The 141,744-nt window shown below is 40.8% G+C and overlaps 8 protein-coding genes across 20 annotated transcripts in view; 7 read left to right on the top strand and 1 right to left on the bottom strand.

The window, feature by feature from the left end:
* The first annotated feature begins 16,413 nt into the window (after nucleotides 1-16,413).
* GCM1 (GCM transcription factor 1) lies at nucleotides 16,414-23,447 on the top strand. Its single transcript, XM_005518580.2, is given in 5 exon segments — nucleotides 16,414-16,515; nucleotides 17,959-18,211; nucleotides 19,164-19,276; nucleotides 20,256-20,384; nucleotides 22,848-23,447. Coding segments are annotated over 5 exon segments (1,197 nt in total).
* A 13,499-nt stretch (nucleotides 23,448-36,946) lies between these two features.
* Nucleotides 36,947-56,601, bottom strand: FBXO9 (F-box protein 9). 2 transcript variants are annotated; one of them, XM_005518099.3, is made up of 13 exons: nucleotides 56,340-56,600; nucleotides 52,488-52,565; nucleotides 51,350-51,508; nucleotides 50,857-50,914; nucleotides 47,922-48,021; nucleotides 44,578-44,708; nucleotides 43,204-43,318; nucleotides 42,555-42,673; nucleotides 42,190-42,280; nucleotides 41,093-41,188; nucleotides 40,311-40,404; nucleotides 39,461-39,615; nucleotides 36,947-38,359 (listed from the first exon to the last, which is right to left on the bottom strand). In XM_005518099.3, exons 1-13 carry the CDS (start codon nucleotides 56,340-56,342, stop codon nucleotides 38,251-38,253), a joined length of 1,308 nt encoding a protein of 435 aa, XP_005518156.1. In that variant the 5' UTR covers nucleotides 56,343-56,600; the 3' UTR covers nucleotides 36,947-38,250. The 2 variants fall into 2 exon arrangements, with proteins under 2 accessions (XP_005518156.1, XP_014119190.1); XM_014263715.2 differs by lacking the exon at nucleotides 41,093-41,188 and having other exon boundaries at nucleotides 56,340-56,601.
* Nucleotides 56,602-56,705: 104 nt separating this feature from the next.
* Nucleotides 56,706-82,779, top strand: CILK1 (ciliogenesis associated kinase 1). Of its 8 annotated transcripts, none has more exons than XM_014263560.2 (15): nucleotides 56,706-56,800; nucleotides 57,082-57,184; nucleotides 62,684-62,945; nucleotides 64,838-64,892; nucleotides 66,370-66,491; nucleotides 66,941-67,020; nucleotides 69,446-69,578; nucleotides 70,014-70,185; nucleotides 70,757-70,924; nucleotides 73,192-73,488; nucleotides 74,565-74,752; nucleotides 75,283-75,437; nucleotides 76,782-76,913; nucleotides 78,667-78,780; nucleotides 79,245-82,779. In XM_014263560.2, exons 3-15 carry the CDS (start codon nucleotides 62,845-62,847, stop codon nucleotides 79,397-79,399), a joined length of 1,872 nt encoding a protein of 623 aa, XP_014119035.2. In that variant the 5' UTR covers nucleotides 56,706-56,800; nucleotides 57,082-57,184; nucleotides 62,684-62,844; the 3' UTR covers nucleotides 79,400-82,779. The 8 variants fall into 8 exon arrangements, with proteins under 8 accessions (XP_014119035.2, XP_014119038.2, XP_087908562.1 ...); XM_014263563.2 differs by having other exon boundaries at nucleotides 62,763-62,945; XM_088052436.1 differs by having other exon boundaries at nucleotides 57,082-57,180.
* A 1,283-nt stretch (nucleotides 82,780-84,062) lies between these two features.
* On the top strand, nucleotides 84,063-93,749 carry LOC102103843 (glutathione S-transferase 3). Of its 2 annotated transcripts, XM_088053339.1 has the most exons (8): nucleotides 84,088-84,178; nucleotides 84,954-85,132; nucleotides 87,163-87,269; nucleotides 89,126-89,177; nucleotides 89,923-90,055; nucleotides 91,184-91,325; nucleotides 92,295-92,426; nucleotides 92,981-93,749. In XM_088053339.1, exons 2-8 carry the CDS (start codon nucleotides 85,081-85,083, stop codon nucleotides 93,122-93,124), a joined length of 762 nt encoding a protein of 253 aa, XP_087909465.1. In that variant the 5' UTR covers nucleotides 84,088-84,178; nucleotides 84,954-85,080; the 3' UTR covers nucleotides 93,125-93,749. The 2 variants fall into 2 exon arrangements, with proteins under 2 accessions (XP_005518154.1, XP_087909465.1); XM_005518097.3 differs by lacking the exon at nucleotides 84,954-85,132 and having other exon boundaries at nucleotides 84,063-84,178.
* A 3,202-nt stretch (nucleotides 93,750-96,951) lies between these two features.
* LOC102103656 (glutathione S-transferase A4) lies at nucleotides 96,952-112,190 on the top strand. Of its 3 annotated transcripts, none has more exons than XM_014263313.2 (7): nucleotides 96,952-97,096; nucleotides 106,105-106,211; nucleotides 106,883-106,934; nucleotides 109,986-110,118; nucleotides 110,438-110,579; nucleotides 111,615-111,746; nucleotides 111,891-112,190. In XM_014263313.2, the coding sequence occupies exons 2-7, from the start codon at nucleotides 106,125-106,127 to the stop codon at nucleotides 112,011-112,013; spliced, it is 669 nt and encodes a 222-aa protein (XP_014118788.1). In that variant the 5' UTR covers nucleotides 96,952-97,096; nucleotides 106,105-106,124; the 3' UTR covers nucleotides 112,014-112,190. The 3 variants fall into 3 exon arrangements, with proteins under 3 accessions (XP_014118788.1, XP_005518153.1, XP_014118789.1); XM_005518096.2 differs by lacking the exon at nucleotides 96,952-97,096 and adding an exon at nucleotides 101,852-101,908; XM_014263314.2 differs by lacking the exon at nucleotides 96,952-97,096 and adding an exon at nucleotides 102,765-102,788.
* Nucleotides 112,191-114,656: 2,466 nt separating this feature from the next.
* LOC106629100 (glutathione S-transferase-like) lies at nucleotides 114,657-125,830 on the top strand. Its single transcript, XM_088052723.1, has 7 exons — nucleotides 114,657-114,772; nucleotides 115,833-115,946; nucleotides 116,612-116,663; nucleotides 123,015-123,147; nucleotides 124,019-124,160; nucleotides 124,799-124,930; nucleotides 125,254-125,830. The coding sequence occupies exons 2-7, from the start codon at nucleotides 115,860-115,862 to the stop codon at nucleotides 125,374-125,376; spliced, it is 669 nt and encodes a 222-aa protein (XP_087908849.1). The 5' UTR covers nucleotides 114,657-114,772; nucleotides 115,833-115,859; the 3' UTR covers nucleotides 125,377-125,830.
* A 2,072-nt stretch (nucleotides 125,831-127,902) lies between these two features.
* On the top strand, nucleotides 127,903-136,543 carry LOC102113250 (glutathione S-transferase-like). Its single transcript, XM_088052725.1, has 7 exons — nucleotides 127,903-127,992; nucleotides 129,052-129,165; nucleotides 129,836-129,887; nucleotides 131,485-131,617; nucleotides 132,489-132,630; nucleotides 135,089-135,220; nucleotides 135,544-136,543. The coding sequence occupies exons 2-7, from the start codon at nucleotides 129,079-129,081 to the stop codon at nucleotides 135,661-135,663; spliced, it is 666 nt and encodes a 221-aa protein (XP_087908851.1). The 5' UTR covers nucleotides 127,903-127,992; nucleotides 129,052-129,078; the 3' UTR covers nucleotides 135,664-136,543.
* Nucleotides 136,544-138,951: 2,408 nt separating this feature from the next.
* The window catches only part of LOC102113059 (glutathione S-transferase-like), a 7,708-nt gene continuing 4,915 nt past the window's right edge, over nucleotides 138,952-141,744 (top strand). Inside the window, exons 1-2 of one of the 2 annotated variants that reach the window (XM_005521911.3) lie at nucleotides 138,952-139,029; nucleotides 141,714-141,744. The exon at nucleotides 141,714-141,744 is cut by the window's right edge and continues 83 nt beyond it. In XM_005521911.3, the coding sequence (XP_005521968.2) occupies nucleotides 141,741-141,744 (4 nt within the window). In that variant the 5' untranslated portion in view covers nucleotides 138,952-139,029; nucleotides 141,714-141,740. Of the gene's footprint in view, nucleotides 139,030-139,166; nucleotides 139,189-141,713 lie in introns of those variants that run through there. The other variant, XM_088052668.1, reaches the window with a different exon arrangement.

Here is a 141,744-nt window from a genome sequence, read left to right on the forward strand (position 1 = left end):
CTGTTGTAGGAAATCAGAATCTCAGCTTACCTACCAGAAGTATTTATGAAAATAAAATTAAAAAAAAAAAAATTATAGCCTTGTATTTATCTAAGTGCCTTTCTTCCTTTAAAATCAATGCTATCTCAATGCTTCAGTGCCTAACTCCTTTCTGTATATTTAGAAAGGATTGCCTCTCTGAAAGATCTTCTGTTAATTTATCAAGTTGCTTTGTTTCCCACATCACTTGGGGTTGGAAGGGAATGTGAGACCAGCTCTTGGTGTGCTGGGCTATTAGGGACTTGAGACATCTTTGATGCAAATGCACTTTTGCTCAGTGGAATAGTGATGAGTTTGTGAGAAAGACCAGGAAATACATCCCATGCATATAGATGGCATAACTATTATCATCTAACTATTATCAGTTGTTTCCTTTTAAACTTGTTTGCACAGATTTTTTCAAATCATCATGAAAAAGACTTTTCTGTTCTCAGAAGTTTAAATAATAAGGTAAGAAGTAGTCTTTACATCTGACCCTGGTTTCCGTGCTAAGTAGATGTGAGGAATTGCTGCCCAGTCCTACTGTTATAAAGCTGTACAAGTAGATTTTTTAAATGAGTGAGAACTCCTGAAATCAGAACAGGCAATTTGATGGTGGATGCTATGCTTGGTTTCCTGGTATTTTTGCAATATGCAGTATTTGCCAAAAGTTTCCTTGCAACAGAAGAAATTAGGAATAATTAACAACTAAATCTCTCTCAGTCAGAAAGGAGCAATATACAAGGTTTCAGACACCTCCAAACCTATGGGGCCAACTAGCTGGCTCCATCCATCCAGAGCACTTAGAAAAAAATTATACTCAATGTGAGATTTTACATTTTGAAATAAAAGGAAAAGAGTCCCCAAGACAACTAGACAAATACCCATGCCCAGCCACTCACAACCAAACTCCATCCATCTCACCTTGCCAGAAAAATACTAAAACTAAACAAACAAAATATCCCAAACACAACTATGTTCAGTTTTCTATTCTGGCCTCAAAATTGGAGAGAGCAGATCTAAGCAGCATCTGCAGAGGTGTTTTGTCTTTTATGCTGATGACTTTTAAGGAGTTTTGGGAATGGTGTAAGCAAGCCCTGAGGTTTTAAACCTAATCCTCCGATAGGTCTGGTTAAATGGAGGGCTGATATCAGCCTGGCTGGCTGAGAGGGGGGAGTGCAGGAGGTGGCAGCGGGACCCGGTGGGTACGGGAGAATCCAGGGCCAGAAGCAGGGTGTGGGGGATGCCCGGGGGCTGCACATTCCAGGGGATGCTCTGTGAGCAGATGCCCTCTCCTGGTGGCACCTGCGAGGGGACAGCTGGGGACATGCTGCTGCTCCTGCACCCCGGAACCAGGAGAATTTCATAGAAAGATGGAGCTTACACCAGAGACAAATATGCCAGCATATAGTACAGGCAAGGATGACAGATCAGTACCTCCGATCAGACAGATCAGAGGGATGGAGATTTCACAGCCAGAGACTTTTTCCTTGCACTGTAGTGTGTGTTCTTCGAAAGCCATGTTTAGCCCTTTCTTAGAAGAGGAGGACAGAGCTCCTGACCCGTATTGGATACATCTGCACAATAGTTCCTGGTAGTAGTATAGATGATCAGGGAATAACTGCTTTTGAATACCACATACAAGAATAAACCATTGTGTTGTCTTTTATTTCACTCTCACAAACACTTTGTAATCAAGAGCGTTTCCTAGTGTGGAAACAGGGGTCAAAAAGGGAAAGGAGATTAAAAGCAAGCATAGCCTACATAATGGCTTTTATGATGCACCTGACCTTGATTGCACAAATAGCCTTGGGAACTTTGACTTCCATGGAAAAGCAGGAACTGTTTTGTTTTGAATTATCAGAATACTGATCTGTGCATCCTGATACCCAGGAATATTTCAGACAATTTCAATGACATTTCAATGTCAGCATTTTATAAGTAGAGGTGAATTTATGCATTTAAGCAGGGAAGAAAAAAAAGAACAAATTCATTAAACTCAACCCAAATCTCAAATCAACTGTATTTTCTCATTAAATCTTAGCCTGTAATGGTTATTAACATAATACATCACCAGCTGTCCAGCACATACAAGTGATTGGTAATTATTTAATAGCACTCAGTATTTATCATGCTTTATAGTAGATAAATTTAGGTGAGCAAACCCCAAAATGTCTGGCCTTGTAAAAAGACCATGAAGGGTGATGCTAGGACAGCAGCTCCTCTGTATTACAGAAGACAGCATCCTCCCTGCTCTGAAACCTCAGTAACAGGAGGCTAGTTTGGAAAAAATGAGGAAACAGGTTGAAGGAAAACATATACATTAAGCAGAAAATACACAAAATGCCAAGAAAAAAAGCTCATGGGGGAGAGAGGCTCTAGCAAGCAAGAAAGAAGGATGCCCTCATGGCAGTTTTGAGAAGAGGGACAGGAAGAGAAACTGGGGAATATGAACAGAATTGCTCTCATTTTCAGCAAGGCAAGGGAAATTGTGCACAGATGGGAATGTGACACCTGATCAGTTTTCTGATTGGCCACAGTTACTGTCTCTCTCAGCAGTGGGTGTTTGATGAACACCCAAAACCATCCCTGCTCTCTGCAGAGCAGCCACAGCTCAGCTCCATACAAGGGTAGCTTTCACTCAAGCAGCATTAACAAATGTGTTCCCTGACTTTACTCTTTCTTCTAAGGCTTTGGCCTTATGTTGGAAGACCATGGTCCCCATCCAGGCATGGGTTTGCTTCTTGTGACCTCATTCTGGGTCTAATAATTGCCAGGTCTGCTGGCCACCACGCTGAGCCTGCTCCTCTCACCTGCCCAGAGCTGGGCTGCAGTTCCACCACACAAGAGGATGTTGCTGTTTGCTGCAAGCATCTTCTGGACTAGGCTACCTGGTCATGTTTTCTTTAGCGGGAGCTCCTCTGCATTTCATAACCCTTGTCTCCAGACTTGATGGCTCTTGTTGAGCAGAGTCATTTAAAATATCTGTAGAGGGAGAAATAGTTTGACATCAGAGAAGCATGAATAGCACCCCAATACTGGTGTTGAAACAAGTCTTTGTGACAGATCTTTGTGGCCATGTTAACCCTTGATGCCTTTAACAGTGCAGCTTTGTGGGTTGTGTGGGAACACCTCTCTCCTGGCACCTGGCCTCTGTCCTGGGCAATGGGAGCTCAGCAAAAGCTGAGACTAATCATGCAGGAAAATCAAAATACAGTGCAGTGTGGGAGGAGTGGAAGTAGGAAAATGGTTACTAGGCTTCCCCCTCCCCTCATTCCCTCAGAGCTTCCTGGGCCCATCCTCAGCACTATGCTGTGCTGCATTATCCCCTGAGGAAGTGGAGATGGCCAGTGTCTGGGAGTGAGTAATGCTCCTGCAGTGACATACTGTCCTTTCAGATGCTTTTACTGCATTGGTCTGAAAACTTCCCTGGGAACCCTCCCCCAGGGAATATCACATCCATTGCCTGAACACCAGGTGTCACTGAGGCCCTAAGGTAACATTTCTTTGCTTTTTATTTCAGATGGTATTTTTCAGTTATTTTGTTGAAAATATCAAAAAAATATAGGTTGGGGTTTTTTTCACATGGAAAAAATACATGTCTCTATTTCTGCCAAAATGATTTATAGAAAAACACAACACAAAAATACTCTCCCTAAAACAGCACTGAAACATAAATCAAAAGAGAACACACAGCCTTGAGTGTCCAGAAGTCTGCTTGATGTTTGTCATACTAAAGCAGCCATCTATAAGAGCAAGCCTTGTCCCAGCAGCTGCTGAAAGAGCAATTCACTTCAGTGGAGCAACTTTTTCTCAGAATAATGATCAGAAACATATTTATGAATTCACCAGAAGTGCACTTTTATTGCAGAATTGTAGTAACTTTTCTGATTGCTGAGATGCAGGATCCTCTCAAGGGAAAGGTTATACATTAATCATTCATGGTATAACATGAAAAAAACAGGTCATATGGAGAGTGAACAAGTCCTAAAAATAATCTGGTGGAGAAATGAAGAAGTCTGCAAGATGCAAAATTAGAGGACACTCTGACTTGACTCTTTTGTCCTTTGAAACTGAAGATCCCAGATCAAATCCTGACTGGGTCTTTAGGAGTATAAGAACTGAATGTGTAAAGGTAGCATCCCAAGTTTAACTTTTAATTGAGTGAGTCTGTGTACCCTGCCCACCAATGTTCAGTAAGAGTGACCTTTTTTACTAACTCCACTGTGCTTTTGGGCACTTTGAGATATTTGGAAGTTGCTTGTCTATACCTAAGATGTCTGAAGTCTTTCAATTGTCCTCACTTTTTGAGGCTGCCTATTGGCAAAGCACCTGTGTTTCTGGGTCCTCTGTCTGCCAGAGAGCATTGAGATTCAGGGAGATGCAGAGTAAAGATGGGGACACCTCACTGCTATTCTCAGTTGCCTGAGGCTGATAAGGAGAAGGATGAGCAGAGTCTTCTTGGAAGGGCACAGAAGAAGACCAAGAGGTGCAATGAAAGGACAAATGCATGAGTTGCAGCAAAGGAAATTCAGATTAAATGTATGGAAAAAAGTCCTTCACAATGAGAGCAAAGACTGGCACAGGCTGTCCAGGGAGGCTGATCTCCATCCTTGGAGATGTTCAGCTGGTCAGGCACTGAGCACACTACTGTAACTCTGAAATTAGCTTTGCTGTGAGGTAGGTGCTCTCCAGAGGGACCCTTTATCCCAAATTATTCTGTGATTGTGTCAGTGCAGAGACAGAGACAAACATCTGAGATCTAGTTTACAGAGAACTTATTTATCACAGGAACTGTGATAAATTCACTACTGAAAAAGTGGAAATGCAATGCCTTGGACTTGGGCCATGCCAAGCATGCCTGAACAGGGGTAGCTGGAGTGGAAGGCTGGTGACAGCTTTATAGCATATGAACTTTGCATAGATGAACTCTGAGAGTGACTGAGAGCCTGGTTTGCAACCAGCACTACTGAATTACCCATTAGTAACCCAGTGGTGCTTATTTGTTCCTCTCTCCTACAAGGATTCAGTCAAACAGAGGAGCAAGCCTTAAAGAAAGACAACAAAGTTGGAAGATAAATGTGTTGCACACTCGGGAATAAGGAGAGAAAATATCACCAAGGGCTTGCAGGTGGTGTTTTTTGGAATTTGTTTCACCAAGGGAACAGCCTGCTATCTCCTTCTGAGGGACATGAAGGCATTTATCAAAGACATGTTAGTCCTCTTCATCAGTGTTCTCTTAGATTGCTTCTGGGAGATGGTGCTGCTCTTTGTGACAGAACCATGGCTGATGGGACCTACAATTCCCTCTGTTACTGATTACATGGTGTGCTAAACCATGCATGTCAGCTGCTCTTTATATTGGCATGCCTCTCAGTGTCCTGACCGTCAATACTTGCTGTCTCCAGACTTCAAGTGGTGCGGAAGACAGCTTTGTTCCTGCCCTGGGACACTTTGTTCTGCTCTGCCAGAGCCCCAAAGAGGAACATCATTGCTGACTCCTTCCCTCCTTCCTGTAATTGCCTAAATGTGGCAAAGTGAAAGACTCCCAAGATTAGGGAGTCCAAATCATGTTTGGTGGGATTTTGCCTTTTTTTTTTTTTTTTTCATTTTTTTTTTCTTCTTTTTTGGTCTGTGTTCTCATTCTGTCCACAGACAGTAAAACACACAGATCTCTATCAGCTTAATACTGTTAGGAAAGGAAAAGCACATGAAGGAGAACAAAGAGCAGAGAAAGGCCAGGGGAGGGGGCAGGTTGGGTGCGGTGTGTGTTCACCCATGAGAGCAGGGCTTGCAGTGACTCACTGATAGGGCAGCACTGAGGCAAGGGGGAGCCTCTCCAACATTTCCAGCTAGCGAGATCATTTATTGTAGTGAAATGACTCAGTGACCTTAAGAAGCAGCCAGAGGCTTTCTCTGGAGACTGCTGGAGAGGCAAAGTAATCTAATAGATGAGAAACTGCACTGAATACTTTTTTTCTTGGTCTTGTTAATGATCTCAGCACGCACAGCTCATTTCAGCACTCTGAAAATAGTTGGCAAGTTGTTCCTGAGGTTTTCCAATCATTTTAGGACTGGCATGCAGTTACCATTGAAGATTATAAGAGATATTTTAGCTGTGTAGTGCTAACTTTCCAAAGTGATTTTTGAGACCTTTTTTAACATAGGTGTCCACCTCTTACTTTTTAAGGCCACTACAGAGCACTTTCCCCTAACAAAATAAAAATAAAAATCCACCCTAAGGCAAAACTGGAAAACCACTGTGAATTTGGGCACAAACTGCAGACAGCTTGGAGCAGAAAGAAGCAATTCAAACAAGCAGTCAGTTTAGGTGACTTTTGAAGTTTATTACTCCAAACTTTACAATTCTGGAACATTTTCTAAATTTCATGCATTTGTGCTAAATATGAAGGCACAGCACATGAAATAGGAGCTAGTAACACACAAGACAAGCAGACAGTGTGTGTCCAGAGAACAGTTTCAGCACATTATACATATCCCTTTCAAACCTGTGCTCAGGAATGGTTGTCTGAAGTTGCTACACGGCTCAAATGGGAATTTGCCCTTTGAGCAGCTCAGGTAACATGGTGATTCCTGGAGTTGTGCTGGAGCACCCACAGCATTGTGGTGATGGTGCTCTGTTCCATCCCTGTAGAAACTGCTGATTTCTCAATATCCTGAAAGGCAGGCCAAGTCTTCTGCTGTCTGTAGACTACAGCAAAGCTCTGGTTTCACACTAATGAAGAGCCAGTACCAGGAAACAAATGCAGGAAAACACATGGGCAGCTGATTGCCCCACAGCATTTTACCTGGGGATACTGTGGGGATGTTCTGCCAAGGAAGGGTTTGAAGGTGGCTGGAAGTCTCTTCACCTTGCGAACTATTTCCATAATTTGTCAAAGACAGGGACAGAAAATGGACGAGAGCAATGTGTAAGGGCATATTGTGCATCCTGCACCTGCACAAAGCCCTTTCCCATCTTGTCCTCTGTTTTCCCTCTGTGTTTCATTACAAGTGGGTGTGATACTAACAATAGATATTTACCCCAAATCCAGCCATTTATTTAATAATTTTTCCTAAGAAGTTGTTTGTTCCAAATGAGATGACTGATTTAACTTTTTTTTTTTTTGAAGAGTTTGCTTAATGGGAGTGAAAGAGGCAGCTTAAACTTTGCATTTCAAGTAGTTTCATGTTTCTGCTTTTTTTCTGCTTTTATGTGACTAATAGATGTTGTAATGGTTGCTATAGTCATGGCTGAAAAGTCTCTTTGCACAAGCTGTTCATAGATAAGTGAATTTTATGGCTTTAAAAAAAATAAAAATTAAAAAAAGCCTAGGTGAGTTCAGCTATTGCTGTCAGTAGCAGACTCCACCTCTGGGATGGTCAGATGGTCACTCATTAAAGTGATACTCCTCACTTTTCCACATGTGCCTCAGAGAAGCTGCATGACCAAGTCTTAATGCCAGTAGCCAGTATTTCCCCTTTTCTTGATATTGCTTTTCTCTATTTTCCTGTACAAAATCTTCTAGGGATTAATTTCTGTGATTTGACTGCCTTAAGGTATCAAAACATACTAGTAATTTTGTGTGCCCAAATATGCACAATAGCAGCAAAGTTAGAAGATAACATTTTTAGGTCCAAGGTAATTTATAAGAGCATCCCTTGTTTTTACTTACTTGAAACGTAGATAGTTCAAGTATTTTACACTTTAAATGAAGAGGAGATACAGCAAAATTAAGTGTGTAAACAGCAGCTAAGAATGGAAATCATCATTTGCAAAGCCAGAGGACTAAAGCATAGTCAATACATGTGGAAAGGAGAGAAGGCTCACCAGGTGAAGAGGGGATAGTGTCTGACCAGGGTGCAGGCAGTGAGCTTTTGAAGAAGGTTTGAAAACTGCTGCCAGTTAGAGCACTAGGACACTATTTTAGCAGCACTCTTCAAATTGTAGTTCTTCTTTTGAACCTTTCCAGATCAACTTTGTCAAGGTGGAGTCATGCACATACTGTGGAAGGAATGGGCAAGAACATTCCAACTTTCTTTTTCTTTCTCACTTTGCAAGAACTTCTGCTTAGCAGCTTTGAAGGTAATTGGAAAGGGTGCAAAAAGCAATTTTCACTTGTTTATCAATAATAATTAAAACCAGGCATTTTTACCACAAAATTAGATGGTCCTCAGAGAAGCAAGGAGCTAAAAGGCAGATAGAAGAAAGGTAATTCAGAAAACAGCAGAAATTATTCTGGTCTCAGTGCTTTGAAGTGAGATGTACAGCACCACTAGTCCATTATTTCCATAAGGTTAAAATGTATAGAAAAGTATAAAGATGTATAAAAAATACCATAAAATAAGTAAGAGTTCCTGCCATAGGTTGTGGGTGTCCCTGCAGGATTCTGCCCAAACACATAAGCTCCCTTTCTGCTGCTGCCTATCATTTGTTGCCTTCCTGCTTCTGGTGTCCCCATAAAAACAAGGTCTGGGTTTTCAGGACAACTTGCTTCTGGTCAATGGACACAGTGCTGTAACCTCTGTCCTCAGTCTCTGCCTTTCCATGTGGATGCCAGCAGTGAGGTCGCTGGGTCTGTGGCACCAGGACCACAGTCACAGTGCCCTCCCTCACTGCTGTCACAGGTACAAGCCCAGAGACTTTCATTCAGGGCAGTGCAGAAAAAGCTGCTAGGCTTCTTCTTCATGAAAGACAAACAGACAAGCAAAATGAAGAGAAAATGAAAAACAGGCTTGTCCTTCTGTGCTGAGAGGAACAGGAGGTGTAAGGAAACCCAGCGGTGCTTACGAGACTCCTGCTGCAGTTTGTGCCACAGCACAACAGCAGATACGTAGGCAATCACTGGAGTGTGTCATCAGATTACCTGAACATTGCTGCACCGTGTTATTAGATATGCTGAAAGCTGTACTGTATCTAGTTTCAAATGCACAGTCCATCTCCAGAGAGGGCAGTGGTTTGTTTGGAGCAGTCTCAGAGCAACCTGCAATACCATGCCACTCGTGGCTGGGCTTTTACAACAAGGCTGCTCTGACATTTGTCCAACTGAGCAGAGACAGAAAGACATTCTCCTGTCATGATGCAGTGCCAGACACAAAAACTAGAGCCAGCAGAGCTAAGTAACCTCAGCAGAGAAACCTGGTAAGGCATCTGCACAGCTACCAGTACCTAACCAGCTACCTTGCTTTATGGAGGCATACCCACTTTTGGTGAAGTGGGGAATCAGGTTGCAGGAGTACCTGACAAGTTAGTCAGTCATTCTGCAAATATGATTCAATCAAGGCAAGAGCTGAGGTCAGCCTCAGAGCTGAAGAACAAATCAGGCATCCTGGGCTACTAGTTTTGCTGATATATATATATATATATACTAGTATATAGTAAACTAGTATATAGTATATTTAGTATAAACTAGTATATATATATATTAGTTTTTATACAAAAAAAATTTGGAAAATTTGTAGATATTGTAGACATTGTACTGTGCACCCTCCAAATAGCTGGGGACAGGTGAGTGTGAATGGAGAAAGAAAGTGAGGCAAGGAATGAGACATGGGGTACATGCTGCTGTCATCACTTCTAGGAAATAGGTCTGTTAGCATGTGAGTACCTTAGCTGCAGTAGAGAGTCAATTGTATTTTCAGAGTACAAGGTGTTGTCTTGTGCCACTGGATTGCATTACTGGAGTTACAGGTGTCCTAATATGAATCCATGGTGCTGGTGAAACAAGGTCTGCAACATGAGTACCACCGCTAGAACCACGAGAAAATACAGGGAGGGTGAATTCACACACACACAGGTATTGTAGGTACCAGACCAGCTGACAAGCTGAGAAACTGAGTTGTGTTCCTTCTTCTGGAGAAGATACAATAGCAAAGACAGGCAAAACTTATAAGAAGAGAGATTTTCTCAAGTCAGTCTTGAGAAAGAAGTAGCTTAGATGTGCACTAGTGTGATAGATGAACACCAAATAAGAAATGAGCATGCTGGCCATAATATTGACAAAGAAAGATGCAATAATTACCATCTGGTAGGTGGACATATCTGTCTGGATTTGGCTTTTTACCAGTTTCCATAAGGCAGAAGTGCAGCTGGCCCTTACAAGTTTTGAGAAGGGTCTGCAGGAATAGCTGCTGGGGACTGCTATGAGAGGAGAAAATTTTTGAATAGAGGGCTTTGGAGCAGCTTTTGTTGGATTGTAGCAGGTGAGACCAATAGCATGGAGGGAGCTGAGAAATGCCAGGGTGTGACAATGTCAGGAAGCTACACCAGACTGGCAAACCTAGGCTTATAGCTGGGATTCTTCTTCCCTAAAACCAACAGAGATAGGACCTGGAATAAAAGAGATAATCAAGTGTAATCTGGCACTCCTCAAATTGTAAAAGATCTGATCTTGTGTCACTGTTAACATTTCTACCAGCCTGCTGCATACTGAGCCCAGCCCAACAGGAGGAATAACTATGATTTCTCAGGAGTAAAGAAAGGTATGCTCTGTTACAAAGCAAGTGACCAGAACAAAGCTCAGCTTCCCCCACAGAGTGCTCCTTCCAGTGAACAGTGGAAAAGTTCCTCTCATTCTTGAAAGTACGGCAGACCAAATCTGTTAAACTTTTACAGTTCTGCCTGAACACTTGAATCTGTGAGATAGCAGTCAGTAGAAAGAGGAACACACATAGGATCTCCACAGCAGCTGATTATACCAGAACCTGCCTGTTCAAAGCTAGGACATGGTTAACTGATAGGAATTTATTTCAGAATTACCTGCAGCTGATGATGAATTTGGTAGATATGATACTCCACCTGACCATGGAGAAAAGCAGAGCATGCTGTCAGGGATATCAGAAATGAGTCAGTTCCAACAACTCAAAAATTAGAATGCATATTGCAGCAACAGAGTGGGAACAAGGAAAACAGCAATCATAGTGACATACCAAATTCCTGTTTTGAAGCAGGGGGACGTGAAAGACAACTCATTTAGCAATTACACATTCTTTAAATCACAAAAGGGAAAATCACAGAATTGTAAGGAAAAGAAAAGCACTACATTCAATATGTGAGTGTAAATCCATTAAATGAGTTTTTGCATGCACGTGATGCTCATGACAGGCAGAACTGCAAAATTAAATGTATTTATCCCAGATGCAGAGGCAAGATAAGAAATGGAATATCAGATCAAGAGACAAAAGGACTGAATGCCTTAGGCTTTGAAAACTAGCAAAATAAGAAAGCAGAATGTCCATAAACTAAGGTAATTTTTAAATTGCATCATAATACTGTCACTGAGAGACTGTAATTTTTAAACATGACCCACAAAAAGCATTCCAACTCAAATTTTAGATAACCCATAGAAACCAGCTATTCCAGCTAAAGCATGTGAATTTATGATCTTTATGAAAAAAGCCACAAAAACAAACAAACAAACCAACAAACCCCTCAAAACAGGACAGATGGTTTATATGGTCAGAAAGATAAACAAGTTAAGCCAAAATTTTACCCAGATCTACGTTTTTTACAGCATCAAAACATTAATGCTGATATATTGCCCTAGTGGTTTTGCATCTGTGGAATAGCTATCATGAATTTTACCCCAGTAAGTTAATATGATGTCTAGAGCATCATATATTTTGCAGAGTGTTTGATATGTTAAGACAGGAAAATTAAAGAGGTCAATAAAGTAAATAAAACCTAGACTTCACTGCCAAAGAATTATAGCTCCCAGCTTTATTAAAGAGATACCAAGAAATAAAGTGAAATGTGTATTTGCATATACTCAAGCTGTCCAAACAATGATTAAAATGAGCTCAGGCCTCAAACCTTTCCCTTGGCGGTATGTTCTTCACATGACAGAAAAAGACACATTCCTAGAATTTGATACTAAAACTCTGTCCTGGAGAAAAGAAAAAAAAAAATCTTAACAGAGTATCGATACTGTTCTGTTCAATAGTAAGTCATACAACTACCAAGCTCTCATCTGAGAACACAGCATGGGAGCTAATGCAGACATGGATAAATATCAGTTTCCTCAAGAGCTAGACTGAGAGGCCTGGCAAAAATATTTACCCTATGCAATACAGGTGTGTGGACATGAACCTCATGTAGCAGAGCCTCTGAAAAACCATGCCCCCAACTGCATCTCTCTGCTGGAAATAGCCAGAAAAGTAAAATAGAAAATGAAAAATGAGACTATTGCAGCCAAATGACTGTTCAATTGACACAGGGGAAAAACTAAAATGGTTGCAGGCTGTTGAATAAGAGCTGTTCAAGAAATTGGCATCCCAAGAGCAGGATTTGAATATCCCCTCAATAAGGTGCTATGATGGCTCGTGTGTCCATCCTTGATCTGTGCAATACAGGCAGGAATACACAGCACCTCCCAAGCACTCAGGCAGAGACACCCTGAGTGTCTGTACTGAGTAGTGGCCTGAGCCTGTGAGGGCAGGAGAGGTGCCTTTTTCTTGTATTTGTATTTTGTATTTTGTATTTTGTATTATGTATTGTTTATTGTGTATTGTGTATTGTGTATTGTGTATTTTGTATTTTGTATTTTGTATTTCATATTTGTAGCCTGAAAAAAAAGAGGCCAAGACATTAATCCATGTTTGAGCTTTGAGGTGCACTCTGTGCTAATCTGTCTGGTTTACAAACTATGGTGTAGATATGTCTGCATTACATGATGTGACAATCAGAGAAGCCTGCAGACTATGTCATCTGAGACAGTGCTCTAGAAAGAGGATGTTTGGAAAAGCTAGGAAATAAAAACTTCTTTTAAAAAGCATTTTTTAAGAATTGTTCACTGAATGTAACCAAAGCAGCAAAGCCAGGAGAACTACACCACCTACAACTGACTTCTTATCTAGATCAGTCCAGAATTCAGGTGTATGGTAACTGAAAAAAAAATGAGCTCATCAGCTGGTTCAGATCCAAAGGGATATAAAGATACAGTTTTGAGGAAAGAATTAAAGAGAAACAAAGTATAAACAAAACCAGCCAAGGATTTAAAAGTGCTTCCATCTCAAAATACATCCATCTTCCTTCTAAGACCCAGATCACAGGGGAGAAGCTTCCAGTTTTGGATACTGAATGGTGAAGATAGCATAAGCATTCAAATTATGTTGAATATAGAGGCAACCAACTTGAGGATATGTCAGGACAACCTGAAAACAACCTGAAAACAAGGCTGTCTCATTGCTTATTGAAAATAAGCAGCATCCCCTGTGCATTTTTCCACAGATGGAAACTGTCTTCTCATTATAAATGGCATATCTATTTGCACTGAGTTTATGCTCTGCATCTGGGATTTAATCATATTGCTTCATCCTACTGCCAGTTATCAAATAGAAAGGTTGAACTGGAAGATAAACATGTTGTTCCTTTGAAGTTTACAGAATGTATTTGAAAAACAGCAAAAAAGCCAGGCCAGTCTGGAGCAATATCCCTCAAGGAGCATCTTGGTATAAACGTGCACATTCCTTGGTTCCTGTGGAGCAGCACCATGAAACTCTGCAGTAGTAAAAGTGGGATGAGAAGCATGCAAAGGCAAATAGCTGCAGTGGAGAGGCAGGAGAGCTCCCACAGCAGGGTGAAACTTTCAGTGCCAGAGAAAATCATGAACTTGAGGGAAGGCACAAAGGCAGCCGTGGAAGATAGTGCAACATAGGCTGTTGCACAGGTAACTCCGCCCAGGTAAAGCTCCACTGACTGCACCTGACATCACTTAAAGGTTGTTATCACTGAAAGATGACACCAAAGAGCAAAAGGAAGACTGATGGAAGCACAGACTAAAGAACCCTCTTTGTGTGCTGGTAAAGTGATACAGGAAAGGAGCCTGAAATGGTGAATGCTCTGTGCCAGGTGACATCCACGTGCTCCTGTCGCCAGCCACCGCCCTGCGGCAGAACCTGGCAGCTGGACAGCAGTGGGCAGCCCCTGCAGGGACAGCTGCTTTCCTCAGGTCATGCTCTGTGGGTTTGCACAGCCCTCTCCAGAGCAGGAACCTGAATGCAAGATGCCTTTTACAGCTCCAGGCCCTTTTGCAGTCCTCAATCTCTTGCTGTAGATGGTTGCTGAAGAACTGCTGAAATCTATCTGTGCTTAGGGTCTGCCAGACTGTCCTTCCAAATAAGATTTCACAGATAATATTGAATTAATTTAACCTATAGGCTCATATAAATTGGTAATATACATAATTACTTTTAAAAATTCATAATCCTTTTCCTAAGTGGTCAACACCAACTACTTATAAGGAAAATAGAGGAAATTTTTCAAATCCTTGCCAGTTAAGTCATAAAATACATGGCTTAATATCTCTTTCTAAATGTATTGTCACCTATCTCAGATGATATATAGAAATATGAATTAAATAGCAGATCTTCAAATATTATTTCTTCCCTATGTTTTTGATTTTGTCTTGCCTAGTGTTCAACTTCCATGACACATCACAGCAACACTAGTAGTACTGTGGCACAAGAGTCAAGAGAAATTAGTGGAAGGTTTTGCCTGAAAGTCATTTAATATGTGTAATTCTCTTGAACTTCATTTTTTGTGTGCATTATTATGAAATTATCTGTGTCTTTTGTTAATCTTTAAGGTAATATTTCATTATTATTTTGGTTCTATTAATATAGTATAAAGAAGAAATATTCCATTTTCTTTAATGAAAAAAATTAAAAATCAATTTTCAAGCCATCTCATTTAGAAAAGTAATTTTAAAAGAAATGAGGCTATAATTGTGAACTGTGTAAAAATCAATTAATGTTTTAGAGCACACAGTAGTCAAGGGTGATTTGTTTAGCAAAGTCAACTCAGTTTTCTAATGCAGTTCTTATTTTGTTTGTCCTGACCTTACTGTCTCCATTTTCATGGAGATATCTTTCCTTTTCATTTCCATAGCACAGTAGGAAAATACATGAAGACATGTTCTTACAGAGTTTTTAATTTCTAGTTTACTGTGTTCCCTTCTCCTCTGTACTAACATCTCATTTCAACTTGTTGGTTGCCCTCCCAGTACAGCGCCTTCAGTTCAGATTCTTGAATCTGGTGCCGACTACCAGGTACCCCTCTGTGAGACTTTGTTTCCATGGGGGATGTTTTGCTTCTTTATCCCCCAAAATCTGAATCACAACATGGGGCAGTGGGGATCTGACTATGCTGCCAGAGAACCACACAGCCAAATGTCTCAAGTGCTCTGCAAAAATCTTCAAAGTCTTCCTTTAGTAGTGATAATATAACATGAGAAAGTAAGATCACAGGTGTTTCACAAAAAAGTAAACTAAGGACATGGAGGCTAAATCACTTCCCAAGGGCCATACATATATGCAGAGCCAGAAATAACAAATATATTATGCTTTTGAAAGTCTATGAATGAGACTATCAGGTAGATTTTACTTCTCTTGCTACTCAGTAGTCTTTAATAAATCATTACTTGGCATAACTATAGTGACCTTCCTGAAATCACTGAAACTTTCCCAGTTCCCAGAAAGAGAAAACTAGTTCACCTTTTCTGTCCTTAGCAAAGGAAACAAAGCTTTTCATGCATGGGATCCCTGAGGATCTACCCCAAAAACATCTCTGTATTATCAGCCCTGTGTTCAGAACAAATCCAAAACAGCCCCATATCAGCCACTGAAAATGAACTCTACCCCAGACAAAACCAACACAATATTTTATTAACCTTGGCTGGTACTGAAATTCAGAGTAGGGCAGACACATACTTTAAAAGATTTCAGGGAAAACCTGTTGATTTTAACAAACACACCTTGGTGGGGCGTTTTTTCAGTCTGCCATTGAAATAGGAAAATGCAGATAGCCCAGCCTCCCTTTCCTATATTTCCCTGGTGCAACTGGTAAGCTCTCAGAGATACCAGCAATATTTGAAATGGTTGAGCACCATTTCTTCTGAACTGATGGAGCAGACCCCCCTTTTGCTCACCTTTGTCTTATGCAGAGTAAGGAATATCTAACAGGTAAGTGGCAACTCAAAGACCCCTCAACAGCTGCTGAGCTGTTCAATCAGTTTGGCTCTGGGAATATAGAGCCCGAGCTGGATCAGATGTACAAAGAGCAGAGTTACATGGCCATAAACTTGGTATGAGAGGAGACTGAGTAAAGCAAATCAGATGCCACAAGCACGATTGGCTTGCTGCTAATGATGTCTCTGTAACATCACAGGCTACCTCTAAGCTAAACTTTCCACTGCCTTGCCGGCTTGCAAAACTTTTAATGGAACAAGTTTTTCTGGCAAAAGAACACTGATTTTTATCTTTAATGAGCAGCCTCTCTATCATTTAGCTTCAGGAAACAGCTTCCTGGTTGTAAACTGCTTGAGACTGCTGACAGCCAGGCAACTTCAAAAGCAGCCAGGAGCGACTTTCTTGCTAACTTTGGGAAGGAATTCAAAAATGCTGAAAGGTGCAGATGATTCTGTTATGGAGTAGGAGGACTCTGCTTCCCGACATAAAGAAATGGCGAGTTGGGATATCAATGACATCAAACTTCCTCAGGTATGTGTCTGTCTCTTAGAAATTTATTTATTTCTGACCATCAGTCATCTCCACCATTGATCTTAAATGCTTTCTCAGTCATCTATGACTCAATACCTTTATTCTCTTTGTTACCTGGAGGTATGGAGTGTTTTGCTAGAAAATATTGAGAAAATATTGACATTTCCATGCATTTCTCCTTATATGTATGATTGACAGAGCTGTTGATCCATGAAAAGTAGCAATGCTGCAGAAGCATTGCTTTCACTGGTTGATTAGGTGCAGAGAAAGCAGAGGGGAAAAAAAGTGCCTCCTGCTGTGGGTGCTTAATTAGAGCTGTCCAGGACTTGCTTTTTGCCCTGGATAGTGCTTTTTGTGGGAGCACAGCACCCACAACTGCCTTGCAACAGCAGGTCCTCAGTCTTGCTGCAGGTTGGGCTCCAGCTCCAGAGCTCTCTTCCCACATGGAGGCAAGTCTTCACGAGCACCTAGGGAAACCTTGCTTCATGTTTGCCAAGGTTTGCTGAGAGACACAATAGCCATCTTTGCCTCCCTCTGTCCTTTTCTAGTTCTCTTAGCTGAAAGTTTCAACCTGAAAGTCCACACACCCTGCACACCAATGTCACCTCCCTGTCCCTCAGCTCTGCATATTTCTGCCAGATTCGTCATGCTGCAGTCCTTCACCATCCAGCTCTGCCTTTCACCTCCCAGCCCTGCCCTCTTACTGGATCCCAGCCTCCTCCCTACTATGACAGTGCTGTTTGCCCAAAGCCTCCATGTTCCAGGATGTCCCCTTCCCTGCCCTTCAACCCAAGGTCACCTTCACCTGCATTTCAGTCTGGAGGCTTCACTGACACTATCCAATGGCAAGAAATCCAGGGGAGCATGGGAGTCTTTCTCTTCTTGGTTGATGTTCTTACTGCTGTCATGGCTCTCAGTCCTGGGATTAGCAATTTAAAGGAAATTTCTACTTAGCTTTTGTATCCCTTACAAGAACTTTTCCCTCAAAATCATCATCAGGTATGGTAGATGCTTTACAGCTTACTGCCTTTTACTGTATTGGCTGTACCCACTGCTATACACTGATGTGATATGTATTTGTGTCTTTGGGGTTTTTTCCCAGTTTTATTTTTATTCCTTACTCTTTTGTCCTTGAGGCTTGGTGTTTGTTCAGGGGTGGGTTTTTTTGGTACTTCTTATTCTTTTAGGTTGGTTGGTTGGGTGAATGAGAACAAGCTCCTGGCCAGGCCTTCCTGATGCTCTGGGCCCTGTGGGGAGCCACAGAGAACTGTGTTTTTTCCTGCCTTATCTGCACTGCTCCCTCCTGACAACCAGCATCACCTGCCAGGTTGTTAGAGACACCTAGGCTAAAGAAAACTCAGCAGAGATCCAGCTCTGCTCAGCTCCTGAACATGTTCTTCTCTTCCCCAGCCTAAAATGTGGCTTGATTTGCTCTTTCCACAGCATGTGAGCCACACAGACTGGTTTCAAGAATGGCCAGATTCCTATGTAAAACATATCTATAGCTCAGAGGATAAAAATGCTCAGAGGCACTACAGCAGCTGGGCAATGAGAAACACCAACAACCACAACTCTCGCATCTTAAAAAAGTCCTGCCTTGGGGTGGTGGTTTGTGGCAATGACTGCTCTACCTTGGATGGGAGGAAGATCTACCTAAGACCAGCCATATGTGATAAAGCCAGGCAAAAACAACAGCGTGAGTACAAACATGGCAGTTCATTGTATGGCAGTTCATAAGTGGACACAAGATAGCAGAAATGAAAGTATAGGATACCCTTTGGATTCCTCAGCCTTCCTTCTGCCATTCCTTATATTCCAATGCAACTCTTGATTTGGAACAATGCATTTTACGCTTCAGTTGTTGGGGTGTAGTCATCTGCTTGTTTATTTTCTGGGTTTTTTCCTAATAATTTTTTAATCTCTATTTCTGATGGTTAGGGATTGGTTCCCAGCCTTCTCAAGCCCATGAGTGAGGGTACTGAGAAAGCTGTGCAGTGCAGTCAGCTCCCTGCCCTGCTGTTCCTGCCCACCTGAGTGTTGGCTTCACTATTGCACTGGCCCAAAGGTAACTCAGGAGACAAGTCTTGCAGGAAAGAAGTTGCTCATAAACAGTGATGAGTGGAAAATAGGCCCCACAGTCATATCACTGGAGCAAGACAATGCAAATAGAGAACATGAGCTGCACACACATTTTTAACAAGACCATTCTGAACAATTGTGATTGCTCAGTAGAGCTAGCACATACTGATTTCTGGATCTGATGTACATTTTAGCTAAAGAAAGGTAATACTCAGGTGCTCACTGAGGCCAGAACAATGTTCTCTAAAAACACATATTCCAAACACTGACAAGAGAAAAACTAAAACTGACCATGATAATAAATTATAAAATAATCATTTAAATGTAATAACATTGTAATAGAAATAATTTCTGAAAGTTATATTTAATAAAGGACAGAATAAAGGCAATGATTAGTTAATTTATATTGATTCTTGCTTATGTTTGGAAGTTTTTTTCATAGTTTCTCTCAGTGTAATTTCTGAGCACCAAATCAGAAGTGGCAATCTGCCACCAATGAACCATTGTATCACATGGGATTCATCTAACTGCTGTTGTATAGAAAATGTTTCCCTCTATCCTTGCTCCAGGGAAATGCTGCCCAAACTGCAATGGACCTCTGCGACTCCTTTCCTGCCGAGGCCATGGTGGTTACCCAGTTACCAACTTTTGGAGGCATGAAGGCCAATTCATATTTTTCCAGGTTGGTGTAAAACTACCTAACATTATGCAAGTTAATTTCAAAGACTGGTATTTTAAGTCTTATTTAGCAATTTTTTTTTGCTGTTCCAGCAAATAGAGATTATTGAATGTGACAAGGTCAAATGACTGTAAGGAGAAAAAGAAATCACAAGATCCTAAGTAACTTGATCTAACTATGAAGTTAGTCCTGCCTGAGAAGGAGGCTGAGCTAGAGGGCCATTCCAGCCTAAATTAGCCTATGCTACTATGATTTTACAGCACAGTGTATTTTTTATTTAGGCTTCTGTGCAAACTTGTTGATTTTGAAGTGTTTTGCCTCAGGTACACAGGAACCAACAAATCCTCAGAAATACCATGTTATCTCTTCTCCTTCTCCAAGGCACTACACATAATCATGAGGCGACCTTGGAACAGGAAATCGTTGTACCCAAGGGACTGTCTATGGAAAATGCCATCTGGTTATTATATGTAATTTATATCTGGAACACAGTGTATGCAAGCGTAGAAATAATGGGCACTATTTCTGGAAGCTGTAGTCCTAGTTTAGTAACATAACCACTTTTCTGCTTTCCAGTCTTTCACTCATGTGTAGGCTAAATAAAATTAATTCTCTGTGGAAGCTAATGGAAATTAATGTTCAAATAAACATGTCTAAACTGTGAGAAAAATTAAAGTGACTGCAGGGACACTGTAGCCAAGCTGCAGAAGACCTCTTGGCTTCAGGTGGAGCTCTACTGGGGGGACTGTCTTCTACAAATAAAGGTGGTGCACTGATTTTATGATTTCAGAGGGTTTCAACCCCATCCCACTTCATCTGGGATATGTTTATTATTTGAGCTCACAGTAACTAAATCCTATTAAATACAAAGCATTAAATTAGGCCATAATGTGTGATTTTGGCCTGTGATATAAATTCTACTCCCTTAAGGTTATTAACAAGGTTGCTTCTACCTTTAATATACCATAATTACCTTCTAAAGTCCAAAGGAGCTCATGACCACCCACGTCCAGAAACAAAACTAGAAGCAGAAGCAAGAAGATCAATGCAAAAAGCAAAGACAGCTTTTTCTCCATCTTCTCTAAGACTAAAAAGAATCCAGGAGATTGAGGTAACTCTTGCTATTGGTCAATGACATTTTGGTCAAAAAGTCTGTGGTTCAAGGCAGGATGGAGGCTATCTGGGCTTTGGGTCTGGGTGGGAGCAGGCTTTACATCTCAACATTCTCTATGCCCATGATCAGGTCAAGAAGGACCAGGGCTGTCCTGAGCATCCTGCTTTCCTTAGCTCTGTCATCCACTGCCAGCACCCCCTTTCCAGAGCAAATTTGTACCTGGTGGCAGCAGGAGATTGCATCTACACTGGTAAGCAAAGCAGGGTGCAGAGCAGGCTAAGTTCCATCACCATTCATGTGGAACTTCCTGTGAATGAGTTTCTGCCCATTGCCTCTTGTCCTATTTATTGGCACTACCAAGAAAAGCAAAGGCAACCTCCACCTCTACTTGTTCCCCTTGAGTTTCAGCAAGGTTAAGAAGGGGAAAGTGCATAACCTGTACCTAGTTTGAAGGCAGAACAATGCTTTGAAGGACTTTCTGAAGCATTGATGTTAAAACATCAGCTCTGATAGGTGTGGAAACTTGTGAAAGCATCTCCAGAGATCCATGAGACTGCGGTATGCCTGATGGAGGGAATCCCAGTGGATTCACCTTCCTTGCAAAGGCTGTGTTACACTCACTTGTCATCATCAGTATTCACATGCGGTTTGTCTTTTGATATGTTAGGGGTGGAGCATTCCCCCCGCCTGGTGTTAGGGATAGTAATCCATGCCCTTCCAGCCACAGACAGAAGGGATGATTGCTCTGGGTGGGGACAGATTTCTTAAGTGGAGCACATAGAGAAGCAAGGAGATCTGGGAACCCAAGAAGCAGATAAAGTCTGCACACAGGAAGTTAAACCCATTTGAATAGAATGTGAATTTAGAAGCTGAAGTTATTTCTACTGGATATACTCAGGAGGACACTAAAAACCAGAACCTCTTGACACAAGTGCCTGGGAACAAAAGCATAAGAAAAAACAGCTGATCTGTCTAATTGTCTAACAAATACAGTAACAATCCTTTTCCTATCACTGGTTTAGTTCTGTCTCCATGAACACAGACGTAGTTTCCACCTAGGAACTATTACTGAGTCACGTGGCTTTCTTTCTTTTATAACTGAGCCTACTGGTCAGGCTACTTGCTTAGGTCAAGTAAACATGCCTTCATCTTTCCCTTCCTAAAACATCTTCCTGAAGCTTTCACTTTCAATTGTGTGGGAGTAGAATGCCACAAATGTCTAATAGTAGAGCCTGCTATTCAGCTGTTCTGACTCTGTACAGGCAGACCATTTATCCTTTCCAGTTCATGGCTGTCCAGCAGGTTTTCCTTGGGAATAACCCATCGTATTAGTGTTTTGCCAAGCTGGCTATGGTACAACTAACTCAGGAGTCTGATTTGTCACACAGAACCTGTGTCACTCAATCTGCAAAAATATATTCCAAAAAGTTTCAGTTATAATGTGTTCAATCTGCAAAATGTATTCTGAAAAGATTCAGTTTTAATGTGCTCAAAATAGATCAGGGAGGAGAACTTTAGGAAAAGGTATGAGCCCAAAACAGAGCAAGTGATATATTAGGATGGTCTCTCTATGGCATCTATGGTGGATCTGTAGCTGAAGGTGGGCTGGGTCCTACACCAGATTGCTGGAATTTTTTCTCATGGTGACTGGAGAACAACTGAAAGGAGCTTTGCTGCACCAGCAGTCTGCAAAACCACTATAATTAAATGGATAAAAAAGTGGAATTATAAAGAAGAGAGACCTGCAAACACTCCTCAGAAATGAGTTTTCTGTAAGGAATTAAAGGTTGCATAATTATAATCCAATAATTGGGGCAATTAAAGAAATTGTGAAATATCCAGAACAGAAGACACAGAAGAATAATTCTTGTGTGCCAATCCCTACCTGAATGAAATTTCTGTTTGTGGGGTAAAAAAATGTAAAAATAGGAAAATTTATTACTTAGAAATAGACTCTAGAAAAGCTGAAAAAGAATATTTCTGTAGCTAAAAGGTCATTTCAAAACAATCAGTACTAAAAAATCGTACTTAGCTTTTCCAATATCCATAGAAAAAAAAATCTGTGGTGTCAAATGTATTACCATAAGTTCATTTTTAAGTCCTTCTTCAGCATATGCTGGCAGTGGACCCTAAGGGCTGTGAATGCAGAGTCTAAACAACTCTTTCACTGTAAAACAGGCTTTGGGCAAAAACTACTGAAACAAATCCAGAGCCAAGAGATGGGAGCCTTGTTTAGTTTGCCTCTACAGCCCTTGGGCATCCCCATGGTGGGGGAGGCTCTGCTATGCCATCTGCTTTGTTACCAGTGTTCACAGAACCACAGAATGGTCAAGGTTGGAAGAGATATCTAAGATCATCAAATCCAACAATCGTGTTAGTTGAGTGCCTTTGTAAGCAGCTCACAGAGGAGAGGTGCTACACCACACCTTGTTTTATTAACCCATGCCTTGCTTTCCCAAGTCTCTGACAGGTGCAGTGCCAACACAGGAGCCTTTGCTTCTTTCCAAGCCGGATGCTCGCATGCCACCTGCCAGTTTCAGGGGACATTTGAGAAAAAGCTCCCAGGAGCCAGTGCTGAGCAGCTGCTCTGGGCAGCTTTCATACCCAAGGACATCTGGGGAGGATGGGGCCTCCAGAGAGGCGCCAACCTGGAGCCGAAGCCTGTCCCTCAGGAGGACCCCCGGAGCCGAGAGGCTGTGCAGTGTCCCTGCTGTGCCCAGCCCAGCCCCTCCTCCCCAGCAGTGCACCCACCTCAGCACCCAGCATGTCCTGCCCCTCACAAAGGGTGCCCATGACCCCTTCAGGTCCAACGTGGGCCCTTCGGGAGGTGGATCCTGTGGGGAGAAATCCCCACTGACCTACAGTGGCAGCTGCCTCTCTCTGCCTCCTTACCCCGCGCCTCAGAGAGGGCCGTGCCCCGTGGCGAGTGGGGCACAGCCTCACCGACAGCTCCCGCTGCCTCCAAGGGGAAGCGAAGGAGACAGAGGTGGCGGAGGGCACCAAGTCTGTCTCAACTACTGCAACAACGACATGTTTTTTAACATGTACCCATTATGGTGACTGGGTCCAAACATCCCTGCTCTCTCCTCCTCTGGATATTGGTCCAATTCTCCACCCCTGTGGCAGCACAGACGTGAAAATGCTACCACAACTGGTCTCACTCTAGCTCCTCTTGCAGGCCCCAGAAGGGGCTTTCATACCTGAAGGCTTGTCTTTGCTCCTTTCTATTTAACAATCTTATTTCCCCTCACTGTTTCATGGACCTAATAAAAGCTATCAGCTCCTCTTACAGACTGCCTTGCTGCCATTGTGGTCTGGTAGCATTTCAACCCTCCTTGACACACAGCTTGTTCAAGCCTGTGGGACTGGGGAAGGTGTCCATGGATGATCTCAAGGATCACAACTGTCATGAGCAACCTTCTGTACTCTTCCAGCCTCTTCAGGCAGTCCCTCTTCAGACCTAAGTCCCTGCACTGCACCAGCCTTGCACCTGTGTTGTATAGAGCTGGATGTAGGACTTCACATGAGATCTCATGAGAATGGAGTAGATGGGGAGAATCCTCCTCCTCCTCCACCTGTGGCCTCATTTCTTTTGATGCAGTCCAGGACATATTTGGCCTTCTGAGCTGCATATGCACACTGCCAGATCATGTCCAGTACACCAACTGTCCTAAGTTCTTGTCTGCAGGGCTGGACCAAATTTCATATATGTATATATTCAAGGTGCCTTGCTGCTTTTTCCAGGCACATTTCATTTCTTTCATTGCAGACTGTAAAGAACCCTTCAGCATTTGTTCCATACATCACCCCCATTGCTGACCAGTACCATAAGCTGTATTTCAGCAGGACCTGTCAGGTCTCTACATTTCTTTAAAATACTAGGGTGCCAAATGAGAATTTTCTTGCCTGAACTTAACTGGCTCAGATACCTTTGGCAAAGATTCCTTTACCTTTTCCAATAACTGACTTTGCATGGCTTTGCTCCACGACTGGCCTCTGCTGCTCCCTGGACCGGGCTTCAGGGGCCACCAACCTGGAAGGCACTGACGCACACCCCTGCTGCCACCTCTACCAGGAAGAGCTGAGGGATGTCATGTACAGTGATGTATGGAGCCACATTTCAATATTGGTTCCTTTATCTACCAAAGGGAGAATCCACCTTTCATTGGGATGAGTCTGGGAGGGCAGTATTACAAAACAAGTGGCAATAAAAACCACAGTAACTCAGTATCATGTATTCATCAAATAGATTCAGTCCTAGTTGTTTTGTTTTTGTTTTGTTTTGTTTTTTCCTTAATTTTTATCTTTTTTGGATTCTCTCTCTCTCTTTTTTTTTTTTTTTTTTTACTTTGGAATATATTGGTTGTAGTTCAGAGACATTTACAAGACAAGAATGAATTGTATTTATAGAGTGTTTCAAAATGTTTATTGGAATTTGTGAAACGGGATGCACAGGGATTTGTTTTAAGTGGAAAAAAATCTAAATGTAGATCACAAAATAACAGTGTACTATTGTACATGAAGGTCAACTCACCAAACTTGTTTTTTAGTCAGTGAGTTACTCCCACACTAATTCCAAACTTGGCATGTTTTATGATTTTTCAGATCATTAACTCGAAAAAGGAAACTTTGATCAACATTTGTAACAAGCTCTAAGGAAAAAAAAGAGAAATTAATAGGAGCCATGAACACTTGTGCTTCAGGAGATGAGCTGCAGGATTGAGGACAGGCAAGGCCCCTGGGGCTGGTGTCCCATAGCTGGGATTCCTAAAACCGGCCATACAGGTGAGGGACCGATCAGGGCATGGGCCCTGCCACAGGCATCTGGCTCTATCTCATCTTGTATTTCCTTGGGATTCCTTGCCTCTCCACTGCAATGCTGCCAGCATCACCTCTCAGCAGTAGTGCCATTCAGATGCACAGCTGGGAGGCTCCTTGGTAATTGCTTCCACATCAAAGTTCTAACAGTTCCCCTTACACTCACCAACCACTTCCTCTATTTTTAGAAACTTCCAGCAAAGGGGATTTGATAACCAGCCTGTTCCATGGCATCTCTGTTCCAACCCTAGCTGTTAAAATTTTTTCACTCATCTGATTTTCTTTCCTGCAAATCAACAATTTCTTCAAGTCTTTTAAGATGGGTAGCATCCAGTTACTAAGTTTCACAGGCTTCCTAAAGGTCTATTACAACCAAACCTCCCTAAAAGGTAATTATCTTTCTCCCTGCCTGAGAAGGAAGAACCTTTTTGTTGGTTTCCCTTTAAGTCTGAATCAAAAGCTTTCCAAAATGAAACCTATTCCTGTGATCTCAGCTCCCCTCAGTAGCTCCCTGCCATAGAGGAGCCATGCCTTCTTGCAGCTTCCATGCTTGCAACCCTGCACAAGCAGGATTGTCCTGCAAGTTGGGGGGACCCCCAGCCCCTGTTCATGCAGTGTTCATCACACCCAACCTGCTTCCACCAGAAACACATTTCAGGCTCAAGGAGGACAGGTTATTCATTTTTAAAAAGGAGGAAACAAAACCTTTATGATTTTTCTAAAGTTAAACACAGAAAGCCTTTCCAGATTTATAAGCTACCAGTGTAATTTTGACATTTCCATGCTCTTGAAGGAACTTTTGTGCTGGCAGTAACTCCCTCCACTTTAGGTACATTCAGCATGGTGGGTCAATACAGTACCAAATTTATCCCTGGCTTGAAATACAAAGATACAGATCGCATCTCTGACCTTCACAAAAGTTAATTTTCCAGTGTATTTGGGATATGTGAAAACATATATGTATAACTGCTTTATGCCTCTTTTAACCAGCTCTAAGGTACTGTGCCCAGCTGGGCAGTGATAAGAACAGTAGAATCATAGAATGGTTTGTGTTGGAAAGGGACCCCAAAGATCATTTATATCCAAACCCCACTGCCATGGGCCAGGACACCTTCCACTAGAGCAGACTACTTAAGAGCCCCATCCAGGCCGCGTCTAGGTACTGGAAGGTGCTGTAATATCATCCCAGAGCTTCCCCTCCTGCAAGCTGAATAGCCCCAGCTCTCGTAGCCTGCCTTCATAGAAAAGGAGTTCCAGCCTGTGATCAGCTTAGTGGCCTCCAATGGATGCATTCCAACACGTCCATCTTTCTTGTGTTGGGATCTCCAGAGCTGGATGCAGCACTCCACTCTAGGTGGAGTCTCATGAGAGCATAGTAGAGAGGGAGACTCAGAGGTGAAAGAGCACTGGATGCATGATCCTCTGATCCTTATATTTAAGAAAATATGATGAAGGCTCAGGTTGTTCAGATTAGCTTCATGAAGAAACACCACTTGATTTATGAGGATCCACCCACAAGTAACCCTGTAACCTTGTTCTCTTCTGCAGTAAACAGTTTTCTGCAAGGCCCAGGTGCTGCAAAACATTCGGGAGCCAGCAGAAATGCAAGGAGATCAGGATGTGAATGATTACACAGGCAAAATGGTTTGTTCTGGCTTATTGCTGTTTCTGATGGCCATAGCTACTGCCAAAGCTAACACAAATCCCCTTACATGGCATGGATACACTACATTCCTGAGGTCTTAGCTCTGAAAGCACTGGCCTCAGTATCTAAGGGCTAATTTCTTGGGAGCAATCTCTTGCTCTGAAGCAAGTATTTTTATATAGAAGGGTTCTTTTGAGTCCATCAGAGCACTATGGTGTTCCTCAGAATCCTACATTAGCCAGTCTGTATCTTACAGAAACATCTGTGTTTGGAGGATTTTGACTCATGCAGCATTTAAAGGTGAAATAGACATACAATGATAAGGAACTACTTAAACAGTACAAGGCAGAAACTGCACACCTGAATTTATTGCTGTATTTATCCTGAGAACATCAAACTGAGAAAGGGTAATGTTTTTGTATCAGTCACATCAAAGGGGAAATGAGAAAGCAGAACAAAGATTTGGCCCACATCTCTCTAGCCCTGGGAACACACACTGTGTTTCTTCTGGCTTTCCTCTCCCCAGGACCTCTGCCTTTGCATGTGAAAAGAATTGCAGATCAGACAGAGCAAAGACATACTTTCCTTTTCAACCCCTTGTACAAAGATCCTGCCCCTGGGGAGATTGGCAAGGCTATGGACTATTTTGTACAATATGGTCCTAAATGCATTCTCTGTATTTTGAAATGAAACAAGGTTGTCAAACTTTTGGTGGTAGAAAAGACTCCAGCTGAGGAAGCTTTAGGGAATACACCTTGATTCATTTCAGAGATCTTTTCTTTCCTTGTGATCTTTGGGATATTTAGTAATCAGTGTGTCTGGTACTCCTGGCAATTTTTCCTCTGTTTTCCCTCAGGGTAGTAATTTGAGGCTTTTTAATAATTATGGTCGAGGAGTCAGTGTTTTAGTTCATTGCAAGCAGTATGTAGAAGCGGCCCCTGTGGTGGATATCAGCAGGGATATGGCCAGGAAAAGGTGCTGTATTGAATTAGGATCAGTCAGCACAGATTGCACGAGTTGGGTTCAACTGCTTTGGGTGTTTAGATGTGCAATTCCAATTGCTATTCATGTTCTGCTTTGATTACTGAATTGCATCTATTTTACTCTGACACCAGCAGACTTCCTTAATTTTTCTTTTAAAATGAACTGCGTCATTTTCCCATCCTCCTCAGCCTCTCCTGGGTCTCAAAGCTATGTAAATCCTCTTCCTCCCAGAGCTGCTAAGGGGTTTTTGTCTTTCACGAGGTGAACTTGCCCAACATTATTCATCTCCTGAAGCAAGGAGGACTCACCATCGATGCTGAGGAAACAGGTTAGGGAGCACTTAAGAAAACCCAACATGGTTTGTAAGTCCATGGGCCCTGAAGGGATGTACCCATCACCACAGAGGAAGCTGGCAGGTGTTATTGTGAGGTCACTCTTAATCATCATTGAAAAGTCATGGTGATTGGGAGAGTCTGAAGACTGGAAGAAAACAATGTAATTTTTGTCTTTGAGGAGAACAAGGAGGATCTGGGAAAGCACTCACTGCCCACCTACACCTTGAAATGTGCAAAGGTAATGAAAAAAATCCTCTTCATAACTCTTTGCAAACACATTGAAGACTAAAAAGTGATTAAGGCCAGTCAGCATAGATTTATGAAAGGGAAATCGTACTTAACTAACCTCAGAGCAGTCTACAGTGAAAGGACTGGTTTGGTGGATGAGGAGAAAGCAGTGGATATTTTTTATTTTGTCACTAGTCTACCTTTCAGCAGTCTTCAAAAACATCCTCAGACACAAGCAGATAAAGTGTGGGAACATTAAGTAGACAGTGAGGTGGACTGAAACCTCTGCTACTTTGTGATTCTGGTAACACTTAGGATCAGCCATTGGTCTTCTCATACCAGAGAGCTGCAGTCTCCAGATGTTTCTGTTTGAATTTGCCATGTGCAGTGTGGCATATCTGGAAAGTCATCTGAAATGTGTCATATGAAAGACACCTGGGGCAGCAGGACACAGCCTTTGTGGCCCTGAAGACAGCAGCATCGGCAGTGTGATTGCCACAAGCATGCTTTGTTCTCCTTGTTGGATTATTTGATTTCTGTGAGCAACGTGAAATGATCTCCTGTACAGCGCAGATAATCTTTTAAGGGACAGAGCAAGTGAGGAAGCTCTTTGGCCAGCTTTTCACTCTGAGCTCATTTCTGTTGTTTCCAGTTAGTAAGTGAGGAAGCAGAACTGTCTTGGAGGGCATGTCTCTGATGAGTGTTTTTCATTTCTCAAAATCAGTTGTGCCAAGACTTAAACTTCACATCTTTTGGCAATTGTATCATCAGTGATTTGGCTTAAGTATTCTGTTTCCAAGGGTTGCCCAATCTGTTTGTTCTTCTGAAAACAGACAGTCATAAATAATACAAACTACAGCACTAGAGTGTCCTCTTTGCTCAGTGCTTTCTGTGCCTGGTGGAAACTGTTAAGTAAGGGTCAAGGCCACAGGGCAACTGGGCCTCCAGTTCCTTTTTGTTTCTAGAGGAGATAGCAATTTCCTGTGGCAGGGTCAGGTCCCTCACTCCTTCACCCCCAGCAGAATGTCCCTGCCAGGATATGGCATGGACCACTTGGTGGGGCCTTCTGCCCCAAACACCAGCTGAGGAGGGGAGGCACAAGGACATGCTGCTGACCTCATGTCTGCAGCTTCTCCCCTGGCACCTGCGAGTGTCAGGGTGAGGTGGTGGCAGCCTTATACTGGACTCTGGCACCTACAGCAATGAGTAAGGACTGCCACAAGAGCAGCTGTGGCCAGCCTAATGTCTGTGGATACTATTGGGTGTCATGAAATCTGTTTGCCAAACATCCAGATTTTCTCTGCTCAAGTCAGAGTTCAAGGACAGGGAGAAACAACCCTTATCTTCAGTGCAGACCAGCAGTGGCTGTGGGCAGATCAGGATCCCTGGGGCAGGGCCCTCCAGCAAAAGCAGCAGTATATTTCAGGGCAGAGAAGGGCCAGCTCATGTTCATTGCCTATAAACTTCCCTGATTCCCCACAGAGAGGAGTGGGATTCCCTGCCTGGGAGGCTGGAGACAGTAGGACAAGGGGGTACATATGGCATGACTAGAGACTCAGTGACTCCTGCACTTGGAGGAAAATCTAGGGGCAGGAGGAGAGCAGGAGAAAGAAGAATGAATGTCTGGTCTTGGGATGGGTGAACAAATGATGAACAAACAAACCTTGGCCAAAGTGAGTTAAAATAAAAAGTAAATGGATGGTGCCTTGCCAGTTTACTCTGCTGAAGTCAATGATACATATTGGTCTCTGTGTGCGCAGGAGAAAACCGTAGCTCGGACTGTAATCCTGCCCTGACCTTCCTGCACTTTAATGCATTTAATCACCCCACCAAGAAGGACAGAACTTTCCAGAAGTCCCAAACAATACTTGCAAAGAGCCACCCCTGGAGAAATAAAAACCAAAACCTGCATCCTCTTTGGATGGGTTAGTGCTTGGTGCTCCAAGGCAGGGAGCCAGTGGAAAGCCTCAGCCAGCGGAGCAGGTATAGCAGCTCCCTGCTGATGGGGATTCCTGGCAGAGGGCAGGGTTACCGGCACAGACCACCATCACACCAGCAGCATTATGGAGAGTGACAGATCAAAGCAGTGAAACACACAAAGCTCACCTGAGGAGCACCACCCAGCAGGTTACAGGGCTGCTGGTAATCTGCTCTCCTCTCTTCCTCTTGCTCAACACACAATGCCCCACTGGGAATGGGCAGAAGGAATTTTTCCCCTCCAGTTCAAGCAAGGTTTTATTGTTTTATAGCTCAATAGTTAATAATACTTGTGTAGCTAATTTAACAGGGGTTCTGGTGTTACTTGACTAACTTAACTGAGGCACTTAGACTACGTACTCCATTGCAATAATACTAAAACTCTTGTCATGCACCAGCCTCCTCTTACAAACTTCCAGAAAATGCTCCTTCAAAGATACTGAATTATTTACAGCTTAGCCCTGCTCCCTCCCAGTGTCTTATGAAGCCCTTCCTTGGGGACCAGAGGAGTTTGCCTCACTTGTTAAATTCTCTGTTAACATTCACTGTTAATGCCTTTATTACTGACAAACTGCTCACAAGCATGTGTGTGTCCTTCCTGCAGCATGGCAGTGAGTCCCAGAGCCACAGCACAGGCTCCCAGCCCGGCAGCAGGAGGAGAGTGCTGCTCCACAGCATGCAGCAGCCGGGCTGGGGTGGCCTCGGCAGCTTGGTGAGGTTGCTGACTCTCCACACAGCAGATCTTGCCTGACCCCATGAAAAAGGTCTGGTTTGCTCTTTCCTGTAAAACTCATGCTTTCTCAGAAGGTCCTTTCTAGACACCCACTGAGGGAGTGCTTCAGTATTTTTAAAAAGCTAGTCTCTTGAAAGCCCTGTTCTTGTAAGAGAAGAAAACCTCATTATTCAGCAAGAAGCTTAAAGTTTTTCTAAACAGATCTTTTTAACCTTGCCAGTGGGTTTTTCTTGCCCACCCACACCCCCTCAAAAAACTCGTATCTACTCTTCTCCAAGCTGGATCACTCGTTCATACTGGAAACCTGGTGTCCTGAAATCCAGACAGCCTCCTCTCTCCCACCTGTCATTGCACAGAGTGGATTTATGGTTTTCGACGCTTATTCTCAAAGTTTAATTTCACTTTTGAAAGCTCATGCAAAACTTTACCTGTTTGATTAAAATCTTGGTCTTATATGGCAGAAATTGTGAAGCTGGGCTTAGCTTTCTCTGCCAAGCTCTCCCTTGTAAATTCTTTGGGTTCTAGTAATGGAACTGCATTAAAGTACTATAAAGATAATTTGTGAAGATATAAATAAAACATGATAATAGATGTTGTACAGCAGGCTTTCTTCCCATGGAGAGATACCAGAAATGTGTCTCTTTCCCCCATTGCCTACTTTCACCAGCAGCACTTGGTGCAACTGAATCTTTGGTCCATCTGTCAAATTTATTTCAAAATTGGTCAGCAAGTTCAAAGCTTTAGCTGGAATCTCTCAGGCATGACAAGATGACTGCTTAACATTCATTTTGTTAGAGAACCGTATAAAAGGCTCTATGGAGGCATCTGGACAGTCTGAATTGATGGCCCAAGGCCAACTGCCTGAGGCTCAACAAGGTCAAACTCTGGGTCCTGCACTGGGGTCACACCAACCCCAAGCAGAGCTACAGGGGTAGCTGGGGGTGCAGTGGCTTGTTCTGTTAGGTCTTTTGGAAAACCTTAACTTAGGCTTACTGTAAACCTGGGGTAACCTCTTCTCTCTTCAGGTGCTGTAAGTTTAAACTTGGTTACAGTTTTTCTATAGCAAACCATCTTCAAGGCCTGATGAGAGGCTGAACTGCAATTTTAGGACAAGATGATCAGGAATGCTGCCGTGCTGAAGCTCAGTGATCACCAGTTGATAACAGTGTGCCTCATTGTTATTTTTTAAAATTCCTGTGGACGTTAGTAATGACATGCTGACAATACACTGTATGATTATGTTCTCATAAAATACTCTAATTTGAGTCCTTCAAGAAGAAAGAAGAAAAACTTGATTCACTGTGTTGCACACACCCATACAAATATTCATCTTACCATCAGATTACTTTCTTGTGGTAGTTTTTCAGGTTCTACAGAATTTGGTGGGGTTTTATGTGAAATGTTTAAAACGGCACACTTTTTAATGAGGGAGCAGGTTTCAAACAAAATTGCTGGCAACTGTGTTAGCCCCCCACAATCTTCCCCCTCTATTACCACTGGGAAATGTGGCTGACTTTAATATCAGTCAGTTTATTTTTCTCAGACTTTACTTGCCAGATCACCATCTGTCTAGACACTGTCAATTACTAATATGTGTATTCAAGGCAAGTGTAAGGGTACTCAGTATTTTCTTTCTCAATATTTTTGTGATGAAATTTACAGGGAGAACAGATCTAACCCACTTTATTCATGTTTGTCATTTAAAGCAGATGCCAAACCATGCAAAACAAATTGAAGACCTTTGCATTTATTCAAAGTACAGAAGTTGTGATAAGCACTCTGAACCCCAAAGATCTTCTTGAAGACCTTATCCAACTGTATAACTGGAACAATATTTTCCTTGGGTATCCCCGTCCACTCCCCAAAAAAAACAGTGAGGTGTGGGAAGGCCACACCCATTGGGATAAATCAGCTAGTAAAACTCCCTAAAGCCCCTGATATATATACTCTTAATGAAAACTGGTTGTAACTGATTAGTACACATTTGTAAATTTTCCTTTATATGAAGACATTTGTGTATTTTACTCTACATTAAGCCACTGAATCCTATTCCCCATCCCTGAGGTGCCTGCTTCTCAAGTTGTCTTTAGCAAAAGTCAGCTCCTTTTGTGAACACTGCTTGAGTCAGGAGGCAACAAAAAATGGGTTCTAGGGAAACAGGAGGAAAAAAAAATTTTGTAAGTTTTTTTCCATTGAAAGCTGAAAGCTAGTATTTTATTAGCTGAGCTGATAAAACTTAATGCCCCTATAAAATATCTTAACTGGCCATCCCAGGTTAATAGACTCTGAAGTGTGAAGTACTAGATCTAAACCGAATTTCTTATCAGCATTGATAGAAAGGAGCTGCCTGAACGCTCCTTGCAGTAAGAAACTCCTACAGGATCGTCTTAAAGATATGAGAAAGGATTGCTCCTTTTTGCTCCCCAAAGACAGCAAGTGACGCAACATCAGACTTTGGTGGAGATACACACCTTCAGCTCATGGGTTCACCTCTGCTCTCACTGATGCACCCCATTCACATCCATGTTTACCAGTTTTACAGGGGTTCTGGGGAGATATTTGTTATTCCTTATTAAAGCTGTTCTATAACAAATAGATAACTTGCAGATACTGCAGGGCGGCATGTTCAAAACCCCTCAAAGCATGTCTGCTTGGCCCAGGCTGGGGCAACCAACCTTGCCCCAGCAAACTTAGGCTGAACACAGATGTTCAGAGCAGGGCAAGGACTGAAATGATGACCCCTGCCTTGCAAATGTACACTCTCCAAGTGGCACTTCATTTCAGTGCATCATCCTTCATCATGTAACTTTTCATACTGGCTGCCTCAGATCCCATTTGGAAGCCATGATTCTGTGGTCTAGGTAACTAATATCCCTTCTAAGAACTGGCCTTTCTGTTTATTCCCATTCAGTTGTGTTACTGTGAATGTCTTCCTAGTGCAGAAACATCACATGAATACTTGCCAGGCTAAATGCAATGCGGAATAATTGCTTAGTCCATTTCCTCTATTTTTCCTGGAATGTTCTCAAACTTTAAATAAGTTGTAGGGGACACACTGTGGCAAGCCACCTCACAGTACGAGACAACAGTGTGCACCACCCCAGGAAACACTGGAAGCTACATCCCAAAGCTCTTGTTTAGTACTAAGCTGCAACAACCTGCAGGGGCAGCACTATCACAGGAATAAAATAAAATTTTTAAAAAAGAGGAAAAAAATCAAGCAGACAAAACAAACAAAGAAAAAATAAGTTTGCAAACTAAACCAGGCAGAACTTTTGTTTTAGCAACTTTACCAATCTCTTGCCATCATGGAAATAGAATTAATTAAAAGACATTTACTTAGTGTGTAAATTTACTATGGAAATGTAGGGGTCATGGTGCCTGTATGTAAGGGGAAATTGATTCCTTCAGAAATATAATGTGTGGAAAAAAATATCTACTCATCTTGGCCTTCTACATTAAAGAAGTATTTAATTTGGCAGGATTTAATAGTACCAGTTTCCTTACCTCTGCATCATATCCAGCTGTTTCTCATAAAGCATAGAGTTTCTCATAGAGACTAAATGAATAAATATCCTACAAGTATCTTCAAAAGATGTCTAAAAACTTGCAGTTGCCAAGGAAGGATGTCAATCCCAAAAGATGCAGGAATGTTGTCTCAGAAGTAGTCACGTCCCATGATTTTTTTTCTGTTCATACTGTATGTGTTCCATAGAGTCACTCTATACTGTTAACACATGTCTTTTACTGCCTTGAATGATGGGTACACACCAGCATGGCGCACCTTTCAAATGGGCCATACTACCGGAGCTGAAAGCAGTTTTAGCTAAGAGAGAATGCCACTTTTACATATCCTCAGAAGTTCCATTCAATAATAGAGTCTTGTTTCTCTTCCCAACCCTTTGTTTCAGTCAGTATTATATAGGACTTCTGCTCTAACAGTTATTTTAAGGACTCAGGAACTAGACTCTGGACAGGCCAGAGGCAAGGCAAAGGTATTAACTGCTCCTTTTAAACAAACATTTATACAAGTCATTTTAATAAGCAAGCTACTAGTCTTATCATAAAGGACAAAGCCTGAACCCAGACTGAGCAACAATCAAATCTTTGATTTCTCTACAGGGGTTAGTAATACCCCCTGTATTAGTATATAGTAGCATAGGTAACAGTAATTGCTGAAATCCAAATTTCAGAAATTTGAAATCCAGTACTTCAGCCACCTTAAAGCCAACAAAAGTTTCCAAAAACCCTGGCACACATTCCAAGGGAATTCTTTTGAATTAAAAAATAACCCAAACAAAACAGGCTCTATTGTTCTCTTCCATTAAAGAACCTCATGTAAACACCACATGTTTTTTATATCCTGACCAGCTTGGCTCAGGGCTACAGAGTGACTCAGGAGCTAGCAGCTGGACAATGTCTACTTGTTGGTCCCTTGCTCAGGATGCTGAATTACAGAGATTCTTTACACAAAAGGTTTAACTGATGCTAATCTCCCATCAGACTGAGACAAATCAGTGTAACATCTGATCACCTGAGCAGCTTCTCTACATGAAACTGTGCATTCTGCTGTCTTTAATTCAATGTATACAAGAGATCTACAGCTCCAAGAATGATGTTTCTGTCACCTTTTGTCACCCCTTTGATTTTTATAAGTGAACTTTTTAAGTCAACTCCTTCAGTAAACTCTTGAGAAAAAAATGACTGTATAGGTGCACACCTTATTCTTTTAGTAAAGTTACTAAAACAATTAGTAAAGGACAATTTCACAGCAGTAAACTAATTTTGCCAACTAATGTCATTATATGGTAATTACAATGACAATAAAACTAAATTATAAAAACAGAGCCCCTAGTAATTAGGGCCTTCAACTACTAAAAAACACTACACAGAATGAAGGAAAAGCAACTAGTCACCAATTCTTTGCTGAAACAAGTGCTATTTTAATAGCTGCACATGAACAAACAGTAATAGTATCTGCTCATTAACCATTTCAAAACACAAAACTAGCTTGACTCGTAAATCACTTAATGCAAGCATATATTCATCACACCTCAGTCTCATATATAGAAGGCTCACATAATTTTTTTGGTGAAGGAATACTTCATATAATCTCAAAATAATCATTGCTTAAGACTTCTGTTGAATCAACATCTGTATTTGTAACTAGTAATCTTTTCCTTATGCCCAGACTATTACATGGCCAAAGCAAGGAGAAACAAAAGGTCAGAAGAAGCAACTAAGTCTTGTTATGAAAAGAGCTCTTAGTTAAAAGGCTTCTCTATTACATCCAACTTGCTCACTGGACAAGACTGTCCCTAAACTAATAGTCAGTATCATCATCTGACTCTTGTGGCAAAACTTTGACAATTCTCAGCAGGCAGAATCAGACCTTTCAACAAAAAGCATAGGTAATGAGCAGATTTTCCTGTCTACAAACTTTGCAATACTTCAAAACATGAAGCTGATATTCTAAGCAGCTGCTTTTCCTCTGAGCAATGAGAACACAATAGACTCCTTATTAAACATTCTGTTGTATGAAGTGATAGTGAAACTGCAGTTTAAGGACACAGACCAAAGTCTTGTAGGCAAAGCCATATTATAGTAGCTAGAAGCATGATCAACTTTCAAATATACACATCCTTACTGAGAACTCATGAACTGAAAACTTCTCTACTTTTCTCAGATAACCTGTAAGTTGTGTAATAAAATCTATTAAGAGATTAATTCTACCTGTCCATCTTGCCTGGCATGTAGTTTATGCATGGTAGCTCATAACTAATCACCATTAATTGTATGAAAATAAGCATTTCTTGGGAAAATAAGAAATTGCAAGGGATTGCATGTTCAAAATCATGATTTATTGATGTATTTTTTAATCATGTAGCTCCTTGCAAAGATACAGTTTATAAATTATAGAACAAGTATAGTTCTTTCCACAGCTTTCACATTTTAGTCCTCAAGTCCAGGTCAGTATTTTGAAACAAGATGGTCAAAGGTAAATTATGCAAAATGGCTTAAAAAAAGACACTAAAAAGCTTCAGTTCTTCCAGGATCCAAGATACACACATAATAAGCAGCATTACAATGTCTGCACTACACCCCCAAGCGATATATGCAGGAGAAGCAGCGTACAGTACCTGCAGACCTCAAGGAACACTTCATGATTAGCAGTACACAGCACCTGAACATCTACAGCAGCCTCAAAATTTATCTTAGTAAAACAAATGCTCAAAGGGTTTACAGCATGTGTGGTAAGGTTAGATGACGAGTTGTAGTACGTTACACTCATGTACAAGCGAGCCCTGCTTACCTGTATTCACACCAGGCCAGTGCACAAGCAGTACACACTAGCATTTCACCCCTGCACTGTGACACTCCCCAAGCAGGGCCAAGTACCTGCAAACTCATCCTACCGTACAGGGGAACTTGTACCTGTGTACACTTGTTACAATACATTGCCTGTATCCCTCTCCCCTCCACCAACGTCCCTTGGAGAAGACGGGCTCCACTGAAATTCTTCTACCAAGATCAAATTACACTGATAACCAACTGACACCACTGCACTGGTGGGGATGTACCTCTGCAGTTAAATTTTATATTTCGTGCTTGCTTGCCCTTGACTTTTTTTCCTTAAGGCTGATGTCAACAAAATGCCAGACCTTAAAGGCAAACAAAATAAGTTTAATTTAAAGAAAACATTTATTTGAAGTTCTTTTAAATCATACAGTTTAACAGATAACAACTTTCTCCCTTTTCACATTTCAAGTCTTCACCAGGGACCATACACACTGTCCTACAGACAATGACACTTTCCTATTGATTCCTTTTGAACGAATCAGTGTCTAGGCAGATGAAGAGTCATATTTTAAGCAAACTGATTTAAAAATATTTTTTTTAAAAACCCAACACAACAAAACAAAACTTTGTTATCAAATTCTTATCACAAATAAAAGGTGTTTAACACTCATAAGCTTGATCTCAAAACAAAATCCCAGTCATTCACAATCAAACAGAACATACTGTTTTCAAAAAATTTCCCAGAATTTTAAAATGCTCCAAATATATACACATTTATAACTTAAGTGCTTATTAGCTACAACCTTTTACTCATGCAAAAGTTGTGAGAGGAGAAGGTGTTTCTTAGAGTGGCTTTTCTGAATATGCAGTAAAACTCTTCACTCGTGCAAAGAACAAAGGGGTGTACATTTTGTCAATGTCAAAAGTAGTAACAGCTGTCTCACCAGTTGATCTGCAAAAGAGCATTGTAAAAGTTAAATTAGACACAAGTTGCTGTTTGAGTCCCTCATGCATTCATGTTCCATCGTACAGTGTGTGCAGCAAACTAGCTGGAATAAAGTGTCTTTTGTAATGCCTTGTTCTGAAAGCATTTGAGTCTTAGCTTAATCATGCTATACAGAATCCACTTCTACATTCATACCTAAGAAACCACTTTCCCTTTCCACTCTTATTAGGAGCTCCAAGGCATGAGCAGTACAGAAACTTCATGCTGAAAAGAATGTCTGCAATATAAATTAGGTATGATAACATTAGCTTTTAAAAAAGTAATTTTTCTGTTTATGGACGTTACCTATACTCCCAGTCTCCAGTTGTTTATTCCTTGCATTTTATATTCTCACAGCTCAATAGCTGAGCTATGTTCCCATAAAAACACTGAATATTAAGAACCCTAAGGTTCTTAATATTAAGATTCTTAAGGAAGACAAGGTTTAAATCCACCCTAACTGCCAACACCAAACACCTGGAAAGGCAACTTGACAGTAATTTGAAATGCCAGGTGCAAGAACAGTGGCCATGGCTCCTGCCTGGTAAGTGATAAGAACAGCTGGTCACATACCCACATTCTTCACTGCTGAATTATATAGTTAGTAACATTAGAGTTCTCACATGACAAGTACAGACACCTTTAATCTGCACATCCACAGTGGAAAAGAGATATATCTTAATGAATACACACTTTCCACAACTCCTCACTAGCGCCACATTGTCATTATACCCTGATTCAGTTCTGAAAGCAAACACTCTGCATAAATCCTTTAAAAAACTAAAATACTACAGTTAAACTAGTTCAGAAACTTCCTATTATCATTAAAACAGGTTAATAAAATATTGGAATTTCTTTATGTTAAAGTTCATTCTGGTATTTCAAATCAGGACCAGTTACTGTTTTCATGTAATGAAATTTATGAATGTAATTTATGAAAAATTCATAAATTTTGTTAAAGCCACCTAAGTCTCAGACTCTTTACATTTTCTGTACTTAGTACTGGAAAAATTAATGACACCTTTAATTCTACAGTTTAGTATCCTTGTTTGCTCTCCATTTACTCACCTGCAAGTGATGTGACAAGAATGATGTATCCACACAAGTTTGTTGAACCTCTGGCGCCCACTAGAGCACAACTGTAGTCCTACATGGAAACTGTGATCTGTTTCTTGAGCAGGAACTCGACGGAAATACCTGTATTTGTGGTAATCAACTGGTTTCTGTACAGAGAAATAAGAAGTTTCATGACCTACAAAGAACACATTGTGCAACTATTTGTCCTAAGTGACTGTGAGACCAGATTGGTAAAACTCTCATTTATAAACAAGTACTTCTGTTCCTTCAAAATACATAAAATGTGTCTGTTAATGATGGAAGAAACTTTCACAGAAAGCAAAAGAAGCATGCAGGACACCACCCAACAGTGCTTACTCACTGTAACACTTCTTACTCTTCACAAGTTTCTCCTGACTATCAGTTTGATAATCGAGTAAATAACTCAATCAAATCATTCAGAGTTCAATTAACAAATACTGCTTATCTAGTTTTACTAAATGTTGTGGAACATAACTGCACAAGTCAAATCTGTTCTCAGAAAATAACCTATTCATCCTTCTTTCCTGGTAACATTGTTGATACCTAATAGGAGCATAAATGGAAATTAAGCCTAAAGGGGAGAACAACTGTTTAAATTTGAACCAGATATTTATTTGCCTTAATAAATTATTACAGATTTGGGGACAAATGTAAGAGACATCACCATGCTTATTTATTTATATTTTATTTTTAAAACGTTTAAAAATTAAATTAGTTTTTTAATCTTTTGGTGTAAGGCAAATCTTTGGGTCCTTTAAAACTCACAGTCTGAGTAAAATCTTGTTAATCTATTTCTCCTCTATTCTATTTTTCTACCTACCTCTTCCTTTTTCTTCATTATTACAGCAAATACTTTGGTTTGATTGTCGGTTTCCTGGGAAAGGCGATAATGGCCAAGCAAGATTGCATCCGTTCTGGAAGGTTAAAAAAGGAGGATAATGTCAAGGACAAAAATATTCTGTGGCTCAAAAGTGTGATGTTCTTATAATACAATATCAGCAATGAAACAAAGACTGACTACATAGTATAAGGATATAAACTATTTCTTATTTCCATTCAGTAAAGGCTCATCAATGATATTAAATGGTGAAAATATTTTTTCCCAAACAGAACAGTAAAGGTAAGTTAGTTGGTTTTACCTAGCCTACTGCTAAATATTTCCAGATTTCTGGTAAACAGCTCAAACCTGCTTTGAAGTTCCAAACGATTTTCTGGTTTTATGCCCAAACATCAAAAAGTAGTAATTTCAACATATCCCTCGAAATCTTCACTTTCCTTCAGTTAAAGAAGTGTGAGAAGGCAGTCAGTAATGAAATAGTATCTTTAAAAGGACTGTTCCCTCTACTTGCCTTAAAAATTTCAAATCACATAACCCACAAAGGAAATCTAATTACAATATCAGAATACTAAAATGAAAGATATTTTTGCATAAAAGATCAAAATTTTTTGTAGTTCTTAGGAGAGAATTATGAACATCCATAACACAATATAAATAACATTGTTTTGCTAGGCCAGGATATGAAATCGGCGACAAAAGTAAATACAAATTGCTAGGTAAAAGCAAAATGAAAACTGCAGAGCCAAATATTATAGTTCAATAACCTTGTGTTTTTAGTCCGTAAGCGAGGAACTATAGATTGAGGATCCTCAGGAGTTGTTAGCATCATAACTTGACCATCTGGAAAGAATCTCAAATATCTGAAAAACATAATTGCACAATGCAAACCTAGAAAATATGTCCTTTTCCTGTTTTTTTTCCTTGTTTGTTTGTTTTTAGAATTACAGGATGTTACCCAGAAGGATTTAGAACTTAATTGGTAACAGCATTTGAAAACACATTCCTTCACACGTAACAGAAAGAAGGAGTTCAGAAATCAAAAGAGAGTTATGAATATTGAAAGAGGAAGTTATGAAGAGTTAGGAAGTTTTGTCACCTCTATCAAAGCAAGGTGGCTAACCTGGGATCAAAACTGATCTCAAGTTTCTCCATTCCTATCCACAGAGACCAATGCAACAAAATCTCAATTACAGTATCAGTACAGAATTAGCAATGTCATACGGATTTTTTTCAGGTTCTGGAATCTGACTGATTTTTACAGTACTCAAGTACTGTGCTAATGCTTGAGACTACAGCAATAGCCATCAGGTTCAATGGTTTCTATGAACAACTTCCAGCCTCAGAAGGGACAGCAGAATGAAACAATAAATGCTGGGAGCAACAAGATGAACAACAGCAAAAAAACAGGCTGAGGAAACAAAGGCAAAGCATTTACAAGAAGATAAGAAAGCCCAGCCTCTTGATTTTTACAACTGATTACATATACGCTAAATGACTAATCTTGTATAATCACATGTATTCTCTTTGCTGAATTGGGTCATGTGCTGTGTCAGATGTGAAAAGTAAAAGTCGTTTAGAGAAAGAAATCTGTAGGTAAGTATTTAATTGTTATAAGCATTCAAGCACTCGCCACATGACACGGTTTAAGTGAGGATGAAACACATTTCTAAGATCATATCTAATTATCATAATAAATCCTATTTCTAAAACCTATTATCAGAAACTGCACATTGCTTTACACACTCTAGCAATCCCATTCAGTTTTAGAGAATGATTATTGTCTGATTGCGATAGCCAGGGGTGGATTTAAAGAACTTAAGAGAGAGAAACATTTCACTCACTCATTTTACTACAGCTCTACCTGTAATATTCCACTTGGTGCCATGCTCTATAGAAACCATCAAGAGACTGTTCTCCTTGACGTATATATTTTGTCTTGCTGACATACACACCTACAGAAAATAAAGATATATGAACAAAAACTAAGAACATAAAATATTTATGACAAAAAATCCAATAATCTAAAACTTTCGAGTATGGCTTTGTTACTTAAATACATGGAAGTTTTTATTTTCACCCCTTGCACCTTTCCCTTCTCTTTGCAGATATTCTACAAACTGAAATGCACAAATTCAGATTAGGTCTAACAACACCGTCATAAACATCAACCCCACCTGACTGTTTCTGTCACACATAGTTACAACTATTTCCAAAAGTACAGCTTACCATCAAATCGAACGCGAGGCCTTTCCAGAAACATGTCCCTCCAAGATGCATATGGAACAAGTTTATTGCAGCTCCTGCCCCATATTTTCAAACAGACTTGATGCCAGATTTCAGGATCTCTAGTGAAAACGAGAAAAAATCAAACCCCATAACTTCCCTACAAACCTTGTTTAGCTTTTATATATCAAAGTAAGACTCTTTTACTTAGTTTGGATGTGACTAAAAGAAACTTTCTTGAACAAAAATAGCTCATAATTTAAAAACCTTGACTAATTTACTTAATCCTGAAGTGTTTGAAAGCCTTTTCCTCTTCCCAGTGAAACTGAAGAACAGAGAGTCATTTTTATCCAAGTACAGAACCACAACACTGCAGCACCCTGGCACTTTTCTGCGTGGCTATATGAGGATGACAATATAACACACCATATTTTGGAGACGTAAAATACTAATTTGCAAACAAGGTAGACCAAATAACACTTTCTGCTAGATTTTTATTACAGTATAGTTATATATCTGACATACCATTTAGCAGTGTATTCAAAAACTGATTAGCACTGAGGAGCTTAACATGAAAATGTCTATGGGAAGGAAAAGCAGGACAAACTTAGTGTAAAGAGAAGTTTCATTCTAGATAAATTATCTACGATACCTGGCGCAAATGTAAAATCCTCGACAAACAAGAGATAATTGCTCCAATGATCTTAGATCCAAATCACTTGAAACCACCCATCGGAAAATGTACATTAGTACTTCCATAGGCAACGCTAAAAAGAGAAAATAAATCCTTGTTAGATGCAGCCCTTGTTACATGTAAATCTTGTTAGATGTTGTTGTTAACCCCTTGTTAGATGTAAATCAACAGGTTATTTATTTATTTATAATTCCAGGTTTGGCTTTTGACTTTCCATTAAAAAATCCTACTTTTTACATTGTAGCCCAATGCCAGAGAATAAAAAAAATTAACTTAGAAGGTCACCATAGATTAGATGTCCATAAAGAATCCTTTTGATCCTTTTCAGACTAGCAACTTCCGAAGCAGCTGTGATTTTTAAAAAGTTTTCATTCTGCTATAAAAAAGTCAGTAAAAAAGATACTATAACACAGGACTGGCTGGAAAGTAGAATATAAATCTAGAAAGAGACCAACATTGCTGCTCGAAGGACACATCTTCTTTGAGATAATTTTAGAGTAATGTCTGCAACATTTTGTCTTTACTGGCAAAAAAAGAAAATACATTTTCCCAAGTGTACAATGCACCAGTTATTAAAATAAAACAATGTTTTCTTTATGTTTTGATTTTGATTTGCTTCACTTACTTTATTTTCTTTCCTTGATCAGAACAAAGGAAATCAGGCCAAGATTTCAAAGAGCAACTGATAATTTAGGATGCATAACAAAGGCATCTGTTTTTAAGGGAGATCATAGCTCATATATACTCTATACAATTTAGATCTCATAAGGAAGTCTCAGGATAATTGTCCTAGAACTGAAGCACTGAAAATCACTAACCTTCAAAAGACTTTCTAGCTTTGTAATATAGTCTTTCTGACCCTGAAAACACACTTGTTGCAAGAATCTCATACAGAATCAGATAAAATCAAGAAATGTAAAAATGCATAGTCTACAAAACAATTGTCTTTTACTCACATTTGAAAATTGTAATAATAATTGTATTTGCAAACCAAAAGAACTGGGAGGAAAACTGGAACACCCTTACTTCAGCAAGTCCATTCCTAGAAGTTGCTACTTTTAAGTATGCCTCTGATCCTGAAAATTCTACTTAGAATAATACATGGAAAAAGCTTATGTGATAAAGACAAGATCTTGTACGAAAACAAGATTTGTTTACCTACTTGATAAGTTTTTCTCCTTTGTACCTAACTACAGAAGTAAATAAAGAGATAATGCATGCACTTCTTCAAAGGTGGCTTTTGAATGAAAGAGACAATGTTTTAATAAAATGAAACATCTATATAAATTCTGCCTCTCATAATATAATAAATAAGCCTATCTTAACTCTTACCTGAGATGTGGGTCTGGTTGACATAAACTTCAGGCTGACAAAGTTTGACTGAAGATTCCTGAAGAGTTAACTGCTGCTGGAAATCCGTCAGAAGATCTGCCATTTTGTCATCCTCTTTGCTATCCTCAACACTAGAAAAGGGGAAATGCCAACACTGTAATATTGGACAAAACATACCAACAGATGTCCTCCTCTTGGCACCAATCCACTGCCTTACTCTCACTCAATAGAGTTGTTTCTTGTACATTTTTAAAGCAATCTCATTTCATCACACAATAAAACAACTACTGAAATATGATCAAGGTCATTAAGACCTTGAGGCTCAGAATGCCTCAGGCTGGAATGCCTCTGAGAGTAACAACTGGGTTTTTTTCATTAAATTCCCACCCCAGTTGTTTTGTTGGGGGTTTTTTTTTGGTTTGTTTTTTTTTTTTGAGAGTTTTTTATTGGAAGTCACTGAAGAATTTCTTTACCTTATGAAAAGACAAATCTCATATTTTACTTTGTCTAAGATATAGCATATGCAGGAAATAAAGCGTTGTTAATGAAATGTTACATTTTGTAATCCTTCTCATAATATAAGATATTGGAAATAATTAAGGATTATTTTTCACACTTATGTTATTCAATAAAGAGTGATCCTGGGTGGGTTTATTCAACAGTAATGAAGGAAAACTACTTTTGTGCCTATTCTGTAAACAAGCAGAAATAATAAATTTCAGGAGCCAGAACAAGATAGCAGAACAGAAACAATAAACTTGCTACCCATCAGTAAATCTGAAGGATTGCTAAGTGATAAAAGAACATTACCACATTTAATAAAGAAATCTAAATTGAAGTTGTATGTCATAATATAATCTTTTAATAGTTGCCTGCTTGCTTGCCCAAAATAACCAGAAATGACACAAAACTCCTTGAACACAATCACAAAACACCTTCTTCCCCCTCACTTGGTATACAAGGGAATTAAGAGATCTTCCAGTCACTTTTTAATACTATTCAATTCAACTCTAAACAAGTTAATAGCATGAGCTGAGAATATAAGCAAGCAACTAATAAACCTACCAATGGGTTTTGAAATATCATAGAAAAGACAATTATGTTTGAGCCTGTCCTAAGACTACAGTAAGATGTTGCGCCAAACATACCTTGCTGTATTTTGATGGGTATGATGGTCAGTCCCAGTACCTACAGGCCCAACTGTAAACTGTTCTTTTCAAATCTAATTGTGTAATTTGTTTTTTCTCACCAAGACTGTATAATACACCTACAACAGTAATTCAAGAAAGCACAAACACCACAACTAAAATATCTAAAAAAAAATACATCTCTACAAATACTGCTTTTAAACAGCAGAGTAACAATTGAGACTACTAGTTGATTTTCCTCCACTGTACAGCAACATTTAAGAAACCAAATAAAAATCCACAGAATTGTAGAATCATTTAAGTTGGAAAAGATCTCTAAGATCATCAAGCCCAACCATTAACCCGGCACTAAACCATGTCCCTAACTGCCACATGTGCACATCTACACATCTTTTAAATACCTCTAAATCACGATGACTCAACCTCTTCTCTGGGCACTCTGTTCAAGTGCTTGATAGCCCTTTCTGTGAAGACTTTTTCCTAATATTCACTCTAAAGCACACCCTGAGGCCATTTCTTCTTGTCCTGTCACTTGTTATTTGGGAGAAGAGACCAACACCTACCTCAATACAGCCTCTCCTTTCAGGTGGCTGTAGAGAACAGTAAGATCTCCCTTGAGCCTCCTTTTCTCCAGGCTGAACACCCCCAGCTCCCTCAGCTGCTCCTCACAGGACTCGTGCCCCAGACCCTTCCCCAGCTCCGCTGCCCTTCCCTGGACTCGCTCCAGCCCCTCAGTGTCTTTCTCACAGTGAGGGGCCCAGAACTGGACACAGCACTCCAGGTGTGGCCTCAGCAGTGCCCAGTACAGGGGGACAATCACTGGTCCTGGTCCTGCTGGCCACACTACTGCTGACACAGGGCAGGATGCCACTGCCTTCCTGGCCACCTGAAAACACACTTGTTGCCAAAATCTCATACAGAACACGATGGCCCATGTTCAGCCAACTATCAACCAGGACCCCAAGGTCCTTTTCCAAAAGGCAGCTTTCCAGCCACTCCGCCCCCAGCCTGTAGCTCTGCATGGGGCTGTTGTGACCCAAGCAGAGGACCCAGTACTTGGCCATGTTGAAATTCACACAACTGGCCTTGGCTCATTGATCCATCATGTCCACATCTCTCTGCAGGGCCTTCCCACCCTCCAGAAGGACCACTCCTGCACAATTTCAAGTCAGAAAGTCTTAATGGAGTAAAGAAAATGATGCTAAAATATGAAAACAATCCTATGAAAACCAAGGTTTTTACCTGACTATAGTGCATGATCCAGTAGCTTTTCTAGTGCACAAATGCACAGCAAAGATTTCATGCCAGCAACACATTCAGAAACTAAACTAATGGATGTAAATAACACACTTAGCTCATCTTGCACTCTTTTATATTAAGTCAACAGCTGCATTGGAGATATACTGTCCTGGGGCAACAAGACTGAGCTAGTAATACCACAGGGACACCGTTGTCCTTTCCTTTTTCATTCTCCATGTTAAAACTCTTCTTTTTTTTTTATGTAGCTATCAGCAGCACCAATGGCTGCTATGAGTAAGAAAGAATTTGGGAAGCTGTTCTTTAAGCTTGTCTATGTTAGGCTGCGGGGCTGGAACAGAAGTTTTGGCCCTCTTTAAACTTAAGTCTTGGGCTCAAGTTACACCAGCCATAAGTCACTACACATACGCTGTACTGAGTCTAGGGGTATTCTGATGTGTGTAATGATGAAAGACCAGACTACTCAGATTGCAATCTTTGAGCTTCTAAATGTATTGCTCTACTGAAAATGCTCTCAATTTGGCTGTGTTACCACAAGAACAGATTATTCCTTTGCTTAATTAAGATGCTTATTTTATTAGTATGAAGCTTTAACTAATTAATCTTTTTGCCATCTAAAGCTTTGTATATGATCCTAAATATGAAAATAAAAAAGTGACTGATTTTTTTTAAAGTAACTATTAACTGAATAACTATTAATAAATAATTAATAATTATTTGTAATCCTTACCCCTTCCATTGCCCCTGAAATTAGCTAGCTCCAAACAAGCCTGTTACTGTCTTTGAAAAATATAGTATACTCAACTGAGAGTAGGTAAGTTTTCCAGACACTAAGAGACTTACAACTGCATTATTACAGCAGAGTATTGATATCCTTCTGAAACAAAATGTCATGTTTCAGTACTCCTATGCACTTAATTAGTAAAATTTCATACTTACCACCTCTTTCCAACCCCATCACCATCTGGGGACCGTGTATAGGTGATCTTAAACTCTATATCAGGTACAAGCTGCATGGCTAGACGATAAAACTTGATGGCTGAAAATAAAGGTTTGATGTTCAAACACATCTGATGCCCATACTAACTTACCAAAGCAAAGACTGTTTTCAGAGAGATGGTTTCAGCTAAAAGCACTAAAAAAGTAGAAAATGCCTTTGCCAAGGCAAGCTTATTTAGTCTAAACTGTTGGGTTTAAATTCTATACAGAAGAGAGGAACATTAAGTACCTGTTTTCAAAACTAAAAACTTCACGTACGTTTTCAGAATAGAGTTATCTCAGATGTGTTTCAGCTTTTATAGATTTGCCTTAATCATCACAAATTCAACTATGAAGTAGAAAATTTTACATTAAAACCTTACAAACTCCTGATGGTGTTTTTTTGCCCAGCACTTGCAAAGATTTCCCAACAAGCTGTAAAGATCTTAGACAGCAGATCCATAACTAGCCATAAATTACAAGAAAAACTATGCAGGTACCTTAAGTCCCTGGTATAGGACAGACAAGCATTCAGACATATACAGCACTACAAAGGTCAAAATGATGAATAAAATATTGTTGCAATTTTAAAATTTCAGCAATAGATGCAATATATATAAATTTCTCTATGGAAACCCCCGGAAACTAAAGAAGGCACAGAAGCAAGCCACTCAACACACTGAGGGTGAGGAAAGCAGCCTTGTCACAAAACTATGGGATGTAAAGGAAAACGTGACAGCTTGGGTTTTGTACACTTTTCTCACACACAGAAAATATTTCTGCCTTTAGCACTACAAAGATCCTACAAACACTGAGTAGAGAAAGAGGTTCAGGAACATCACTGTAGCAACAAACTGTTGTTTAAGCTGCAGAATGTTTTTCTTCTGAGTCAGCTCTATGAATCCTTCTTTAAGGATTCAAATTTAAATAAATTTGATGTAAGAACATTCAATCTATTTTAATACCAGTAGTAAAATCATGTATGCATGCAAATGTTTTGTTGTAGTCCCACATTGTAATACCAAGATCAGAGGGCAATTCTTCAGCTTGGACTCTTAAAACCAAAACTCAAATAAAACATCAGTAATTGTGGAGCTCAGAATTTGTCTGATGAGTCTGAGAAACTCAAGTTTGGGGCTAGTAAATGTTCCGGTTTCCTTGAGTTCATGTCAGGGCCAGTGATTGACAAATAGTATCCTTTGGCTGTGGAGGATGAGAAACACCAGCAGCCAGCTAAATAGCGATCAGTCTCAATTTAGCATTTAATCTTGCAGACAAGGCCTCTACTGTACTTAAGCAAAAACAAGCTGCAGCACATAACTGTCTCACAAGCATCAGGTATCAGCAGATTTCAGAAGCAGGCTTGGATTCTGGTGACCTGGGCCAGGTCAGCAAATAAAAGCCTGGTCTGAAAACAGATGTCCCAACATCTGCTCAGAAATATATTTCTGCTTGGCATAGGACCGTGCCTCTAATGTCTCATAAAAATCTCTGTGTAGAAATAGTTCAGTTTAGTTTCTCAAAGTCTCAAATCAAATTCAACTGAGAAAGATGAATTCATATTCATGCAACCCAGATGTCTGAAACACTTTTGTGAATGGAACTGTTAGATATTACTATTTCTTTGCTGTTATGTTTAACAAACAAGGAATGCACTGAAGCAGATGAACTCACAGCTTTCATTTTATGTACACAATGTTTAAATAGACTGCTTTCCTCACTTTTTTTTAAAAAAAAATATTCAGAAAGAACCTTCACAATCTCCTACATGATCTCCTAAATATGTACCAGATTTTTAGTTCTGACACATTTTTTTTACTCTGCATTTAATCCTTTACCAAACACCCACCATATCTTAGCCTAAAGTAATTTTGCCCGATAAAAACATGTAATAAATTAGAAAATGAGAGAACGGATTTTATTAATTGCAGGGGACTTGTATTCCTCTCAGTTAATATGAGATATGAAACAACAACTAGAAAGCCTTTGAAAATGAAGGGCTGAAGTGGAAATTTCGTATTCAGAAAGTGGCTGAGTTCAGAAGCTTCCAGAGTTCTCTCAGATTTCTGTATCTTAGCTTATTTTGCACCTGCACTTTAAACACTGTGTCCAAACCCTCTGGTAGATGAGCAGGATGGCACATACATTCTGCTTTGCTTTTTTTCTCATGTGAAAGAAACAGAAAATTAGTATCTCCACTACTGACCTACAGGACTCGGAAGTTAGGACAGACCTCTTACTCTCTAGATTCTGAAAACTAAATATGAGAAAAAAAACTTTGAATTTCCATTTCTACTAACACTGATAGCAAGAGTGCAGGTAAGCAAGCTAAGCACCTTAAATATTTATGACAAACCTCAAAGACTACCAGATTTGAATGCTCATTGCAGGTATTCTTGAAAAAGCTATTTTAACATGCTGTGTTAATCAAAAAACAAACAAAAACCCCCAAACCCAAACAAGAAAACATTAAAGCATTCCACAGATTAAGTAGTTTTGTTCACAGTGGAATGATGAGAACTGTGAGCACAGGAAAAAAAGTTTATTGCCTTGATTAATTTTTATGCTAATTTCATGTTACAGAAGCCACATAAAGAGGTGCTCTATATGAAAAAGCAATCCAGTGCTCCATTAAATTGCAGTATTTCAATATACTGTTATTTTGCTTGAAAGCTAGAAATTCCTTCCTTAGTGCCATTCTTGCTTTACCTCAACCTTAGAAGTGTGATACGATGGTTCCTCCTATAGCATGTTTGTTTGCTTATCTGAATGATGGAGGTCTCAAACCACTGTTAATCTGTAGCTTAATTTCACCAGACCATGTAGACTTGCCCATAAATCACAGAGTGTTAGATTTCTCTACAATAAAGGTGTTCATTGTAGGCTTCCATATTACCTTCATAAAGGGCCCCATTTCGTTCTTCTTCCACTGCCTTCAGGAAAAGTTCTTTTGCCTGCACAATAAATTACACAGAGCACTTCTTTAATTCCTTAAAAATACAAGTGCAATGTCACTTGACTTAGAATTATTTTTGATCTTACCTATTGTACCTATGACAGAGATAACAAAATAATTCCATGAATAGAGAAGAGATAGTCATGTGCTACAAGACATAACTGAAATTCCCAGTCAACAAACTGTATTCCTTCTGCTCACCCCTTACCTACAGTCTTTCAGAAAACAGATTTTGAAGGTGACACCAAGGCAAACATAAAGACTAAAAAAATCAATGTAGGATTATGTAGACATTAGTACGGAGATAACAAGATAATAAATAAGCTCTGCTGTTTCTCCAGATTTAATTCAGCATTAACTTTCAGAAAAGTTATACAGTAATAACAGTAATACAGACAAATAAAACCTCAAAGTTGTGCATCTTTTTCTGTACCTTTTCCTCTTTTGCTATCTCCTGTTTTCCCCTGGCATCAACAGACTTTATTCCAGGTTCTCTTGACGATGCTCTGCATGGCAGAGGTTCCAACCCACTAGAACTCACACCTGGGGCAAGCTCAAACATCCACTGAGCTCTGAACATCTGGAGCTCTGCCTAAAAAAACATGATTAATTCTACTTAGCATTACATATTTAGACAGTACATCTGAGGAGAAATTATAAAGTACAAACACAAAAAAGAACTTCAAAACTATACATTACCAAGTGTTAAGTGGCTTCAGTGAATTTAGGCACAGAGAGTTAGCATTGTTTCATAGTAAATTAAAACAAAAAAGTGCACAAGTACTTGTTCAGTCTCATTCAATAACGAAAGTGCTTTTTTCTGGACTGTTCACCTCAGAAGAAAAACTGATGTTTCAGGAAGTGGTTGTTTTAGTACTATGGTTATGATCTAAGATTCCACAGAAAAGTGATCTTTCCAGACATGACCATGTTTGTTCTTGTTTATGCAGAATTATCATAAGCAAGAAGTCGATTAGCTCTTAAAATTAAAATTTAGAAAATCCAGGCTTTTGCATACAAGCATTCTAAGTTATCTACCATTCAAGATGGTCATAGAATATACAAATAAGACTGTACTCTTTTAAGAAGTACGGACTGTGCTCTGTGAAATAATATAAGTTACAATTCCTGCCATGCCTTTTTTTTTTCAGCATCTTTGAAGTTACATTTCACATGTCTCTTGCAATCATCATGACTTCTGGGGAGCAACTATACAGAAATCTAGTCTTGTAAGAGAACACACTTTTCTATTACACTGCTTTTATCAGCTTTCTGGTCCAGTAGGGAGTGACAGCTTAAACTACAATTTGATCACAGAAACTGCTGTCCAATTTCTACAGTTCTTCAAAGAAATTCCAGATCTGTCACAAGCCTTCTTTTCATCTACACAGACAGGTGAAGACTGAATTTGACACTTGGAACAATGCAAAATTTATCTCACTTTTGGAGGGGTAGACACATTAAGCATTTGTCAGATCAACAGATGTGTGGTAACTAAATGAGGGTAAGTGATGCAGTTTAAATCACAGCAGTACTGTATTTGTAAAAACCCACTAGCACGAGACACATACCTGAAGATTTGCTTCACCAGATCTTTCACTGTCATCGGCTCTTACCAAATCAGCGTGACAATCTTCTTCAGCTTCTGCCTAGTAGAGAGCAGTCAAACGTGATTATAGGGTCTGCATAAGTCCCTACAGCACAACCACAAAGAGTAACTGTCATGGACACACATTAAAAAAAAATTAAGCATACTTCCCTTTCAATGATAAATATTAATTTTAAAACTACTGAGATCAGTTGCACTTCCATATTAACTAAATTAAGATGAGTTTTAGACATTTTAGACACATTAATACAACACAGATTAGCTGTGTATCACTTGAAGTCTTCCATGCTTCAATACACTGGCATACCTGACTAAATACACTCAGTGTCTAGGTCAAAGAACAGAGCAAAAGCTTCAGTATTAAACAATAATGTGCTTTGCTCAACAAATTATAATTTAATCACTATCTTCTCATTGTAAAGATAGCCAGTAGTTTTGATTGTTTAATATTTGAAAGACCACAAAAGTGCTTTGAATAGCAATAGATACTTTATATATACATGTGTAACTAAAAAAATGTATTGGGAAATAAAATGATAGCATGAGAGCTTGACAGTTGGTTTAATTTACAGTACAGCTGTGAGACAGGTTAAACAAATAAAATCTCAAATAAGACCTTTGACTAAACCTAACATTGCTCTATATAGGAAGTTAAGCCAGCTAATTTAAGAGAACTTCAAAATATGCAAATTAATTATAATAGTGAAATATACTGAGATTTATGTAGTCTACACTAAAACAAAAGAAAACTAATTCTGAGCATGAGTAACAAGCCACAACAATGACAACAACAGCAAGATGCCAGTAAGGGGGAAAAAACACCCAAAAATCTCTACTAAAACATTTGTTTAAGGTTCTTCCTGCAGCTGGAGCAAGCTAGTTTTTCTACCATTCTGCAGTGAAATTCACATCTATAGTTCTGCAAGTAGATAATGCAAAGAAAGACTACAAGAAGGCAAACCTGACATTAAGATTATCACAACTACTTAAAAAAGTTTTATTTCCCACTCCTTCCTATTGTACTCAGTGCTCAAACTCTTAAGGCGACATTCTGTCAGTGAGATTCTACCAAGCTCTCAAAAAGAAATCTCTACCTCCTGCACAAAGTGCAGAAATCAAAGCATTCTTTTATTCAGAAAATTTATACCATTTCTAGAGCACCTGGAAGTTCTGATCAAACTACAGAATACCAGCAAATGTGATGGGAAGGCAACTCTTTGTCTTGGTGACAAGCACCTCCCTGGAGTTAGCATGTCTTTAGATTCCCCAATGACCACAAATTTACTGGCTTGTCATCTGTAAAAGTGTTTTCACTGATGTCTCAGATAATTTATCATTTACAATTGATAGACATGGTTGGTTGGCTGAAGATAGATATTGCATCTTTTTCTACAGTCTCATTTTTGATTTCCGTACATCCAGTACACTATAAAACACTAGTGACATTAAATCTCAGTGAAGAGTAAATAACTTAGAAATATCACGGGCTTTGATTCCAGAATTTAATTGCAGGCAGTTAATGCCCTATGAGTTGTGACGGTCCTACCACATTATTAGCATCCAGGAATATTTTGTTGGCCAAGCAGAGCCAGCCTAGGAATGGGCTAGCTCTGAAATGGGATTCTGTAAGTGCATTATTATGGCACTGGGCTGACAGAAATAAGGCCTAATTCTGTCTGTGCAGAGTGCAAGGCTTCTGGTTTGCAGCTGAATTATGTCCAGTCAGCTCTCCAGTCTGGGCAGAATAAGCCTGGTTTTATCTGCAAAATGCAGAAACTAGCAATTTCTAAACTAAATCAACACACTATCTTCTTATGCATAAAGGCACGCCCATTAAAACCTTTAACTCCTGAATTCTGTAAACAAACTGATTTAAGCGTTGAAACTACTTAGAAGGTTAGAAAGCTGGATGAAATTAACCTCATTCAAAAACTTTATATTTCACTAATCTGTTTAACTCTTGATTTTCAATCCCTCCTCTGGGTTCAGCTGCCCTGCTTCTTCATTTCTGAATCATAGTCAGACATGGTAGTGGACTGACTACATCCAAAATGTAATTTGATGCTCTTTGAAACCTAAATATGCTCTCAAGTCAAAAATACTATGAAGACCTGGCCCACAGTATAAAAGCTGTCAAAAACCATTGTGAAATTGATTACAACCAAAGTTTTGTCATTACCTTCCCTATAGTGTAGGCATGTGTGACCTGCAATCTCTCATATCAAAGGTCTGTCTTCTGGCAGTAGTAGCAGCCTAAGTGCCCACCCCTCTAAATTTACTGGTAAAGCAATTAATTCACATTGCTACTGCATAGGAATGAACTAGAAAACTGATCTCTATTAACAACCTTTCCACTATTTATCTGACCTGTTGAAATCCTGAATTTCATAATCGTATTCAACAAGTGAGTAAACACAGGTACTGTGAAGCAAGGACCTTCACCAGCAGACAGCTCATAAGATCACACCTACAGCACTCCACAACATGTACAAACTGGCTCCTTGCCCCAACTCTGAGAACGCCTGCGTTGTACTTCTAGTTTCTAAAATTCACAGAACACTTTCCTCTAACTGCTATTTAGGGGATAAATCTAGACTGTTCATCGTTGTGCTGCTGGCCTTTCTCCTTATACAAGTCAGCTGTCACACAGAATAGTGACTTCGTCCTGATTGAAAGGAAGATACCGTACTCTGTACTGGCTGATTGGCTTGATTAATTTTCCATAAGGGTAGTCGTAGTCTGTCAACCCACCAAAAGGTAGCATGTAAAAAGTAAACATCTAATTTAGGCTGCAACTTGTAAAAAATTAAGTCAGCTGAGTAGATTCAATTCTGATTTGCTTAGAAACCATTTGCCAAATGCAGAACTAGTTTATTTGCGCAGTTCAGTTTTGTTTTGCAATCAGTAATTGCACACTTATTTCCTCAGTGTACATTAACCATTCACTAAACTGTAACATCAGGTCCGTTAATAGTTCTGATCTCCGTTTCAGCAAAATAAAACCAAAATCAGAAAAAGTTCGAAGCTGAGTGTCACCAGTTGAACAGGACTATGAAATGTGTGAACCATACAGAACTCAGGGAGGAGCAAGCACGGCAAAGCGAAACAGTGACTGCCAGCTAACACTCCTCCTGGTTTTATAAAAAAATGAGAAAGCCACCCTATTTTTCTGTAAATGTGATAAAAACAACACCGTGCTCAAATTTAAGAGTTTTTATAACCTTGGTGAGACATTTTAACAGATCTTGTGTGGTATAAATGGTTTAACTTTGAATGATCGAGTTTTCATCATGGATACTTGAATTCATATTGAGGCGCATTCAATAAAGCAATACTGAACCAAGGAGTATTTCTGGTAAGTCAAATGATAAACTCAACTCGAGTCCCTGGCCCGCGGAGTCATTTAAATTACTGAGCGACTTTATGCCACCACATTTTTGAAGAAAGGAAAGGAAAGGAAAGGAAAGGAAAGGAAAGGAAAGGAAAGGAAAGGAAAGGAAGGGCACGCTTCCCTGTAATGACACAGGGATTTTGTTCACGCGTTCCTACGGAGGGCTAGATCGCTCCAGCACCAAGCAGCCCCACTCAACAAAATCCTCTGGGGGAGGTGGCCGTGTCTGCCCGCGGTGGGGCGGTATCACGGCACGTTTCCCACAAGCATCGCCCGGTGCCCGAGGGCGGACAGGCGGGCAGGGCAGGGATGCCTGCCAGCAATTCGGCCAGGGGGCCGCTCCCACATACACACCCCCTTGTCCCGGTCCCGCCCGGCCGTCCCTGCACGGCGGCCGAGCCCCCGCCGCCCGGGGCCGCTCACCATGCTGCCGACGCTCGGGCGGCGCTGTCCCGTCCCGGGGGCTCTGCCCCCCTGCTTGGTCCGTGTGTCCTCCCTGCCCGCGGGGGGCACTTAGCAGAGTTCTCGGTCGGAGAAGCGCACCACGCAGCGGGAGTCCCTGCGGGCCCTGCGGACGGCAGCCATCTTCCCGGCGAGCAGGGCCGGCGGCGGGAGCGGCGGGACACGGCCCGGGCGAACCCGCCAGGTCAGAGCGCCGCCTCCCGCGCGGGCCGCTACGACGCGCGACCGCACAGACTCCCCGCCCCAGTGCGCACTGCGGCCCGTGTCGCCTGTGCCTCCCGCGGCAACGCGGTGCAAGGCCTGCTGGGGAGCGTAGTCCGCGGCAGTACACCACGGGAAGGGCAGCAGCGCAAAGGCTGCCGGGAACTGTAGTCTCCATGAGGGGGAATCCTGGCAGACGCGATCCCGGGGCGGGAGCCGAGGTAAAGTGGCGATGTCCCGGAACCGCGGTTTCCGCTGTGACTGCGGTCAGAGCGATACCCTGGCACAGGCGAATTGCCGACGGGGTAACGGGAGAGCGCTCAGTGCCGCGGCTGTGGAGATAACAGCGGTACCGAGGCCATTGAATCGCGTGGCCCTGCTCATTTGCCCGTTCAGTTCAGTGAGCGCAGTTATCACCTGCTGTCAACACACGCCTCGTCAGGTTTTCTAAAGTTCGATCAAACCTATTTTTTTAAAGCGTATCACAGTCTTTTTGTTTCAGAAGAAAACCACGTGTATGGATCCGTGAACCTTTGTGCATGTCTACTACCCTGAGCGTTTTCAGGAAGAGGATGAGGCGGCGTGTGTCTTCTCCGGAGGGGTAGGTGAGCGCTCAGGATCGGGCAGCGGGAGCAGGATATGGGGATGCAAGGGCTGTGGGAGCCGGCATCGGCAGCGGCTATCGGATCCAGGTGACTGTAGAGCTGCTCTGTGGAGAGGAGAGAGGCAAGGGGGCTGCCCGACAGGCCGGGCGCCGATCGCTGGCCGGGCAGCCGGAGGTAGTGGGGAGCAGGGCGGACTGGGTGCTGCTGGCGGGCTGTGTGAGCAGTTGAGATGACACAGCGTGACCACCTGAGGTTTTCAATGGGGTGCTCAGTGGCTACAACTGGTTATTATCAGTGCAGCTTCTCGTTTGCAGTTGGAGTAAAAGCTGCTTTTCTCCTACCTGGGTGTGCCTCTTCGTAGATAGTAAACGTTCCATATTAGTAAAAAATCCTTTACTGTGAGGGCGGTGAGCACTGGCACAGGTTACCCTGAGAAGCTGTGGATCTGCCCATCCTCGACAGTGTTCAAGGCCAGTTTGGGTGGGGGTCTGAGCAATCTGGTGTAGTGAAAGGTGTCCCTGCCCATGGCAGAGGGGTTGAAACTAGATGATTTTTAAATCCAAATAATTCTATGATTCTTTCGTGAATGAAGAAGCCTTGCGTGTAACAACAGAAAAACGGCATCCTGTGGCTGTCGCTGAGCTGAGAGCTAATATGTGATTATGCATGTGGGAAGTAATATAGATGGCTTAAAGCAGAAATCTCATGTAAGTGTACACTGCTCCTCCTAGTTTCACTGAGAATCATGCTTATCTATTGGAGGGAATTTGAGTCTTTATTATATATTCATGCAAATATAGAGATTAGCCTCTGACTAGACGGAGTGGGGGGAGGCACCCAGAGCTTTGTTTTTCCCCTTATCTGTTTTAGCAAATTAATATCTTGCCCTACACTGTACTCCTGCATTACAGCACCAGCTCATCCTGTCTTTCCAAACCCTGGGAATTAACTCTATGCTTTACTTTTAAAACCTAAGGGATGAAGTGTAAAATGAACCTGACACTTCCTGAATCACTATTACAATCCTGATAATCAATTGTTTTAGCACAACTTTTTGTTCCTTGTTTTCTTTTTTCTGCCCTTCCCATGACATCTTAGGTTGACCCTGTCAGAGCCAGGGTGAATTGCTGACACTTGGGTGAGGAAGGCAAGTGCCCCTCTATCAGCACTTAAAATATTGATATTCTTCCCATTTGTTCACAGTTTGGTATTTCTGTGTTCTAGTTTTATTGTTTAAACTCCTCTCTGAGATGGAGAGAGGCCCATCATCATTGTGGGGTTTGTGTTTGTTCGGCTGGGTTTTGTTTTCACAGAATCACAGACCCGTTAGGGTTGGTAAGGACCTCTGGAAGTCATCTTCCAAGGCAGGGTCACCTAGAGCTGGTTACACAGAAGCACCTCCAAGGGTGGGTTTTCAATGTCTCCGGAGAGGGAGACCTCACGACCTCCCTGGGCAGCCTGTCACAGTGCTCTGCTACCCTTAATGTAAAGAAATTCTTGCACACAGTTAATGGAACCTCATGTGTTGAAGTTTATGGCTATTGCTCCTCGTGTTGTCACTGGGTGCCACTGAAAAGAGTCTGGCACCATCTTCTTGGCACCCACCTTTGAGATATTTCTACGCATTAACGAAATCCATCCCCAGTCTTCTCCAGACTGAACAGGCACAGCTCCCTCAGTCTCTCACAAGAGAAGTGGTCCAGAGATGGTTTGGTTTGGTTTGGTTTTGTCTCGCTTAAACCCAGCTCAGCGCCCCCTCTGCGAGGGGCCCGGAGCGGCTCCCCCGGCCGCAGTCGTGGGGCGCTGTCCCCCCGCGGGGAGCCCCGGCGGGCCAGGCCGGGGGCACGGGGGGCCGGGCCGGGCGGGGGCCGGGGCCGCGCCATGAGCCGAGCCAGGCCCGCTCTGGGCCGCAGCTGCTCCGCGGGGCGGCGGGGCCGCGGAGCCGCCATTCTGGGCCTGTCCGCGGGGCGGGCCGGAGCGGGGAGACACGTCCGCGGTGAGTCCCGTCGGCCACGGGCACGGGCACGCAGGGACCCATAGAGCGAGGAACCCGCGTTCCCATACAGGGAGGAACGGGAGCGGGGACACTCGGGTGTACAGGGGCCGAGGCTGGGGATCGGGCGCCGCCGCAGCGCGGAGGCCGGGCGGAAGCCGGGACCTGTCCTGAGCGGCCGACCCGCCATCGCACTTCTGTCCGTGCCTTGGTGTGCAGCTCATGGGGCACCCCCGGAGCCCTGGCTAACAAACGCGGCAGCCGCTGGGACCGAGCCCGTGGGCACCCACGGCTTTGAACCGCGCCTTCCTCACTGCTTCCTGCTCGTAATACCTTCAAGTAATTGCCACAACACAGGACAAGTTTTAAAAGGCACATGCTGTTTGTTTACTTTCTGCGTTTCTCAGCTGTGGCAGAGTCAGCCAGTTTCGCTTTCAGTTCTCCGTGCTTCGGTACTTCAGACAGGACGTATTTAAAGGGTTCATAAGCGAAATAGTAGGTTTGAGTTGAATTTAGTAAATACTCTTGAGACATTGAATTAGTGTTGCTGTTAAAGGCATTTTACTATTTGATTTTTGTGGGGAGAAAGTGTATAGGTGAGGTAGAGTCTGAACACGGTGTTATAACATCGTGAAAATAAGGGATTTACATTTTACTCTTTAGTATCAACACACTTTTTACTTAAAGATATTTTCGCAGTTTATATTTACATCCTCTAACGATGTGAATTTGTGTAGATTGTACTTTTAGATTAGCCGGTACATGTAGTTCTGCAGACTGCTTGTCGGAGACTGATGTTCTGCACTGATTTCAGTGGGACTCGGCCGAAACAGTCTGAAGGCCGAGTAAAGCAGCTTAAAACAACCTCACTATTAAGTTCAAGCAGAAACGGTGCTGATTGAGTTAACCAGAGAAGACTTGATTTAGATTTTGTCGGCGGGTTTTCATAAAGGTGGATTTGTGCTTCCATGGGAGCTGGGTTAACTTCTGTGGATCGTGGCATGTTTTTTAACGTTTCTGACTGGTTTGGGTTTTTTGTTACTGTTATTTTTTGTTTCGTTGGATTGTTAGGTTTTTTTGAGGTCCGTGTGTGTGTGTATGTGTTGTTTTGGGGGTTTTATTGTTTTGGGTTTTTTGGGGGGGGTTGTGGTTTTTGGGGGGGTTGGTTGGGTTGGGTTTGGGGGTTTTTTGTTTGTTTTTAGGGGTTTTGTTTGATTTGGATGGGGGTTGGGTTTTTGTGTTTTGTTATTTTGTTTGGTTTTGGATTTGGTGGGGGGTGATGTTTTTGGGGGGTTGTTGTTCGCAGGTTTTTGTTTGTTTGTTTTCTCTACTCACTTTTATTCCTCAAAAGTATTTCAATTAGTCTGTTTTGGTCACATTTGACACCAGAGCTAGAATTACAAAGATAATTTCATACAAGTTTTGTGAAAATTGGTGGCTCTGGAAAGCAGAGGGACTTAAATTTGTATCCTCAGTAAGGAATAAGCAGTTAGGTTTGCCACTTCATCTGTTTAAGTCATGAGACAATCAATCTATCCAGACATTTGTGATTATTGCTAGTAGTGTTAAACTTCTTTAGTTTCGCTGTGGTTATCAAATGAGGCAAGGGTGCTCCTCCACTCTTCAGTCATAGTTCCCTGAAAGGGATATGTAAATGGTAATTCAAGGACAGCATAGGAGTGTGTGAATTGTAAGACATGACAGCTGTTAGGATCACAGTTTCAGAACATTGTCGTCAGGGCAGTATGAGCAGTAAAGTCCACTAGTCAACTATGTGTTGATTTGAAATTACTGTATAAAATTGTTTGGATATTAATAAATTCTAGATTTTAAGACTAGAAGAACATTTAAGATATTGTCATTGTTTGAAATGTTGTTGCCAAGAATCTGAATAAAGGTTTTTGAGTTGCTGTCCAGTCACTGACCAGTTGGAGTAAGCAGGCTAAAGCTTTTTAACCTGGATGCAGACCACTGAGCATAGCTTTATGCTATTCAGGTGCACAACCTGAAAACCAACAAAAAAGGAACTGGTATTCCAAACTGCTGTTGTTACAGACAGGCTCTGTGTTCCTTTGCAATAATTACAAAATGTGGGATTAGGTCTCTAATATAAGGTGCTCAGTCCTGATTCTCTGTAGTAGTGAGTGTGTGGAAGGAAACAGGGCTGCTACAGGGCAGTTCCTCCTGCTTGTCTGAGACACTACCCAGTGTCTGAGATAGATTTAGAGACATGCTGCACAATGGCTAAATTGTCAAAAGGTCTTTTAACTTCAGATTTCCTGGTCTTTAGTCCCGTATCAGTATTAGTAGGGCTAGTAGGCTTAGAAGACGGAAAATAAAGGATGGTCACAACATCTTGCATCTACAGGATTGTGGCTTTGCATTGATGTCAGTTCAGAGTTCCAGTACCATAATCCAATTACTTCTAAAATCATAATACGGCTTTGTGAAATAAGGAAGATGTAAGGTTGCTACAAAAAAAATGGTGAAAATGAAGTTAAAATACACGTCACAGACGGTAAAAGTCAAAAGCCATGAATATTGTTGTCTTTTTAGGAGATGAAGAATAAGAGAATGCTGTGACCAAATTTTCATTATGGGGGAATTCTGTTTTATTTCAAATGTATGGTTAGTTTACATAGAATAGATTATATTTTTTCTAAACTGTAGTGGAGAAAATACCAGCAACAATTACATTAAACTAGAAACAAGAAATTTTTTGTTTTGTTATCCAGTAGAGATTCTGTGGATGCCCCATCCATGGAAGAATTCAAGGCCAGACTGGGTCAGGCTTTGAGCAGCCTGGGTACTGGAAGGTGTCTCAGCCCACGGCACAGGAATTGGAACTAGATGATTTTTAAGGTGCCTTCTAATCCAAACCATTCTATGATTTTTTTGTTCATGCTGTGTCACAACAAAAGATCAGATAGATAATCTCATGTAGCTACTATTCTAGGGACTGATTCATGCTTAGGGTTACTGTAGTAAAATACATTTGGTCTTACCTGACGTGAATGTAATATTCTTCCTTTGCACACTTTGTTTAAAGGAATGTATATGGCTATGCTGTTTCACATAGGACCTTATGGAAATTCAGGATATTGGTTTAACTAATGGCAGTGTGACTTGTAAGGTGGTGACTTACATGACTAAAAATTTGGCTAGGACAGATCCCCCCTCCTATTGTATTGTAAAGCTTCATTTTTTTCTGGTAGCAGACTGTTTTCTTCAGGCCAGAAAACTTTATCCTGTGACTTCAGCAATAGTGTCTCCCATCAGGGCTGCCTGCAAGCTTGCTGTAAGGTACCTTTAACTTTAGCATAGGAGTAGCTTTGGGGATTACACCCAGTCATATCCAGATACAGGCTGGCCCTTTCTGCTGAGAGACCGAGACAAGTGTTTGTGTATGGCTGACAGGGACTGTTCTCTTGGAGGAGAGTGGAATCTGCAAACAAGCAATTTCAGATGGGTGCAGAAATCAAATGGATTATGTTCTGTGCTTTCAGACCAAAGGCTAAGTCTTGAAAACATGATTCCTGCAACTGTTCACACTGTCCTGAGTGCTCTATATTTATGCTGCCACAGAAAGAACTGGTTACACTCGGAGGAGAAAAAACACAGGAAACGTCAAGGACTGAAATGTGCTCGCAGCTAAAGTATCTTCATCATGAATAGGTACAAAACTATCAGACAGCTTGGTGATGGGACCTACGGCTCTGTTCTCCTAGGGAGAAGCATTGAATCTGGAGAGCTAATAGCCATTAAAAAGTAAGTGCTTTCATAGATTGCTTAATAATGCATAGTCCAGGTTTTTCCTTTCTAGGTCCACATCGACTTGGTCATGCTGGTTTGAGTACTACACATTCCGTGCAGCTTTTTAATATGGAGTTGTGTTTCGGCAGCGTGAGAAAGTTCCTTTATCTCAGCAGGAGATAAAGAGGGTGAGATATATAGGCTTACTGTGTAACAGCACTCTACTGCTATGTGCAGTCAAATGTGTGTTCTATGTATTATTTAGAGTATTCTGCAATGCTGCTTTGAAATGTACAGCCTTTTTGCTGGTGCTTACATGGAACATATATTTTGTAGTCTAATTTTTAATGGAATATTAATAGTGCAGTGATAACACAACTGATCTCATTGTCCATTATCTGTATCTTTTATGCTATTATATGTTGGTCTTTTCAGCTTAAGATTTTCTTGAAATTCCTGGAGAAATTAACTTGATTTTCTCTTCTCCTTCAGCAGTGACCTTATAAATGTAAATGGCTTATTTGTCCTAGCTATGGTAAGAGACAGCTGTAAAGCATTGCAGGCACCTTCCTGAAATACCGACCATGACCATGACAAGGGACAGACTTGTCAAAAGGGCTTTCAGTACAATGCTGTTTTGTATGAGCAGTCAATAGCTGGCTTTATCAACTTTCTAAATCCCTTGTGCTGAGGGTATTTTGCCTATATCAGACCTTGCTAGAAGCACCTTTAATTTTCAGTTTGTAATATGGGAAAAATTCAGAAAAATCAGAACGAGCCAAAAGTATTCTCTTGGCTTAGGTGTTAATGCTGGTCCTTTGTTAAAAAAAAAAAAAAGTGGCCTGGTAACTGAGTGCACAAGACTGTAAGTACAAAAACAGTCCTTAAAAAAAAAAACACCAAAAAAAACCCCAAAAAAAACCATCCAGACCCCTTCATGACATGAAGGGCTTGTGGTTCTTAAACTACTCTAATTGTAAGGGCTGATTTCAAACCGGAAACTTGATACAATAATAAGTAATACTGAATTATCATTAAAGGCAAAGACTTGGATCTTAAGGGAGTGCCTAACTCCCTCTGAAATCCAGACTCTACATGGTTGAGTATTTTTGTAAGTTTGAATCTGTGATCTTCTGCATGTGTGTATGTGTGAGCCTTCATCCTTTTGGTCCTAAAGCATAGCCTCAAAGAACTGAGTGGTAATCAAAATGCATATGAACACACAGGACCATACATTACACACAAATACTGTGTTCAGAGTTGCTATCTAGCTTAGGAGAAAACTGCCACACAATTTGTTTCTGTTAGAGCAGAGTTCTTTATAAGCTTGAAAGGGAAAGTAGAATTCAAAAAGCAGTTGGTATGGTAGATGCACCTTGCAAGGGAAGGAGAAACATGGGGAGCAGTGGACAAAGGAAAACGTGGAAATACAGCAAGATATTAAAATTACAAAGAGAGGCAAGGAGAATAGGATAAAATTTTAACCCAGTGAAGTGATTGGATCTTCATTTGATTTGTTTCAAAACCTTCCTCTAAGTTGTTCATAACTGTCAAAACTACCCTTGTTCTTTTTACAGTTAGACTCCACCACATTGTTACACCAGAAAGAAAAATAGCATGCCTGAGCTTGTTGTAGGCTCTGAATTATTTTCAGCAAGATACATATAAAGAAAAATGCAATCCTGTGTAATAGTAATTATTATTTGACTGTAATTCCATTTGAGTGTGTATTCTAATAAATCTGCTTGACTATACCTTGTCTAGAGAAGTAAAGTGTTTTGGCAAAGGAGCTAACATCTCACATTTTGATGGAAGAATTAAATTGTTAAGATGCAGTGAGACATTTGGTTCTAAGAACAGCTTATGTTTTCAATGCTTTAGTCATTATTTTCTCCTCACTTTTGTAGAATGAAGAGAAAGTTTTATTCCTGGGAGGAGTGCATGAACCTTCGAGAGGTTAAGGTACTTGTTTTGTTTAATAGTTGACTTCAAATTAGACTGTTACTGTCACATTTGGGGGTAACATCAAATTCTTTACAACTCTTCTGTCATAACACTACTCCCAAAGTGAGCTGTAGCATTTGACATTACAGTTCTGTTTTCTGACTCTGCATTGGAAGGGAGTGCTGATAGTCTTTTAAAAATGCTTATTGAAATTCTGTATTCTTACAAAAATTATTTGGCTGTAGAGAGGTGATTCCTCCCTGCATTGAGGGGTGTGTGAGTGAGAGCTTTCCTGTCACAACACCTGGAGTTGATAGGTGTTTGTTTTTCAGAGCTTGAGAACATATGCCCTTTGCACAGCATTAACTTTTGTATGTGCAGCTGTGTCTCTATAGTTGGCTTGGGGACAGACATTTAGCATTAAATTCTGATGCTGATGAAACACTGGGGGTAGGCTCTAGGGACATCCTTAATTTAGTCAGCACTGAAAACATGGCAGACAACCTAGGTAATTTTTCTTACAGTACCATGTAAAAATGGACATCAAATACACTGAAAATTGAAAAAGAAAAAGAGGAGGAAGACCCAATTTTTCTGGTTTTGGTTAGGGTAGATTTAGTTTTCTTTGTAGGAACTTCTGTGGGTCTGTGTTTTGGTTTTCTGACCAAAACAGTCTTGACAACACAGGCATGTTTTAGTTATTGTTGAGCAGTGCTTTCACAACCTCAGGCCTTCTCTGTTTTTCATGCTTCCTTGTCAGTGAGTAGACTGAAGGTGGGCAAAAGGCTGGGAGGGGACACAGCCAGGACAGCTGACCAGAGGGACATCCCATGTGACATTGTGCTGAGCAACAAAAGCTCAGGGAAGGAGGAGGAAGCAGGAGACCTTCAGGGTGAGGGCATATGAATCCCAAGTAACCATTATATGTGATGGAGCCCTGCTGTACTGGAGGTGGCTGAGCACCTGCCTGCCCATGGGAAGCAGTGAATGAATTGCATGCTTGCCTTTTCTATATCTCAGCCTATGAGTTGTCTCACTTTCTGCCCTTCTGATTATTTTCCCCATCCCACTTGGGCCCACTTGTGGGCTCAGCTGCCCACAAAGGTTAATCCACAATACTAAGGAAGACTTTCCAGGGTTGTTTTTAGTCTTGACTCTAACCTGACTGTTGCCAGTGCAGGTGCAGGAAGAGTGTGAATCCTGCCATTAGGAAGTTTCTTATAGAGAAAATGCAATTGTTTTGGTGCTTACTTACAGTGATAGCAGATAGCTGGCTTCTGAATGACGAGCACACATTAAATTGCAGCATAGACTGTATATGTATATGGTAATACTTGGAGATCCGGTCTTTGTTCTCAGAGCTGTCTGATTATTTAAGACACCAAAGAGTTTTTGAAGTTAATCCTTCTGCAACAGTGAAATAAGTTGGTTTGGTTTTTTTTTCTTCGCTATATTATGACCCTTGTAAAATCTTGTTTGTATTTTCTGTTTCTAGTCTTTGAAGAAATTAAACCATGCCAACGTGGTAAAGCTGAAAGAAGTTATCAGGGAAAATGATCATCTGTATTTTGTGTTTGAATACATGAAGGAAAATCTTTATCAGCTAATGAAAGAGAGGTATGTAACAGCATCACCCATTCCTGATATGTATTAATTGTGTAATGTGCTTTTAACACCTCTGATACTGTTCAAAAGGCTTTGGATCATTTGTTTAGGTTTGGATCACTATCATTAAAGCTGCAGGCTGCAGTAGGAGCTGTGACTGTCACCTTTGAGCATATCCCAGCCAGTCTAGTGTGAGTTTCCAGTGTCTTGTCCCAGATTAGTGTGGTAGGGGAGTAGGGTGTTCTTTTAAGATGTAGTAATTGTGGGCTTTTAATGGTAAATTTTGTGCCAAGGGACAAATAAGTATTTCCTCTGTAGCTAGAAAAAAAATTAGGCAAATATGAAAAGCTAACTAGAAGTTTTATTTGTCATTACTACCTTTTATCTTTGGTTCATTGGATAGCATAAGCTAATGTATGAATTTAATCATTAATATTTATTTCTTCGCTTTTATTCCACAGAAACAAACTATTCCCTGAGTCTACAGTTAGGAATATTATGTATCAGATCCTGCAAGGGCTTGCATTTATTCATAAGCATGGTAAGTTACGTTTTAGCTATAAACATCCTGAATTAGAGACAGATAGTGTTTTGTAAGTTTTTTGATTAATACACAAGCAATTACTTCGCTAACTTTAGTAGGAGGAATGATCAAAAGAATGGCTCTGTATGAGAGATTCAGATTTCTGAAAACACCTGTGTTTTATAGTTGCCTAATCTTTTTTTCTGGAGGTTTGCTCAGTTCTTTTTCTGTAGATTTCCACTTTCTCAGTCTGGCAGCTGGCCACTCTCAAGCTTGTTGGATGTTAATGAACACATTTCTTGGTAGATTTAAAGGTCCTCTGAGACTGAGAATAAAGAAGAAATTATTCTTTTCTCAAGGTACATGCCAGATACCTGAATAAAACACACATTCTTTATAAGATACATTTAAAGTAATAAAGTTTGAGTGACAAGCAGCTTTCCTTGCATGGGCTTCCAACTAATATTTGCAACAGTGATAAAAGCTAAAGCTGATGTCCCAGCCAGTAGTAACAACAATAACCCACTTAACTGATAAAAAAAATCTCAAAACAGACACCTTGTTTTAACAAAAACTTCCTCACTGTTTTTTGCTGACCTGTGCAATTCTGTCTGCTAGATACACTGTAGGGTGTGTTGCTGGGCAGCTCTCTGGGTTATCAGAAGAGAACTGACATCGGTGGCCAAAGTCCTGGAAGTGAAAGGCATATAAGGACCACCATTACATTCTTCATTCACTTGAAGAACATGTTTAATTGTGTTTTGCAAAATATTTTCCAGCTAATGATTTTATTCACACTTCTAATGGGGCTTGGATACTCATCTGAAACCTAACTGTAAATTCCAGTCTGTTTCAGTGACATACATAATATGTAAAAGCAGAAAAATATTATGGTTTATTTGGAAAAAATCTAAGCCAGCTTTTTTCAATAAATTGTAAAATGGATCACAGCCTTTCAGAACAGCTTTTATTGCTATTTAACTTACTATAGCTGTGAAGACTGAACAGTTCTATGTCAAAACTGTCTTTTTCATTGACCTGCTACCACACTAGACTTGTATTTCTGCCAAGATGTTGCAAATGCAGTTAAGAGCACCTGGAAATGTTTGGCAGGTCCAACAGGATGGTTGTGATGATTTGTGGCTCACAGTGTAAGAATGAGTGTCCCAATATTCTCTCGGAAGTGTTTTGGAAAAAAGTCACATGAATATTTTTTCCCTCTCTGTATTTCTCTGTTCTGCTCCTGTGTGGCATAGAAGTGCTTGTCAACTAAACTTCTTACATTCTTTGTCCATCCAAACTTTTAAGCATCTTTTTATATTTGAATACACAACAGATTGCTCTTTTTACAAGTTTGTCATGAAATAAATTGCCTCACAAACATTCTCTTGGTGCATGTTTGTGCAGCAAAATACAGAAGTGATTGTATTAAATGCTAAGAACAGGCTTGACTGCTTTACCTGGTACCTTTCACAAAGAAGCAGTAGTTCAAGCTGGCACCAGAACATCAACTCAACATCCCTAGGAAGGATGCAGTCTCCTGGTTAGTAGATACCTACAGCACTATGTCTTCAGTGCTGTTATGCATTAATCTAACAAACAATAACAAAAAAGCTAATCTAGTTATACTGGACAATGTAGACACATCCTATGTCAATGCTTTGTCCATTTTCTATGCGAGCATATTTAAAGCTGTGGAAAAAGTATATTGGTAATATTGGAGTCTCTGAGAAGGAGCTCAGAGAGCTCTAGTAAAGTACTACAGAAGGAGCTGTATCTAGGAATGGTGGTTCAGAAGCTTGCAAGAAACAAGCATAAGGACAAGATTTCCAGGCTAATGGTGGAGGCAAATTTCAGAGACGGTAGTCAATGATACTCCAACCCTCTTCTCTCCTTTGTATTGAAAGAGCTCTTGCCAAATATTCATTCATGATCAGTTTTTGCTGAATGCAGGGAGCAGTAAAAAATGCACTGAGATCCTCTTACATCGTGTTGAGTAGCTGAGTGCTTGCAGATTATGTTCTCAGATTTAAAAAAAAAGTTCAAAGTGCAAAAAAACCCCTCATTTTAATTTATATTCTGTTTAAAATAAAATTTTATGTAACTGATTGATAACTTACTTGGGACAGTTTCAAATTAGAATTAAACTAGCATTAAAATGGTGGAATTCTTTATGTTAGAGAAGTGTCACTTGAAAGAGAGCTGTCTTGAATAAATACTCTGAATTGTTGCAAGGTAGCCAATTTGTGTATACTGTTCTTCACAATTTTAGATGAAAAACACTGTACTGATCAGCTCTGCTGATCTCATATGACTTTGATGTCTGTGTGGTGCTATTCCAGCTTCAATGCTAAGAACTAAAGCAAAACAATCCAGTTGTAAAATAAAGGATACAGTTGCGAGTGACATTGCAATCCACATCAATATTTCATTTGAATTTCAGGGTTCTTTCACAGGGACTTGAAACCTGAAAACCTGCTTTGCATGGGACCAGAACTTGTGAAAATTGCAGATTTTGGCTTAGCCCGAGAAATCCGATCTCGTCCTCCTTACACTGATTATGTATCCACGAGATGGTAAGTGCTTGTACTCACCTACTCACCTACGTAGTAGGAACTTGTAATCAACACTTGAAAGTAGTACTGTACTGAATTTGGGCTAATTGTTATACTACGTTTAATGCCTCTGGGTTATGAAACTTTTATTTAAGCTTGGTATAATTTGAAAAGCTTCATTTAGTGCAAGACAGTTTACAAATAACAGCAGCACAGGGGCAGAGAGGGAGTGTGGTAAGGCTGGTGGGAACACGCTAGGATTGCTGTGTGTCAGGAAGGTGTAAGAGAGTTTACAGAAGCTTATGTGGTTTTAATAAAAAGTCTGTGTACTGGAGACAAGAGGAGGTTTTTGAAGAATGTTTGCTCTTAATAGCTAAGAATGAAGAGGTGAGTGATTTCATGTATGTTAGAATTGTGTTGATTGTTGGGATTTCCTTTTCTGTCTTTCTTCTACAGGTACAGGGCTCCTGAAGTACTTCTGAGATCCACCTGCTATAGTTCTCCAATAGATATTTGGGCTGTTGGTTGCATAATGGCAGAAGTTTACACGCTGAGGCCTCTCTTCCCAGGCGCCAGTGAAATTGATACTATATTCAAAATTTGCCAAATCTTAGGGACACCAAAAAAGGTAACTGAAGTGATACTCCAGACTGCAGTAATCCTGGAGCTGTTCTACAATACACAATGGCACGGTAGCAGTAAGCATAAAAATAATAAATTTTCCTGATTAATGTTAATTTATGGTATTACATATATATTAGATATATATTAGATACATATGATATCAGATAAAATAAACTAAATTAAAACTTATTTTCTGTGCAGTAATTATGCTATAAAAGCTGCCACATAGAGGAGGAGAAATAGACCCCTGCACAGCAAACAAAATCCTTAGACTGGGATTTCATTAGGTGGGAACTTAAATTTTCTCTTGTACATTGCATATAAACCTATGGTTTAAGAGGTTAAAAATTGAGATCCTGGCAAGATTCCTATTTCCTGACTCTATTTGTGCCCTTGACTCTGTCAGATGTACAGCAAGACTCACCTCTCACCAGAGGTTTGAGGTGAAGATTTTTAGTGAAATTTTCAGTGTAAGCTGGACATTGTCTGTTACTGGTAGAATATGTGCTAATGTGCTTAGGCACTGATACTTTACAGCTGAGCTTTATTTGTGTTTGGAAATCTCACTCTTCCAGAACGACTGGCCTGAAGGCTACCAGCTTTCAGCTTCCATGAATTTTCGCTGGCCTCAGTGTGTACCTAACAACCTAAAAACTCTCATACCTAATGCTAGCAGTGAAGCGGTGCAGCTCATGAGAGACATGCTGCAGTGGGACCCCAAAAAGCGGCCAACAGCTAGTCAGGTTTGATTTCGTTTTTTTTCTCTGCTTGTGATTTTTTTCTTTTACTGCAAGGAACAGTCATTTAGCAGTGGCTCAGGGGTGCAGTTCTTAGAAGGGAGAAGAGAATCCCAGAACAATTTGCCAGACAAAGGAGGGTAATTAAGAGAGAGTAATCAGTCTTTTGCATGAAACATCAGCTGCTTGGGGTATGTGCTCAGTGATCAAAGGTGTGACTGCAGCATGTAAATACACTTGAATTAAGTGTAATCCAGTCACTGACTAGCAGCAGAGTGAAGGTAGGATGAATGGCTGAAGGCTGTGATGCTGTTCTTTCGTTGTGGTAGGCCAAAGAATGACTGGAATCTGGTTCAACCACCTTTCCCTAGGCAACCTGTGCCAGTGCTCAGTTACTCTCCGGGTAAAAAAGTATTTCTTGGTGTTCAGAAGGAGCTTCCTGTGTTTCAGTTTGTGCCAGTTGTCACTGGGCACCCCTGAAGAGAGACTCGCTCAATCTTTTTTGCACGTTCCCTTCTGGTTTTTTGCATACTTTCATAAGATCAAGAACCTTCTCCTCTCCAGGCTGAACAGTCCCAATTCTGTCTTTGCTCATACATGAGATCCAGTCTCTTAACCACCTTTGTGGCCCTTTGCTGGAGTCTCTCCATTATGTCCATCTCTGTCCTCTGTTGGGGAGGCCTAAACTGGACAGCAGTCCAGGCATGGCCTCACCTGTACTGAACAAAGGGGAAGAATCACTGCTCTTGACCTGCTGGCAGCAGTCCTGTTCAGGCAGCCCAGGAGTTAGTCTTATTTGCAGCAAGAGTGTATTTGATAGCCCTTCCATGTTCAACTTGGTGTCTACCAGGTCCTTTCCTGCAAAGCTGCTTTCCAGGTAATTGACCCCAGCATGCACTGGTGCATGTGGTTATTCCTTCCCAGGACTTTTTATTTATCCTTGTTAACTTGATGAGGTTCCTGTCAGCCCATTTCACCAGCCTGCCAAAGTCCCACAGGGTGGCAGCACAGCCAGCCAGCGTGTCACCACCTCCTTCCGCTTGTCACATCAGCAGACTCGCTGAGGGTGCACTCTGCACTACCAGCGACATCATTAATGAAGGTGTTGGAACAGTATTTGCCCCAGTATTGACCTCTGGGGACCACAGATACTTCCTGGCCTCCAACCAAGACTTCGTTCCACTGATTGCCACCCTTGGGCCTGGCCTTTCAGCCAGCTGTTAGTCCACCTTGCTGTCTGTTCCTCCAGCCTAGTGTTGCCTGGATAAGGCTTGCTTCTGCAGGGCAGCCACCGCTCAAGTGCATTGCAGATATGTTCTGTACAGAAGCATTGCCCAAGTCATCAGTATTGCACACAGGTGGTGGTGGCTGCTGGTTTCAGGTAGTACTCAACTAATACAATGATCAGGGCACCTTTTGGAAAACAGATGTGTTTCTGGGTTCAAATCTGACACTTGACTTCAAGGGCCGTAGCTGAACCTTTGTGATTTAATTAGACCTTCAGTACAAATTGCAATAAAAAGCTTGACATGTAATTAAAATAGTTTAAAAATGAAATAAATTAAGAACTCTTAAAGGTAATGAAGAACAAAAAACCAGACTGTAATGATATTAAGAGCATTAACAAATGTTCTACAGTAAAGGACAAATAGAGTGAGGAATCTGAACTTTCAGCTTTTTGCAGTAAGAAGTCTTTGGGAAAGGGAGTATGTCTGAAACATCAAGATAGATTAATTGCCTTTACTGACAACTTCCTAATTACTTGTAAGGTGGGATAAAAGTACTTTTACTAACTAACTTTACTAACTTGTCAGAAAAGGTAGAGGCTAATTTCCATAAGAGCTGTATTTCTTTCACTTAATTCAAATTGTCTCAGAAATGAAGAATAGAAGAGGTGGGATGTCTGTTGGGGTCATTGAGTTTTGCTGGCTGAATCTGTAATCATGAGGGGGGATGTGTTTGCATGTGCACACATGAAGAGACAGCATGTAATGAAACATTTCTTTAGATGCCATATACCTGGTTAACTATCTTAATCTGCAGAACCTTTCCTTCTGTACTAGTCCACAGAAGATTTGATCTCTTGAAACTTCTTTGCTGTTGCAACATTTTTTTGAAGTGGATTGTGCTCACTAGAATCTGGTGTTAAAAGACATGTCTTCTGCTGTTTCCTACCCTGGAAAAAAAAGGAAATTAAATTTGTACTAACACATAGGAGTGGGGTAAATGAAAAACTTAGGTTTTCAAAGCCTAACATCTTCATTACTTTTTAGGCACTTCGATACTCATACTTCCAGGTTGGGCATGTCCTGGGCATTCAGGAACTGGGAAAACAAAAGGAACTGCATAATAAATCATCTCTGCATATTAAGCCTGTCCCTCCAGCACAGCCCCCTCCGAAACCTCATGCCCGAATTTCATCAAGGCCTTTTCAACAAAGCCAGTCTTCTCAGCACGTGGTATATGCATGTAAAACAGACAACTCTGGGGCTGAGCACAGTGACTACTTACAGGAGGACAAATCTAACCAGGTTCTTCTGCCTGCAATTCACAATAAGGTTCCTCAGCAGGTAAAGGTCCATCTAGCTTAAGATAAGCTTTCTGATATATTGCCTGATTTTTTTCCTTGTGTTTCTTTTTCTTGTTCTCTTTCAAGGTTCTTGTACTTCACTAAAAGAATAGTGAGCAGAACTAAAAAATGGTTCCAACGTTCCAACTTTCTGCTAGAAACTGGAAGTTCCTCTACTGAAATATAAATCCAGTTGCTGTAAAACAAGCAAGTGAATTTCTCAATTTAGAGCCATTTTGTGCTTCCCTTTGTTGTAAAGCACCACCTACAGGATGACACTGATTTCATATGAGTAAAAAGGATGTACAGTGTTAAAAATATTAATGGGATTGATGCCATTATTAAGCTAAATAGTACTGAAATGAGGGAAAGGAGACTATTGCCTTTATCCATTTAAGGCATCCAATTTGTTGACTGGGAATAATAGTCCCTTTGGTCTTCCATGCTGGATGTGGAAACCAACAGATTCTTCCTGCAGCATGAGAATGTACCCTTTCTGTCTACTAATGAGACTGGATTCATAAAATTGATGATGAGAGCAGACAATGCAAATGCTGCTGCTACAGGGTCAGTCATAAGCAGGGTCTCTACTGACCACTGTCACACAAAGTCAAAATGTACTGCTGGGCCTGAATGATTGAAGAGACACAGATTTGTACCTGTGCTGTCTTGAAAGAGAAAAAAATTTTAAATGTCTAGACATAGGCTTGTGGAAACATAAGCATTCATGCAGTTTTATACTCCCAGCATGGGTTTAGAAGTAAAAATTTAGTATAAGGTAATGGTTTGGGAGGTGCATACTGAAGCATGAATAGAATTGGAATTGAGACCCAAGAAATTTCTTTTCCTCTGTCAGTTCAAGATGCTTTATTGCAGGACAAAATGTAGAAGATACATAATAATGTCAGCAGGCTACAGATTGTAATCTTAGCATGTTTAATGGAAGTTGAAGATTGTGTTGTTACAGCTTTACTACCACTATTACTCTTTAAGATCGAGGAAAAAAAAATCCTCTTTTTTCCTGTCACCTAGTTTGTGGTCTAAGCATGTAGGTTTGTTTCTTTTTGATCTTAATAGAAAACATCTCCTGGGTCTGAGAATATAAATGGTGAACTTAAACCAAAACCTAGGCGAAGATGGGGACATCTTCCTAGGACAGTTAAGAGTTCTGAAGACTGGGATGACTTGGAAGACCTTGATTTCAGCTCCTCTGTCATGAGAATGGACTTGAAAAATAAGAGGCAGAATGATGAAACTCTTTGTAGGTAAGGGATTTGTTATGTGTATATGCTGTTTGGTCTATTTCTTTGGTCTTTTCCTCTTTCTTAGTAATGTTGCTCTTCATGCTTTCTTTGTATTTGGAAATGTATGTATATACAATTTTGTGGGTTTTTTCCCCACTGAGAATGATAACTGGCTTAAGTCTCCCCAATTTAATTTTTGAATACATACTTTCAATTTTACATGTGGACCATTTTGACATATTCCATGCATATAAGCTGTTTTGGACAAGTCCTAGCTGAAGTTTTCATGGATGGTATAGAGAAGAGAGAAACTTACTGATTTATAAAAACTTGAAAAGCAGTATATAAGGGAACTAGAAGCACAAATCTGTTTTTCAGGTACACTTGTATGACTTCGGGTTGGTAATATTCCCTGTTTTCTGTGTGTTCATGATGTAGCAAACACATAATAAGAAAATTATTCCTGGAGATGGGGTGGAGTTGAGAAAGTCAGCTGTGCATAAACATGTGCTATAAGAGCTGGACTACATGTACCAATTTTTGTGTTTCAGATTTGAAAGCATTTTGGACCTGAAGCCTTTGGATGCTGTAGGCTCTGGCAGCAGTGCACGAACTTCCCATGCGACCTTTTTGCGGCAAGACACTCCCACATTGCGAGTTTCTGCAGCAAAGCAACACTACTTAAACCATTCTAGGTATCGACCTGGTCAGTAAAAAATGCTTTTCTTTTCTTCCTGCAATTCCAACAGTATGAAATAGTCAGTGGTACATTAGTCCTTAGTCTTTGAACTTGTGGAGGGGGGCTACTGCTCAAAGAACATGAGGACAGAAAGAGCTTTCCTGATGTAGATGGCCATGACACAAACTGCATTGTAGTAGTCTAGCAACTGAGAAGTACTGCTTACAAACAAGGGAAAAGGACTGTTGGTACTTCTTCCTCCTGATGGATACTCTTTTACATGGAAGTGCATTAGAAAATATCTGTGCCAAACTATTCCCTGTCTCCCTAAAAAGTGTAAGACTGGTCTTCTAGAGTGGAAAAGAAAGTGCCATGTGTTTACCTTATGAGCATATAATACCATGAACTACAGGCAAATTAGTAGTGGGAATATGCTTTGCTGCAGTTTGGACTTAAGTTAAATGCAGATCTATGTCTCTATAGAGAATTACATGCCTGTCTTCATGATAACCTCTGCTATACTGACACCAGTGCTGGGGCAGGATGAAGTACAGGAGGCAGACAGTATGTCTGCCAGTATTTAAAATGAGATGAGTATAAATGTATTCTTTCTCATAATTTCTATTCATAAAGGTAGTTTTAGCTATTTGTTCACTTGTACTAACTACTTCAAAATTAAGTAAACTAGAAGGTATTGTGACAGCAAACTCAGTCTTTTTTCTTGAAACAACTGACTTTCAAATTGTCTCGCTTAGATAGAGTTTTGGTAGCTAAAACTTGTTTTACTAGAGATTGTAGAACACATTGATCCCAAGACTGCTTTAGCCGTATCATAACTTGTGAGTGCATCCTTGAATGTTAGGTACCGTGCTTAAATACAAATAATAGGTGTCATCTGAACTGTAGTGCCAGCTGTTTGCATAATCTGAGGTTTCAGTAGAGACACCAAAGAAGAGTACAGTATGATGAGCAATGGAATTGCCATTATTGCCTCTCAGATTATCTTGTCACTGTTAGGCTTTTATAAGAACCACAGATTTCATGTACCTAGCAAGGTTCACTTTCTGTGACATGAGGATATTTGTGGCCTTGATGTAAGGACCCTGTCCTGTGATATAAGCAGCCATTGATGCTAGTGGAACTACTTACATTGTAATGTTTGCAGGATTAGGGCCTGTGCCTAGTTATAGCATTCCTGTATTACGAGAGGATGGAGAGTGACTGAGAGAGTCACTAAGAGAGAGGTTTTGGTTAAGTTTAGTTAAGTTGAACCAGACTTCTGCTCAAAGATTGTGCATCAGGTGGAATGAATGCAGGCTTGTGTGGCAACAGGGATTTTAGTGAAGTAATCTTCGCATTTTTGCAATATAGGAATAAGCACCAGGAATAACATAGTCTCCACTTTGAACAAAGAGTCTGTTCCATCTAATCCCTGGCCCAGTTCTGGTTTGTCTGGGAAAACTTCCGGTTTGGGAGGAAGTACTACCAGCAGGATGAATTCAGGTAAGAAGGTGTGCTTAAGACTGAGAAATGATAATAAGTGATGTCTGTGCAATTCCCCACCAGTGTATGTTGGAGTCATCCATTTCTAAAATGTTGTCAGCTCGAGAGATACCTGCTAACCCAGTCCTTCCGTTGTGTTAAAATGAGCACTCTTCTTTGGGAGACTGCCTTAAATTGAAGCATAGTAATTTCTTCTAATGAATCATCACAAGTCTGAAGTACCCCATGCATAGAAGGCTGGACAGCTTAACTCTGTTCTACCTGAAATACTTCATCTTGCTTTCAGTTTCCCTCTTCAGTTTCTTTAAGTCATGTTTTCTGGTTTCCAAATTATTTTAGTCCACTTGGTGCATAAATGACTGTCATTATAGGAGAAATAATTACATTATTTCTGGTGTAAATTGAACTAGCCATACACGACACTATCATTACATGAATTAAGCAAAGAAAATCTATTATGTTTTTCAATTGATGTTTAAAATAATGTAGTAATTTTAGTTTTAAAAATTCAGAAAAAAAGCAAAACTATTCAATTTTTCTTCTTCAGTTTTTTTTGGCAGTTGGTAATCAGGTATTTAATCACTGTTGTTTAAGTTGAAGTAACTAATTTGTAGATTTTTACATTAGTTTTTATCAGATAGAATATGTTGATAAATACGTTGATGTTCTTAGATTGTATCTACATATTTCCTCTCTAAACCGAGGCTTCAGGTTTTCATGTGATACAGTTCTGCAGAGCCATACTTCTTTTGCATATGTCGTTTTGAAAGTGTTTTATTGCTGAAGTTCGTGTTGAATCTTGGCCCAAAGAAACATTCTGGGCCTCTAGAAAATCAGGTTAAAAAAACCCAAAAAACAACAACTTAAAGTTTTGCATGTAATTTAATCAGAAAATTAATTCTTCTTTAAAGAATTAATGTTCTTTAGAGATTCGAGATGGGAGGACACTGTAAATAGCTAAACTACATGTGAACCTTTATATTCGTAGCACATCTCCCTCCTGGCTCTTTTACAAGTTTTTGCTTTTTTTGTAGCAGCATAGGATGTCATTAGGCTTTTCTCTTTTTTATTTATTACCATCATTTCCCACCATAGGCTTTGCCACTGCTCTACTACAGCATAGGCACGTGTGTGATGGCTCTGCTTTGTGCACGATACCTTGTTTAGTGTCCCTCCGTGCTATAACTCCAGACTGGTTTTTTCCATTTCTATGGCTTATCCTATGGATCAGTTAAATCTGTTGCTGCTCCTCTTAGGGACAAGTTTTATAGCTGGCTTTTAAAATTTGAAATGTGAATCTGTACCACATTTTTAAGTTGTGTTCTCACAGGCTTCACTAAGAGCTTTGTAGCACCAAAGCTCCAGACTCACTACATAGAAACCAAGAGTCAGTATATTCTTAGTACATAGTTGCTGAAAGTCAAGCAAGATCATTTCAGCTGAAATGCTAAATTTTGGAACCTTTGGGAAACCTTGAAGAAGCTGAGCTGTCAGGGAGAATTGCCATTCTCCCTGACAGGTACTCTTTGTACCTGTTCTCCATTCATCTCTAATGCAGTCTGATGCTGACAGTCTCCTGAATACAGGTATATATATAGTAGCTGTGGATTTCAAGTGTCTTCAATTAAGTTCTTGTTTTGATCAGTCCATGATCAGGCTTGGTCTTGAACATGATCCCTCACGGCACATCTTTGTCACCTGTTGACAGTGTGGGAGATCCATTGTGTTCAGGTGTTCCTGCCATTTCTTTCAGGGCCCATAGGATCAAGTGGTCTAACAAGTGCTTATGTCCCTTCATTTCTGAAGAAGGAAGTAGGTTCTGCTGGGCAGAGGGTTCAGTTAGCACCAGTTGTGGATCCATCTTCTGGTAAGTCCAGTACTGAAGTTCTCTTGGTCCTTTGGTCAGTACTCTGGTAATGCTGTATGTATGCAACACTGACTGAACTACTTATCTTTGCTTTATTTTATTTGTCAGTATATGACTGACTGGAAATATTTGTAACCTTGCAGAACTTCATATGGAGAAGGATTTGGTTTGTTTTTACTTTTGTTTATTAAATATGTGAGTTTATCTGCAGCTTATTTCAGTGGGACCTAGAGGTTGGTGTGAGAGCTGAAACAGAATTCACACTTGTCAGATCAGTGATATAAATACTCCTTGTCTGCTAAAGTTTTAGGGATTGGATCCACTATTGTTTCACATCAGCAAACTTTGTTAAAAATGGAGACTTATTTCCTGAAGAAGTAAGGATCTGGACCTGCACTCAGTTGTTGTTCAGCATGGACAGCTCTCACTAAATCCTTATATCACAGAATTTTTTTGTCCTTTAGATTTTGCGTCTCTGACATCAGTCAGACCCCTACTTGGATGGCCATCATTCGGTTCACCTACCAAAAGTTCGCCGAGGTTAATGCCTTTGCCACCGGCAGCAGAGCCGATCCATGGGCGCGTTGACTGGTCTGCGAAGTACGGCGCTCACCGGTGACCTGGGAAATACCCTCTGACCAGTGCCTGCTTCCCAGGAAGTGGTGGCCAACATGAGACCATTTCATAGTGGTTTATATACCTGTACATTTAAAGGGAGTAGATCTTCCATGAATGAGACATTTTGAAGGGTTTTTTTACTTACTTGCATTAATCTGAATGCAATCTTGTACCTTTTTGTATGAAAATGTTTTGTTATATACTTGAGTCCAGTTATTTTCATGCAAGTGATACATTTTGTATATAAGGCTTAGGGCATTTGGCATTTTTATACAGCAAATTTTTATAAGGAACTTTCAAAGAAATAAATTTTTTTTATTAGATTCAACTTTTTTATACACGTGGATAAAAAAACCCATGGTGCAATATTGCAGTGAAAGGAGAAGTACTGAGGAAGGGGCATTCATTAGACATTTTCTGAAGTATATGTACTAATTGAGGCTGTGTAATTTCAAGTGATGCCATGTCTCAGTGCCACACTTTTGTTGTCCTATGCTCATAGCTTTGTGCTGACATCAGAGGAGTGAGTGACTTAACAGTCTTAAACCCTCCTTTGCAGTCACTGAGAAACTGCTGAAAGATAGTGGGAGGCACCTTTTTTTTTTTTAATTTATTTTTGCCTTTAAAAGGGTTTTTGTTGGACTGCTATTCAAATTTACCAAATCTGAGGACTCTTGTTTGGTGAGGGGTAAATTCTCTTCTGTACATCTGTTTTCTGACACAGTGTTCCTTTTTCCTGCTCAAAAGTTGTTCTTTGGCATTGTTCACTATGAAATAGAATATGGACCTACCTCTGTTAAATTAATGTAAATGGTCTAATGATTTCTAAGGAGAAAAAGCAGATTCTATTTCTTCTTTTTCTTTTGTTGCGATTGTTAGTTCTGAAGACATATTAAAGACCATATTAACAATTAATAAATCAATAACATTAATAAAACTGGTTTCAGAGTAACAAAATATTAATGATGTGCCAGCAACATAGTTTAAGGAAACAAGATCTATGCAGCCGACTTACTTTTCACAACTGTTTTAAATGGCTGCTGTTTTAAATCACTTAAGGGAAGAAAATCCCAAAAAACCAAAACAACCTGGAGGAAATGATTCAGTCTAACCTTACTTATGTTTATACTCAGTTCTTCTTCATTCAATACATCTTCATTTACAATGTGAAGAATATGTCAGCTTCCATAAATTAGGCCCAGAGGCTCTACAGGAAAAAATGGGATCTTATATGGTCCTGTTAAGAAAATGTTGTAAAACTGTGGTCGATTTCACTGAAATTGATACAGTTCTTTGAAGAGCAGTTTAACTCCATTTATGAGAGTATGATTCATATCAACTTCTAGAGAAAAGAAAGTAGCCCCATAATCTGATTTAGTTCTGCTCTGGAAAGGAGTGCCGGAGTCCAGCCATAAGCAGAAGATTCTTTTAGATCACAGCCAACATTTGTCTGTTCCTGCACCTCCTTGTACAGAAGAAAGGTAAAACTCTTCAGTGCTGTGGGAGAACACCTCCATAGCTGTGTTCTGGAGTGGTGCTGCCAAAGCTGAAGTGTGCTGGAAAAAATGCGTCTCCCTGCAGAAGGGTGCAGAAATGCTCATCTTCCTGAGCTCATTGATGAGCTAAGGAAGATTGTTTATTTAAGAGATTTAAATCCAGCCTAAAGAGATCAGTTCTCAGCTTCCAGCTGTTTCACAGGAACTGAATGGCTGTGTGTCCACGAGATCTTCTGCATGGGATCTGCCAGCACACACAAGGGGCAGATGCTGTGGTGTTGAGACTGAGAACCAGTTCTGACCTTTTAGGTGCTTCCCATGGTGAACATGTGGGATTTTGAAGAAACTGTACCCTAGGGTAGGCTGCTGGCTCAGTGCTACAGGGGGAACAACAGGGAGCACTGGTCACTGTTTGCTTTTAAGGGCTCAGGCCACAGTGAGACAGTACAAGACAAAGAGGGAACAAAGTGTGCATGTAAGACTTACACATGCCAAAGACATCTTCTGTGTCCTGTTGCTCTTTGTCTGGGCATAGCAAGTACTAACTCCAAACCATACCTAACTGCTTCTACAGCAGTGATGCCAATGCTTAGCAGTAAAGTAAAACAGCCATTTCTGAAGTGCACACTGGTGGGTGTCTGTGGGTAAGTGGAAAGGGAAATATGTATATTTGTGTTAGAACTGGAAAGATAGTTGTTTCTCTTGGTGGAAATAAATACCCGTATTTATGTCTACATTTAATTTAATTTATTTTATCACCAGGTAATTTGTCTCAAGAATGAACAATGATACCTATCCCAGTATCCCTAGACCTAAGTAGGCTATTTAAGTAGTCTGGTCTGTACACTTAGTTCCTACGAGTGGAAGGAGACAAATCATGAGAACAGGCAGCTGAGGCTTGGATTCATCATACCTAAGCATGAGCTCCTTTGTTGTGAGGTGACTCACCCCTGGTGAGTGAGAGGGGGACAATTCTGTGAGATTCAAGTAACACAGGATAAATTTGAACCTGGCCTGTAATCTCTGAACCTTTATCAGGCCATCAGTGATTCTTTTCACTATAGTATTCAGGCTTTAGTCAGTCCAGTGAAAAGATTAGATAAATAAATTGTACATCTGCTTTTCTTTTCTTTGTATCTCCTTCTTTCCTAAGTTTAAAGCCTTATATTTTGGGGAAAAAAGCTAATAATCCAGACATTCAGAATCACAGCTAGTTTTAACTTAGTGAGACAGAAAATCAGCTATATGTAATGGCTGTAGCCTTTACTCAAGCAAATTCTTACTTACGATGGAAAAGTTCATTTTGAGCAGGATGGAGCTGAGTTTATGTATTTTACCGTGCTGTCTCTGTGCAATACAGGTATGGAAAAGATGGAGGACTTTATATATAGAAATCTGGACAAGCAGCATATTTGAGAATTTATGATATTTAACCTACTACTTTGTGCTTTAATATTTAGCAGCGTCTTTGTGGAAAATGTTTTTAGAATTGTACTGTTCACATTTTCTTGGGCTTAGGCATATAATGTAATAATAAAGGGGTCTAACAGTGGATTCATTACCCCTGTAATCCAGATTTTCCAAAACGTAATGTGTGCCATGATGTTAGCGAGAAAAAAAAAAAAAGCCAGAAAACCCAGTCCCATGATGTTCCTGTGTCTGATATGGCTGTTGATATGAGCAGGATGTTCTGTAATGTGAGGGGGAAAACATGTACTGAAAGAACATTGTAGAACTTAGTATGGAAGGAGGGGGTGGAATTGTCAGAGATGTGGAGAACTAATGGTTCTTTTTTTTTCAGTATTTTTGTTCAGAAACATTCTAAATGCTGTTTCATTCTTTCTGTGTCAAATGTCCTACCTAGAATAAAGTTATCCTTAAAGTACTACTGTCTGACTGACTTGCTCTTTTATTCAGTTTTTAATGGAAGCTCTTTAGTTAGCCTTTTGTTTGGTTGGGTTTTTTTAGTTGGGTTATTCAGTTTATTCAGGTTTTTTAATCAGCCACCTTGGAGGGGCACTGCACGTTCACTGGCCACATGGTTTGAGTGTAAGCTTGTAATTTCTGCAATATACTGTGAGCTCCCTGTAAAACTGATTGCTTGGATGTCAGCTCCTCTGAAACTACCTGCAATACTGAATTATAATATGCATAACACTTCAAGGAAAACACTTCAATCTAGCTGAACTAGATTGTTGTGGGTCCCTTCCAAGGGAAAATATTCTATTTTGTTCTGTTCCTATTCTGTTAAAAATTATTCTCAGTGTCTTGTGTCACCTTTTTAGCCTTCACCCCTGTCTTTCAAGGCAGTAGAAGCTGAAGATAGTTTATAACTTAAAAGCCCAGCCCTTTTATTAGCTGTTTAAGTGGACTGAAAACCACTTGCACAGGTGGACAATTAGGTGAAAAACACATTTATACGTGCAAGGAATCCAGTTTTACCAGGGGGGTGGGGGGAGGAGAGTATCACGTGAGGAGCTCACAGATTCGTAGGTGACCGGGAAATTGGAAAAGCGGTAAAATGAAATAAAAAACATTTGCATACACACACCCTCGCTGCGTTTAAGGCACAAAACAATGGCAAACTGCCCCATGCAGCGCCTCACTTGGATGTGTCTGCAGTCTTGGAAGCTTGACTACCCTACGTTCTCCTACAAATGGACCTTGAGCTTGTTTGGAGGTTCTAGCAGGGGAGCGCAGCTACCGTATACCCTTGACCGATGAACGGTACCGTCTCTATCGGGGAGGTCGTCCTCTTCGACCGAGCGCGCAGCTTCGGGAGGGACGCACATGGAGCGTTGAGGGAGGAAGGGGACACCCGCCTAGCCAGCCAGATCAGCCGAATCAACCCTGGCGATCAATGGGGTGACAGATGTCGCAGCCAGATCGCCCTCACATCCAGACAAACTGCGCTCGCAAACAGGTATTTATAGCTCAGTACTGCCGATCTCCTCAACGTCACGGTTTGTAGCAACCACTACGAACCTAGCGGCACGGAGCATGGAATAATCAACCTGCAGCGATAAAACCTTCTGAGAGAAATAATTTTTTAACCCAGTTAAAAAATTTTAGCGAAATCCTTTGGGGTTAGGTGTCTTTCCAGAAGGCTTTGCGAAACTTGCAAATTTGCGGCTTCCCATTGGCGGCTTCTCCGCTCGTCGCCGTCCCGTGGCCTGGGCGGGGCGGGCCCGGCGCTGATCGCTGCTGCAGGCGGGGCCAGCGGGAGCGCCCACCTTGGAGCGTCCTGTGCTCGCTCGGCATCGCCGCTTTGACTCTCCGTGCGTGTGAGTAGTGTGGGCCCCTGGGATTTCTCTCTTCCTGCTCCCCCCCAAACAGTGCCCGTGGCTGGTTTGGCTCAGGTGAGGCGGGGAGCCGGCGGTCTGTGACGGGCTCAGGCCTGAGCCGTGGATCGGCTCTCCCGGTCACGGGCTCCCCGTGTCACAATGCGGACCGCTCGTCATCTCGCGTCTCCCTAGAGCTTTTCCCCGGGAGGGCTGGGGGCTGGTGGCCCGGCGGCCGCTGCCTGTCACACGCTGAGCACGGGACGTTCCCCCGGGTTGGTGTTGCGGGTGCAGAGTGGAACCGCTTTTGGGCTGCTGCTGAATGCTGGCAGGGAAAATCGGGCCCTGGAATCCTGGATCTGCAGGACGTGCCAAGCACAGCTCGACCCCTGGCCCTCTTAACTGATATTCTTCTAGTTCATTCTAGCGTGGGAGTGATCGTTTCTTACAGCGATATTTATGTTCCCTCATTCCCTCTTGTCCTGGGGTGACTTTATGATACTGGTATCCCCAATCGTCTGGTTTATGTTATATATTAAGTTCTACACCTTTAAGACTGGCTTTGAGAGCAAGAGAGGGGGAAGAAGAAGCCCGCAGTTTGTGTTAAAGAAAAACATCACTCCCACACATCCCGCTCCTGGACTGTGGTGTCTGCAGCACGGACAGACAGCGGGGCAGAGCTTCTCTCTGGCTTTTAGTTAGTTCTAGCTAGCTGAGGCAGAGGAGTTCCCTGGACCTTTGTTTGTTTTTTTTCCCAATTTTCTTGGATCTGTGCAAGCCTGCTCTGGACTGAACACCCAGCCAAACCCCGGGAGCTCACGCCTGTGGCCCACCGGGGCCTGGGCCTCGGCACTTTCCAGCGCCGGAGGGACTGATAAGAACCTGAGCGAGCCGAGCTACACCACATGAAAAGGACTTTTTTCCTCCTAGATTTGCCATCCCATCGAACAGCAAGAGGTTTTATTATTTAATATTACTCAATTTCTGTTAAATAAACAGCTTTTTCCACTTCTCTCTAAAGAATTTTTTTTCTTTTCCCGGACCAGTTAGTGGGGAGGGGCATTTCCCTGGGGAAATCCCCATTTAGAGTTTTCCTTCCTAATTTGCCCTAAACTAAGACACCTCTGTTAACCCAGCTGGCCTTTATAAATCACAGCAAGGAGCAAATTTTTCGCAAAGTCCCTTTTCCTCTTGAGGTGTCAGGTGTGAGGGGAATGCACAGCAACCTACCAGCAATTGCAGCTTCTGACTGGAAATTGACACTTTACCTCTTTGTGATGAAGGGCGGAGAAGGGAGAAAGTCTCTATCCCTGACCAGGGTGCTCTTTCCATCAGATTTTAGTTCACAAGTTGGACTTTGTATGGCATGTCTACCAGTATGGCATGGCAGGCTCAGTCCTAGGAACCTAGAACGCTACAGCTCATTTCAAACTTTTTGATCCCCTGGTATTCACAAGACAAGCACCCACCATGCCTCTTTACCTTCCTTTTGCCTCTGCTGCATTGAGATGTGTTGGGCATCAGTGGCTTGTTTATGTCCAGTGACCTGTCTCCAGAAGTGGCACTGTGACTCTTCTGTTTCTTTAGTTTTTTAAACTACAAGTTAAAAATCACCTTTGGTTTTTTTATTCTTTCTCTGTGAATGTAGCTATATTACAAGTAGCTCCTGTTTCATTCTGTTCTTTTGTGTAGCTCACAGTGATACTTTTCTTCAGTCTTTTTGTGTGTTTCTAATTCACTGCTGTATTCATCAGTGGTAAAGACACTATTTGGCAGTGTTTTACTTCCTGTGACTTACCTAAGAGCAATCAGAGGCCCCTGAGCAGGCAGGGGCAGAATAACCTTTGAATTCCCATGACCTGATGCAGTCTCATGTTTTGTGTTCTCTTTTCATTCCTCTTGGCTAACAAGCAGACCACTTTGTGCGTGGTCAAGGTCTTCTTTCCCTCTGCTTATGAAGGAGCTTTTGAAATACTGGAAACTGGAAGTTATTGTTTGCATGCCAAGAGCCTCTTTTCCAGAATTACTTGAACTGTGGATTGAAGTGACAATAAATCACCTTACAGAGGGAAAACAGCTCTCAGTTGCAGCAAAGACTTGCTGTTAGGGAGTTCTGCATGTGAAATGCCAGTATGAGTAAATTTGATTGCTCTCTTGGTTTATGGCTCTACAGTAGAATCCAGTTCCTGCTGAGGCCTAAACACTACTCTATTCAAAAAATAACAATTAATAGCCTAATTTCTGAAGTCATTAAAGAACTAAAATGCTGCTTGCAAAGCAGCATTTGATCACCGAAAAGTCTACAAAGTTTTACATAGCAACAGGGTTTATTAATAGAAAGAAATGCGGCCTGTAGAAGGATAAGTAGTGCAACACTCTGAAACTTTGTTTTAATCTGGATTATTACAGAAGAAACAGGCCATTCTTGTGAAGTTTCTACTGATCCTGGATCACATATTTCGATACTTTTGAAGTTTCTACTGATTGCTAGATCACCACAGCTAGAAAGAAAAAAGTGAGAGGCTTGAAAGTACATTCCCATGCTTCACCTAAACGTGTAGAATTAATGTTTAGATACTTCTGGCATTCCTTGATACAAGGTTTGCCAGCTTTGGAAACTTGGTTTACTGTCTCTTCTCTTTGCTCAAGGCTTGGCTTTTAGTGGTGTCTGTGTAACTTCTGTGCTGAAACTTACATTTTCTAAAAGTTTTAAGGATTTTCTTTGTGGTGACTTTTTATTTTTTCTGTTATCTCCTACTTAGCAACTTGATGCTTTTCCTGAATTTCAGAGGGATGAAAAGTCTACGAAAGAGTTTGACTTGACCGTGCAGCAATAAAAACAAATCAGTTTAGACTGAAACTTTGCTAAAATATTTTGTCAAAAATTAACTTAAATTTTTGTTGTGTGAGTGACCTGTGAATCATTATTCCAGCTGCCATCAGATTTTTGTATCATTATTAACTTACTATCTCTTACAACTCTTTAGGTAACAGAAAGTTTGAAGTCATGTCTGCAAAACCAAAACTTTACTACTTTGATGGAAGAGGCAAGATGGAATCGATTCGTTGGTTGTTGGCTGCAGCTGGGGTTGAGGTTTGTTTTGGAGTTTTTAACTTCTACTGCACATTGGTAAGCTTGTCTTTGAGGCAGATCACATGTTATTAGTCAAAAAAAAAGAAAAGGCATCCCAAGATGCAATAGTAAGTGAACATTGGCTATTCAGTGTAATTAAATACTTTTACTTCAGGCACACAAAAGCATGGCTTCAAGTTACATGTTTTCTGAGCAGTGACACTGTAAACCAGGCTCTTGCTTAACACAAGAATGTAATGCTTAATTAAGCACTTGATTACTGACCCAGAGTTGCTGAGCTGATAGATGTGTTCCTTGCATAACAAGTGTTATCTGTGCCCAGTGAAACAGCAATTTACTTTCTCTAGTGTTCCTGTTTTCCACTGAACACTCACACAGAGATTTTTGTTTTATTTTTCACTCCACTGGCTGCATCTTACATAATAAGCTGTAACACAAATTATGTTGTGTCTTGCATCATTTAGATGAAGCTTAGCAGGGTGAAGTGAGCAAATTGACCCACATGTGTAGGGAAATTAGAAATCTGCACAGGAAGAAAATACTTTGATAAAACAGAGAAGGAAGATAGTACTTTAATTTTTTTCTGATAGTATATAATTTACTTATTCATTTGCTGTCCATCTTGGTGGTAAACTGATAATACAGTTTGAGGACACAAAAGACTAGTATTTTCTCTGAGTGTCCTCTTACACAATAAGTTGGTACAGTACATACAGTTACTTGTGTACTGAGCCAAGGAGTAGAAGTTTTTCAAAAAGACCACCAGTCTTTTTTTGCAGGCCTTGCATAAGACAGAACTTTTTCTGTTCCTCCATCATTTCATGATCATCATCCAACTTCTCTCCATCATTTGTTCCTATGTTTTAAGTCCCTCTCACTTCTTGAGTTTTGTTTTTTTGTGGTTTTTTTGTAAGTTTAAAAAAAAGCTGTTGATGAGTACCAGTTGCTACATTTTTTCCTTGGAATATTCTTTTCTCAGCTTCTCATCAGCAGAAACCTGGGTTCTGAATTTTAGACTGTGATCATACTTGCTATGGTTGAACATTGGCAATATGTTAATATTCCTGATCTTCTGGGGTTTCCCTAGTATAGCAAATCTTAATTACTAAAATGAGTGGCATAGATGCTATGAGAGAGGCTGACTGAGCAAGGCATTTAGGGATTGGTAACATCAACCATTTTCTAGTCTCCATGTTCTGCACTGATCACAGACATGTATGGCACATGCAAACACATACATGTAGATGTCTAACTGGTGTCTTAATCTTGAACTCAGTTCCTCCGTAAGTAACCCTGATTGGATTAGCCAGCCTCAGCATTTGAATGCAACTACATTGATCTGATCACCGGCAATTCTCTATTTTTTTGTTTCTCATCTTGTGAATAATTAATCTTCAGGTGTCTGAAACATGCATCTGTACTAAACTTCTTGCAGGGCTTGCTACTTGTACATTATTTTGTAAAAGCTTTGTTTTAACTTCCAAAGAATTTGTTCCTGTCTAGCTCCCAAATCAAAATATCGCACAGCAGATTTTTTCCACATTCCAGAAAGCATCTTAAGGACAGCCTAGACTGTTTCACATTACACTACCTGTTTAATACCAAACAAACCATCCTCACTCCAGTTCTTGTTGCCTATTCTTTTGCTAGGGTTGCCTGTAGGAGCATTTATCAAGTGTGACAATCCAGGAGATATTGCCAGTACTTCTGTCCTTGTGTTCTCCCTTAGAGCCACATCTGAAATGGAGAGAACCATGATGTATGTTCTTTTCCTTTTATGGTGCTTTAAAGGTTTATCTGTTCTAAAAATGTGAAAAGATTCTTATTTCCTCTTCTTCCTCACTCTCTTTTGTCAGTTTGAGGAACAGTTTTTGGAAACACGAGACCAATATGAGAAGCTCCTGCAAGGTGAGTCCATAAGAAATCTCAAGAAAAGTGTAACCAGACTTAGAGAAGATGGGTGAAGTCTTTGAAGACTGTATATGTCTTCCTTCCCACACAGAAGAGTAAAGCTGAGAGCTGTGAGCAGCTGCAGAGGCTGGTTTTTTTCCACATGTGGACAGATGAAATCACAAACTGAGTATCTTTCCAACCTGGAGGTTTTTCCAGGCCTGTGGATTCTATTGTTCTCCATTTGTCTACACATCCCATCTTAGCTTAAGTCCCACAAACTTAACCATGGGCTTCAGTAACCAGAAAATATGTATCACAGAATTTCATTTTATGATCTGATACATCTTAAAGATTGGTTGTAAGAGAGAAATCTGTAAATCTAACATTTGCTTCAAATATTGTTTGAATAATGGAACAGAATTTTTTTTACATTGTTTAGAATGAGACACATTTTACTCAGTGGAGTTGTTTAGTGTGATTGTCTCCATTGCATTTCAATTTCATTTTAAAAGCTGCTATACACAGTCCTGACTGCAACTTCAGTTAATTTTTTTAAAGGAAGGATGGTAACCCACAGTAATTGTTTTTCAGTTTAATTTGTCTGCACCACTGTAACTTTTTCCTTGCATGGAAGAACTACAGTTTAATACAATGACTACCCACAGCAAGATCACTATAAAAGCAGTAATCCTCTGAAGACAGCAAGAAATCTGATGTGGAGTTACTAGATCAGTCAAATAATGTGTGTCTTTCCTTTCAGGTGGATCCCTGCTGTTTCAGCAGGTGCCCATGGTGGAGATTGATGGGATGAAGATGGTGCAGACCAGAGCCATCCTCAGCTACATTGCAGCAAAGTACAACCTCTATGGGAAGGACCTGAAGGAAAGAGCCTTGTATGTAATAGTATTACTATTCTTGAATTTAGTATAGTAGCTCTGGTGCATCTAGAATTAATTGCATGGTTGCACATATACCTGTGCACAATCACCTGTGAGCCTTAGTGATACACAATTTGCAGTGAGCCCGAGAGGCCACAGTTAGATGCAAGCGAACTGATTTGTTCTAACTCAGTTACTTTTCACATAAAAACATTTGAGTCATGGGTTTATTGTGCCTTAGTGAAAAATTAATACAGCCTGACAGAGGTATTTGAGAGGTGACTGGCATATAGATGCTGAACTACTTTTGTAACCAGAAAACTGCAAAGAAATGGTTAGTTTCTAACTTTTGACTGCAAAATAAGAGCTGTCATTGACATTATCTGTGATTGCATGATGTCCCACTGCGCTGTAAAAAAGTGCATGGTTTAGATCTTTTGGAGCTGGGGAAAGAAGAGCTAAAAGCTGTTGAAAAACTATTGGTTTCATGTGAAATTAAATCCTTGATGTTGTGTCTGTGAAGAAGAAAAAGTATGATTGGGCTGTCTCAGTATGTAGCATTTTGAATGTCCATCTACAGTACAAAACCTGCTCTCATAGTCTGGAAAAGGGATAATCTGAAGAACTGATATACTGATAATTTAGCTGGATGAAGGACCTGGTATGCTTCGGACTTCCAACCCCATTATTTATCTATTTGTCACTACTTGGACTTAGGATGAAATTCTGAAGGTGGGATACATCCAGATAATTAAGTCAGTTGGGAATGACTCCTTGTGGTGCTGTGTGTTTCTTTGGTGATTGTGATCTGTTGCACCAAAGTTACACTCTTAACCTCTGTGCAACGCTGTTTAAACTTGCACAGAGAAGCAAGTAAAGAGCCAAAATCATTACAAATACAAGATTCGCACTGTGACATATTTTTTTAATTGCAGAAATAATTTCCATGAAGGAATGTGTTTGAGATTGCTTAAAAAAAGCATTTCTCAGATCACACTGCAGTCTGGAAGCAGGGAGTGGGGGGGGAAGGTACCACAACAGGGGGATGGAAAATTCAGTGTTTACTATCCTAAAACAAATATAAGGTAATTCTGCTTGTGAGGGTGCCTTCTATTTAAGGTTTTTGTTTGCTTTGGTTTTAAGGATTGATATGTATGTTGGAGGAACTGATGACCTTATGGGCTTCATCTTGATGTTCCCTTTCTTATCAGTGGAGGATAAAGAGAAACAACGTGCTTTTATAGTTCAAAAGGCGACAAGCAGGTATTTCCCAGTGTATGAAAAGGTATGGAGGAGGACCATTTTCTTCCCTGATTCTGGAAGGATAGCAATGGGTATATCACCACAACCAGAAGCAAGTGTCAGTGCAGTACTTTAATCCAGGACATCCATACTGTCTGTTGTCTGGAGTGGGGGTCAGAACAGTATCAGACCAGTTGGGGTGGGTCAACCCGAGAGTCTTTCATGTATTTTCTTCCCCATGTCCAGGTGAGGGAGTGACAGAGCAGCTGTGATGGGCACCTGGTGCCCAGCCAGGGTCAACCCACCCACAGTAATTTGCATTGCAAAAGCATTGCTAATTGTCTTTGTTAACCATTTCAAATACAAGTCCATTGGGTTTTTCTAAACACAGCGATACACAGTTATCACTGCTGACTTCTAGCCATACTGGAATCTTGGTGCTTTTCTAACTGATAATTTGACAGCTAGAACCCAAGAGGTACTCTCAATGGAAATTAATATGCATGGACAGGATGATCTAGCAGGAATAGCTCCTCTCTGTTTTAAAGACTAAAGACAGCTTTTCACTTTGCCAGGTCTCCTGTAGGTGGTTGCCAGAGTGCATTCTGCCCGATATTCCGCTTGTTGCATCTTAGCCCCAATGCTTTAGGCCAATCACCTCTCTTTTATACTCTATTTTTCCATTGAAGCTGTAAGAATGTATAGAAAAAATCCAGATAAACTAGACTTGAAAGGTGTGAACACCAAGAAGGTATCTAACCCTATCGTCTAGTACACAGGGTTACCTAGAGCTATTGGAAGAAAGGATCAGTAAACCATGGGATTCTAGATTTCTGCTGTAAAATGATCAGTGACTGCTGGCACATCCCCTGTTCCCCCTGTTAGCTGCATGGGAAAGAAGGGTGAAAAGGAGACAGTAATATTGTCAAAGAAGGTGTGCCCTGTGCATTTTGAAAACGTGAACCTCAGCTGGCTATCCACACCTGAGTGTTTTCATCCATGACATTTCTAGGTTTTGAAGGACCATGGGCAGGACTTCCTTGTTGGCAGCAATTTTACCTGGGCAGATGTTCATCTTCTTGAAGCCATTTTAATGGTAGAAGAGAAGAAGTCAGACGTGCTCTCAGGCTTTCCTCAGTTACAGGTACTTTGCAGTAACAAGATGCTCATATGGCTCTAAATGTGATAAATGATATTTCAAAATCTGTTATGTGTAAATAATTCCATGAAATATTTGTTACTTTTTCATTGTAGTCTTGCTTTTCCTGCTTTAGGAAGAGCCTTGTAAGATATTTCACCTAGAGAAACTGTTATTTTCTGGAGTAACCCCTGTACACATCTGAAGAAAAGCATCCTCCCTTTTTTTTTTTTTTGACTCACCAGTTCTGTGATACTGTGAAGTGGAAGGTATTTTCTGGATCATAAGAACTGATCTGAGTAATATACATATTAGAAACCACAGATAACTGTTAATACTTCATCCCATATCAATACAAGACAGAGGACTCATTTGTTACTGTGGAAAATAAAAGGGTTGAAGTGAGTGGGAGTAAAATTCATCCACAGTTAAAACCGTATTTCCTGTCTTGTCTCCACATACAGCTTCTTAAAGGATGTTACATAAATCAGTAAAATAGTTTTTTGTCTTGTTTTACTTTCTGTTCTTTAAATACCATGTACTTACTGTTTGCCTTTTAGGCATTTAAAGCAAGAATAAGCAGCATCCCCACAATCAAGAAATTTCTTGAGCCAGGAAGCCAGAGGAAACCTGTTCCCGATGATAAATACGTAGAGACTGTCAGAAGAGTTCTCCGCATGTATTATGATGTAAAAGCAAATTAGTGTGCCTGGCTGCAGGCTGTAAGAGAACTGCCAGATTGCACACGGCCAATTACACCACAAAGGAAGGCAAAGGGGTGTTCGAGAGGTGTTAAAGTGGGCAGGAGGTTGTGCCCTCACACAAAATACAGTAGGCAGGTATCTTTTATAACACTTCAATACTAGCCTATTTTCTCCTTCATTCATCTCAAGATTTTTTTCTGGTAATTTTAAGCAAGTGAAATGGCAGCAAGCTCAGTCTCACTAGAGGATTTTGTGAAGCACCAGAAAAGAGAAATGTGAGTTGCTGACTGATAGCTTCAGTATGTTGTCCTATTTCCAAGGACTTTTTTCTAGATCCAGATCAGATTTTTAGATGAGGACTGCTTCCAATGTAGGCTTTTCTTCTTCTTTAATATCACTGTTGGCAAATGAAACAAGTAGTTTTTAAAGAAAGTAGGAGTGAGGTCTTTCTCTTGCCAGTTCTGCTGGACATCAGTGATTTGTCTAAATGTCAACACTGTGCCTTTATAACTAAGCTGCACTTCTATTACTGAATTAGGAAATAAACTGACTGCCAAATGATGTTTTTGTTTAACTGCTGTATCTAGAGGACCTGTACTAATCAAATAAACTTTTTATGTAGTCACATTGTTCTGTTGTCTCATGAACGAAAGCTGGGGCTTGCAAACATTTTTCTTTTCTTGGAGGATAAATTCTTTATATTTGGTATGAGGAGGATCGTTGCCCACATGCCTCATGGAAAGGCATATTTTGTTTGCATTTATAAACAAGAGAATGGTGATGTGAAGGAGAGGTAGTAAACCATCACACAGACCTGATATAGCTCCTATCTAGTACCAACCAAACTCAAAATGTTGTTTCTTTTCCTCTTTTTTTTTTTTAACTCTATGGTTTCCACAGATAGCTAGACAAAGGAATTTAAGATGGTTTTAATCACTTCAACAAGTGGCACTTAGGTTTTGGAAAGCTGCTTTCAGGATGTTACCTTGGTGTCTCATACTTGTTATTTATAGTTCTACATTAATGACACAGTTTACAAGAAAAGACTTGTGCTCAATCTCTAATGGCTCTGGTTTACTCCTGTGTTAGCTGTGGGTTGAGAAATAAGATGCTGCTTGACACTGCTTGGGATGTAGTAAGTACACTCATCTGATATTTGATGAACAAGCTGCCCACTTGAGAGCTCGTCAGACTCCCCAACTTCATAATGATTGAAGTTTTCAGTGCTACAAACACTTTCCCTCATTGCCAGATTTACGAAGTTTGCATTGACCTACAGTAATTTAGCAGCTAATGTAATATCAATTGCAATTACAGTTCAGTCCTTGGTTTAATCTCAGATTAGTTTAATAGAAAAGTTTGGAAAACGCTGTAGTTGTTGATGATAATTCCTTTGCTAAGTGAACTTTTCTACACAAAATGAGGAAAGTTGTGGTGTAATGCTGTTCAAGAGTTCCACAGAGAAAGATGCAGCAGATGTAGAAAGTGACTCTGCCAGTACTTGTTGGTGATAAGCCTAACAGCTGATGGTTACTCCTGTTAGTACATAGACTGGTACAACAGCAATGAATGTGAGCAGAACAATTGGCACTGAAGCCTTGTCATCAATGCTGCATGTGTTTGGGACAGAATTAACTTCAGCATAGCTCAAGAGTGGTTGTGTGGACTGAATGATACTCAAACAGCATTTGGGATGCTCTTGCAGCACATTTTTCAGTTTAATTTTGTCCAGAAATAATCCAGTTTGTACACCTCAAGATCACACTGTGATGGGAGCCAAAGCACAGGTAAGAAATTAATTTTTAAAACATCCTGCTAATGTAGACATACCCTATAAGGTTCCATGTCTGGCCCAAGTGATGGTCCATTTCCTGATATTTCAGTTAACTGTTGATAAGAACTTCATTTTGTTTTATTATTTTTTACTTATCTTCTTGGTTTGTTTTAAAATGAAAACACCTAAAAGTGTTTATATCGTGTAGACTTCTCCATACAAAGTCTACAGCCATGTTTGCTTATGCTGTGGTGGCAGGGCTACATGGTGTGACAGTGCTGTGGGTTAACTCTGTCTAATAGCCTTCTCATTTTGATATTCCCACACAGGTTTGTCAATCTACTTTCTAACCTGTAAAGAGCAGCAGGTTTACAGGCTGTTATTGTGATCTTCCATATTCTGGGCAAACTAGGGATGAAATCATCTTAAATCTAAGTGTTTTACAGAATACCTTTTTTTAGTGAGCAAACTTGAGTCCTGGTAAGCACTCTAGCAGTAATTATTTAGCGTGTTAGCTGACTTCAGTAATTCTTTTACAACACATAAGACCCTTCATTTCTGTTACCAGCCTTTAAGACAGTGGTAAACAAGTAAAATACACTGATGTTTGCAGCTATTTCTCTTATGTCTCTCAATGTTGCCAGCCCAGTAATTCCTGGCTAAAAATTAGTTAATGCATAACCTCAGGATTTGTTTCACTCTTGCCTCTCACAAAGCACTTAGGCAGGCAGTTTTGATGTGTTCTCCGAAAAGGACTAGGGATTTTCTTCAACTCTTGCTTTGGTAAGACCTATTCATGTACAAATCAGCTTGAGCATCATTCTGATAGCCAAGAAAATTATGCTTAGTGGAAGTAAGGGTTATGATCCCATACAACCATTTTTGGTTTAAAACACTTTGCCAGTGGAAGGACATGTTCATTTCCATCAAAAACACTGGGATAATTCTCACTGATTTGCTTTAGTACAAGTTGTGGTTTCTGATGACTGTATGGCATCTTTACTGGTGCTTACATTGTGCTTGCTGATGTTTTGATTACAGTTAATTCCAGTGGAACTCTACTATTTGGTTAAGCACATCTGAATGCGCAAAAGAAGCATCAGCTATTCACAGGAATTTTTCAAGTCTCCTGGATGCTTCCTATGGCACTTCACACCTGACTATAGCAACACTAACTGAAAAAAAGGCAAGATGCCAGTTCAGGGAAACTAGTCAAGTCGACTGACTGAAGGAGTCCTAACACTGCTTCTAGCATGCACTTGACAGGTATTCCTATGCTTAGTATCACTTGTCAATTGCCACCATAGGCAAAATAGACTTGATTTGGGGAAAATTTCTTTATTACCAATTAATATAGTTAGTGAGAAAGAAAAGCAAAAACTTTAGAAAAGCAACACCTTCCTCCCACTTCTCTTCCCAGACTCAACCTCCTTCCTTCATCCCCGACTCCTCTCCCATCTCTCCTTCTCTGCGTGTGTTTGCAAGGCCCCTTCTCCACTGTTTATCCCTGGCACTGTACCATGCAGTGTTTTGCCCCTTGTTAAACAATTCCTCATTCCCCAGCTGTGGCTCAGCCTCGCCTTGAAGTGGGCGGCTGTGTCCGGCTGGAACCGGCTGTGTCCGGCTGGAACCAGCTGTGTCTGCCCCGGCCTCCCTCACGGAGCCGCCGCAGCCCTCGCTGGAGCCAACGCATCATACAGCGGTGCCTGCTGTAATGAGCTGGTCCCTCCGCGGGTTTCCAAGCGGGTCATGAGGATCACTGGGACCTGCTGGTGCTGGTCACACCTTTGAGGTCCAAGAGGGGAAAGTTTGCGGTCCAGAGACGTGTACGACGTGGGCACCAGGACGCCTGGGTGCTGCTGGTGCAGAGGAGTTCTCAGGAGGCTGCACTCGGAACCCAATCTTGCGTCTAGGAAAGACTACTTTATTTGCTGCTGGGGGAAAAATTGAGTCGTAGGCAACTCTTCGGCATGTCCCCGGGCTCCCTTTGAACAAGGCGGGAGCTCTGGGCATGGAACTAGCCTGACGTTACTTGTCCTGCCCCCAGGTGGGGCCCTGCGCTTTCCGCAGGTGCCCTCGATGGGGGCTGGCTGGAGGAGGCGGTGCACCCCGAGCCATCCTCAGCCGCAGAGCCCGAGAGGTACACCCGCCCTGGGGAGGGCCTGAGGGACAGACCCTGGTGCAGCAACTTCAAACCTGTAAGCACCAGATGCTCCTTTTTAACATGTGACTACTTTTGGAGTCAGTGGCAACAAATAATTTTACCAGAATGCAGTTTATCTGTAAGGCATGGTTAACCTCTGAGCACCTAACTGGAAGCATGCCTGCAAGCTGCCTTGGAGTGCAGGACAGGAGACTTTTCTACAAGAAACAGGGTTTTTTTTGTGGCTTTTAATTTCTGTGGATAGCAGCTGCTTGGAAAATTTGTAATTGTAGTCATCTTATGGAACCTTCTTATAGGCAATGCCATTTATGGGCTATGTTAAACATATGGGGCATTTCAAGGATGAGTTGTTTAAGAGTCAAGAGTTTTTTAATCTATTTCTGAGATAATTTTTATTTTTGAGCATAGCGATTCTTCTTTTGGGGGAGGCAAAGGGTTTTTGTTACTTCTATCTCTCTTTGTTCTGGCTTTTTATGGGTCATAGCTACTTGAACATTTGCTTGCTTTAGCATGGGTGCTTTTGCTTACAATTTGAATATTTTGAATATTTTATATATAATATATATATATGTAATTATATATTATATTTTGAATATTATAAATATGAATATCCTCTATAAGGATATAGATTTATAAATATAAATATTATAATATTTACACACAATATATATATAATACATAGTATATATAATTATATTTATCCCTATAGAATTATAGGGATATTTTAGTGTATTATAGTCTATCGCTATGGCCTTACTGAAAGAATATTAGCTTAAGACTAGGGTATTTTCTCATTTTCTTTCTATTTGGGATTTGACCTTTTTTTACTGACTTTGGTGTCTTCATATTGGTTTTTTATGTGTTTTTACCCTTTTTCTCTCACTTGAGAGAGGACCGAGGTCTGCAGATCTCATCTGTGTAGTGAAAGAGTTAATACTTCGCTTAGGGTTTGTGGAGGATTATATTATGTCTGCCGGGCGGTGGCTGGAGTTATGATGCAAGACTTTTTGGGGCCACACTGGGAGGGAAATTAGGAATTCTCGGTAGTTTTTGGTGACACTTTGTAGTGGTAGGATTTTCAGCTGAGTCGCAGGTCGGCCTGGTTGCACTGGTGAGGGGAAAGTGTCAGCGAGATGTCAGCTGCTGCGGCCCGGCCCAGCCTCGGCCGGGGCCCCACGGCCTCGCCTCCCCTGCCGGGCCGCCGCTGGCCGTGGTGGAGCGGGGCCGGGCCCACCAGTGCCCTGTTACCTCTGCAAGGCCGAAAGCAAGAGAGAGATTTCCCGGGCTTGCCCGTCTTTAAAATGTGAATCGCACAGAGGCGAACCTAGCTTCTAAATGGTTTAATAGGTTGTCAATTCTCAGAGCTAGCCAGCTATTAGTTTTTGCCAGGCACACAGGAAGATTTTAGCAGCCTCTCTCAGAAAAGTAATTTCCGTAGGTGCCTTCTTTCCTTCTCACCAAATGTCAATTAATGCAAAACCAGCACACAAAACTAAATAAAAGCAGCAAAACACAAACAAATAAAAGCAACATTGTCATACTAAGACGGTGGATGTCATTGTTAGAGGATGTCACCGAGGCCAGGAATTTAAAACAGATGAAAGTATGACAGCAATAATGAACGCAGTGAAATCTTGAAGGATATTGAACATTTAGGGGCTAAGCAGCTCTCCAGTGCAGAAAGATTAAACTGTGAAAGGCAGGTTATCCTGGTATTGATCACTACCTTGCTTTGTAGGCTTGTACCATCTGACTTGCATTTGCTTTTCTCTGAAGTTGGACCATCTGCTCTTAGGAAATTGCCTCCTCACTCATCATCAGCCCTGAGCCACCATCTGATGAAGCCGAGTTCACAGGTTTTGTTGGCTTGATTAAAGATTTACCCACCCCTATTCTTAGTAGTAGAAAACAAAAAGATTATTTAAACCCAAGTTTAGGTTATTAGTAATTTTAGTTGTAATAATGCACATGAAGTGACAGTCCTAGAAAGACTTCCAGAACACAACAGATACCAAATAGAGGAAACATACACTTATACAAGTTTCTATCAAAATACAAAGTAATTACAATACATGAGCTAAGTTAAATATTTTACAATGAAAATTTTTGCTACTAAAGGTATGTTTCAGTTGTCTTTGAAACCTTGATCTTGTCTATCTTGTGCCTTGATAAATCAGCCCTTTGACCATGTTGAGATAGTTAGATCAATAAAGTCTAAACAATCTAAATAATGTACTACTGAAAACCAGCTCTCCATTTAAACTCTCCTCACAGCACTACAGTGGGTGTAAATGAGAATTAGGTTTCTTGTTTTCATACTTTCCTGTGCCAGTGGTCCAGCTGAGAGTCAAAGAGCTCAGGGAAATATGCGTGAGGGTTACTACAGGCTTGGTTAACCTTGCTTTGGGCAGTCAATAAAGCTTTCTGCACAGAACCAGAGCAGTCACTGAAGGTTTGCAGCAAGGCTTAAGTGATGCATGACTTATTTGAACTATTCCTATGGACTTGAATTATTTTTATCACAGTGGTGTTGTGCTTTAGTTTAGGAGTGCAATAAGCAGCATGGGTAGAATCCTCCTACCCTTCTGTGTTTAATTTTTTGGTGGCATTTAGTGACGTACCCTGTGCTCACCTCTGGGAGGATGCTGCAATCAGGCATCATTCCCCATGCCAGCTGCTTAGCTGTTTGTGAGGACTGCAGGTAGGTATCTTCTCAGAAGACTTCGAGCTTACCCCATCTACAGCACAAGGAAGTGTGTCTGCAGAGCACAGTGGGAAGGTGACATGCCCGGGCATGGTATACTCACTAGTTAAAATCTGCCTTTGCCCAACCCCAGATCACTTCAGTGGCACCTGGGCCCCATGCCTGCTTCTTGAATACTCATGGGTGTGGCTTAACAAATCATGTGTAAAATAAACTTATTTTCTTTTCTGCTCTAGAGGTTTACAGAACATCTATTCAAGTTATAGATAATAGCAACCTCCTTGATATGATTACCTTCAGATTCCAAAAGAGCTTTGTAATTACATTATGAAAGGTTGTGCTGGAAGCAAAATAAAAAGAGAACAAGGGAGAAAGTCCTGTCAAACAGGAATGGGTAGAAGGGGAACAGTCAAATCTGGATGTGGCCATATTCAGCAAATTCAAAAAGTATGGGAATGCTTTGCTTGACCACTCACTCATCTCTGACCCTTAAATTAGGAACCTCTCCCTCCCAATCATTGCCACCAAGCCTACTGCTGTCCTTGGCAGCATTTGGGACTGCAGAGAGGACAAAGAGACTACAGTTACATGCATGCTCTTCTGTGATCTCTGTACCTGAACCAACTCTTGCACTCAGGTGCATGCTGATGTCAAAGACCTCAAAAACAGAAATAGATTAATCTGGATTCAATATTGCCATCATGGATAGGTATGAACAAATGCTCCTTTCCTACTCAGCTGTCTATGTATGTGCTGCATTCCTACTGGAGCCACATCTGCATTACATAGGGATCACCATGCCCATGCTTGGTACAGCATGCATTTACACACTGTTCAGATCTTACGAAATAGGGTACTTATTCTGCCAGCTGGGGACTATTCTGGGCCTCTACTAAACTTCTGACCCATATTTAGGTATCTTCCGTAGGGTAGCCTGGTAACTGGGTTTGACATAGAAAAAATACAGATGCATGCATTTAATATTATGCTTTACTCAATATATTATGAATTTAAGAGTCAGGCAAAGTGTAGCGTTACAGTTACATACAGTTAGGTTTTGCTGACAGCATCAACCTCTGAAGCACATAAATTACAAATTTGCAGGAAGCCTCTAAGGGAAGTGCATCCACTAGAAGAAATTGCCAGCAATTGCCAGGCAGAGAAACCATTACAAAACTCCAGCTGTGAAGAAAAAGTTACCTGGAGACTTTTGTCCTGAGATTCCCCATAGTGACATGCTATGTTAGTACAGCCGTGGTTTTAGACAGACAAATAAAATTTTGTGTGGGTTCTGTGAGCAGATCTTCAGATTAGTTGTGCTGATGTCTGCTTCAGGGATTTAAGGTAATGTCCAGTATCACATGTGGGTCTGTTCTAGAGGAAAGAACCTTATCTTGGCACCCAAATCCCATTTTCTATTTGCTATGCCATCCTTATATCTGTTCACGTCCACTTTCAGTTTTGGGATTTTTAGCTGAAATACAGATAGAAAAGCTGAAACAGTTACTTCTTGTGGGTAAGAAAATCATCGTTTATTTCATCTCTGAGTATTAGCCATGTACATTCAATTTCAAAACTGATGTAATTGTCTTGAGACATAGGGTATGTTGTGGCATAAACTGCTCATCCATTTTTTATATCAGATAAGCTTGATAGTGTATTTCAAAGTAAATGAGCCCTGTTATCCCGTACTTTGAGTAACTTTCTCTATGCCATACAGCAGCAAAAATAAAAACCTGCCCAATAATTAAATAAGCCTAGAGACTTTAGTGTTTTTTCTTTGAATTATTACTATTACCTTAAATATGACCCAGAAAAAATCTGTAATTTTCTGTTTCCAAATGTATTGCTCTTGGATTTGAGTAAAATGCCCCCAAAATTCCAAGAGAACAGTTCTAATAGATGGCTACCATAGAAACTGTGAGGTTGGCATCATGGTATAGTCAAATCAGCAAAGACTGTCTCTGCTTGGGTGTCAGTTTTCAGAGCATTATGTCTTTAAACTGGATAGTGTCAGTTTAAGAGCCTTGGGAGGTTTTTTTTCTCTAATTGGGTATAGCTGGAAACTCCCCCAAGCTGCAGAGTTTAAACAGCCCTGGGGAACCTGCCTGTACAGGGTGGAGTCTGAGTTAAGGTCAGGAGGTAAGGACTTAAAAATTCCGTTTTCTTAAAGTGTTAGCATGACTGTTTTTAAGTGAAACAACCAATTTTTTTAGGGCATTTGCTGGTGTAATTTAAATTCTCTACTCTCCTTTGTCTGTCTGTGTGCTAGGTAACTAAAAATGGATTGATAGTTACCAGCTGGAAGCTGCAGGAGAGAAAATGGCAGAGAAAGATGTGTTTTAACCAGGAAATTAATTCTGTTGTGCAGTCCAGAGCTGAGCAAGGCAGCCATGAAAGAATCGAGGGGACAAAGTGCAAGCCTCGAGCACTCTGTTGTTTTTTCTAGGTTTGAGCAGGAAAGCTGGCCTGTGGGATATGCTGGACTCTGATCCCAGCTCCAGGGCTAAACAGCACTTCATGCTGAGTGTTCCTGTTTCTGGAAGATGATGATCTCTTAAATTGTTCTTGCATCGCCCAAATGCATGCTCAGAGAAATTCTGGACAGGCATGTTACTAAGGATCACAAGGCAGTAGGAAATAGGATAGAAATATGTATTGTAGATAAAAACAATAACAAAGTGTATATAGTTAAATTTTGCATTGAGACTTCTGCTAGATATCAGGGCAAGTGTATGCAAGATGCGATTATTTTGCTGCAGCATAAATTCAGTACAGGAAACGGTGTCTAGTTTAGTGCAGTAGTCCCCAAGTACCCTGAGTAGTGATGTATTTTGGCTATAGGAATCAGATATTACTTAATTAAAATTAGAATGTTTTCCATATCTTCTCAACAGTCCCTGGACATTTGGCTGTTTGTACCTTTTGTGAGAGTCAGTTTTCTCCAGCAGGAGCAGTTCGACACAGCTTTTCAGGAGCAAGCAACAACAGCTTAGACCATGGACTACTTGTAAGCCTGGTGGTTTGTACTGCTGTTGTGCAATATATGTTAGATCATTTCCTATCTCTTTTTTTTTGCCCTTCTGCTGTATGATTTGGCTGATGAAAGATAGCACGTTTCTCTGGCAGTTGTATAACAGTTGAGTAATTCATGGAGCATTTGGTATTTTACTTCCACTAAAAGTCATAAATTCACACAGCTTCCATAGTTGCCCAGTGGCATGGCGTACTTCAAATCTATATTGAGAAGCAGCATAAATATTCACAGTCTCTTCTTTGAACACCTGATAGATCTTTATTAATGCAATTAATTCAGCTGCTTGTGTGCTCAGCTTTGGACTGCGTAGTGAAGCTTCCACTGCTTCATTCACAGTAATTAGTCAATAACCTGTATTCCTGTTGCTGCTCAGATAATATGACCACCCACAAATAACAATTCCAGATTGGGATTTAGAAACAGTGCATCTGTTAAATCTGCTTGAGCCTTTTAGCCTTTATGGGTGGTTACTACACAGGCATGATGTCATTCCTTCCCCAGGTGGAAGGAGTAGTGTGGGATTCAGCATGTCAGTTACTGCTCTTCATCCTTCTTGTGCAGACAAGGTAAATGATTTACCACAGCCTGGCAGTCCCAGAACAAGTGCAGCTGGCTTCAAAATCTTGAATGTCTACCTTGTGTGTTGTCCCGTGTATCAGTTCTTCATAATTTCATTAATGATAACTTAGGTTATCAGTATCAGGGTTTTTTTCTATTTCCTTGAAAGAGCTGTCTGGGGGTGTCAGAATTTCAGAGCATCTGAAAAGTGTTCCTTTTTAGTACCTAGTCTTGGTTGGTTTTGAGTTATTTTCATATGATTTTCAGATAATAGCTACTCCTCTTGCTGAAGAATGTAACACAGATATTCTATACTTCTCTTATAAAAGTTGTAACTTATATAGAAAGGCACAATGACCATTTTTTAATTAAGGCAAACAGTAAGGAATGGGTGACAGCTATACAAGATTACTTGGCTATTAAAAAAACACCAACATATTCTATCAATACATCCTGAAAGTCTTAGTGAAGCTAGAAAAATAGTGGAGGTCTGAGTGAAATCCTGAGGCCTTGGCTCTCTAGGCTGTATCTTTCCCCAGATAAATGAAAAAAGTGTTGAGTGTCTGAATTAATAGGTTTCCTTTTTTAAGGTAGAAGTTACTGAGTTTCTAGCTAGTCAAGGGTTGATCTTCTGATCTTTAGGGAATCTCAGGTGTCAGTACTCACAGGGGAATGAGCAACTAAACTGAGCCCACCAGACAAAACTCAGGTCCAGACCCGTTAACTGAAAGTAGCTGCCTATTATGTGAGCTACAGGCGTCAGGACCCTGACCAGTCAGTGGAGATGCACCCAGCAGATCTAAAGACTGAGGTGACTTTTAACCAAAACTGAAGAGGGTTTTTTGGGGTGATTTTTGGGTTGGTTTTTTCTGTGTTGGAAGCTTAAGGTAACTAAAATCCACTCAGAGGTAACAGGGTTATTTTAAACTAAATATTAATTTAATTAATATGGCAAATTGTTATTCTATGTTTGTCATTGCTCTTCTCACATAATTTAATGCCACATAGAAGCTCTTGTTCATGTGAAATGATAAAATAATACCTGAGGCTTCTTACTCCTTCTGCTCTTCTTCTGCAAACAAAAGATAATGTTTCCAGGAGGATTGAGGTTCATATACTTGATATTTCAGCCACTGGCTTTTTTAATGAACAGAAAAGTCTTACCTTCTTTAAGTTTCTGTGCATTACAATTGTGGCAATGTGTGTTGAAATGATACAGATACAATGAAGCTGAAAAATATGATAATGAAAGAAGCACTAGCTAATTGTGGTGAACTATGTTGATAAGCTGCCCTACAGTGAAAAGCAGTCACACAAAGTGCAGAAACGAATAAAACACAGTTCCTAGAGCCAAATGTTGTAATTATGAACAACTGTTTATGCTTTAAAACTGAACATACTTTTTTTTCCATAATGTGTGTTTAGATTATATTTACTAAATTACCCTAAATATCCCTATATATATTGTAGTAACATGACTCTGTTCTTACTGGTATTGCTCAAGGAAGGACTCTCAATCTTGTGTTTTAAAGTTAAGTTTTGGCAAAATATGTTCCAAATGTGCTTTATTTTAAGTACACCTACACAAAGCACTGTGACTTGAAAAAAACCTACCACTAGAGTGTACTGAGCCTGATTCAAATAAGAAGTGTCAAGTGGATGCAAGGTATAACAGTTGTAATGCTGCAGCTTTGGCTTTAACTCTGGGAAAACTGGAGTAGTCTGGAAATTTTTTTAGTGAGGCACTCTGAGCAATTAGGATATGATTAGGAGATCTATTTTAAAGGTTTTTTTTCCTTCTGATCATCAGTGTGTGATGCAAGCATCTTTGTGAAGGGAATGCTATTCGTGTTCTTTTAGTAACTAGGGTATGAAGCACAGAGGAATTAAGGCCCGGATGTAGAAATGCTTATGCTCACACGTGAGCACTGCCAGTCCAGTTGGTTGTCCCTGGGTATGAAACAGCTTGGCACAAATGTGCTGTCCCTGCTGCACGCTCTGGGAGAGTTAGAGCAAAGCATTGACAGCCTCGATGTCCCTCGGACACTCAGGGCCCCCATGCCCCTGGGGATGCTTCTGAGGGCATATGAAACCAATGCAGCTAGGTTCCACATTTGGCTTCAAGAGACACCTCAAGGCTGCTGTAAGCAGCAAGGAAATGGGCTGTAGCCATGCAGGATGGCCAAGGAAGCTTTCCTGTTTCATGGGATAAAGGGAATATCAATAATTCATTCGCCCTGTTTGAGGAAAGAAATGGACTTTTGCATATGAAGCTGCAAAATACACATGTGGAAGACAAAGTTAGATAGATTTCAGCCCACTGGCAAAACATGTTTTCCTTTCCTTCTTTTCATCTTTTCAATGATGATGGCAATGAGGCTAAGTGAGTAATTTCCCTGAGAATGTGGCAGGATTTTCAGTGGCTTTATATAATTGTCTTCATAGGCAGCAGTGTTGCCCCTGTAGCTAGGGACTCATACCACTTGTTTAAACATGTCTGTGTTTGCTTGCGACATAAGAAACCTCCCTGGCAGCACTGGGGAAGGTTTTGCAGATTTGCACATCTTTCCTTTCCTAGGACTGGCTGTGTGGTGTCACTGGTCTGTCTCTCATTTTATGTTTTGAACCAAACGAAGTTTAAACTTCAACAGGGATAGTGAGAATAAAAGGTTCTATCTTCCTTCAAAATAATTCTGCTTACACCTGTTTTATGTGATACTGTTTTCTGCTTAATATCTTTCAGGGAACAAGGAGCTCAGGAACATGTCGGGGAAGCCCAGGCTTACCTACTTGAATGGAAGGGGCCGGATGGAGTCCATACGATGGCTGTTGGCAGCAGCTGGTGTGGAGGTTGGTTTTCAGTAGAGTGTTACAGACTGCTGTTCTCAAATTTCCTCAGTGAGGGACAATTCAACATGCATGTGGTAGATAAAAGCTGCATGAGGGTGGCTAAAGTTATTTGTCCAGTGCACATTTTTAACTACCGTGTTCCGTGATTGATAGTTGGGATTCAAACTCAGTGGCATTTATTAGAGGTAGTATCAATCTCCTGAAGTGATTAATCATAAGGGGAAAAAATGGGGATTTATTTAAAGTGCCTTTTTAAATTGTAAGTTATCTAGCTGTGTTAAACCACTTTAACTCAGTCTTACTAAGTTTCCAGTTACAATGTGTGTAAGCTGCGGTGAGGTTAGAAATACTTGGTGTATCTTGCGCTTCCCTTGCCACTGGCTCCAGCCTGTCTTGCTTCTGTAGATGCCTGTACTCTGTTTGTGCTTGGTCTTGGGTTATTTCTGGATCTGTTCCCTGAGGCAGAAGTGGCCAGGCCCTCCTTCTGCTCCCCATCAGCTGTCAGGGCATGTGTGGGATCCTCGGGACCTGTACCTAAACAGTGCAGCTGAAGATCTAGCCCATTACCTTTTTCTTGACTCAATAATTCTGGGCATGGTTATGTGCTATCTCTTGACAGAAGAAAAATGTTCAAATACAGCAGTGTGACACTATTATTGCTTCTTTTTCAGTTTGAAGAGGTTTATTTGGAAACAAAAGAGCAGTATGACAAGTTAATCAAAGGTAAGAATCTTGACACCTGAGGCTTAGTCCTTTAAAATAATTGTCCAGCCTAGCTAAATGTATGGTTTAAAAATAGTTCATTTAAACCAGTGGAAACTTCTCAGTGCACACATTGAATAATGCAATACTAGTTTTGAGTAACCTGTTATTTCTAGTGCCAAGTAACTGCTGTAAGCTAAAAACCAGAGCTTCTGTGATTGTGTTTATTATAGTACATTAAACAGGCAAACACTTCTACTTAATACAACTTACTTACCTATGCTGTTGAATTGTTAGCATGGCACATTTTTGGTCCCGGGCAAATAGAACTCCCTGAGCCTGGGATGTGAAGCTTCCCCTAGTTAAAGAGCATGAAGCCAGCAGGGAGACCTGTGGAAAGCCTGGCATGGTCAAAGCATGCCACAAAGGCTTCATGCCAACCTTGGGAACAAGACCAGTTCTTCCCACACATCAGTGCAAACCCCTAGCCACAGCCCTTGATATCTGGTCAGAAGAATTCCAGCAGTGAACCCCTCTACAGACACCCTGGAAGGTGAAGACCTTCCTGCCAGAGTGAGGAAGGAGTTGGGACAATGAGGAGCAGTAGAGACTGCCCCTGGGTCACAGTTTAACTGCTGCCCAAGACGTGGGAGAGAAACCTCAGAGCAGGCTGAGCTTGCCAAGCCATACAAGGAGACTTGCAGGTCTTGCCTGCATTGTGGCTGAGCTCAGAAGGAGAAAGCTGTGTCTAAAGAAATTCTGTCAGGGAAAACTAAAATGAAAAGAAATAAGACAGAAGTGGTATTAAGTAGGTCAGAATTACATTTGCAGGTCTGGTTGGCTGGGACTCTTACAATGTGGGAGGACAGTGCAGTGTACACAAACCAATTATAGCTCTAAATGTAAGTGCACAGGTACTGAAAGCCCAAATCTGTACATCCTTCACAAGAATGGGTTATCTAGAGAGTGATACTGCAACTAGGATTGTATCTGAGTTTATTGATATCCAGAGAGAAGAATTAAATGGTGGTGAAAAGGATAGGGAAGTTTTATAAAGATCAAGCGTTTTATGTCTATATATTGAGCTTAAGATGGTGAGAACACAAAGATAAAAGGTATGGTTTAATAGAATGGGTTGAAGAAAGATAGATAAATTAGTCATCTTGATAAAGGGACCTTTGGAATGTTGCCGGTTGTGCAGGGCAGGACTGAACAGGAATAACTCCACATTACTTCTCCCTTAAACTTTTTTTTCTCTCCCTATCAATATGATTTTTGGCAGAGTTTCCTGTGTTTAGACACAACCACATTGTTAGACTGGCTCAGCCATGTCTTTGGCCTGTGCCAGCTGATGATCCTCTAGGCAATGCCTCAGCAGTGTCAGGATGATGCCTGGGCCAGTGTTCCCAACAGGCAGCTTGCAGAGAGACAGCTGTTTTGGAGGTAAAGAGAATTAAATGGCTTTGGCCTGGGCAGACCTGTACCTGTTGACCTGAGGGATGACTAACCTGGCACAATCTGTGCAGCCAAAGGTTGCCCAAGTGGTACCTGGGTATCAGTGAGCTCTCCTGGTTGGTTACAAATAGCAGGTGATTGGTTTTTAGCATGTGCTCCACAGACCACCTTTGGACAGCATAATCCAATCCCTGGAATTACTGGTAAACTCCTTCTAATCCTGCATATGTATTCTGTGCTGTGGTTATGTAAAGTGGTTCTCCCTGCAAAACGAGAGAGGAGAGGTAGTCTGTAGATAAGAAACAAATGGTGTATTCAGTTCAGTCATATTTGATGCATTGCTTTTTGTCAAGGGTCAGAAAGACAAATTTTATTTTTCACTTCACATCTTTCTGCTGAAAAATATCCTTCCAGATCTATTGGTTTTCCCATTCTATTGTCTCTGCTAGATAGATACCAAGTAATGTTTCTTCCTTAAGATGCAGAGGTATGTTCTGGAAAGACAAGAGCCCATGTGATCTTTCTGTGAATGTTTACAAGAAGCAAATGCAAACTATTTGTTGCTGCAGAGACAACTACTCTTTGAATTTTAACTGTAAATTAAAAATAGAGAATGAGTGAAGAATATTCATTCCAGCCTAGCAAGGTATTTTAACAGCTGTATTTTAACAGCTCTGGAGAAAAAGGCAGGCAGATGTGCCTGTTAAAATGAACCTTCGTATGTGAAAACAGAGCAATTAAAAGAAATCATTAACTTTGAGTAATGCAAGTGGCAGCTGCCTATTTGGATTTGGAGTTCTGCTGTGATCTGAGAGGATTGTTCACTGGATGCCCTTAATGTGTAAATGGAGGAGGGAGTGTCTCAAAAACGGTGAACTAGTCCAGCAGAAGACTGATCAAGAATAGATAGACTTTGGAATGCTAGATCTCTATGTGTACTTAGCTCAGAGCTGCCTCACTGAAAGCTCAGACAATTGTTCCTACCAGCACCAGAAGAAAATGGGACTACGAAGATGTTTCTCAAATAGGCCTAAATTGTTGTAGAATGGCACTGAGGCTAGGCCTGTAAAATCTATGCAGACATTCAAACTCTAGTCCTGGAGTGACTGTGTGAAACTTATTCAAACACCAAGAGCTGTCAGAGGCTCTGCCTCTAGCTCTGTAGTTTCAGAATGTTTAAAGTGGCCTGACCCCCTCCTGTATTCCAGCAGCTTGGTCTTGCTGCAGTACTACTCGTGTATGTCCCTGACATAGAACTGCTCTGCATTGAAAAGAATTGGATTTTTTTAAAGTTCAGATTTACCACATATCTTTATTATCCTATTCCTTGTTTTGGAAGTGCTGGTGCAAGCAGGGCCAACTCCTGCCAGCCAGCGAAGCTCTGGCAATGCTGTCAAGCCCAGGGCCCAGCTGTGCTGCGGTGACCTCGCTACAGGAGTGTGATGCAGGTTGTTTGATCTTCCCCACAATGTCAGTTGAGTGCTGTGAGTTTTATAGTTAGAGCAAGACACCAGTGGTCTCCTACACTGCTAGAGAAATGTGCTCAGTGCCTCACTCTCCTGTACACCTTGCAGTCTAGGAGGAGCTAATAGGCTTTCCTTCACCTCTCCACCCTAGATGGATTCCTGCTCTTCCAGCAAGTGCCCCTGGTCGAGATTGATGGGATGAAGATGGTGCAGACCAGAGCCATCATGAGCTACATAGCAGGGAAATACAATCTCCATGGGAAAGACTTGAAGGAGAGAGCCCTGTACGTAACACCTCCTATCACTTACGGAGCAGTCTGTTATTTGATAACTACATTATATAAACCAAATTCAGTCCTGTAAAGCCAGTATAAAGGCATGAAAAAGGCTAAAAATAAGATTTAACCACTGCTTCTGAAATGCTCCTAACAGAAAAAGGCTTTTATTATTTTTAAAAAACATTCAGGTTTTGTTCGTGCTTACTTTTGGCTGTGAAAATTGGCACTATGTTAGTGATATAAAATTCCTATAAGTTGCCTTACTTGGAAAACAGATTAAATAACTTCTGTGCTTTTTTTTCTACTATCTTCCCCTGACCACTAGGATTGACATGTATGTGGAGGGAATATCAGATCTGATGCAAATGATTTTGATGTTTCCTTTCTCTCCACCTGATGCAAAGGAGAAAAATCTTGAGTCAATTAAGGAGAGGGCAAACAACAGGTACTTTCCAGTCTTTGAAAAGGTAAGTGGCAACAAGTATGTGTCTATCAAACTTGAGATTAACCAAAAAATTTATGCGAAATAATAATGTGTTTGTAGTGTAGATCTGTTCCCAATCCTCACCTTTTTTGGTTATCTCAAAGAAGGGGAAATACAGCAGCACATTTTCCTCTCTTTGTTTGCTTGCGTTGTCAGGGCTGTGGTATTTGAACATCTGCAAAGCAACATGTTCTCAGCTGTACAGAAAAACTTTTCACTAAATTGAAAGCAAGCACATGTGATTATTTTTCTTGAAGGAACAGTTCTATACTTACATTTGTTTAAAGCTCATCTCTCCACCATACTTAATTTCATTTGGAAAAGTTTCACTGGAGGAATGCAAAAATCCCTTGCATACAAATCAGGTAGAGAGATTAGTAGTACTTTAGTAAAACAACAGTCAGAGATTTATAAAACAACAAACCCAACCCGTATGATTCATGCATCTGGCCATATTTCCTAGTTTTGTAATATTTATCTAGTTTTCTTGGAAAACAATAATAAAGGCTGAACATCACACTTGTTCTTAGCACTAAAATAGGTTCCCAAAGGCAGAGATTTTCTTTACTTAGCTGTTGCAATTCTGCATTTCTAAGTTTGGTTCCTGATATCAGCATTAGACATCACTTCACATGAAACATCTAAATGGGAGTTCTATGAATTCTTTAAATTGCTTGTTGCTTCCTCCATTATCCTCCATTAGAATATTTCTAATTCTAGGACTGTTACAAGTCTACTTAAGCACATAGTTTTATTTCTGTTCCTGGTGCCCATCATCGTTCATTATTACCGAGTGACCAAAGTTTGTAGTCTGTGTACCAGAACATGAAATGAACAAAACTTCATTTCCCCCTAGCAATAATGAAATTATTTAGGCTCAGCTTTAGCTGAAAAGTCCACCTTGAAATTTCAGATAGAATTGCTGCTCAGCTCTGCAGCTGTGCTGTGAGGCTTAGCTGCCAAGGATGCCCATATGCCCCACTCTCATCTGTAGACCATGTTTTCTTGTCTTCTCCAGGTTTTGAAACAGCATGGCCAAGACTTTCTCGTGGGCAACAAATTCAGCTGGGCAGATGTTCAGCTAATAGAAGCCATTTTAGCAGTGGAGGAGAAAGTTCCTGCTGTGCTCTCAGGGTTTCCTCAGTTGCAGGTAATTTAATTACTGAGTATGCTGTATTCAGGAGCTAGAGGTCAGTCCTGAAATAACAGTCTCACCGTGCTGGGTAAATCATATCTTTGTGGCTGGAATTTCTTTCTTCTTCTGTTTTTTAATTTTTAATTTTATTTTTTTTAGGTGTTTAAAACCAAAATGAGCAATATGCCTACAATTAAGAAGTTCCTACAGCCTGGAAGCCCAAGGAAACCCCCACCAGATGCCCATTATGTAGAAACTGTGTTGAAGATTTTTAAGAAATGAAAGCCTTGCCACATTTGTTGAAACTCAAAATGCTGGGAGGGCAGGGGAAACCGTAAACCCCAAACCCTAAATCAAGGGAGAAGGAAGCTCAGCAAATTAATATTGTTTTAGTTCAAACCAGTACTACCGAAGCAAAGCAATCCATATGAGAAATAAAACGTTCTGTTACGCTGGCAATGTGACAGCAGCTTTGTCTTTATTGATACCAAATGCTTGGCAAGACATGAAAACAAAGGAGTGTGGAGGCAAAGAACTATTTGTAGGGTAAGAAAATTATTAATTTGGAAAAAGAACAATGCAGTGTTAGTAATATCAGAATGTAACTTGTTGGAGAAGGTATTTTCTACATGAAAAGAAGCTCAGAGTAAGAGCTATTGAAGAAAAGAAAGAAGACTAGCAGCACTGCTTACCCTTTAAAGAAGTGTAACTTGTTTCAAGTTTCCATTCTTACATTTAAAGCTTGTGGGTGAATTGGATTTTTAAGGTCTCTCAGCAAAGTTTTTGCAAAACTGATTATTTTGCTCTATAAATCAGGTATTTCAAATCTTGTGTATGATCATACCAGCTATTCACAAGCTGGTTACAAATACATCACCTCTTGAGAGCAAGGTGTTGTGAAAGAAAGGTGCAGTCTGTTTTGCAGACTCTGGTAAGGCAGAGGGGGTTTATTTCTACATATTTAGGACAAAACACAGAGCAACAGATACTCAGGTTCCATTGAATTTCAAATAAAAACATTTACAGCAGACAATAACAGCCTAGAGAAGTGGCCTGATGCAACAGAGAAGCAGCTGCTTAGAAGGAAACTGTGTTCCAACAACTGTCAGTAGCCAGATCTGATGCTTAATAGTCTATGGCATGAGTGAAGAAAAAAAAGAAATTAGAAAAAGCATGGGAAAATGTACCTGAGGGAGAAAACAGAAGAATACCATTTCCCAAAACAGCTCAGTGAAGTGACATTTCCGAAAGTCAAGTTAGGAGACAGGCTGCATTTGACTTAGTTGCCTGAAATCTAAATGGATACCTGTGACAGGACAAGAAATGTCAGTGTTGGGATAAATCACTCTCTACAGAGTTGTGCTCTTCTCCCCTACCTCTTAAGGGAAAGCTGAAGGGACTGGCTTCATCTAAACTTTTAACTACCTCAGTTGAGACAGAATCATTTTGAGTAGTTCAGCTATAACTGAAGACCATATGCTGAGGGATTCCTTCTGAATTTGGATCTATTGGAAGGAGACTAGACAGCTAGACCAGATGTAGGTGTCTACAAAGTTAGGTAAGATGAGTTTTCCCAAGTTGTCTACACGATCATTAACTTTCAGGCTTGAACTCATGTTTTCCTACCAGGTCGTCACTAAACCCAAGATGTCTCCTAGAGCTTGTCAGGTGCTGGCCTATGAATGGTAAATCCAGAAAAGCTACGTAAGAGAGAGTTTGGGTTTGTGAAACCACCAGATGCACCTTGGTGCACGTGTTGCTGCATGGCGAGTTTCAGTCTCCTACATTTTCCTAGATTCTGTGTGATAAGTTACGTGTATCCAAAAATGTGGGAGACAGTTTCCAGCAGTGTGAGAGGCTGGACAGAAGACCTTCCCAAAACGTAAGGAGGAGGCAGAGGGACACAGAGCACCTCTTGTAGCTCCCCTAAGAAAGGGGAGCTACAAGAGGTGCTCTCAGTCAGGAGTCCCCTTGTGTGAAGCCTGGCTCTCCTTATGTGCCATATGGAATACAGTTCCCATGGGATATGTTCCACCTGAGGACTAGGCACCTCCTAAAAGACAATACATTGCAGTGGTAACTCTTCTGATGCCCTGTCCTTCTGTGCTTCTAGTTGTAAATAAATTATTAAGCTTATTTTGTTGTCAAGCGTGGAACACATTGACGTAACAGGTAACAGCAGTGAGGAATGATAGGATGAGGATCATTTTCAGCTACCAAGCAATGAAGTATGCATACAGGAAGGACATTAAGGAGACAGCCTGCTGTACTGTAACTGCAGGTGATAGCTACAACTATATTAACCATGTAGATTAAATAGGCAGGAAGGTGCATGGGAATGTATGCTGTATTGACGTTTTGAAATCCATTCAGTTGTCCAAAGAAAGCAGTCAGGAGTGCAGAGGGCAGTTTGCCTTCTGGTGCCACACTTCATTCACTGTCTGTTACAGCTGTCTTGGGTGTGTATTTCTCAAGTTCAGGGAAACATTTTTGACAGAAAAAGAAAAAAAAAAAAACCAATCCAGATGTCCAGAGATAATTCAGCAGAAGTGCCTTGAAGGAATATACACTAAGCAAGGCACAGAAGCTTGTAACAGATTCAAATTAGCTGATGTGACTTACATAAAGTGGTAAGGTCTTAAAAGCAGAAAACCAGAAAATATTAGAATAAAAGTGGGATTGGCATAGCAGTGTTCTTTTAAACTGAGTGAGCTTCACAGCTGTTACAATTTTTTTTAACTAGTATGGTACCAAGTAATGAAAATAGGAGGTATATTACCATTTTGTGCTGGGACAGATGTTCCCAATCATCATGACCTCTCCTCTATCCTACATTTGTACATAGTCAGCATTAGTCAGGGATTTATTTTCTGTAGGTGAGAAGTAACTAAACAGAGCTAATTGGTTTTGTTTGTTTAAGAGAGAGAAGTTTCCTCTTTGCAGAGAAGTGTCTGGAATGCTCAGTGTAGGAGGGGCTACAGAGTTATATAATCTCAAGGCAGAACTGCTGAGAGCTTAGAGTGAGTTACGCTGTGCACAAGGTAAATGGTTTTTTTTTTTTTGGACATGCAGTGAGTTGTATATGAAACTTAGTCAGTGAATGGCTTTTATAGATTAAATATGTGTATGTACTGTATTAACAAGATTCTATGTACCAAATATTGAATTCTTAATCAGCTGCTTTCGAGGTGTACAGAGGTAAGAAAAAGAAATGTAGATCACAACTGGGGAGTGGCTCCTCTCATCTCCTTCTTCGTACCATCAAGAAGCTGGCATGTTCTTTGCAAGGGGAGAATGGTGGGGGTTTGGGCATTTTCCCTTTGCTGCTGTTAATGCTTCAGCTTTGTTGCTGACAGTGCGTCAATGCCGTGAGGCTGGCATAGGCTGGGCACTGTTTGTGTGTGCTTGTTGCTGATGTGTACGTGTGGGTCTGAGTGGAGTGGCTGACAGCCTGCCGAGAAACTGTGGCTGCTTTAAGTTGCTTCCTAGGAACTGCTGTTGCTTGAAATTCCAGCAGAGTTGGAACTGGACCAGGCAAGCATTGCCCTGTGGTTATGCCTGTGGTAAAGGCAAACCTGATGTTGCTGTGACAAAATTAATTTTCATGTCTTTGAAGGCTTCTCTAAAGAAATTACAGAAGCAGGAAGTGCTGTAAAAGAGATTTGCCAGGATGAAAGAATTCCATCCTGGCTGGTTTTAATGGAGCATAATGGCTGCTGGAGAAAGCACAGCAATTGCTGAGTTTATAGCATGTATCTGATTAAACAGTAAACTGTAATTGGAAATCATGCCAAAATACACAGAGAGCAACCTCTGCTTTTTGGTCAGAACAGAACACTTTGGACGCAAATGATTTTGATTCACTTGCTTTCTGACTGAGCCAATTGCTCAAAGTACAGCCAGAGTTTTACTTAACTATTCTGCATGTGTAAGAAGCATTTTTTAGGCAGAATGATACAAGGCATTCTCTCAATGTTGTCTAACTTTTACCTCCTCTGTTAGTTGATTAAAATCTTGGACAATAAATCATTGGTTTCAAACAAGTCAATTTCAAGAGCCAATTGCAGATTCAAAACTGCAAAAGTTATTTCTTCATTGCAGATACTAGGAAATCCAGCACGAGAAAACATGTCTGGAAAACCCAAGCTGCACTACTTCAATGGACGAGGCCGGATGGAACCAATTCGGTGGCTACTGGCAACAGCTGGGGTTGAGGTTTGCCTCTGGTCTTTTATACTGAGATCCTGTGACCAATGTGTGTTCTTACTCTTCTGTATGAGAAGTGTGATTGAGCAGCAGTTTCAAACTCTGCATTTAGTGCATTGCTGAGCAAGCCAACAGTGACCACGAGCCTGCCCTAAGCAGGGGGCAAGTTCCTGTCTCACTTCCACACATCATGTGCAAAGCCCGCTGGTAGCACCACCAAAGCTTCTCCCCTGTAGCTAGAGAAAGAAGAAATTTAAAACCCCAGCAGCAGATCCTGGCTTCTTATCTTCTGATCCAGAGGTCAAATACCTGCAATTCTGAGTACCTTCAGTTAAATTCCAACTTGCAAAATAGCAAGAGATTATTATTGCTACTACAGTGTAGTTTACCCTTGAAGGTACCGTATATTGTAAACCACAGAGTAATTTTTTTTTACCTTTGGCAGATTCTGATACTAAAGCAGAGATGGAGTGTTTCACAATCGGTGTGGGGAATTTGTGTTTCAAGATCCATGGGTTTCTGTCACAGTGATGGCCAATGGGCCTGACAGCTTTCAAATATGACATATGTTTCTAACAAATCAAATTTCCCAAAACACATCTCTTTAAGTCTTCTTTACCTAAATGAAGAAGAAGCCAAAGCATGGAATGACAGTAAATTTCTATTTCCTGCAGTTTGAAGAATCTTTCATAGAAAAAAAGGAGGATCTAACAAAGCTACAGAAGGGTAAGTTTCCTTCAATTTTAAATAGTAACAGCAGCAAGAGTAGTAATAATAATGATAATAATGATAATAATAATAATAATAATAATAATAATTACTTGTCTGAGAACACCTAAGAATTCTTAAGTCTTAGTGTCTTGAAAACAAGATCTCTTCACTGGATTGTACATAAGGTCTCGGAGGTGCACACTGCAATGCATTACTTGGTATCCCCCACCCGGTTGCTTCAATCTTCACTGAATCACAGAAGGGCTGAGGTCAGAAGGGACTTCTCATGACTGTCTACTCCACATGCCCTCTTCAAGCAAGGCCACCTCCAGCCAGTTGCCCAGGACCATGTCCAGCTGGGTTTTGAGTATCTCCAAGGATGGAGAATATACAGCTTCTCTGGACAACCCAGAGAGTCAAAGAGCCTTTCCTTAAGTTCAGCTGGTTGACTCTCCTTTGCTTCAGCTTGTGTCCATTGTCCTCCATCTGATGGCAACAGAGGCTCTTGTCATCAGATCCTCTTGAAATTCATTAGCATTTTAGGTTGCCTACATAGTTGTTGTTTTATAATTCTTATGAAAAGAGATTTCCAGATTTCTGAGTTTGCCTGTACCTCAGCTGCATTCCTCTCTCCCAAGGCAACTACCCACTGTGCTAGCTTCAGCTTCCATCTTCCTGAACATGATAATCATGTTTCCTCCAGTCCAAATTACATGTCTGTGCTCTTCACCTGGCCTGTCAAAAGAAATCTGAGCTAGGGGTAGCATTTGCAGTCCTGCTGTCCTTTAGGAATAATGACTTGATACCTGTGCTACAGGCTGCCTTTCAAGAAGTATTTTGGGACACAGCATAAAGGTAAATGCACCCTTATTAGCAGAGTGGATTATTATTATTATCCCTGCATAATTGTCTTACATAGGATACAAAAAGTGATATAGCTGATCAGTTATCTTAGTCAAGAAATACGATTACCTAAAGCAAAAACACTTCCCTCTTCTCTGATCTGATACCTCTCTTTCTGAAGGTATTTTTACTCCTTTCATGCTAGGACAAGGATTCTGCAAGCTTGCAAAATAGTTGCATGGCTCCATCCTCATGCCAGTTGATATTTGGGTCTTGCGGGAATCTCATGGAACTTGCTCATTGTTCTGATTTCATGCCTGTATAGATGAGATGCCATTTGTAAAGTCAGTAGGTAGTCAAAAAGACAGTTCATGCTTTTATATTTACTCTTATTCATTTTCATTATTCACTACCTTGTGTGTTAGCCAGTGCTTAGAAAGTGCAAATATATTTTGCAAAGCATGAGAGAAAGTATCTGGGTCAGATCCTTCAGTCCTTCCCATCTGTTCATTAACCTCCATGAAAATCACCTGAGCTAGGGACAAGCAGTGCACGTATTTTTCAGTATATGAGAGCTTAAAGTTCTGCATTTGGCTGTTTCCTCAAATCTCAAATGTTCCACTGTTGGTCTAAATATTTTTTATCCAACCTAAATGATTCAGATTCTAAATAAAAGTAATCCATGTGATTCCTTGTTGGGTTTAAAGCAAGATAAGCACCCTGACCAACTCCAGCACGGGCGGCTATCCCAGCCGCGTGGACCATATTACACAGCATCAATGTGATGGATGGCAAATATGGCGATTTATTGCAGGGAAACTTAAGATTTTATAGCCTGGGGTCACTGTGTTACTCCCATCTGCATATGTCACACCTAGGTGCTATTGGCTAATTACAAGAGGACTTACTATCCTAGAGAGAGGGGTGGGTTACTGGCTTTCCGTTACATCCTGAATTCTTCCGCAGCGGCAGGCCCTAACTACAACGTATTTCCCCCCTCTTTATGAATAACTAATTTGCTTAAATACAAGGTGTATTAGTCTTGAAAATGGATAATATAAAATTGAGTCCAAAGATTAACACAAGTAAGATCATCACAACTGGTCTAATCAGGATAGACACTAGGGTGGTTAGCCATGGAGATTGATCGAACAAGGACTGGAACCAGCTTTGCTGAGCTTCTCTCTCTGCTTTTCGTTGAGACAGGCTGTCTCGTAGCTCTGCCATGGTGTCTCTCACTACTCCAGTGTGGTCTGCATAGAAGCAGCATTCTTCGTTCAGGGCGATGCAGAGGCCTCCCTGCTGCATGAACAGAAGGTCAAGACCTCGTCTGTTCTGTAAAACAACTTCAGAGAGAGAGGAGACTGATTTTTCTAGAAAGGATATGGATTTCTCAATTCTCTGTAGATCTTCATCTACAGTCATCTGTAGCTGAAACAGTCTCTGTTGTTGGGTCGCAATGACAGAGACACCTGTGGCAGCACCAGTTGCTCTCAGGTTAAGCAGCATCGCTATGGTTACACCTGTCACCACTTCTCTTTTCTGAAATCGGGTGAGTCTCTCCACTTGCAGGCTCAACTCTTCATCCAGGTGGTATAGGACTCTGGGGATGATAATAGCTAATACACAAAAGTCAACAGAGGAGTTAAAGCTTGGGTATAAATACAAGGGCTAGACTATTAAATCATGGCTTCTCAGCTTGTACCACAAGGTTGGGGCTCACTGCTTCAGGTGTTATGACTATAAACAGCACAGTTACTATAAGCAGTTTACCATGTAAATGACACCATACTTACAAACTCACAGCTAAAACTTTAGCGTTAAATGAACTTTCAAAAATACTTACACTACCTCTTAAAGGAAAATACTTATATTTTATACTAACATAACAATTACTACACAGGCTAAACACTTTATCTTAAACTATTATCTAACTACTTTTAACATACGTGTTCTGGTATATATGTAGTCTAAGCGTGAAAACAATTTGCTAAAAGGATAAACACATAACTAAAATTGGCTTTATATACAGTTAGATGGAGTCTCTACACTTTTCTTAGATCTTCTACAGAATTTCTCTAACACAATTCAGTCCTGGAATGTTCACTGCTCTCGTGATGTCAGCTGGCAGCTGATCGGTGACTGAGGGCTTTGATGTTCAAGTTGTTCTTCAAACCCTTCTAAATCTTAAAACAAAGGATAACTGAGAAATTGATAGAAACACCACATCATAATAACAACATAAAATTTCTGTTGGCAACTGTCTGTATAGTGTTCGGACACAACTGTGTCCTGACAGGTCCACTTCTGATCCATGTCTGGAGTTCCAAGGCTGTGTGGTGACTTCTCTGTTCACTGGATCTCGTGTGTTCAGAGGCAGACAGTCTGGTCAGATGGACAGGTGACCTTTCTGAACCTGCCAACAAAGCACAGGCACTTCTCTCCTTAAAGTTAATGAATTACACTAATCAAATTGCGTTTAGGGTATCAATTTCCCCCCTTTTCCTTAAAAAAAAATAAAAATGAGATGTATTTCTGTTCAACATTAACACAAAACCTTATACACAATTAGTAAGAACTTATAACAGTTGAAAATCAATTAATATAAAAGTACTGTTAATTATTAAAACACTGCACCAGCATCTCATAGTTAATAAACAAACAAAACCAAAAATTATCAGTGAAGGATTGGACAATCATCTCCGGAAATGATTCTCCAAGCTCACTTTAAAATTGATCCAGCTGTCGTATTAATAGGGTCAAATTTCTGAGTTAAAAAGTGACTCAAATACTGATTTGGTACAAAAACATCTGGATCTGTTGATAAACATTCTGTCCAGGTAAAGTTAAGACTTGGCCAGGGCCTTAAACTTTAAACTGGAAAGACGCTTCTTAACATATTTTTAAAACAAGGTTTTCAATAACAACAGCTATGAGATGCTTACAGCACAGCAAACTGTTAAAATGCATTTGTACAAAGCAAATGATCAGAAGCCTTAGGTATCAGACCAATTAAATCATTCAGCAGTTGGTTTAATTTGAAGCCTCTCTCATGGCAGCTAATCTTTAGCAATGGCACATCTTATTAAAATTCTGGAAACACTGAAAAATAAGAAAGCTATAACAAACGAAACTGCAGGGATTGCAACAACTCAATAGTACTCTTAATAAAGTCCAGGGTGTCACAGACTGTATTCATTTCTGTCCACAAGCAGGTGTTCATCAGTGGTTTAGCACAGTTGTTTCAGTTGTAGCTGTCTTCATATCTCTAGGAAAATAACTATACTTTGCAATTTAGACAAGTGTTTCTAATAAAACATAAAACAATTCAAATTAAACAACATTTAAATTTAACAATAATTATTTATGACAAGAGGAAATAACAAAACTTAACTTTAAAGGCTATCCAAGTTATACAACTTAAAAACATTCAAGCCAACGGTAACATGGATTCACTATAAAAATTATAAAAATATAACAAATACATCACAATTCCATGTTATCTAGCTTTGAGAATAACCCACAATAACTGCAAATGTTACCAAAAACACTCATTCACAATAAGAATTTGCCTAGTATATGCTCAAATTAGCTAAGATTCCAAAGTGCAGCCTCTCCAGGAAAAAACCCTAACAACACAGGATTTGGCAAGCTGTCACTCAGCCTTTGCAGCACTTCTCAAAAACATCAAGTCCAATTTTTAAACTAAAATCCAAATTGATATATATGCAGTTATATGTGTTTTATATAACAAAAATATTCACATTGAAATTACCTTATTAAAATTGTGGAAAAAACAAGCAAATAGATAATACATGCTCTAACTTAACTTTGTCTTGTACAGTAAAGTTCTCTTAACTAATTATTTTTTTAAACCACAAATCTCTTCTGTAGATAACATTAATTGGAAGGTTTTCTTAGAAGCTGTAAATCACACCATATTTTAACCTTGGGTTCTAAAACCAATTATTGCAAGGCAACTTCTGTTAAACACTTTAAACTCCTTTTTTTTTTTTTTTTTTTTAACTTTCAAAAGCCCACAATAATTTCTCTATATATTTCTCAATAATTTAGTAAAATCCTAAAAACTGCAATTGCATAAACTCATAATTACTTAAAACACAAAATTAACTCCAAAAGGGTACATAAGCACCTTTTAAAAACTCAATAAATCATGACTTTGTAACAAACTGGTTATTATCCCAGCGCTTCTTCCCAGAGAGGGGGGGGAGGGGGGGGGTGCTGGTGAACCGCTCGTGTCTCGGCCAAAGTCAGAACTCAACTGGTCGGCTACTTCCTGTTTGCTGTGCCTTTTTCTTGGGCCCCGGCCCCGCCAGCCACCCCTGTGGGCAGGCTGCTCCCTCTCCCCTGGCTCTCCACGCCTTTCGTTCCACCCTCCACTCCGCCTTTTGCTCCCCCTTCTCTCCTCTCTTGCATTCCAATCTCTGTGCCTCCATACCCATCCCCCCCGCGTCTTATCTCTTTCACTTCAGCTTCTCTTTCTTCTTCACATTCCTTTTCTCTCCCATCCCCCCGACTGTGCCCACCTTCCAAGGCCAGTCTTTGTCCTTTGTTAAAGACATATTTTTCCTGCTCTACAACTTTTTTCTCTGCGCCATCTTTAGACACCAGGGAGGAGGTTTCTCTCCGGGCTTTTTCCACGGCACTCCTGGCTTTTTTTGTTAATTTTTTCCAAAAGTCTCTTGCTTTTTGTTGTTTATTCCAGAGCACACAAGAATTTTGGGACCAAGGGGACTCCTGACCCCCCTTCGGCTCTGCTGAGCTCCTGTCGTCTGGAAGCTGTAAAGCTCTGACCCTAAATTTCAGGGTAGCCAGCAAACAGTTCCTTGTCGTTTCCCAAATTTGTTCAGCAAGGATTTTAGCACATCTGTCCCACACCTTAGGGTGGATAAACTTTACAAACTCATTTACGACTTCAACAACCTAAAGTCTTGCAATAACAAGCAAATTAGGTTTACAACTTAATTACAATCTAACCTTTTTGATGATTCCATCATCCTTCTGGGCCCAGGATCTTCACGCCAAGAATAGTCCAGCTATCTTGGCCGCTGTCCACTGACTCAGGGTATTCTTGCTTTTTTAATTTCTTCTCACGTTTCTTCCCACTTTTTCTCCCAGGTTTTGGCACCAGATGTTGGGTTTAAAGCAAGATAAGCACCCTGACCAACTCCAGCACGGGCGGCTATCCCAGCCGCGTGGACCATATTACACAGCATCAATGTGATGGATGGCAAATATGGCGATTTATTGCAGGGAAACTTAAGATTTTATAGCCTGGGGTCACTGTGTTACTCCCATCTGCATATGTCACACCTAGGTGCTATTGGCTAATTACAAGAGGACTTACTATCCTAGAGAGAGGGGTGGGTTACTGGCTTTCCGTTACATCCCGAATTCTTCCGCAGCGGCAGGCCCTAACTACAACAGTTCCTTTGCCTTACACACACTCGTGGTTGTCATTCAGGGACTGAACGTCTCCTTGTGTTATTCCCTTTCCCCCAGATGGATCCCTGCTCTTTCAGCAAGTGCCAATGGTAGAGATGGACGGGATGAAGCTGGTGCAGACCAGAGCCATTGCCAACTACATAGCAACGAAGTACAACCTCTATGGGAAGGACCTGAAGGAGAGAGCCCTGTACTGTGACACTACCACCTTTGCTTGTTAGAGCCCAGCTCACACTGTAGCTCAGTGTAACACGAGGATACCCCAGTTCACAGTAAGGTTCAGGGGGCAGAGCAGTGTTTTGTGCAGCATGAGATGGCTCTGACTGCAGGTGATGTCTACAGCAGTGATAGCCATATCATATGTGAGCCTATAGATCATCAATCAGAGATCAATGCAGTCATCAGAAGAAAGCACTCGGGGGGGCAGATTGTCTTACTGATGCTGCTTTTCATTTTCTCCTGCAGCTGTCAGCAGCGTCATTTTCTCCTCACCACATTCAGGGCAGTGTCTTTGAAGGAAACAAAACCACTCCTCTCTCTAATAACCAGGAATTAGTATAGAATTAGAATTAATAACAGGTAATGAAAGGACAGGACTCCTAGGGGACATGTGTTGACCTGAGGTATATTTGAGTGCTTCAGTTTAGTAAACCCTAGTAAACACATGTTATGATATTTGCTAGAAATTGTATGGACCTGTTTTTAAAGTTGTCCTGTCTGACTGGATTTTTAAAAGAACTTTGAATAACATATGTGACAATTTTGTCAAATTTGGTTTTGTCAGATTTGGGTTTAAAGACCCATAGTCAAGAGAGGTATCAGTCCTAGTGAGAATTGGGAGTGGTACAGTCCTTATGTTTTGCCTTGGAATTTTGCATTTGTCTTTCACCCAAGCTCCCTCATGCCTGCCCTCAGTGCAACGGCATTTCTGCGGGAACTTTGCCAGGGTTTGTGTGTGTGGGAAAGAAGAGGCTGGGATTTCCCAGCATCTCGATGAACAGTAATTGTGCTGTTCACACTTACTTGTGTTTGACCTGACCAAGTGGATCTATTCCTTTCAGAATCGATATGTACGTGGAAGGAATGTTTGATCTGAATGAGTTACTCATCATGTATGAAATCCAACCAGCAGACAAAAAAGAGCAACATTTTGCTAATATGATAGACAAGGCAACAAACAGATACTTCCCAGTCTTTGAGAAGGTATGTGGCAAAGAGTTTGTAGCTCAATTGATACTGGTATCTTGAACAGCCATCATGGATCCACAAGAGTTTTATGGAAGAAAACAGCAGAAAAACTACCACTGGAATATAAATGCTCTGGTTTTGGTGGTGCTGGGAGTAAGGTGGAGACAGGACGCTACGGAGGGGACAGAAGGCCCTTCCAGTCTGGGAGAGATGTAAAGCTGTGAAAACCCAGCACACACTGAGTTCCCAAATGTCCATGTTTGTATCTGGGTGTTGTTTCAGACAGAAGACACTACAGCATCAGCTTTGACATCAAGATTCCTCCTGAGTTGCAGATGGCCCTCTACCATACATGCTATGTAAAAGCGTGATAGTTCCTTCTGTATCTCATAGAGCTTAGCCTTCAGTGCAGCTACAGCAGCCAAGGCAAGACGAGCACAACTGAGCTGCCAGACAGAAGTGCAGAAGAGAAAGAGCTGCTAGATTATGCCTAGGATGGCAGTGCCATCAGATCAGTATTTGTCCTACAGATGTTTGAACTGCATCTCCTTCTTTCACAGATAGCTCCATGCCATGGATGACCCTGCTTTGAAGATATCATATTAAGGAACACAGAGAAAAGACATCATCTCCTTCTGCTTCTGTGTTTTTAGGTTTTGAAAGACCATGGAAAAGACTTCCTGGTCGGCAACCAGCTGAGCAGGGCAGATGTGCAATTACTGGAAGTCATTTTAATGGCAGAGGAGTTCAAACCTGATATACTTGCCAAATTTCCTCTCCTGCAGGTAAATGAGTGGGCAGTCTGAATGGATAATGAATTGGAAATGACCACTGATTTAAACTGGCTGAGAAATATGGGAGAGTGGGAGGGTCAGAAGTGACATGCAAAATAATCAGATACCCTAAGAACTTTTAGCTGGCCTCAGCTACCCTTTTTTTTTTATGCCATGTTCTGTCACTACCACCCCAAAAGCATGAGAGGGGGAGGCACAGAGTTTCTTCTGCAGCATCAAGCCTTAATGTGACTTTCAGAGCATGGATAACATGGAAATGTCTGCCAGCTGCAATGATTCTCAAGCACTGTGCTTTTTTTGGTTTTGTTTTGTAGAGCTTCAAAGCAAGAATAAGCAATATCCCCACAATAAAGAAATTCCTGCAGCCTGGCAGCCGAAGGAAACCACCATCAGATGAGGAAGCTGTGGACACAGTGATCAAAATTTTCTTCTCCTGAACAGCACACTAAAGCCGCAGAAACTTTTTCATTGTATTTGTAGACTGTAGCAAAGTGAAATTACTTAAAGGAGTGGAAATGTCAAACCAATGAAGAGTGAAGAAATGGTTCCTGATCTCTCCTTCCTTAGCTATAGAGGAATGGCTAGATAGCAAAGGTCACGTTCCCATGCAGCAGTTAGCTGGGAAAGAATTAGACAATGGAGTACAGTCGGTGTGAGATGTTGCAAAGTCAGGAAGACCTTAGTGATATCTGTTAACTGAGAACAGGATGCTGTGATCAGAAGAATGTGAATTCAGCATAGATGAGTGACCACAGGAATGTGAAACTAGGTGGAGTTGACCTTAAATGAAATATCCAATAATGAGCTTGCTTTTGCACTATGTATGAGCCTAATTATTGATGCTATATAAGTGATTTTAGAGTTACCAATAAATGAGACTTGCTGATCATTCATATTGAGTGCTGCATTTCTCCCGCTGAACTCATCATTTAGCTACTGGACTGGTTTTATCCTACTCCAGACTCTTCAAGATAAATCTGCATGATCCTACCAGCAAAGGAAATAGTTCATGGGTAAGAGGGTGTATTGGACAACACAGGATGCCTTAAACTAATTAGAATACCTGAAATAAAATCTTACTATTGATACTCAAAACGCCGTTGTTCATTGGTTTCTTCCTGCTACTTCTTAGCGTAAGGTCTCTCTGGTTCGGTTTTTCTGGCATTCCCAAGAATTGCTGGAAAATTGGGAGAGATTATCCCAAACAGTAGGTGAAGTATTTTTTTTCTGGGAAATGCCAGGAAAAGTCTGCAGCTTCTGGTGAGGTCACGATGAAAGGTTTGGATTCAGCTTTCCTCTGAGCTTAACTTGGAATGTGCTTGGACCAGGGGTCCTACTGCACCTCTGTTTTGTCACTAGACACACAAACTCTTGTAGTGCAGCTTCACCAAGGTTCCCTTTATCAGAAGGTTTATTGTAGCAGCTAAAAGCCCTCTGCTGAATCTGAGGAACAAATGCTTGTCGTGTTTGTCATGAACCAGTTTAAAACTTATTGAGAAAGGAGGAGTCAGGATGGTGTCAGGCTCTAGTGAGACCTTGGAATGTAGGAATCCATGCTGATTTACATCACTATATATCAAACCAAGTCTAATACAAGCTGTACTGGAGTTGTTCATTCTTCCAATCACTTAAATCAAGCTCCACTACTGAGGTTAGCAAAGCTGTTGAACTTTGATAAATATGTGCATTCCTGCAGTGAAAGCTGTTTCTGCTCAGGGCAGGAGGGTTGGAACTAGATGATCTTTAAGGTCCCTTCTAACCCAAACCATTCTATGATTCTGTGATATTATTGAAACCCCAAATACACCAAGTTTGCAAAAGAAAGAGCCTGTGCTCTAAATCCAGCTACAACTAGAGCACTGGCAGCTTTCAGCTGGGCAAACTCAGGGTGCTGTAGCTCTTGCTAAAGCCAACAGCTTCTTCATATGAAATGTGATGCAGCTGGGAGCAGTTTTTGTCATGAGAAAAGGAAATAAACCCATGTTTTTCAGCAGCAAAGCATGTATGAAAGAGGGTTGTTGCAGGAGCTGTTTCCCTCTTGCCTCACTGAAGCCTTCAGACAACACTTGCAGCAAATGTACAGGAAGGACGTGAAGGAGAAAGACCCTCCTACTGTAACAACCAATTATTTTTGTGTGACACACTGCAATATATACAGCCTCTCTGTGTAGCAAAAGAAGAATTCTCTCAGTTATCAGGGCAATTGCGCAACATTTTGCATGTATATATTGACCTTGACTGCAGATAATGCCTGCATCAATATTAACCACATTGATTAGATAGACAGGAGGGGGCATGGGAGTTTATTCTCTATTGACTTTTTGAAATCAATACAGTCAACCAAAGAAAGCAGTCAGGAGTGCAGAGGGCAGTTTGCCTTCTGGTGCCACACTTCATTCACTGTCTCTTACAGTTGTCTTTGGTGTGTATTTTCACTGAGTCATGTTCAAGGAAACATTTTTGACAGAAAAAGAAAAAGAAAAAAAAAGAAAAAGAAAAAGAAAAAAATGCTCCTCCCAGATGTCCCGAGATGAAATTAAGAAGAAGTATCCTGAAGGAATAATGACAAAGTAAGTCACAGAAGTAACTTGTATCTTGTAACAGATACAAGCTGAATTAATTGATGTGACTTAAGTAAAGTGGCAAGGTCTTAAAAGTAGAAAACCAGAAAATATTAGAATAAAAGTGGGATTGGCACAACCCAGTTCTTTTAAACCGAGTGAACTTTTCAGCCATTTCAATTATTTTTAACTAGCATGGTACCAAGTAATGAAAATAGGAGGTATATTACCATTTTGTGCTGGGACAGATGTTCCCAATCATCATGACCTCTCCTCTATCCTACATATGTACATAGTCAGCATTAGTCAAGGATTTATTTCCTGTAGGTGAGAAGTAACTAAACAGAGCTAATTGGTTTTGTTTGTTTAAGAGAGAGAAGTTTCCTCTTTGCAGAGAAGTGTCTGGAATGCTCAGTGTAGGAGGGGCTACAGGGTTATATAATCTCAAGGCAGAACTGCTGAGAGCTTAGAGTGAGTTACGCTGTGCACAAGGTAAATGTTTTTTTTTTATTTTGGACATGCAGGGAGTTGTACATGAAACTTAGTCAGTGAATGGCTTTTATAGATTAAATATGTGTATGTACTGTATTAACAAGATTCTATGTACCAAATATTGAATTCTTAATCAGCTGCTTTCGAGGTGTACAGAGGTAAGAAAATGAAATGTAGATCACAACTGGGGAGTGGCTCCTCTCATCTCCTTCTTCGTACCATCAAGAAGCTGGCACGTTCTTTGCAAGGGGAGAATGGTGGGGGTTTGGGCATTTTCCCTTTGCTGCTGTTAATGCTTCAGCTTTGTTGCTGACAGTGCATCAATGCCGTGAGGCTGGCATAGGCTGGGCACTGTTTGTGTGTGCTTGTTGCTGATGTGTACGTGTGGGTCTGAGTGGAGTGGCTGACAGCCTGCCGAGAAACTGTGGCTGCTTTAAGTTGCTTCCTAGGAACTGCTGTTGCTTGAAATTCCAGCAACAACTGGAACTGGACCAGGCAAGCATTGCCCTGTGGTTATGCCTGTGGTAAAGGCAAACCTGATGTTGCTGTGACAAAATTAATTTTCATGTCTTTGAAGGCTTCTCTAAAGAAATTACAGAAGCAGGAAGTGCTGTAAAAGAGGTTGCCAGGATGAAAGAATTCCATCCTGGCTGGTTTTAATGGAGCATAATGGCTGCTGGAGAAAGCACAGCAATTGCTGAGTTTATAGCATGTATCTGATTAAACAGTAAACTGTAATTGGAAATCATGCCAAAATACACAGAGAGCACCCTCTGCTTTTTGGTCAGAACAGAACACTTTGGATGCAAATGATTTTGATTCACTGGTTCTCTGACTGAGCCAATTCCTCTAATTGTACAGGGATCTACTTAACTATTCTGCATGTGTAAGAAGCATTTTTTAGGCAGAATGATACAAGGCATTCTCTCAATGTTGTCTAACTTTTACCTCCTCTGTTAATTGATTAAAGTCCTGGACAATAAATAATTGATTTCAAACAAGTCAATTTCAAGAGCCAGTTGCAGACTCAAAACTGCAGATGTTATTACTTCATTGCAGATACTAGGAAATCCGGCTCAAGGAATCATGTCTGGAAAACCCAAGCTGCACTACTTCAATGGACGAGGCCGGATGGAACCAATTCGGTGGCTACTGGCAGCAGCTGGGGTTGAGGTTTGCCTCTGGTCTTTATACTGAGATCCTGTGACCAATGTGTGTTCTTACTCTTCTGTATGAGAAGTGTGATTGAGCAGCAGTTTCAAACTCTGCATTTAGTGCATTGCTGAGCAAGCCAACAGTGACCACGAGCCTGCCCTAAGCAGGGGGCAAGTTCCTGTCTCACTTCCACACATCATGTGCAAAGCCCGCTGGTAGCACCACCAAAGCTTCTCCCCTGTAGCTAGAGAAAGAAGAAATTTAAAACCCCAGCAGCAGATCCTGGCTTCTTATCTTCTGATCCAGAGGTCAAATACCTGCAATTCTGAGTACCTTCAGTTAAATTCCAACTTGCAAAATAGCAAGAGATTATTATTGCTACTACAGTGTAGTTTACCCTTGAAGGTACCGTATATTGTAAACCACAGAGTAATTTTTTTTTTACCTTTGGCAGATTCTGATACTAAAGCAGAGATGGAGTGTTTCACAATCGGTGTGGGGAATTTGTGTTTCAAGATCCATGGGTTTCTGTCACAGTGATGGCCAATGGGCCTGACAGCTTTCAAATATGACATATGTTTCTAACAAATCAAATTTCCCAAAACACATCTCTTTAAGTCTTCTTTACCTAAAAGAGAAAGAAGCCAAAACATGGAATGACAGCAAATTTCTCTACTATTTCCTGCAGTTTGAAGAATCTTACCTGGAAAAAAAGGAGGATCTAACAAAGTTACAGAAGGGTAAGTTTCCTTCAATTTTAAATCATAACAGCAGCAAGAGTAGTAATAATAAGAATTAGAATTAGAATTAGAATTAGAATTAGAATTAGAATTAGAATTAGAATTAGAATTAGAATTAGAATTACTTGTCTGAGGACACCTAAGAATTCTTTAGTCTTAGTATCTTTGAAAAGAAAATCTCTTAACTGGATTGTACACAATGTCTCAGTGTATTACTTGGTATCCCCCACCCGCTTGCTTCAATCTTCACTGAATCACAGAAGGGCTGAGGTCAGAAGGGACTTCTCATGACTGTCTACTCCACATGCCCTCTTCAAGCAAGGCCACCTCCAGCCAGTTGCCCAGGACCATGTCCAGCTGGGTTTTGAGTATCTCCAAGGATGGAGAATATACAGCTTCTCTGGACAACCCAGAGAGTCAAAGAGCCTTTCCTTAAGTTCAGCTGGTTGACTCTCCTTTGCTTCAGCTTGTGTCCATTGTCCTCCATCTGATGGCAACAGAGGCTCTTGTCATCAGATCCTCTTGAAATTCATTAGCATTTTTGGTTGCCTACATAGTTACTGTTTTATAATTCTTATGAAAAGAGATTTCCAGATTTCTGAGTTTGCCTGTACCTCAGCTGCATTCCTCTCTCCCAAGGCAACTACCCACTGTGCTAGCTTCAGCTTCCATCTTCCTGAACATGATAATCATGTTTCCTCCAATCCAAATTACATGTCTGTGCTCTTCATCTGGCCTGTCAAAAGAAATCTGAGCTAGGGGTAGCATTTGCAGTCCTGCTGTCCTTTAGGAATAATGACTTGATACCTGTGCTACAGGCTGCCTTTCTAAAAGTATTTGGGACACTAGCATAAAGGTAAATGCACCCTTATTAGCAGAGTGTATCCCTGCATAATTGTCTTACATAGGATACAAAAAGTGATATAGCTGATCAGTTATCTGAGTCAAGAAATACGATTCCCTAAAGCAAAAACACTTCCCTGCTTCTCTGATCTGATACCTCTCTTTCTGAAGGTATTTTTACCTCTTTCATGCTAGGACAAGGATTCTGCAAGCTTGCAAAAGAGTTGCATGGCTCCATCCTCATGCCAGTTGATATTTGAGTCTTGCAGGAATCTCATGGAACTTGCTCATTGTTCTGATTTCATGCCTGTATAGATGAGATGCCATTTGTAAAGTCAGTAGGTAGTCAAAAAGACAGTTCATGCTTTTATATTTACTCTTATTTATTTTCATTATTCACCACCTTGTGTGTTAGCCAGTGCTTAGAAAGTCCAAATATATTTTGCAAAGCATGAGAGAAAGTATCTGGGTCAGACCCTTCAGTCCTTCCCATCTGTTCGTTAACCTCCATGAAAATCACCTGAGTTAGGGATATGCAGTGCACGTATTTTTCAGTATATGAGAGCTTAAAGTTCTGCATTTGGCTGTTTCCTCAAATCTCAAAGGTTCCACTGTTGGTCTAAATATTTTTTATCCAACCTAAATGATTCAGATTCTAAATAAAAAGTAATCCATGTGGTTCCTTTGCCTAACACACACTCATGGTTGTCATTCAGGGACTGAACGTCTCCTTGTGTTATTCCCTTTCCCCCAGATGGATCCCTGCTCTTTCAGCAAGTGCCAATGGTAGAGATGGACGGGATGAAGCTGGTGCAGACCAGAGCCATTGCCAACTACATAGCAACGAAGTACAACCTCTATGGGAAGGACCTGAAGGAGAGAGCCCTGTACTGTGACACTACCACCTTTGCTTGTTAGAGCCCAGCTCACACTGTAGCTCAGTGTAACACGAGGATACCCCAGTTCACAGTAAGGTTCAGGGGGCAGAGCAGTGTTTTGTGCAGCATGAGATGGCTCTGACTGCAGGTGATGTCTACAGCAGTGATAGCCATATCATATGTGAGCCTATAGATCATCAATCAGAGATCAATGCAGTCATCAGAAGAAAGCACTCGGGGGGGCAGATTGTCTTACTGATGCTGCTTTTCATTTTCTCCTGCAGCTGTCAGCAGCGTCATTTTCTCCTCATCACATTCAGGGCAGTGTCTTTGAAGGAAACAAAACCACTCCTCTCTCTAATAACCAGGAATTAGTATAGAATTAGAATTAATAACAGGTAATGAAAGGACAGGACTCCTAGGGGACATGTGTTGACCCGAGGTATATTTGAGTGCTTCAGTTTAGTAAACCCTAGTAAACACATGTTATGATATTTGCTAGAAATTGTATGGACCTGTTTTTAAAGTTGTCCTGTCTGACTGGATTTTTAAAAGAACTTTGAATAACATATGTGACAATTTTGTCAAATTTGGTTTTGTCAGATTTGGGTTTAAAGACCCATAGTCAAGAGAGGTATCAGTCCTAGTGAGAATTGGGAGTGGTACAGTCCTTATGTTTTGCCTTGGAATTTTGCATTTGTCTTTCACCCAAGCTCCCTCATGCCTGCCCTCAGTGCAACGGCATTTCTGCGGGAACTTTGCCAGGGTTTGTGTGTGTGGGAAAGAAGAGGCTGGGATTTCCCAGCATCTCGATGAACAGTAACTGTGCTGTTCATACCTACTTGTGTTTGACCTGACCAAGTGGATCTATTCCTTTCAGAATCGATGTGTACGTGGAAGGAATGTTTGATCTGAATGAGTTACTCATGACATATGGCTACCAACCAGCAGACAAAAAAGAGCAACATTTTGCTAATATGATAGACAAGGCGACAAACAGATACTTCCCAGTCTTTGAGAAGGTATGTATAGTCCACTGGTTGTTGGTTGGTTACTGAGGGTCCTCACCTCTCTTAGTGGCTATTGTGACTTCTGCTCTAGTCTTTAGCAATCCTATTGTGAGTCAAAATCAGTTTTTCAGATTGAAGCAGGACTAAGAGGTGGGGCTTTGTATCTGATCTCTTTGGAGGTTTTTAATTCAGCTCTCTGCCCCATGAAATCTCTTTACAAATGCTGCTGGGCTAACAGGGAACTAACCTTTTATCCCCTGCAGGTCAAGGTGTGTAAAAGGGTACAAACAATAAAAAGCACAAAATTAACATGAACTGAAATGGATGCTGGAGAGGAGGCTTTTTGCCTCACCATGCCTGCGAAGGTGGCCAGCTGTAGTGGTTTAGATTTGCCAATTTTGTTTCCCAGCCAACGTACCAAATAAATGTCGTGGTTTAAAGCAGTAACTAAAAAAAAACACTAGAAAACTTACTTATTTCTTGCTTTGAAACATGGATTAGAACAAGAGCAAAAAAGGCTTAAAACTTAAAAAGAATAAAGAAAGTCTATTAACAAAACTACAAGAATAAGAAAACCAGAATAAAACTTCCAAAAAACCCTTTTTCCCCCCACTACCCAACCATTCTCTTGTTCACATGATAACATAGAAACAAGAAACTTTGGAACTTTGTGGTTTAAAACAGTCCCAATTCCTACTAGTGTCTTTTCATCAGTTTTTGTAGAGAAACAGAAGTCTTCTTCTGCTAATCTATGGAGTTTCTCACAAGAAAACTATTTCTGTTATAGCTTTCTATTTCTCTGACGCCAGCTGTCCGGAAATCCTGCCATCAGTTCACTCCTCCCATTCACATCACTCTGAGGTGTGTTATGGGTCAAATGAGTCTAGGGACATCATTTTTAAGAATGAGTTAATCAAAGGCAAAAGTTCTCTTCATCTGTCTCTGTGAGCCTCCCTGGAAACAGAAGTTTTCTCTTTGCCTCAAACGGCCTCAAATCTTCAATTATTACTTCTTCCCCTCTGTTCCAGCACCTCACTGTATCACAGCTACTCCACTTTTTGCTCAAAATCCACACTTTGAACACTCCATTCCTCCCAATATACTCTGTCATGAATTAAAGGAGGTTTTTTCAGAACACTATTGTCTATCTCTATAGCTTTAACAGAAAAATATTTCAGCTTAATTAAAGCATCACCTTATTCTCTCTTCCCATCTAAAACTTTTCTTCACTATCTTTGATGGTTTTATGATGTCTTCTTTATGTTGACTCTCCCTCTCTCTCTCTCTCTCTTCCCCTCTCTCTCGGAAAAAGGAGTAATCTTTAAGTCTCATCAAGGCAGTAAAAGAGTTAAAGTCTTGGAAAGCTGCAGATGTTCATGGTGTCAGGTTTCAGTTCAGCGGCAGAAACTACAAACCAAGCCAGGCCGGCCGGCTCCGTTTCTCCCCCCCCACCCTCTGCGGCCTTGTCCAGCCTGGAGCGGGGGAGGAGGCCAAGACAGAGCCTTGTTACCTTTTCAGAAGCCAGAAACCAAAAAGAACAAGAGAACTCTGGCTTTACATCTTAAGGTGGTGTTCACAAGTTGGTCTCACTTCTCAATGGTTAAAACCACCGCCAGTTCTCAGAAATGACCGATAATTGGTCAGGAGAAAAAACTCCCATCAGCCTCCAGCAGATTCAACTTCCTTAGCTCTCCAAGCTATTTTAAAGGTAAAGTCACCCCAGGACACCAGCTAAGGTTTCTCCTCTAAAGAGAGTGGCAAACTATCCCAAGTAATCCCTTCCTTCCAAGGAAGGAAGGGTGTTTTGTTGGCTGGATCAGAGTCCCCTATAGGTAAGTGGCAAAGAGTTTGTAGCTCAATTGATACTGGTATCTTGAACAGCCATCATGGATCCACAAGAGTTTTATGGAAGAAAACAGCAGAAAAGCTACCACTGGAATATAAATGCTCTGGTTTTGGTGGTGCTGGGAGTAAGGTGGAGACAGGACGCTACGGAGGGGACAGAAGGCCCTTCCAGTCTGGGAGAGATGTAAAGCTGTGAAAACCCAGCACACACTGAGTTCCCAAATGTCCATGTTTGTATCTGGGTGTTGTTTCAGACAGAAGACACTACAGCATCAGCTTTGACATCAAGATTCCTCCTGAGTTGCAGATGGCCCTCTACCATACATGCTATGTAAAAGCGTGACAGTTCCTTCTGTATCTCATAGAGCTTAGCCTTCAGTGCAGCTACAGCAGCCAAGGCAAGACGAGCACAACTGAGCTGCCAGACAGAAGTGCAGAAGAGAAAGAGCTGCTAGATTATGCCTAGGATGGCAGTGCCATCAGATCAGTATTTGTCCTACAGATGTTTGAACTGCATCTCCTTCTTTCACAGATAGCTCCATGCCATGGATGACCCTGCTTTGAAGATATCATATTAAGGAACACAGAGAAAAGACATCATCTCCTTCTGCTTCTGTGTTTTTAGGTTTTGAAAGACCATGGAAAAGACTTCCTGGTCGGCAACCAGCTGAGCAGGGCAGATGTGCAATTACTGGAAGTCATTTTAATGGCAGAGGAGTGCAAACCTGATATACTTGCCAAATTTCCTCTCCTGCAGGTAAATGAGTGAGCAGTCTGAATGGATAATGAATTGGAAATGACCACTGATTTAAACTGGCTGAGAAATATGGGAGAGTGGGAGGGTCAGAAGTGACATGCAAAATAATCAGATACCCTAAGAACTTTTAGCTGGCCTCAGCTACCCTTTTTTTTTTATGCCATGTTCTGTCACTACCACCCCAAAAGCATGAGAGGGGGAGGCACAGAGTTTCTTCTGCAGCATCAAGCCTTAATGTGACTTTCAGAGCATGGATAACATGGAAATGTCTGCCAGCTGCAATGATTCTCAAGCACTGTGCTTTTTTTGGTTTTGTTTTGTAGAGCTTCAAAGCAAGAATAAGCAATATCCCCACAATAAAGAAATTCCTGCAGCCTGGCAGCCAGAGGAAACCCCCAATACGAGAGGAGGAGGTACCCAAAGTGATCAAAATTTTCTACTGAGCAGTAGCCTCAAGTTCCTAAAACTATTTCATTATGTTTGCTGACAGTGGGAAAACACTTAAAAGCAAGTTTTTTGATCCTATCAGCAAAGGAAATTGTTCACTGATTAGGGAGTATGTTGGACAACACAGGATGCCTTAAATAACTGAAGAGAACACCTGAAATAAAGTCTTACTCTTTCCTATAATTAACTGTGTAGGCATTGCCTTTTGCTGTTATGTATTGGCTTTTGCAAATTACTATTAATTACAACGATTTTTAAAATCACTATTAACTGCTTTAATATAGTATACCCTGTCAGCTTTTGTAGCCAATGCCCTGTGTAGCATAGTGTGATAAATATATATTATAGCTAAGGATTTCGAAAAATATTAAAATAGAGACTGTATGTTGTGCATTGTAACGTTAAATGCCTTTATATCTCTAACTAACTGATAATAGTGAGAATAACTCAGATAATGATGATTTAATGTACTTGTGTAGTATCATATCTGAACTATAAGACAACATTGAAGGGAACCAGGAAAATAAACACCAAGAGAAAAAATGCAAGGAGGGATTCACTACTGACACTCACTTACCAAGAAATGTCAAACAACAGACCAGAGCCTCAAGAAGAAATAAAATACATGAATCTCATCTACAGGATGGCATGAAGACAAGACACAGTCAAACCAAGCAAAAGAATTCCCAGAACATGTAAACTCACAGGGATGTTTTAATATGTATAATCCTCATGAATACGCATTTAACTAATGTAATGAAAAAAATATATAAGAAAATTGTTTTAAGCTAATTGGTGTGCCTCTGGCACTTTTCCAAGCACCCAGCACTGTGTATGGTCCCTTTTATCCCTTATTAAACTTGTAAAAATTTTAAAGAGTTGTTTCTCACACTGTTCATACTCAAAATGCTGCTGTTCATTGGTTTCTTCCTGCTACTTCTTAGCCCAAGGTCTCTCTGGTTCGGTTTTTCTGGCATTCCCAAGAATTGCTGGAAAATTAGGAGAGACTGTCCCAAACAGTCGGCCATGTATTTTTTTCTGGGAAATGCCAGGAAAAGTCTGCAGCTTCTGGTGAGGTCACGATGAAAGGTTTGGATTCAGCTTTCCTCTGAGCTTAACTTGGAATGTGCTTGGACCAGGGGTCCTACTGCACCTCTGTTTTGTCACTAGACACACAAACTCTTGTAGTGCAGCTTCACCAAGGTTCCCTTTATCAGAAGGTTTATTGTAGCAGCTAAAAGCCCTCTGCTGAATCTGAGGAACAAATGCTTGTCACCAGTTTAAAACTTACTGAGAAAGGAGGAGTCAGGATGGTGTCAGGCTCTAGTGAGACCTTGGAATGTAGGAATCCATACTGATTTACATCACTGTATATCAAACCAAGTCTAATACAAGCTGTACTGGAGTTGTTCATTCTTCCAATCACTTAAATCAAGCTCCACTACTGAGGTTAGCAAAGCTGTTGAACTTTGATAAATATGTGCATTCCTGCAGTGAAAGCTGTTTCTGCTCAGGGCAGGAGGGTTGGAACTAGATGATCTTTAAGGTCCCTTCTAACCCAAACCATTCTATGATTCTGTGATATTATTGAAACCCCAAATACACCAAGTTTGCAAAAGAAAGAGCCTGTGCTCTAAATCCAGCTACAACTAGAGCACTGGCAGCTTTCAGCTGGGCAAACTCAGGGTGCTGTAGCTCTTGCTAAAGCCAACAGCTTCTTCATATGAAATGTGATGCAGCTGGGAGCAGTTTTTGTCATGAGAAAAGGAAATAAACCCATGTTTTTCAGCAGCAAAGCATGTATGAAAGAGGGTTGTTGCAGGAGCTGTTTCCCTCTTGCCTCACTGAAGCCTTCAGACAACACTTGCAGCAAATGTACAGGAAGGACGTGAAGGAGAAAGACCCTCCTACTGTAACAACCAATTATTTTTGTGTGACACACTGCAATATATACAGCCTCTCTGTGTAGCAAAAGAAGAATTCTCTCAGTTATCAGGGCAATTGCGCAACATTTTGCATGTATATATTGACCTTGACTGCAGATAATGCCTGCATCAATATTAACCACATTGATTAGATAGACAGGAGGGGGCATGGGAGTTTATTCTCTATTGACTTTTTGAAATCAATACAGTCAACCAAAGAAAGCAGTCAGGAGTGCAGAGGGCAGTTTGCCTTCTGATACCACACTTCATTCACTGTCTCTTACAGTTGTCTTTGGTGTGTATTTTCACTGAATCATGTTCAGGGAAACATTTTTGACAGAAAAAAAAAAAAAAGAAAAAAAAAAGAAAACAAATACAAGCTCCACTCAGATGTCCAGAGATTCAGAGAAATTCAGAAGTATCCTGAAGGAATAATGACAAAGAAAGTCATAGAAGCTCGTAACAGATACAAGCTGAATTAGTTGATGTGACTTACATAAAATGGCAAGGTGTTAAAAGTAGAAAACCAGAAAATATTAGAATAAAGGTGGGATTGGTGTCTCGGCTGGGTCTGAGGGTCTCTCCAACCCCCAGTTCTGCTGGCAACCAACCTAGATAAAGATTGCGGGAAGGAGCCACTGTCTGGGGAGTCCCAGGCTATTTCCAGCCAGGAGTAACCCTTAGGAGCATAGGCAGAGGCTTGATCAGCTCTTTTAGTAATCAGCTCAGATCAGCCTAGCCAGCTCCGTTCATGGGTTACCCCAGCTGCGTGTAGACAAGAGACGAGAGACCATGTGGCGTTCCACAGGGTCCTTTATTGAGGCTTCAGCCAAGGGGGCCAGTGATGATCTAACCCTGATCTGGGCAGAAGCTGGGGTTTTTATAGGGAGAACTGGAAAAGGGGCCTATGGTCTGAAACCAGGGTAAGATGACCAATAGTTAACAGGGAGATAACATGGGGTCCTAAGGCAGGAAGATGTCCACAGCTTAGTCACAGTGACTAGGCAGTTTTGTACTATCTTAGAGGGCAGATCTCCAGGGAGGATGCCTGTCAGAGGACTGGGCTTCCTCCACAGATGGGCATAGCAGTATTCTTTTAAACCGAGTGAACTTTTCAGCCATTACAATTATTTTTAACTAGCATGGTACCAAGTAATGAAAATAGGAGGCATATTACCATTTTATGCTGGGACAGATGTTCCCAATCATCATGACCTCTCCTCCATCTTAGATTTGTACATAGTCAGCATTAGTCAGGGATTTATTTCCTGTAGGTGAGAAGTAACTAAACAGAGCTAATTGGTTTTGTTTGCTTAAGAGAAAGGGGTTTCCCATTTGTAGATAACAGCTTGTAGTTCTCTATAGGAGGGGCTACAGGGTTATATAATCTCAAGGCAGAACTGCTGAGAGCTTAGAGTGAGTTACGCTGTGCACAAGGTAAATGGTTTTTTTTTTTTTTTGGACATGCAGGGAGTTGTATATGAAACTTAGTCAGTGAATGGCTTTTATAGATTAAATATGTGTTTGTACTGTATTAACAAGATTCTATGTACCAAATATTGAATTCTTAATCAGCTGCTTTCGAGGTGTACAGAGGTAAGAAAATGAAACGTAGATCACAACTGGGGAGTGGCTCCTCTCATCTCCTTCTTCGTACCATCAAGAAGCTGGCACGTTCTTTGCAAGGGTAGAATGGTGGGGGTTTGGGCATTTTCCCTTTGCTGCTGTTAATGCTTCAGCTTTGTTGCTGACAGTGCGTCAATGCCGTGAGGCTGGCATAGGCTGGGCACTGTTTGTGTGTGCTTGTTGCTGATGTGTACGTGTGGGTCTGAGTGGAGTGGCTGACAGCCTGCCGAGAAACTGTGGCTGCTTTAAGTTGCTTCCTAGGAACTGCTGTTGCTTGAAATTCCAGCAGAGTTGGAACTGGACCAGGCAAGCATTGCCCTGTGGTTATGCCTGTGGTAAAGGCAAACCTGATGTTGCTGTGACAAAATTAATTTTCATGTCTTTGAAGGCTTCTCTAAAGAAATTACAGAAGCAGGAAGTGCTGTAAAAGAGATTTGCCAGGATGAAAGAATTCCATCCTGGCTGGTTTTAATGGAGCATAATGGCTGCTGGAGAAAGCACAGCAATTGCTGAGTTTATAGCATGTATCTGATTAAACAGTAAACTGTAATTGGAAATCATGCCAAAATACACAGAGAGCACCCTCTGCTTTTTGGTCAGAACAGAACACTTTGGATGCAAATGATTTTGATTCACTGGTTCTCTGACTGAGCCAATTCCTCTAATTGTACAGGGATCTACTTAACTATTCTGCATATGTAAGAAATTGTTGTGGTTTAACGTAGTTTAGTTTTTAGTTAAGGAAAAAAATCCATGAGCTATGGAAGTGATTTCCTTCCTTGAAAGCTTCCTTTGGTCCTGACAGAACCAGTCAGATGTCTAATTTTGAATATTGATGCCCCATTAAACCACTGGAGAAAGATTGATACTCCTCTATGGAAGCATGTTTAAAAACGAACTAAACCCTAGAAAAAGCTCTCTTGCTTCTGGCCTTTGGACAGGTAACTGGATATTGTCTGGGCCAGGCCCTGCTCTGCTGCAGTGCTGCCTGGGCCATGCTTGCTCCGCTGCATGGCCAGGTCAGCCTGCAGCACAGCTTGGCTGAGATTCTGCTGCTTCCGAGATCCAACCACGGCTGGCAGGCATGGCTGGCTCCACTCAGCTTTGGGTGGATCCCAGCTGGGCCCCGCTCTGACTGTGAGCTGCTGAGCCATCCTGTTGGCACCGCAGAAAATCATGTGGCTTAAAACAGAGCCTGCAGCCCTGTGCAGAAAGCAGCCCTGTGCCTGCAATTGAATGTGGCAAGGGCCAGAAACCAGCAGTGCAGCCCGAGCAGCCACTGTCCAGCAGAGATCACATGGCCATCCATAGGCCCAGGCGAGATATTAACTCAGTGCACAGATGAAACTTGCAGACATCAATCCAAGAGAGAGGGAGAGGAAAAAAAAAACCGAAAGGGTGAAGACATGGAACAACATGGAGGCATCAAGGTCAGTGAAGAAAGAGTCAAATCCCTGATGGGAGGAGAATGAGGAGAGGCCTTAGTCTTGGGCTGAAATTCTCTTGTAAGGCTATTGTGAAGAAACAATTGATAAATCAGACTTTTTTTCCTGTAACTCAAGGAATGCATTAGGAGAATGTAGTGTTCTAACCACAGCTATGAGCAGAGTCACCAGTGCTGAAACGAGCAGATGTTGAAGTAGATATGATCCAATGAGAAGCTTGAACAGACAGAGATGAGAGAGATGAGAAACATTGCCCCAGGATGAAGAAAACCTCTGTTCCCAGAGATAAAAGAGAACATTTTGTTTCTATACTAGAACAGCTCATCCTTAAAATTGCATCCCAGTAAGCTGAAATGACTGATGGTGATAGTTGTGGGGAAGCTACCAATCCATGGGAGGGACTTTGAGACTGCAGATTTCTGGGTGGCTGCTATTCATGGAAATTGAAGCCATGATAGAACTGTTTCTTGTGAAAAAGTCTCCACGGCATGGCAGAAGAGACTCCTCTCCCCAAGTGAAATGAAGAAAGATTATTTTAGAAGAGTCAAACTGACTGAAAATGCCAAATTTTGTCTCTTTACATTCACAGTGAGAAAAGAAAGAAAAGCTGGGGGGAAGAGAAGTGTTCTGAAAGTTTATTCTATTTCTTATTATTGTGTTTCTTTTAGTTCTGTTAATAAGGTTTTCTTTACACGTTCTAAAGTTTTGAGCCAGCTTCTGCCCTTTTCCTAATCCATACCTCAGAACAGAAAACGGATAAGTAATTCTAGTGAGTGCACTGGTGTTGGGCCAGGGCTCAACCCAATACATTAATTGGTTCATTGTCCAGGAACACTCACACTGGTGAATCAAAACCACTACAGAAATATTTGAAGGCAGAATGATACAAGGCAGTCTAAATATAATCTAACTTTGACCTCCTCTGTTAATTTGATTTAAAGTCTTGAACCATAAATGATGGTTTTGAACAAGACAACTTCAAGAGCCAGATGGAGACTCCAAACCAGGATTGTTAACCTTTATTGTGCAAAAGTTATTTCTTCATTGCAGATACTAGGAAATCCAGCACAAGAAAACATGT

The sequence above is a fragment of the Pseudopodoces humilis genome, chromosome 3 (assembly GCF_049639895.1).
Source record: "Pseudopodoces humilis isolate 2021_Gansu_Grassland_sample_001 chromosome 3, ASM4963989v1, whole genome shotgun sequence".
Taxonomy (NCBI): domain Eukaryota; kingdom Metazoa; phylum Chordata; class Aves; order Passeriformes; family Paridae; genus Pseudopodoces; species Pseudopodoces humilis.

Bases quoted from the DNA above. Each gene is read 5' to 3' on its own strand.
- FBXO9 (XM_005518099.3), bottom strand. The intron at 51,509-52,487 runs GTATGTGTCTCG...ATGTTTTTTTAG, and splicing joins CTGGTGAAGCAAATCTTCAG to GCAGAGCTCCAGATGTTCAG. The intron at 40,405-41,092 runs GTTATTGAACTA...TTAACCTTCCAG, and splicing joins TTACGGACTAAAAACACAAG to AACGGATGCAATCTTGCTTG.
- CILK1 (XM_014263560.2), top strand. From the start codon at position 62,845: ATGAATAGGTACAAAACTATCAGACAGCTTGGTGATGGGACCTACGGC. The intron at 70,186-70,756 runs GTAACTGAAGTG...TCACTCTTCCAG, and splicing joins TCTTAGGGACACCAAAAAAG to AACGACTGGCCTGAAGGCTA. The intron at 76,914-78,666 runs GTAAGAAGGTGT...CATTTCTTTCAG, and splicing joins TACCAGCAGGATGAATTCAG to GGCCCATAGGATCAAGTGGT.
- LOC102103843 (XM_088053339.1), top strand. From the start codon at position 85,081: ATGAAAAGGACTTTTTTCCTCCTAGATTTGCCATCCCATCGAACAGCA. The intron at 85,133-87,162 runs GTTTTATTATTT...ACAACTCTTTAG, and splicing joins ATCCCATCGAACAGCAAGAG to GTAACAGAAAGTTTGAAGTC. The intron at 92,427-92,980 runs GTACTTTGCAGT...TTTGCCTTTTAG, and splicing joins CAGGCTTTCCTCAGTTACAG to GCATTTAAAGCAAGAATAAG.
- LOC102103656 (XM_014263313.2), top strand. From the start codon at position 106,125: ATGTCGGGGAAGCCCAGGCTTACCTACTTGAATGGAAGGGGCCGGATG. The intron at 106,212-106,882 runs GTTGGTTTTCAG...CTTCTTTTTCAG, and splicing joins TGGCAGCAGCTGGTGTGGAG to TTTGAAGAGGTTTATTTGGA. The intron at 111,747-111,890 runs GTAATTTAATTA...TATTTTTTTTAG, and splicing joins CAGGGTTTCCTCAGTTGCAG to GTGTTTAAAACCAAAATGAG.
- LOC106629100 (XM_088052723.1), top strand. From the start codon at position 115,860: ATGTCTGGAAAACCCAAGCTGCACTACTTCAATGGACGAGGCCGGATG. The intron at 116,664-123,014 runs GTAAGTTTCCTT...CCTTTCCCCCAG, and splicing joins TCTAACAAAGCTACAGAAGG to ATGGATCCCTGCTCTTTCAG. The intron at 124,161-124,798 runs GTATGTGGCAAA...CTGTGTTTTTAG, and splicing joins ACTTCCCAGTCTTTGAGAAG to GTTTTGAAAGACCATGGAAA.
- LOC102113250 (XM_088052725.1), top strand. From the start codon at position 129,079: ATGTCTGGAAAACCCAAGCTGCACTACTTCAATGGACGAGGCCGGATG. The intron at 129,166-129,835 runs GTTTGCCTCTGG...TATTTCCTGCAG, and splicing joins TGGCAGCAGCTGGGGTTGAG to TTTGAAGAATCTTACCTGGA. The intron at 131,618-132,488 runs GTACTGTGACAC...TATTCCTTTCAG, and splicing joins GACCTGAAGGAGAGAGCCCT to AATCGATGTGTACGTGGAAG.